A 144179-nucleotide genomic window follows, 5' to 3' on the forward strand; every position below is an offset into this window, starting at 1 on the left:
TACCTTTATTTTCAAAATATTGGTTACAAAAATGTTCCGTTATACAGTATTCGGATATGTACCCTAAAAGGTATCGACAGGTACATTGTGTGTTTAGATCTTTTTGTACCCGAGGGAAACAATACTGTACCCTAACCATACCCTTGTTTCTGTGAGTATATAGACTGATAAAGAGTCCACTCTCCACAAAACAGTCCTAAAATTAAGCATTATAAGCTGAACAAAAAACAGTTGCTAATGTTATAGCTAATGCACCTACACCTTATAGTTCATGAGCCAGAGATCAGGATATCTTTAAAAACATCTGGGGGGAATATACTGTCTCATAGTGTTATTTTGCAAGGTCTCTGTCCTCTAGAAAAGGCACTCTTCTCAATGTAATTTTGCTGATGGGGACAGAAATGTTTGACACTCCCGACTTACAGTTTACAATGTGTTATCTCTTTCACACATTTTACCACGAAACACAACGTTTCAACAAAAAGTAATTTGATATCAGACATTAGTCTGTGATTGATGTTCCTATGTTCTTCTGTCCTGTCCAGCAAAAGTCCCTGAGGGAAAAATGGTTGCTAGACGGAGCTGCTGGGTCGGAGCAGGACGAGGCCAAGAAACAGTTGGCGGAGGACGAGACCAAGCTCAAGGGGATGGAGGAGAGCATCATTAGGTACGTCTACAACCCAGGAACACTTGTGTACCTACTACCTTTATATGTTTCTAGATTCACTCTATATTTAGTTCTCCAGTCTTTAACCAGGCAAAACCTGCTCTTAACGTGGTCAGATTCTAATACCCTGTTCTCTCTATTTAATTTTTCCATGCCGGCTCTCTGGCATTGTGGCACAGCACATTTGTTATGGTTGAGACCCTTTTGCAACGTTTCTTTGAAACATTTTAACAAGACATAAGTTGTACTCTTAGCTGGAAAAGAGGACAAGCCTATCAGATGCTGCAAAGCACTCAATACCAGTTGACAAAAGTAGCCAGACTTAAGAGAGTGGGTGGGGAGGGGGTGGGGGGAATGGTGGAGGCAGTAATGGGGGTGCTCACTGGTGGAGAGACCAACGCAGACAACGTCTGGAACAGCACTCAATCTATCCAGTACAAAAAGGAGACCCAGTAGCCAAGAGACCCCCTCCACCCTTTCCACACGCACCCCCTCCCATCCTCCATCCAACCATTTTCTTTCTCACTCATAGCAAAACAGTGTCATCAATCTTCTTCTCTGGCAGTCCATTTCGCTGATTAAATTCCTCCGGGCTGCTGCAGCCCAGCCCTGGCAGAACGCTGGCGCTGGCTGGATGTATTGGGGCTCAGACTGGGGCAACACTGGCACTAAACTGTCACAACTCCCAATGAGCAACGGCAGCTAACAATGGCCGCTGTCAAGGCCGGCGCTAGGGAGAATACAGAATGGGATAATGCTAAGGAGAAGCTATTGTCCCTATCTGAAATGAACGCTTAATTCTGTTAGATAGGCCGTAGCCAGGAAGGCCCCAGTGAGGTTGTTTTGGTATTTAACAATATGAGGGCATTTAAAGGGATAGTTCATGGGTATTTCTCTTTTGCTCTGAGCAATTCATTTTAGATAAAAATATCAGTGTATCACCTTCCCAGGGAAGCTCGGTAGTTGGGTGTGATGGGCTGTATCTTCTGACTCTATAAAGCCCTCATTGTGTGCATAGTTGCCCAAAATAACAAACACTTTAGATAGACTAGACATAAATCCTAAACTGCTGTGGAATACTACATCAGGCTTGGAACACACCATGTCTGTGTGTGAATGATCACGTTTATCCCTTTTCTGCAGACTGGAGCAGGAACTGGAGGAGCTGGAGACGGGCGTGTCGGTGACCTCCACCGAAGAGAGTCTGACAGATGCAGCCAAGGTGGAAGAAGCCAAGACTGCCGACAACAAAGTGAGCCCCCCACCCCTGAGGGCAGCTGGACATCGCAGGTCCACTGGACACTGACACACTATTAGAGACACGAGTATTTGCCTAGGGTGTGTGTGTGTGTGAAGGGGGGGGGGGCGTGTGCGCGTGTGTGTGTGTGTGAGTGAGTGTGTTGGGGGGCATGTTTGAAGTAGGGGAGTGGGAATCGAGGGAAGGGGGGGCGGGTTGCCAGAGCAAGCCTTGGGTCATAAATGAAAACAAAAATCTCTGTGTGTACAGTAACTCCCCAATGTGATGGACTGACAGTGACATGTCCAGTTGAGCAAATGCCATCAGTAATATCATTAGTGACAGTCCGGATGGGCCTGGAGAGTCAGACACTGGGTCTGACAAGCAGTTTATGGGGAAGAGTTGATGACGGGAGGGGGGCTCTTGTCCAAAGGGGATGTTCATATTGACAGCACATACTGGGCAGCTTTTAGCATGGGGGTTTCATAGCAACGGCTAGAAAAGACGCTCTGTCTCTTCTGTCTCCTTCTTGAACTCGTTGGCTCTTTCCATGCTGGCACCGCTTTCCTCAAAGGGAAAGTTATTATATAATGTGGCATCTCTTTCTACCTCAGTCGTTTTTCTTGCTTCCTTGTCGGACATTGTTTTTATGGCATACCTCAATGGAAAATATATTCCTTCCCTTAAACTAGGTTTTCAAAGAAATATTTTAAATATGTGACACAATGTTCATTGATTATGAAGCTATGGTTTTAAATAAGAGTGTCTCTTCAAGAAGCAAATTCAATACCTCAAAACTGTGGGTTGTCAGGAGAACTTGAGTGGCGCAGCGGTCTAAGGCACTGCATCTGAAGTGCTAGAGGAGTCACTACAGACCCTGGTTTGATTCCAGGCTGTATCACAACCGGCTGTGATTAGGAGTCCAATAGGGCGGTGCACAATTTGCCCAGTGTTGTCCGGGTTTGGCTGGGGTAGGCTGTCATTGTAAATAAGAATTTGTTCTTAACTTGCATCAAACATAATTTAAAAAATCTATACTGTTAAATTCATTGTTTTTGGAATGGCCAATTCTCCCTGACTGTCAAGCTTTTTTTTGTGTAATAGTTCTCAAAGATTATATGATAAAAAATATATTCTGTAGGTTAATTATCTTTTCTACATACTGTATATCTGGTTTTAGTCATTTAAGTTTACACTGAAAGCAATCAGCTCAAAGTATCTAGACATTTCTAGACACATTATAGTTTTCTGGGTCAGCTGATGGTACCTTGCTAGAGCCGTCAGAGACGCAAAGAGACATTTCTATACAAATTATTTCAGGGTTTTTTATGCTATTGAAATGCTTTCTGAAATTGAAATACATTTTCGGGGTGGAAAAGCACTAGTGAACTGAGCTCTTGAATTAAATTAATTGAGTCAAGTTTAGAGTAGAGGTGGAATCCCAAGCATATGTGTAGTGCAATTAAAACTTCTTCAGGATCGGTGTTTCCCCTGCGGGACGGTTGAGCTAATGTAGGCTAATGCAATTAGCATGAGGTTGTAAGTAAGAGGTAGCCTAGTTGACAGCAGGTAACCTAGTGGTTGGAGTGTTGGACTAGTAACCGTAAAGGTTGCAAGATCAAATCCCCAAGCTGACAGATAAAAATCTGTCGTTTTACCCCTGAACAAGGCAGTTAACCCACTGTTCCTAGGCCGTCATTGAAAATAAGAATGTGTTCTTAACTGACTTGCCTAGTTAAATAAAGGTAAAATAAAAAAATGAACAAGAACATTTCCCAGAACATAGACAGATCGGATATTGTCTGAAAGCTTAAATTCTTTTTAATCTAACTGCACTGTCCAATTTACAATAGCTATTACAATAGAATAATACCATGCTATTGTTTGAGAGTGTATAGTTTTGAACATGAAAAGTTATTTCTTAAACAAATTAGGCACATTTGGGCGGTCTTGCTACAAAATTTTGAACAGAAATGCAGTGGTTTCATTGGATCGGTCTAAAACTTTGCATGGACACTGAATCTAAATTGCATCTGGGCTGGAATAATACATTATGGCCATTATGGTACAAGAAAAATAAAAAATACATGTTTTTTTTCTTTGTATTATCTTTCACCAGATCTAATGTGCTATATTCTCCTATATTCCTTTCACATTTCCACAAACTTCAATGTGTTTCCTTTCAAATGTTACCAAAAATATGCATATCCTTGCTTCAGGGCCTGAGCTACAGGCAGTTAGATTTACAAAAAAAAGGAACATTTAAAAAAAGGGGCCGATCCATAAGAGGTTTACCATTAGACCTTTACGTCAATCAAAGTATATTACCCTAAAATATGAATATTACTACAGGATGCATCCAATTTAAAAGTACTGCAATAAGAATACAATTATCAAGAGTGCATACCATAAGCCTTCAAAATGGCCTTGTAAGGATTTTTTTTTTTAAATCAAAGTAACATAGCATACACTGCAACTATTGCGATACAAAGTATAGCCAGGAGATTGCAACGACAATGACTCAATAAACGGAGCAAATCAACTTCATGATATCCTACCTAGGTTTCAATAACCCCCAGCGTTTAAGTAGCGTCACCCTAGTGTCCAGAAACAATAGAAACTAAAGGCATACAGCTTCACACACATTATCTAATCAACACAACTCAATCTAAATAAATGTGCCGCTCCCACTTTGGAATGAATACCGTCCAGCGAAACAGTTTAGTACCGCAACTCTGAAAAGAGAAATCCATAACGTATCCAATACAGTGTGTCGTGTCAAAATGTACAGCTCTTTATGAGCTATTGAAATAATACAAATGTGATAATTAAATTCATACAGTTACATGTATTTATGTCAACTCCATTTGAATCAGCTTTCGCTTGTGATTTGAATCATCATGCTGTGCCTTGGCACCAGCAAGTCACCGTCACAAGGGTCACCATCTCTCATTCTATACGCCCTACAACAGTTTACATTTTTACTAGCATATAAGCATGATTTGATACTGTATATTCTGTGTTTGATCATGTGTTTTTTGGGTTTGATCATGTCTTTTCTGGGTTTGATCATTAGTTTTCTGAGTTTGATGCTCTATGATGAATGGATTAAAAAACTGTTCTCTCTCTCTCTCTCTCTCTCTCTCTCTCTCTCTCTCTCTCTCTCTCTCTCTCTCTCTCTCAGGCTCCTGCAGGCACTGTTCAAGGTAACACATCTTCATTCACACCTTATTCCTCACCTTTTTCACCTCTTTTACAAGTCTGTTGTGTTTGTCTCTCTTTCTCCCTCCCGCTCTCATTCTTATCCCACTTCCTTGTTCGATGACCACTTATAGAGGTCAAGGAAGTGCTCAAAGTGCACAACAGCCCTCGTCTGGACATGTCCGGAGGTGCATCAGATATAATGAGAACAGGTGAGTCTTGGTACCCTGTAGATCACATACTGAGACACAATGTAGAGCAACATCTTAGAGAAATGCTGTTTTCAACCTATTTTTCCTTTTTTTCCAGTCTTGAACATACAGTACCAGTCAAAAGTTAGGACACACCTACTCATGCAAGGGTGTTTCTTTATTTGTACTATTTTCTACATTGTAAAAAAAATGCGAAGACATCAAACTTATGAAATAACACATAGGGAATCATGTAGTAACCAAAAAAGTGTTAAAGAAATCTAAATATATTTTATATTTGAGATTCTTCAAAGTAGCCACCCTTTGCCTTGATCACAGCTTTGCACACTCTTGGCATTCTCTCAACCAGCTTCATGAGGAATGATTTTCCAACAGTCTTGAAGGAGTTTCCACATATGCTGAGCATTTGTTGGCTGCTTTTCTGGTCTAATTCACCCCAAACCATCTCAATTGGGTTGAGGTCAAGTGATTGTGGAGGCCAGGTCATCTGATGCAGCACTCCCCTTGTTCAAATAGCCCTTACACAGCCTGGAGGTGTGTTTTGGGTCATTGTCCCCCTAAATGCAAACCAGATGGAGTGGCATATCTCTGCAGAATGCTGTGGTACTGTAGCCATGCTGGTTAAGTGTGCTTTGAATTCTAAATAAATCACAGACAGTGTCACAAGAATAGCACCCCCACACCATCACACCTCCTCCTCCATACTTCATGGTGGGAACAACACATGCGGAGATCATCCGTTTGCCTACTCTGTGTTTCACAAAGACAGCGGTTGTCCAAAAATCTCAGATTTGGACTCAAATGACAGATTTCCACCGGCCTAATGTCCATTGCTTGTGCTTCTTGCCCCAAGCAAGTCTCTTCTTATTATTGGTGTCCTTTAGTAATGGTTTCTTTGCAGCAATACGACCATGAAGGCCTTAATAACGCTTTCTCCTCAGAACAGTTGATGTTGAGATGTGTCTGTTATTTGAACTCTGTGAAGCATTTATTTGGGCTGCAATCTGAGGTGCAGTTAACTCTAATGAACTTATCCTCTGCAGCAAAGGTAACTCTGGGTCTTCCTTTCCTGTGGCGGACCTCGTGGGAACCAATTTCATATAGCGCTCAATGGTTTTTGCGACTACGCTTGAAGAAACTTTAAAAGTTCTTGACATTTTCCTGATTGACTGACCTTCATGTCTTAAAGTAATGATGGACTGTCATTTCTCTTTGCTTATTTGAGCTGTTCTTGCCATAATATGGACTTGGTCTTTTACCAAATAAGGCTATCTTCTGTATACCACCTACCTTGTCACATCACAACTGATTGGCTCAGATGCATTAAGAAGGAAAGAAATTCCACAAATGAACTTTTAACAAGGCACACCTATGAATTTAAATGCATTCCAGGTGACTACCTCATGAAGCTGGTTGATAGAATGCCAAGAGTGTGCAAAGCTGTCATCAAGGCAAAGGTTGGCTACTTTGAAGAATCTCAACAAAACAAACATGTTTGGTTACTACATGATTCCATGTGTGTTATTTCATAGTTTTTATGTCTTCACTATTAATCTACAATGTAGAAAATAGTAAAAATAAAGAAAAACCCTTGACTGGTATCGTAGATGCCTCTTAACATAGATCTGAGTACAACATCTGATGTCAGCTTCATATAATTTTGTTACATTAATGGTTTTTCTAATAAAAAACAGTGATTACCAAATACTCATTGACATTGATAGATATTACAGTGTTAGAGAATCTCACATTAACCCATAACCTAAATCTTAATTTTGCACAAAATGGCATTGGCACCCAACTGGATTGGGCACATAACAATTCAACAATCTATCAATTTTAGTAATTTAGCAGACGCTCTTATCCAGAGCGACTTAGATGAGCAATGAGGGTTAAGTGCCTTGCTAAAGGGGAAATCAACAGATTTTTCACCTAGTCAGCTCAGGGATTCAAACCAGCACCCTTTTGATTATTGGCCCAATGCTCTTAACCACTAGGCTATCTGCTAAATCAATATGTAACTCCTCAGTGGATCTCATTATTATGAACACAAGCAGTTTGAATTGCCAGTCAGTAGCTTCTTAATAGTGCTCTCAGGAGTATCACATTTAATCTAACACGTCATCAAATCATCATTTTGATGACAGTTTAATTGAATGACAGCAAAATAGCTGAATACTTGGCAATTTACCCAACTGTCATACACAACACCTCAGTATAGCTCAGGATATTGTAATCACAGTTACAAATGGCTGGGGACAGCTTCATCTCTTCTCTAGGGGGCTTTTCAGCAGTATCACACTGGGGCCCTCCTTCCTCCTCCTCCTTCTCCTTATATGTGGGCCTCTGTCCCCTTTAATTAAACATTGACTTTCATCAGCCTCACAGTAGCCCTGAAAGGAGAGAGAGGGATTCCACTGAAGGGCTATACTCCACAGTGAGGGAGTGACTAATGAGTTATTTTACTTCTTGAGCCCAGGTCACCATACAACTTCCACCTAGAGAACCCTTTCTGAGCAGGGGGGTGGAATGGGGGGTGGAATGGGGCTACTTATTGTTTCATCAACACCTGCTGGGATTAAATGCAAATTCTCGATGCTTTCCTGGATTGGTTTGTTTTGGTAACATTTTGGTGTAATACGGACATCATATAACAGCTAAATAACTATAAACTAAGAAAGGAACATAGTATGATCACCATACCCTGTACATACTCCGCTCCCTGCAGGGTCTCAGGGGGAGTTGGGATATGCATGAAACACATTTCCGTTACACTCTTGTACAAGTGTCAATCCACAGTGTGTAACAAGACACATATAAACACCACCCACATTATGATTATTATAAACAAATAATAGATATACTGTCTAGCAGCTAGAAACGTTGATAAGGAACAATACAATGCAAGGGGACTGCAATGTGTGATCATTATAGAGGGACTGTTATGGGGGATCAATTTAGAGGAACTGTTATAGGGGATCAATATAGATGGACTGTTATGGGGGATCAATTTAGAGGGACTGTTATGGGGGATCAATATAGAGGGACTGTTATGGGGGATCAATATAGAGGGACTGTTATGGGGGATCAATATAGAGGGACTGTTATGGGGGATCAATTTAGAGGGACTGTTATGGGGGATCAATATAGATGGACTGTTATGGGGGATCAATATAGAGGGACTGTTATAGGGGATCAATTTAGAGGGACTGTTATGGGGGATCAATATAGAGGGACTGTTATAGGGGATCAATTTAGAGGGACTGTTATAGGGGATCAATATAGATGGACTGTTATGGGGGATCAATATAGAGGGACTGTTATAGGGGATCAATTTAGAGGGACTGTTATAGGGGATCAATATAGAGGGACTGTTATGGGGGATCAATATAGAGGGACTGTTATAGGGGATCAATATAGAGGGACTGTTATGGGGGATCAATTTAGAGGGACTGTTATAGGGGATCAATATGGAGGGACTGTTATGGGGGATCAATATAGAGAGACTGTTATGGGGGATCAATATGGAGGGACTGTTATGGGGGTATGAAGGGACTGTTATGGGGGATCAATATAGAGGGACCGTTAGGGGGGATCAATATAGAGGGACTGTTATAGGGGATCAATATAGAGGGACTGTTATGGGGGATCAATTTAGAGGGACTGTTATGGGGGATCAATTTAGAGGGACTGTTATAGGGGATCAATATGGAGGGACTGTTATGGGGGATCAATATAGAGAGACTGTTATGGGGGATCAATATGGAGGGACTGTTATGGGGGTATGGAGGGACTGTTATGGGGGATCAATATAGAGGGACCGTTAGGGGGGATCAATATAGAGGGACTGTTATAGGGGATCAATATAGAGAGACTGTTATGGGGGATCAATATGGAGGGACTGTTATGGGGGATCAATATGGAGGGACTGTTATGGAGGATCAATATAGAGGGACTGTTATGGGGGATCAATATGGAGGGACTGTTATGGGGGATCAATCTAGAGAGACTGTTATGGGGGATCAATATGGAGGGACTGTTATGGGGGATCAATATAGAGGGACTGTTATGGGGGATCAATTTAGAGGGACTGTTATAGGGGATCAATATGGAGGGACTGTTATGGGGGATCAATATAGAGAGACTGTTATGGGGGATCAATATGGAGGGACTGTTATGGGGGTATGGAGGGACTTTTATGGGGGATCAATATAGAGGGACTGTTAGGGGGGATCAATATAGAGGGACTGTTATAGGGGATCAATATAGAGGGACTGTTATGGGGGATCAATTTAGAGGGACTGTTATAGGGGATCAATATGGAGGGACTGTTATGGGGGATCAATATGGAGGGACTGTTATGGGGGATCAATATAGAGAGACTATTTTGGGGGATCAATATGGAGGGACTGTTATGGAGGATCAATATAGAGGGACTGTTATGGGGGATCAATATGGAGGGACTGTTATTGGGGATCAATTTGGAGGGACTGTTATGGGGGATCAATATAGAGGGACTGTTATGGGGGATCAATATAGAGGGACTGTTATGGGGGATCAATATGGAGGGACTGTTATGGGGGATCAATATAGAGGGACTATTATGGGGGATCGATATGGAGGGACTGTTATGGGGGATCAATATAGAGGGACTGTTATGGGGGATCAATATAGAGGGAATGTTATGGGGGATCAATATGGAGGGACTGTTATGGGGGATCAATATAGAGGGACTGTTATGGGGGATCAATATAGAGAGACTCTTATGGGGGATCAATATGGAGGGACTGTTATGGAGGATCAATATAGAGAGACTCTTATGGGGGATCAATATGGAGGGACTGTTATGGAGGATCAATATAGAGAGACTCTTATGGGGGATCAATATAGAGGGACTGTTATGGAGGATCAATATAGAGGGACTGTTATTGGGGATCAATTTGGAGGGACTGTTATGGGGGATCAATATAGAGGGACTGTTATGGGGGATCAATATGGAGGGACTGTTATGGGGGATCAATATAGAGGGACTATTATGGGGGATCGATATGGAGGGACTGTTATGGGGGATCAATATAGAGGGACTGTTATGGAGGATCAATATAGAGGGACTGTTATTGGGGATCAATTTGGAGGGACTGTTATGGGGGATCAATATAGAGGGACTGTTATGGGGGATCAATATAGAGGGACTGTTATGGGGGATCAATATGGAGGGACTGTTATGGGGGATCAATATAGAGGGACTGTTATGGAGGATCAATATAGAGGGACTGTTATATTGGGGGATTTAGCAGGGCTTTATCCAAAGCTGTTACAATTACAGTCATGTGGATGCATACATTATGGGGGATCTATGAGGGACTGTTATGGGGGATCAATATAGGGAATCAATTTGAGGGACTACCCTGGGGTTCAATATAGAGGGAGCGCCATGCAATCTGTTATGGAGGATCAACTGAGCTACAGAAGGACCAAAAGGGATCGATATGGAGGGACTGTTATGGGGGATCAATATAGAGGGACTGTTATGGGGGATCAATATGGAGGGACTGTTATGGGGGATCAATATAGAGGGACTATTATGGGGGATCGATATGGAGGGACTGTTATGGGGGATCAATATAGAGGGACTATTATGGGGGATCGATATGGAGGGACTGTTATGGGGTATACATTTACATTTGAGTAATTTAGCAGACTCTTATCTAGAGCAACTTACAGGAACAATACGGTTAAAAGGCACATTGACAGATTTGTCACCTTGTCAGCTCAGGGATTGGAACCAGCAACCTTTTGCTTACTGGCCCAACACTCTTAACTGCTAGGCTACCTGCCACCCCATGATACATGCCATATCTACCAGTTCCATGATGTGAAAAGGGTGTACTGTAGTACCTGAATGTGCTGTAGAACCTGCATGTGCTGTAGTACCTGAATGTGCTGTTGTACCTGAATGTGCTGTAGTACCTGCATGTGCTGTAGTGCATGAATGTGCTGTAGTGCATGAATGTGCTGTAGTGCATGAATGTGCTGTAGTACCTGCATGTGCTGTAGTACCTAAATGTGCTGTAGTACCTGAATGTGCTGTAGTACCTGCATGTGCTGTAGTGCCTGCATGTGCTGTAGTGCCTGCATGTGCTGTAGTACCTGCATGTGCTGTAGTGCCTGAATTTGCTGTAGTGCCTGAATTTGCTGTAGTGCCTGAATGTGCTGTAGTACCTGAATGTGCTGTAGTGCCTGAATTCACTATGTGTGGGTGGTAAGGTACATAGTCACGTGGGAGGAACTATTTTAATGACGGACCACTTGGGTATTTGATCACAGCTAAGTACTCATAGTTAAGTACTTTTAAGAGAAGACAAAATCAATGAGAATACCATACAACTTGTTGCATTCTCTGAAGTGATTTGGTATACTGTATTTCATGTCCTCTATTTGTTGTCACTCTCAGGTGTGTTTCTGTACTGTATTTTCCCCTAACATTTGTCTTCTGTCCTAATCTTCACAGTGATCAACTGTCTGTCTCTGTGTTTGTCTGTCTGTTTGGGTGTGTGTATGAGTTTGTGTGAGTTTGTCTCTTCGCCTGCATGTCGGTCTGTTCTTATTCATTCCTGCAGACATTCGATGTGATTTGTGACTAAAGGGGTTAAAACAAGTAGAGTAGTGCTTGAATGTGAGAGAGAGATGGTATACTGAGTATTCAGTTCTCACAGTGGAGATACCCTATATGTAGTTATCCTCAGACGATGCAATGTTGCCTAGGCAACGCAGCTCCGCCGTCGTCATGCCAGCGTTAGATTCACACACAGTGTGCACATCACGACAAATTATAGTGTTGCTTTCAAAAAAGCTAAGTAGCTTCACAGTGTCAGCTGTGGCCTAATAGCATAATTATCCAAATGAATTTTGTACATGCTTTCTTTGAAGGAAAAAGGAAACCGCACACTGCTCTTGATAGTACGTTTCCTTATTAAAGATCAGTGATACTATCAAGAGCAGTGTGCGGTTTCCTTTTTCCTTCATCTTCTTCAACTGTTACCATGCACCTGCAAAAAAGATTGCTCAGATGTGCGAGTGCCTTTTGACTTTTGAAGTACATGCTTTCTTAACAACCTGGTGTGCACGAAATTCTGCAAACATATGGCTCACTTTTCCCATCCAGTATCTACCCCAGTCAAAGGAATATCATGAATTGTAGTTATGTTTACTTCATGTGTTTTGGTGTTACACGGGCATACTGATTTGGTGGCTAGTGTTTATTTATTTCACCTTTATTTAACCAGGTAAGCTAGTTGAGTTCTCATTAGTGTAGATTGATTTAGTATGGCTTTTAGTGGAACATTGTAGCATTGTTGTGTAGAGTGGTTGTCTTTAAAACAAATTACAGTACAAACGAAAGAGAGAAGGGGAGAGAGAGAGAGAGAGAGAGAGAGAGAGAGGCTATGTAGTGTGTAACATATAGATGTGTGGGATGACTGTGAGTGTGTGTGTGTGTGTGTGTGAGAGAGAGGACAATTCTGCAGGGCCCTAACATCTCCTCTTGTTGACACCCAATGCAACCAGCGATGTACTCAGTAGAGATCACCGTTGAGAGGGACAATGTCACGGGCGAGACTAAGGTGTTGTCCACCAACACCCTACTGCCCATTAACCTCTCTGGGCAAGGGGTCAAGGTGTATGAGGATTACCAGAAAGGTGATTTCCCAACGTGATTTCAACAGCAAAAGGAGACACTCAGCTAAGACATGCACAGTGAATGCCTTTACGAGAAGTGTTAACAGCTATGACTTTATCACTAAATATTTTATGTACAAGAACAAATTGATAACAGTAATATCACAAGATGGTAAACGTTTTCTCTGAAGATTAAGATATTATCTTGGATAAGTCTACCTAAAATTATAGTTATTACAGACATTGCTTGTTTGATCGTAGCCAATTAAAGACAGGCTACATCTTGTGGTTCAATAAACTTCAGAATGTATTTTCACTTTATATAAAAGCTTCTTTATACTCTGTCTCATATAATGACTGGCGTGAATCTACTCATTGCCAGTAGATATTTTTTTTACTTAATTTTACTTCTCGTGAAGCAAAAGAACTACATACAGGTGTAGGATGTTAATTGGATCACCCTGTTGCAGGAGACCTTTCCAGAAATGCAGGAAAGGTTTCAATACGAGTGTATTTGAGGCTTCTGAAGTTTGTCATTTCCACTTAGAAATTTCAGACTTGATTTTCCCTTATGAAAATGTATTTACTCTTTCAAAAATGTATATTCATTATAATCCACATAATAACTTACATTTCCTATTGATGCATTATTACTTTCCTGCTGTAGCAAACTGGCTGAAATTAAGACTCGACATCTGTAATTAAGCATAGTATGACAAAGTGTTGCAGGGTGACCAATAAATCCATCCCTACTTATAGACCTGGTTTTAAGCCAATAACTCTACTTCAATAGTTATATTTGTGAATGTGAACTTGGGCTATTATGTATTGGTTCAAAACCCATTTCAAGTGGTCCTGTTGGTCTCCCTGTAGCTGTTTTGGTTCCCCTGTTGGTATTGGGCATGACCCTTCACTAGTATTATCAGATCAGTGATTATTGCTTCACTGATGGAGGCATTTAAAAAAAATTGAACAGGGTCTATCTAGTTCTCCATGCTCTCATGAGTCTCTTCTGTTAGTGACACGTCTGTCGCTCTCCTTTCTCTCTCTCCATCTCTCTCTCTCTCGTAGTGGTACACGAGGTGAACGGGGAGAACGGGGTCCACCAGCTCAGCGCCAACGAGGTGGACGAGCTCATCCTCAAAGCTGATGAGTCCATGATGAGCGACGCCACCAATACTGAGTTGGCTGCCGAGCAGCAGACGACACCCAAGAAGGAGATCACAGGCATGGAGGCCAAGGCAGGTGGCGCTAGTCCCCAGCCAGGTGGAGGCGAGATGGAGGCCAGCGCCGAGAACCCCGTCACTATGGTGTTCATGGGCTACCAGAGTGTGGAGGACGAGACGGAGACCAACAAGGTGCTGGGCCTGGAGGGTACCGTCAAGGCCCAGCTGGTGGTCATCGAGGACGGCGAGGGCAAGAATGTGACGGTTGGGCCCACTCCAGCCACCGTGACCGTCACCGAGGGAGGCGCCAAGGAAGAGCAGTCTCCCCCACCCAACGGCAGCGCCGCTGACCCTGCCAAGACCCCCCAGGAAACATCCTCCGCAAAGGAGAAAGGGGGTGAGCCAGAGGGGGGTACCACTGAGTTAAACAACAAGGAGAAGCAGCCTTGCAAGTGCTGCACCATCATGTGAGCAACTGTTTGTTGTGTGGCTGAATTCCCCCCGGAACTTGACTTTTCAAGGAGAAATGACAAACTAACAACAACCATAACGTCATGACAACCAACAAACCCCTCCCCCCACCCTGAAAAAAAAGGAATACATGTTCTTTATCTTCTGTTGTTTCCCGACTTCGTTTGAAGTATTTCATCATCATCTCATCGTCTCCTTTCCTTCTTTTGACCTTTTTTATTATTTCAGGTTTGGTTGTGCGAAAGAAGAGCAATCCCTACCTCCTCACACTTTGAGATTTCTGAGGGAGAGAGGAGATAGAAAAGGAAGGATAGAAAGAGAGGGAGGAAGGGGTTTGTTTACTCACCCAGCATTGTCCAACAAGCATTTTTTTTAAATGACATCTCTTATACACCACCATGAATTGTGTAATCTTAACTTTCTGTATGATGGACAGATATATCTCTATGTATCTCTGTATATACATTGTTTATTTCAAAGATATATTTATTTGACTTTTTATTTTTTGAAAATGCCCTTTGGAAAGTGTTTTTGACAGAAGCATGGTATTCATTGTTTTTTTCTGTCCTGTGCTATAGCATTTTAGATAAAAACGGGGACATGATGGAACACTTGGAACATTTATGTTAGAACATTTTATTGGATTTTGATTTCCAGAAAAAAAAAATGTTTTACTTTGGAATGTCTGAGACAGACACAACACTGATATATGGGATGTCTGTGACAAACACAACACTGATATTTAGAAGTGACATGCAATGAGACGTCAGTGATATTGATGACATCGAAGTACTGTGTGCGTGTGTGTATGAGCATGCATGAGTGTGTGTGCTGGTTTAAAATGACCTCATTGGTCCTTATATCATCCTACACTACACTACCCACAATCCCCATCACCTATTTTCTTTCTGGAAGAAAAAACAATCCATGCAATTCTTTTGTGATTTCCCTGCAACCAAATCAGCTACACTAGTTCGACAACACTAATATTGAATTGAATAACATGTGTGAAGGTCATTCATACCGAAGCTTGAGACTGATGAAATTAATGCCCATCTGTAAGGCTTGATGTTTGTGTGATTCGCCCCCACTTAACTACATTATCCAGAATACCACTGCCCCTTTAATATAAATAATGTTGCTTACAGCTGCCTTTGTGGTAACACTAACTACTTTTCATTAACTCATTGACATAATCCTGGCTCCTGATGTTATGACCTAGCAACTAACAGCTGGGTTTTGAAATAATGGTCGGCGTGGACAGGCCCTTCCAATGTCCCGAAGATTTTCAGCTGGATATTAACTACTGTGGAATTGGTGCATGGAGCATAATCTGTTGTTTTAAATGACAGCGCATATCCTACCAAACTGTGTTGCAAATACTGCAAGAATTTGCTCCATTCAGACATTAAGGAAGAGTGACATTTGAATGGGGGTCGGGGTCATATATTTCCCCCAGAGTCTGTGTGGGAGGAGATTCATTATAAGAGTATTTGGTTTTCTGTTTTCCTGTTTGAACTCTACTGTCAGGCCTTGGTTTTGTCATTTGTCAACGAAACCAAAGAAAACCGTTCAAATAGGCCTATTTTTCATTGTGTATCTATCACAGGAGGTTGGTGGCACCTTAGTTGGAGAGGACGGGCTTGTGGTAATGCCTGGAGCGGAATCAGTGGAATGGTATCAAATACACCACACACGTGGTGTCCATGTGTTTGATACCATTCCATTTGCTCGGTCCCAGACATTATTATGAGCTGTCCTCCACTCTGCAACCTCACTGGTATCTATCGACATGTGAGGCAAAAAGCAGGGAATTTCAAGAAGAACATTCCAAGAAGTTTTCAGAATCCTTTCCTACCCTCCTCTGAGTGGTCAATTTTGCTCCAAATTTGGTGTTTTTTTCAGAGAACAATAGATGTTTTTGCAGTGTGGCTACATTTGAACAGCTGTGTTTTACTTTCCCTTGGCTTGTGTGTGTTTGTTAGCTGCAGCTATAGCATTCTTTACATCTTGCCATTTTGGAGCCAAATTTCCAGCTAAGCTGAGGGTCATGTTATCATTGTCCAGTGTATTTTCCCCAGTGGTGAGTTGAGTCAGTTGAGTTGGATTAGGTAAACTAGGAGTCAGAACTCAGTGACACGCTCATATGTAACCGTGGTCCAAGTGTTATTATTCGCATCCGAAATAAAACAAACATTTTGTTTTCAAAGATGGTCTGCATTATCTTTAAGTGAGTCCAAGAAGTGAGCCAGAGGTTTGCCAGCTTTGCATCATGTTTGCCTATTCCTCTTTTAATATTGTTCCATGTGTATTTATACCTTTCCATTAATATGTATAGAGCTCTATATGTTATTTAAATAGTGAATGTCTTTGTGAGGGTTCAAATCAAGAACATGAGGGAGAATAGATAAAAAATAACCAGGTCTGATAAGCCTTGTCAAAATTATGCTGGAGAATCCATTGCACTGGTTAGAGCGTTGGACTAGTAACTGAAAGGTTGCAAGTTCATATCCCCGAGCTGACAAGGTACAAATCTGTCGTTCTGCCCCTGAACAGGCAGTTAACCCACTGTTCCTAGGCCGTTATTGAAAATAAGAATTTGTTCTTAACTAACTTGCCTAGTTAAATAAAGGTAAAAAAATGATCATGTAAAATATATTATGAAATAATATTCTTTGCCAATCCCCTTCAATCCCACTTCCTCATGTGCATTCAAAGGGGCAGGGCAATCATTGATAGGCCGACAACATCCTCCAATATGCTGCTCAGCATCCTGCAAGGAGCATAAAAAGCTGACACAGTGAAATGTGCGTTACTCTATAGGAGTGGTCCCAACCTTTCTCGGTTACTGTACTACCAACTGAATTTTGTTCTGCCCAGAGTACCCCTGCAGTACCCCCTCATGTGCATTTTACCAGTAGGCCTATGGTCGCATGAGTCTTCTCAAGTATCCTCTGTGGATAGGCCAAGTGGTCCTAGTACCGGTCCTATCACTGCTCTATAGGACAGTCACACTATCTGTAGTGTTGGTCTAGAATACTTTCAATAAAAAACACTGACTTCGAATTCGCTTAGGCATTGCTGACGACCAGTCCTTGTCGACTAATATTCCCACACTGCTGGATCCAAATCTATGCAAGAACTCCCATTCATGAAAGCTGCCAACGTCAGCATCAGCAAAATCATCATATAGTTTTAGCATTGAGGACAAGCAGCAGCACTGATAAGAGTTCATCAGTATATCACAAAGGCCAAGCATTGAACCATGCCCATCCTTTCCTTTGCAAAAGATGATCCTTTTTTATTTCCTAAATATCTGCTTGCTAACAGTTTGCTAACAGCATAGATTTGGTTTGTCAATTTCAATTTGAACGGTGGAAAGAAGATTTCATATGTTGTCACTGCCAACATGGCAGCACATCACATGTTGGGATGGATACATGTGGGTTTTGTGGTGCTAAATCATTGATACTGTTATATCTGACAGCCACAGTTTAGATATTATTTTAGATATACATTTCTGCAGCTTGTGTTTCAAGAAAATCACTGATATTTCTATTTACAATAGGAAATAGTGTCAGCAAGAGTCATTTTCGAGGCACACCTCAACAAGGAAGTGTTTAATCAGTTAAATTCCAAGCTTATTTGAAGCAACAACTAGGTGTTCTGTTTTTAAAGTTTTTCTTTTAGGATAACATGCAACAGTCATCTCAAAACTGAAAAATGTGAACAGTCATACATCTCTTTGTTCTAACACAAACATACTGTACAAATGCACTTACTGTAGGGTGGTCAAACTGAAAGCCATAGTGTTCTTGGTGGAAGAAATCGTCCATACCATTAGAGTCAGAGAGAACATTGGTGACCATAACCTAATCAAATTTGTCCATCCACAATGAAATACGGTGACACTTAAGTTAAAAAAGGACTTACATAACACCTTCATAACATTTCTTTAGAGGAAAGAATTACATGGCACTTTGAGAGGGACTTGGAAATCAACGACACTGTGTTTAATTTAGTCTGTTCTATTCACACCGTTCATTTTGCTGCCTTCAACAACTTTGAGCTTGAAGGTTAACGAACATCAATATCAATGAAGGATAATGAATGCCAATTATGTTCTTATGAAGGGTAATGATTGCATGGACATCTCCACTAAAGTGCAGATCCATCCTACTGAGCAGTGGGTAGAATTTACTCTTAACCACTGATGCAGGGTCAGATTTGATTTTATCCCTAATGGCTAAGGTTAGGATTGGGAGCTAGGTAATCTGATCCTAGATCTGTGGTGAAGGGTGACTTCTGCCTCAAGCTCGTTTTGAATACCCAATACATCTCCTTCCTCTGTCTTGCTGAGCTTGGTGTAGCAGCAGAGGCTTGTCGCCCCTGGCAACCACTGTCTGCACTGCCAGCGCCATGGTTACCTCATGACTCTTGCTCTGCAACAGCACTCCCCTGTTGGTTCTTATCAATATTTACATTCCATTTCCGACTTCTCTCTCTCTCTCTACACACCCCCAATGCCTTGTAGTCTGGCCCCTGGTCAGGCATCTTTTTTGTAAATGTATATATAAGCATCTACATATAAATGTCTGTCGCTCTCTCGTCCTCTTGTGTAGACTCCTAGATCTTTGTGCTCATGGCAGTCAGTCAGTGAAGGGCCCAGGTAATAGAGTGGGTGTCAACACACTGCTGCTCTTCTTATGCTTTTGTAGTTGCCAAGGTCGGCTTTCTCACAAACTGGAAAGTGCTGTAGAGGAAACGACAAATAAAAATGTGACGTGCTTCAATGGTCTGTCTCGGTCTCTCTGTTTTCTTTCTGCGTTTTCTCCCTCCGTCTTGAAATGTGTTGTCTCCTTAGTCAATACAGATGAAGGTGGGTGCTGGTGTGAGTGTGTGTGTGTGTGTCTTTAGCCTCAGTTCTTAGTTTAAAGTTGTAAGGCTCTCGAAGGCCTGCATTGTGAAATCCTCACAGTTCCTTCCTATGAACAAAGGTTCTGTCCACCTATTCACCAAAATGAAATGTTTTTACACTGCTAATCTAAGACCTGCTGCAACATTGTTATAGCCATTGTCATTGACACAGTGACCTGGCTACACAGTCACTGTTGGCAGAAGTAGGATTGTGTGTGTGTGTGTGCGTGTGTGTGTGTGTGGGGGGGGTGCACGGAATGCTCCTCTTTTGTTTGGCGCTTTTTGATGGTCAGCAGCATTCCAACGCAATTATCAGCAACACACACATGGCAGCTGATGGAAAAAACTAAGGAGCAGTCACGCCACCCCTCCCCCACAACAACTCTTAAATTCTTCAGCACTAGCAGCTTTGATGGACAGGGGTTGAGGGGGGTTGATGGAGGGGGCGAGTGACAGATACTGTGTGGGGGGGAGGGCCTTGGGGGGTGAGGAGGGTTACAGGGAGGGGTTTGGTCAGGGCCAAACCCAGGACCAAAACACCAGTGGAGCCCGGAAGACCCAGCTCTTAGGCCTGACACACTGGAGGCTATGAGGGGGGCACAGATCCAGACGGTGCTAGATTATGTGCCTGAGAGGAGCCGGGGGTGGAATGAAGAACACCTGTTGGAGAACCCAGAGGTCTAGGAGGGGAGGTCTAGAACCGGGAGGTGAGTTACAGAATGGGGGGGGATTACTGAGGTATGGAATGGAACTACTCTTCTTACAATCATGTAAGGAGAGAATTTTTCTCCATCTATGTAGAATTCTTAATTGAATTTTCATTTAGAATATTGGGGACTTTTTGTATTTGTATTACTGTAATTAGGGATCACCATTGGCTGCTACCAAAACAGCAGCTATTCTTCCTGGGGTGCAAACACATTAAGGCACTTACATCACACATAAAACAAAAGATAAAACAGTACATCATATAAAATTATTACACCACTACATATTTACAATATAAAATGTACAATATCACCATACAACAATATTACAATGTAAGTGTATGTAGAGTGTGTGTGTTAGCGCAAGTGGCTGTTCCACTGGATGTCTTAAGGTGTATGCACCAATTTGTAAGTCGCTCTGGATAAGAGCGTCTGCTAAATGACTTAAATGTAAATGTATGTAAATGTGTGCGTATGAGTGTGTCTCTACCTTTGTGTGTGTCTCTTCACTGTCCCTGCTGTTCCATAAGGTGTATTTTTACCTGTTTTTTAAAATCTGATTCTACTTGCTTGCATCAGTTACCTGATGTGAAATAGAGTTCCATGTAGTCATGGCTCTATGTAGTACTGGGTGCCTCCCATAGTCTGTTCTGATTGTGAAGAGACCTCTGGTGGCATGTCTTGTGGGTTATGCATGGGTGTCTGAGCTGTGTGCCAGTAATTCAAACAGACAGCTCAGTACATTCAGCTTGTCAACACTTTTGACAAAAACAAGTAGTGATGAAGTCAATCTCTCTTCCACTTTGAGCCAGGAGAGATTGACATGCATACCATTTATATTAGCTCCCCGTGTACTTTTAAAGGCCAGCTGTGCTGCCCTGTTCTGTGCCAATTGTAATTTTCCTAAGTCCCTCTTTGTGGCACCTGACCACACGACCAGACAGTAGTCCAGGTGAAACAAAGCTAGGGCCTGTAGGACCTGCCTTGTTGATAGTGTTGTTAAGAAGGCAGAGCAGTGCTTATTATGGACAGACTTCTCCCCCATCTTAGCTACTGTTGACAGTTTACAATCCAGGGTTACTCCAAGCAGTTAAGTCACCTCAACATGCTCAATTTCCACATTATTCATTACGAGATTTAGTTAAGGTTTAGGGTTTAGTGAATGATTTTTCCCAAATACAATGCTCTTAGTTTTGGAAATATTAAGGACAAATGTATTCTTTGCCATCCATTCTGAAACGAACTGCAGCTCTTTGTTAAGTGTTGCAGTCATTTCAGTCGCTGTAGTAGCTGACATGTATTGTGTTGAGTCATCCATATACATAGACACACTGGCTTTACTCAAAGCCTGTGGCAGGTCGTTAGTAAAGATTGAAATAAGTAAGGGGCCTAAGCAGCTGCCCTGGGGTATTCCTTATTCTACCTGGATTATGTTGGACTCTTCCATTTAAGAAAACCCTCTGTGTGTTGTTAGACACGTAACTCTTTATCCACAATATAGCAGGGGCAGTAAAGCCAAAACACATATGTTCTTCCAGCAGAAGACTCTGATTGATAATGTCAAAAGCTGCACTGAAGTCTGACAAAACAGCCCCCCACAATCTTTATATCATCAATTTCTCTAAGCCAATCATCAGTCAAATGCTTGTTAAATGTCCTTCCCTATAAGCGTTATGAGGTGTGTTCAGTGAAAGTTTGCAGTAATCGTGGCTGAAAAATATTAGCCTGCAATACAGGTTTGGGTGAAGAAACATACCAAGTGTACAAAGATATTGAAACCTTTCAATATGCTGATGTAAGAAGGGCTTTAGAAATACATTTGATTTGATTTGATTTCAAGCGTGTACATTTTTTAATTGCCAAATGAAGAAATAATAAAATATTAAAGACAATAAATAACCAAAATAGGTAACCATCAGTTTCACCAAAATGTTTGTTTAATCAAGAATGTTTTATAGTTAAAACAAAAAAAGAAGGCCCTCAATCTCATCAAATGTAATGTTCTGTCTCCTCTCTCTCTCTCTCTTCTCAGAGGGCCTGAGTTGAACTTGATTGCCCCCTGCACCTAGCCTTGGATCCTGTTACATAGAGAGCTGCCGAACACATTTACCAACACGCTGTAACATACACTCTGCAGTATGTTCAAGTACACCCCTCCTTGGCAGGTGCTGTGTAGCAGCATGGAGCATGAGACCAAGGTAAGACAACCCTTACCACAAACACAAAAGACAAAATGACCGTTGTGGTTGAAACAAAAGAAAATCCTGATTGCAGGCTACCAATTTGTTTTGCCTTGACATCATTCTAGATGTTGCCTCATTTACCAACAATCAACAGTTTTGGTTCTTCATTGTTTGAGTTTTTTGCACCACCACCATTACAGCCTAGAATATTATCATGTTGTCCATGCTTTTGTGCAAAAACTACGCCGATCATCATTGACTTAAAAGCAATTTTGGACAAATACATCTCAATAGTGCCCACTTTAATATCTGTCACATGTTACATCTGTCACGCATTTGATTCCTAGAAGTTCAGTCATAGGAATATAAAGTAGATATGCCTCTACAATCACAAACATGTATTTTCATTAGTAAGCTAAAATGAGATCCATAGGTCTTCATTCAGAGTGATAAAGTTGATTGAAATACTGTAATGATTAGTGTACATTCACATGCCAGCCACTAGAGAGCAGTAAACATATTCTCAGTCTGAACATCCCCATTTCTCCAAACTGCTCTGAATCTGATTCTAAATGGAAAGTCCTCTACTACCTACTTTGGCTTGGGCCCAAAAATGTTATCTTATTTTGGCCGTGTCTTAAAACTTTGAAGTAGTTTAATTTCCTCAATAAACACTGATTTATCATTGATTTATCTGAACTGGTCAGGTGAATGAATTATTTAGGGGATGTCTCCCACCTCTCTGGTTGTTCATATCAATGGCTGAATGAAGGTGGTTATAAGAAACAATTGATCAGTATCTATTGTACTACCTGGGTTTAATCACATAAACCATAAAATACATTTTCTTTAAGTGGCGAAAAAACTATAGCAATCAGAAGTGGCATGGAGGTATAGAAAGGTACATTTGAAAAGGTGTATGTTTTTTTTGTCTTACAAGTCAATCACAAGTTTCTTTCCCTTAAGCTTTCTGAACTACTGCAGACCTGGCCCTGCCTGATGTCATGTCCAGCCCCTGTTGAAGTGTTAGTGTCTCTTGACAAGAGTTCGTGGCAAGACTGATAATGATGATGCCTCAGTATTTGTAAACTGTGTTCTTTTCTGTTCTTGCTTCCTTGTGAGACTGGTGATAGTTAAAGGGAATGGATACGTTTCCATAACACCGCATATCAAGTCATACCAGTGGTCATGAAGGGAAGGAGAAGCTTCTGTTGAAAGCACTCAACAGGAAATTACCTTACTCATTCGCTCTGGTCAGGGTTCTCCAACTCCAGTCCTGGAGAGTTGCTGGGTGAGCAGGCTTTAGTTTCAGTCTAGCACTAATTCACCTGTTTCATATGATCAACTAATCATGGTCTTCAGTTTGGACCACAGGTCATTTATTCAGATGTGTTGATGCTGGGATGGAACAAAAGCCTGCACACCCAGCAGCTCTCCAGGAGTTATGGAGACTACAGGAGGTTAGGGTTGCTTCTCTTAAAGAGGTTGTCTGAGGTGGGAGGGAGGACTCAGAGACCTTACCAGAATATTCTGTTTTCTCACACACAACAAAACCACTCTAGGGGCTCTATTCCATCCTTATGCGTTAGCGCAGACTGCAGTTACGGTAAATGCTGGAGATGCCTGATCAATAGGAAATGACCTTTACATATCTAGCGTGTTATCTGTAACACTTCAGCGATAGAGATTGAATGGAGCCCCTACTTTACTTTATTTGAGTACACAATTGTTTATAATAAGAGGGATCTCGGTTATCTTGATTGATGATTGGCCTTGGAGAGGTTTAAAGGTTTCTCTCCTACCTCCAGTTATTGATGTAGCGGTCTGTCAGTCTCATGTAATTTTCCCTCTTCTGTGAGAGGGTGGGACTCCAGTAGTTTACATGACATTGGCTGAACTTTGCCTGTGCTGTAAGGTGCTCAAGAGACCGTAATATATATATAGAGTGAGAGCGATAGATAGAAAGTGGGAGACAAGACATCAGACAGAGAAGAAAAACTGTTTGTCTTGGTCGCTGTATACCGCTTATGGTAGGATTCATTACTTATTTTTTCTAAAATTATGTACTGTACAGTTTTCAGGTCAAATTCAATGTATTTCAACAGCATTATCACTACTTACAATACAGATATAGGATGTTAATTTGATCACCCTGTTGCATAACTTGCCTTCAATACAGGACATTTTACACTTAGTGTATCTGAGGTTTTCAAAGGTTTTGAAGTTTTCAGACTTGATTTTCCCTTATGAAAAATGTATCAACCCCTAGTAAAAGTGTCCATTAATTATAATCCACATTATTATTTACATTTCCTGTTGTTGCAGGATTATTTTCCTGCTGTAGCAAACTGGCTCAAATTAAGATCCTATATTTGTATTTTTCCATACACTTTTATTGTGGTGGCACCTTGTATGCCCCTGTCTCTGTAGCGACACAACCTATACACACTCCAGTACATTGTTCCTTTACTAAATGTTTTTTGAATACTAGAGCTTTAATGAGAAGTTAGCATGGATGTCCTTCCAAGACACATTAACTGGTTTGACATCTGCATGGTCAATAGACATAAGCTGTAGTAGCAGTAAGTGGGTAAAATGACCCATGCGCTGTGATAATTGTGTTGTTTGCTCTATGACCTGAAAATTCATATGCCTTCCGACCGTGATATATAGGCCTAAAGGCCGAGACAACAAGAAGACACAGTGGCAGAATAAATTCAACCACACCTTCCTTTTATCATAAAACCTGTCCAGTGAAGTCCAGAAAGCATATTGTATGTACAGTAACAGACAGTTACATGACCTACAGCAGGGTCAAGCAAGTTAATGTTTCCTACATTTTCGGATCACTAAACAGCTATTGATTTAGAACCATAGAGAGTTACCCCAAGTCGCAAAGAAAACAGGAGCTGCCTCCACTATTCCAGCACCATTTCAACTTCAACATTTCAACATCATCAAATCACCTCTGCTTAGTCTAATGGAGTGACAACTAAAAGATACCCCAAAAAGTCTAGTCCAATCAACGTAAGCTAATATGATGTGGCTGTCCATGGTTCGGATTTCTGTGCGCTTGTGTATGTGTGTGCGCATACGTGCAAGTAGAAAAACATGTTGACTCATCCTACTTGTAGAGAAACGCCAATACCATCCTCCTTTATTTCATGTTGACGAAGCTGTCTATCACTCTGTCATACATTAAGCACTTTTATTTTTTGCTGTCCTAGGCTACCTGGCTAAAATGCTTGCTTGCTAGCCTAACTTACATTCATTGGCAAAGTTAGCTAGTTAACATTAGCCTTCTACATCTAGCTACATTTTTAACTTCCATCCTCTCAGGCCAGGGGAACAAAAATGTATGAATTAATGGTTGGATCAGAGAATTAAGTAAAAGCACAAGTGCAAATCCCTATCTCCATCCACGACTAATTTAGGAAAGGGCCTATTTTAGCTAACTGGCTAGCCAGCCAGCGGAGGCCAACAACACAACGAGATGCAACAATTCAAGTTTTTCTGTCAATGATGTATGCTCCCAATGGAATTTGATAGGAGTGACGCCAAATCTAAGTTGGCTTCCCTTCAGTGGTATAAAGTACTTAAGTATTTGTGTTTTGGTATCTGTACTTTACTATTTATATTTTTGACAACTTTCACTTTTACTTCACTACATTTCTAAAAAGAATAATGTACTTTTTACTCCATACAGTTTCCCAGTTTAGTTTCACGCACTTATCAAGAAAACATCCCTACAGTACTACCTGATCTGGCGGATTCACTAAACAAAAACACTTAGTTCATAAATTATGTCTGAATGTTGGTGTGCCCCTGGCTATCTGTAAATTTAAAAAACAAGAAAATCGTGGTGTCTGGTTTGCTTAATATAAGGAATGTGAAATTATTTATACTTTTACTTTTGATACTTAAGTATATTTGAGCAATTACATTTACTTTTGATACTTAAGTATATTTAAAACCAGATACTTTTAGACTTTTACTCAAATAGCATTTTACTGGGTGACTTTTACTTTTACTTTAGTCATTTTCTATTAAGGTATCTTTACTTTTATTCAAGTATGACAATTGAATACTTTTTCCATCACTGCGTTCCCTTGACAGTTTTTTTTTTTGTTGGTGAGCCAGGACCATTCACAGTTGAGCTTGCTCAGTTTAGCTCAATGCTGGTTGGCACATTTGTATACTTTTTTTGCTTAATGCTTGCGGGCTTCCCTTGCCTGTCATACTCGTTTGGACCAGACAGCATCAGATAGATGGCCAACACATAGAGAGACGGAGGGGCGCTGTTTCGCTCGCTCTGTTGCTTTCTCCTGTGAGATACATTCAGCCTCTTGCGAATTGAAGGAAAATGATAAAACATATATACATTTTTTTGTCCGTTTTTTGGGGAAGCCTGACTTCCCATGGCATCCATGAATACACACCACTGCTGCAGGGTATGACAACGTTTCTTTTAGTATTTCTTTTGGACAGTCATTGAGTAAATGTATCAGAATTGAATAAGTCTAAAGGTTATAATAGGGACGAATCTGTGGTGAAATCGTCATTGCCCTTTTATACTTTTATACTTGTATTATCTTGAGTCTTTACAACTTTACAACTTGACTTTGGCCTTAGCTAATCCATGTCACAATGGGGTAATTTGTTGACAGGGTAATGGGGTCATTTGTTGACAGGGACTAATGTAAGTTTGTGTGCGGGCGCGCGCACGCACGCACACACACACACACACACACACACACACACACACACACACACACACACACACACACACACACACACACACACACACACACACACACACACACACACACACACACACACACACACACACACACACACACACACACACACAGTGCCTTCAGAAAGTATTCATACCCCTTGACTTATTCCACATTTTGTTGTGTTACAGTCCGAATTCAAAATTGATTAAATAGATTTTCTGACCCATCTACAAACAATACCCCATAATGAAAACATGTAAACAATCTATTGAAAATGAAATACAGAAATATGTAATTGACATAAGTATTCACACCCCTGAGTCAATACATTATAATCACCTTTGGCAGCGATTACAGCTGTAAGTCTTTCTGTGTAAGTCTCTAAGAGTTTTGCACACCTGGATTGTACAATATTTACACATTATTCTATTAACAATTCTTCAAGCTCTGTCAGATTGGTTAATGCAAGACAACCATTTTCAAGTCTTGCCATAGATTTTCAAGCCGATTTAAGACAACACTGTAACTAGACCACTTGGGTCATTTTGGTAGCATCTTCAGTGCATATTTGGCCTTGTGATTTAGGTTATTGTCCTGCTGAAAGGTGAATTAATCTCCCAGTATCTGGTGGAAAGCAGACTAAACCAGGTCTTCATGTAGGGTTTTGCCTGTGCTTAGCTCCATTCGGTTGATTTTTTTATCCCAAAAAACTCCTCTGTCCTTAACGATTACAAGAATACCCATAACCAATGTTCACTCTAAGCTGCGAACATGCACTGGCCTGCAGCTCCCCTCAGACTGCTGTGCAGAGGAAATATCAGCCCGCGCAGAGAAGCAAGAGATTGAACTTCACTCAACTTTCTAGAGTTTTCCCCTTTAATTAACACTATCAATGTTTCGCTCTACTGTGCTCAAATCAACGCAATATTAACCAATGTGACATACCGAACAAAATTATCTATGCAAGAGACTTAGTATGCAAAACTAACTGTGCAAGAGTTGCATTGGAGTAGGATTCTATTGCATTGACAGGCATGACTCAATTCCATACTCTACACAGACCAATGAAAAATAACCAATCAGAGCTGCAGTAGGCCTATATGCAAATAGCCATGGCCATATATGGATCTGTTCCCTTCACTTTGAAATGTTTTGTGTTAATAGCATGAGTGGTCGCATGTAGATGTACTTGTTTTGGTGTCAAAACGAGAAATGCATGTAGCCACCTTTGATCATATTCTTTGCTAGTTAGTGAGTTATTAGCCATGTTTTAGCTAATTTCTTGTCAACAATGAGGGTGGTTGCTTCCTCTAAGGGCACAAAATGTCTGCATTTTTAGCCATCTTTGAAAAGCAAGTCAGGTAAAGAGCTTTTTTATGTCTTAAAGTGTTGTATTTTGAGATGTATTGAATAAGCTAAGTGTAACCGTATAATTTTAAACCGTCCCCTCGCCCATACCCGGGCGCGAACCAGGGACCTTCTGCACACATCGACAACAGTCACCCTTGAAGCATTGTTACCCATCGCTCCACAAAAGCCGCGGCCCTTGCAGAGCAAGGAGAACTACTACTTCAAGGTCTCAGAGCAAGTGACGTAACCGATTGAAACGCTATTTAGCGCACACCGCTAACTAAGCTAGCCGTTTCACATCCGTTACACTCTTCCTCCTTTTTCCGCAGCAACCAGTAATCCGGGTCAACAGCATCAATCTAACAGTTTTAACTTTACGTCCGTCTCCTCGCCCATACCCGGGCGCGAACCAGGGACCCTCTGCACACATCAACAACAGTCACCCACGAAGCATCGTTACCCATCGCTCCACAAAAGCCGCGGCCCTTGCAGAGCAAGGGGAACTACTACTTCAAGGTCTCAGAGCAAGTGACGTAACCGATTGAAACGCTATTTAGCGCACACCGCTAACTAAGCTAGCTGTTTCACATCCGTTACATAAGTAGACAATAGGCAGAGGGTAACATACAGTGGGGCAGCCACCAATTGTGCAAGTTCTCCCAATTAAAAATATGAGAGAGGCCTGTAATTTTCATCATAGGTACACTTCAACTATGACAGACAAAATGAGGAAAAAAATATCCACAAAATCACATTGTAGGATTTTTAATGAATTGAAGGAACATTGCCCATAACATGATGCAGTCACCACTATGCTTGAAAATATGGAGAGTGGTAATTCAGTAATGTGTTGTATTAGATTTGCCCCAAACATAATACTTTGTATTCAGGACAAAAAGTTAATTAAAGTTAATGGTCCCTAGCTGTGTGTTGCCGCTTTCCATGTTGTCTGTAGCTTGTGAGGTATGGAAACACTTTGTTGCTTTTATGAATTTTGTCTTGCTGCTTTTTGTTCTATGTTGCTCTGTCTGTATGCTATGTCTTGCTTGTCCTATGTTGCTATGTCTATGGTGCTATTGTCTATATTCTAATTGTTTTTAATAACCTGCCCAGGGACTGTGGTTGAAAATTAGCCGGCTGGCTAAAACCGGCACTTTTACTGAAACGTTGATTAATGTGCACTGTCCCTGTAAAAATAAAATAACCTAAACTAAACTAAACTAAAATTGCTTTGCCATTTTTTTGCAGTATTACTTTAGTGCCCACTTCAGCAATTTTTGCAATTCGTTCCAATCACAGGCAGCAGAGAACTGGAACGAAAGGCGGCCAAATGAGGTGTTGGCTTTAGGGATGATCAGTGAGATACACCTGCTGGAGCGCGTGCTACGGGTGGGTGTTGCCATCGTGACCAGTGAACTGAGATAAGGTGGAGCTTTACCTAGCATGGACTTGTAGATGACCTGGAGCCAGTGGGTCTGGCGACGAATATGTAGCGAGGGCCAGCCGACTAGAGCATACAGGTCGCAGTGGTGGTATAAGGTGCTTTAGTAACAAAACGGATGGCACTGTGATAAACTGCATCCAGTTTGCTGAGTAGAGTGTTGGAAGCTATTTTGTAGATGACATCGCCGAAGTCGAGGATCGGTAGGATAGTCAGTTTTACTAGGGTAAGTTTTGCAGCGTGAGTGAAGGAGGCTTTGTTGCGGAATAGAAAGCCGACTCTAGATTTGATTTTAGATTGAAGATGTTTGATATGAGTCTGGAAGGAGAGTTTACAGTCTAGCCAGACACCTAGGTACTTATAGATGTCCACATATTCTAGGTCGGAACCATCCAGGGTGGTGATAGCGAACGGTTGAAAAGCATGCATTTGCATATATATATAAGGGGTACCGGTACAGAGTCAATGTGCGGGGGGCACAGGTTAGTCGAGGTAATTGAGGAAATATGAACATGTAGGTAGAGGTAAAGTGACAATGCATGGATAATAAACAGAGTAGCAGTAACTGTTTAAAGTGACCATTGGCCTTATGGTGAAGTCTCCGGCAACTGAATTAGGAAGGACGCCTGTACGTTTGTAGTGTCTTGGTGTATTTATACACCATCCAAAGTGTAATTAATATAGTATTATTATTATTAATTAATAGTCCATGCAACTTATTATATGAACTGAACTTATTTAGGCTTGCCGTAACAAAGGGGTTGAATTCTTATTGACTCAAGACATTTCAGCTTTTCATTTTTTATTAATTTGTAAAACTTTCAAGAAACATAATTCCACTTTGAAATTATGTGGTATAGTGTGTAGGCCATTGACAAAAAAATATCAATTTATTCCATTTCATATTCAGGCTGTAACATGACAAAATGTGGAAAAAGTCAAGAGGTGTGAATACATTCTGAAGGCACTGTGCCTTTTTCCACATTTTGTCATGTTACAGCCTGAATATGAAATGGAATACATTGATATTTGTGTTACTATATTTGAGAACTTTTTGGGGACCAACAATTGATTCCCATTCAAAAACCTACATTCCCTAACCCTAACCCTAAACCATAACCCCAAACCTAACCTTAACTCCAAACCCTAACGTTAACCCCTAACCCTAATTCTAACCCTAACCCCTAAACCTAATTCTAACTCCTAATCCTAAAATAACTTATTTTTTAAATTTCTTTTTTTACAAATGACGTCCGGCAAATTGTCCTCACTTCTCCGAATTTTTGTTGGTTTACTATTCTTGTGATGACTTCTGGTACTCACAAGTACAGTAGAGTAAAACATACACACAGACACACACACACGTACCAGTGTGAGGCAATACATTAGTGGGGGGCGAGGAGACTTGTGTATCTCGTCCCCCACAGATCGCTCCTCTCCTCTCTCAGCCAATGAGCAAAGGACAAAGGAGCCGATTCCAGGAAGTATCACTAAAATGAGCTTATCAGGGGTACACAGTCCACTGTTACACACGTGGTCACACACATACTTAAGGCTGCCTTAGAGCTCTTGGGACAGTACATAATGCACTGACAAGCAGTTACATATTTAGGTTATCTTAGCAGTTACCACCACTCACAAAACTTTATCGCTCTACTTTTCAGACTGTCTAATGTACCCATAAAGTTATGTTAAAATTTAAAATGGCCGTATATTTGCTGAAGAGCGTATTCTGGATTGAGCCAAAAGTCTTGGAATCTCAGTGAAGGTTTGGACTTGGTTTACTCCTGAAAGGCCAATTTGTCTAGTATTGTGCACCTGACATGATTGGTTACAGTAAATGCATATGTGTGCATATCCCCCACACTGGCCTATTTTTTACCTCGAGGACCCCACACCGGACCATTTTTTCCCTTGATGCCCCAATTATTAGCCAGATAATTATCATTTTGCAAAGAAAAAAATAAGACAGATAGGCCACTAGGTTACAATTGGACCAGCCTATCAGGCATTTTAACATAAGTCATAATCATTTTCACATAAGTCTTTGCTAGGTAAAGCTCCACCTTCTCAGCTCACTGGTCACCATAGCAACACCCAACCGTAGCATGCGCTCCAGCAGGTATATTTCACTAGTCATCCCCAAAGCCAACAGCTCCTTTGGCCGCCTTTCCTTCTAGTTCTCTGCTGTCTATGACTGGAACAAATTGCAAAAATCACTGAAGTTGGAAACTTATATCTCCCTCACTAACTAAGTGTCAGCTGTCAGAGCAGGTTACCGATCACAGCCCATCTGTAAATAGCCCATCCAACCAACTACCTATCTCATCCCCATATTTGTTTTTCTGCTCTTCTGCACACCAGTATTTCTACTTGCACATCCTCATCTGCACATATCACTCCAGTGTAAATTGCAATTACTTCGCCACTATTGGCCTATTTATTGCCTTACCTACAGATTTTTCTATTGTGTTAATGACTGTACGTTTGTATGTGTAACTCTGTTGTTGTTTTTGTCACACTGCTTTGCTTTATCTTGGCCAGGTCTCAGTTGTAAATGAAAACTTGCTCTCAACTGGCCTACCTGGTTAAATAAAGGTGAAATTTAAAAATAATAATAATAAATAAATAATGCCAGATGACCAGTCTGCCCCTGATGAGAATGGTGAAATGTCTATTTAAATGACAGAATTTTGAACAGAGTGGAAGTTTCCAGGGGTTATAGAGTTGACTCATTAGCCAACATGCTTGCATAGCAGTCAGCATGGTATGCTATGCCATTGTGCCAAAAGTGTGTGACATTAAAATGATTGACAATTCAACCCGCCATTGCGTCCAGCTTCCAGTGTAGTGAGTATTTTTATACAGCTGTTAAATGAAGAAGGTATCTGTTTTCATTCCCAGGGAGTATCTAATATCGTGCTCTAGTACCAGTACTCCCACCTCCAGATGTGTGAGAAAGGGGTGAACACATCCCTCTCTCATTCCCTCATCATGTTTCTACACATATCCTCTGACTAACTAGGCAATTTGAAAGAGAATTGGAGCCTAACACTCTAGGTACATCGTATAGATGGCTGTAAATTCAGATTAAACCATTGCTTGAGGAAATTTAAAAACTGCTTTTTGAGAAAGCCTTTTTTAGTTGAACTTTAACCACAATTTGCATCATCATTGAGTGCATATTTGACTTGACTGTGGTTTCCTGAAACTCTCCATAAGTAAAAGGTCATATAAAATCTCAACTGTAACATCAAAAGTATAAATATCTGATTAAGTTTAGGCACAGACTGTAGCAGAATGGTTTTATAGATCTTCACAGCAATAGATCTGGTAATCTTCCATACAGAAACTGGATGATGTCACATGTTTTGCAGGTATGCTGTAAAATGCATGGGAAATTGAGACATTGACTTCTCGATTCACACTGAAAACCCCTGAGGTTAATACAGATTCAATACCTGACTCTGGTTTCATTGATCAATTAAATCTGACCTGACTGCAGTCTTTTGTTACCAACTTAATATTTCTTACCTTCTTGACAAACACAAAAATCTGTATATTTGCGACCATCTCACACATTGGATTGCTCTACATTGTACCAGTTTGAACATAAGGAGTTCTCATTTCATGACCTCTCTCCTTATCAGCTTGGTTTACTGTAAGGGTGGTGTCTCACTATCATGAGGTGGTAGGCATTGCATTTAAGCTATAAATGTTGACAATGATAGTGGCATTCCACAGCAAATCTCACACAAGTTTTTATTTCCCCTTTAAACAAATTCCTGTGAACCATAAAATGTTGAAAAGTGCTATGCAAGTCATTTCATTTTGGTGCACAATCTGTATTCTGTAGATATCTGGGAAGTGGGAATGACAGCCTTTGTCGTTGTATGCAAAAACGTAACAATTAAAAAAATGTCTTTATGTTTAATTGTTAGAACTATCAGGACAGAGGTAGCCTTGTTTAATTGGTTAATACTGACAGGATACAGTTTCCTGTTGATTATTCAACTGTTTTGATCCATTTCCTTATTTCTTCTTTTGGTTTCAGAGACTCTCAGTTGCTGCATCTGATGAATACCAGGATGTGTTGACCCAGAATGAGGGAGACCTGATAGGGTGCCACTCTCTCCTGCTTAGTGCCTCAGAAATCTCACTGTCTACACAGAAGACACGGCAACCCAAGGAACCACGGACAGCATACCCAGAAAGTGGCTGCTGCAGCCCATGTCACCTAAATAGGAGCAGGCAACAGATCTTCGCACCATGCTCAGCCCCACCACGGACGAGCCCTTCAGCCTGGACCGGAGCTGGACCTACAACAGGAATGGCAACTCTTCTGCTTTCAGTTTCGACAGCATCTCCGTAAACCACACCCGGTCCACAGTTGTCGTATCTTCCCAGCAAAAAGAGGTGCAGGCCAGGCAGGTGGTGGTGTCGGAGGAAAACTGCGGCATCACCAGCGAAGACTGGCAAGCCAGCAGCTCTAGCAGTCCCAGCAGCACGGGCTCCTACTGCGGGTTCTACTCGTTCGTGGACAATCCTGCAAGCCCCGAGGCAGAGCTGAATGAAGCCTGGACGGTGTCCCCGGAAAGGCAAGCCACCCTGAAAGAAGAGCGCAGCTTCAAACTGCAGACATATGTTGGTGGGAAGAAGCCAGGGAGTCTGTTCAAGGAGGACAAGGACTCCCGCTACCAGGTGGAAACAGACAACGGTGCCCAATTGAAGGCAGAGGAGGAGGAGAAGAAACTTAGGAAGGAGATCATGCATGGTCATGCCCCCCCAAAAACTGCCACCTACGGGGAACAGTGGAGTGCACTGAGCTTGTCACCCAACAAGCTGCTGGAAGGGTTCAGCTTGTGCTATGGTCCAACCAGTAGTAAATCTGAGCCCACACCAGCAGCCGAGGCTGGTACCATCGACAATGAGCAGATAAACTTCAGCGCAGCGCGGGAGCAGTTCATAAAGATGGAACAGTCCAGGCTAAACCCCTTTCTGCAGAGTCCCAGCTCTCTAAAACCACAAGGAAGACGGTGGCAGTCAGAAGCCAGCTTGTTATCACCAAAGAGTGCAAAAAAAGAAGACCACTCTACAGTATGGTTGAACCAAAGTCCGACCCCAGTGAAACAGCAGGATGAAGGGGAAGTCGTCACTGCCGGAAAGGTGACAATGTACCGCACAGAGGAGAAGGTAACCAAGAGCCAGGGTAGTCTGCTTTATGACCTTGACTCTGGACTGGAGGATCTATCGGGGGACCCCAGTGTTGGCTACACAAGTGATGTAAGCATATCCAATGACAACTCTCAACCAGAAAGCAAGGCCACCCAATCGGTAAGTGGTCACAGAGAGACGCCCATTGAGAGGGAGATTCGTATCACTCAGGAGAGAGAGGAGAGCCTTCGGAAATTGCGGGGAATTAAGCACACCGATGTCCAGGAGATGGTGGAGATCAAGACTAAGTATCTGCTCTCCCAGCCTGCACCACCACGTGCACCTGTCAGGTCCAAAGAGAATAATCGGGTGAGCTTCTTCATCCAGCGCGAGATTGAAAAGGACAGCCAGAGGGAAGTGGACCTGATGCACCAGGAGAGAGTCCCAAGTCTGTATGACAGGGGAACTCTGCAGGAACTGGAGGATAGGAAGAAGATCTTTGAGCTGCCAGACCAACCTGGAGCCAAGGAGAAGAGGAAAAGGGCTTGGTCTTCACCCAGGGTCAATGTGAGGAGTAGCAGCTCAGATAGGGAAGGCTTCCCTTCCACTTGCTTCCCTAACCAGCACTCAGAAGAGACAGAGTTGTACATCAGCCACATGAACACCGCTCCAAGTGTCAATACCACCAGCAAAGGCTGGGGTTCAGATTCCCAAGACTTCACCAGAATACTGCCAAGTGGCCTCCCAGAGGAGAGTGTTACATTGAAAGGCCATGAGACCACAAAGGCGGCAAGCTCTAAAGTCACAATAGTGGTGAAGATGACAAGTACTAGCGAAATAGTAAATGACCCATCGTGGTTAGAGCGAAGAAAGGAGCCAGTTCCAGCCAAAAGCTCCTCAGCTAAAGAAGCCTCCTTTTCGTACTCTCCGTCCTCCCCTACACCCACTGCTTCTGCAGTTCAGGGGTCTGAGCCGAATCATAAGCTTTCTCAAACCTGGAGGGCGCACCTGAATTCTGGTAGCCCAAGACCTCAAAGACCAAATGCTCCAGATGTCATCCAGAAGGAGATTGAGCAGGATCTAAAACGCGAGCAGGAGCACCGGGAACTCCGGGAATCCTGTGGCCTGTCCACCTCTATGGAAGGAAACCTGGACTGTGTAGGACGAGACGCTAAAGACACACATCAATCGCAAAGCCTGCAAAGGGTCATTGTGGAACAGGAAGACTCTGTCTTCTACGAGAGCCCTTCACTTCTTGTAGAGCAGACAAGCTTGACCAGACAGCCCTCTTCCTTTATCACTCCAGTATCAATGCTAGGTAGGTTGGTACATTAATCCATAGACAAATCTATACAATTACATAAAGTTACAAGACAATATAACACAGGAACAATGCATGATGGCAATATCTTATACATGTTTTTGGCTTGATTTAAGTAACTCTCTGCATGCATCATCTGTGACGTTGATGCATGCAGAGTGGATGTTGCATTAAAGTGTTGTTTACTGATGGTTTTCTTAGACTGGAGGAAATGACAAGCTTAATTAGAACCTGAACTTCGGTCATATATGGGGAGAGGAAGCAGAACTGTGTTACCAGCCATGATTAACCATTAACACAGAGCAAAACAGATCGCTGTGAGGGTGTTGAATAGTTTCTCCAGTTGGGTTTTTGGTGCTTTTCTTTAGAGTTAATGCACTGACATTTAGTGGTTAAGATCACTGTACAGTCACTCACATTATGGCAAGATAATATAAAATGTTTAGCCTACCAGTGTCCATTTTCATAGGGAGTCAGACAGGTGTACAATGTTAAAAATACAATTATCATTATGTAGTTTCATCAGGGGAGCAACTTTTTCTGGGGACCAAAGTTTCACCGCTGAGTTTCATGTTGCATTCAATTTACATTTCAAATGTAGTCTACCAATAACGCAATTACAAACATGTGTTAACTCTGTTTCTTTCATTATCCCCTCCCTTCCAGATAAAACAGACAGCGCAGCTCCCTTTTCCCCTTCCATTCGTCCCACTGCCCGACTTCCCTCCTTTTCCATAGTGACCGCCCAGCCATGGGGCTGTCCAAGGCCCACCTCCCCCATGAATAGCAGGGTTTCCCCCATGCTGCCTGCCAGCCCATGGGCAGAGACAGGTGGCTCCCCTGGGACACCCACACAAAAGGGCCTGACCGAGACATTGCTAGAGGATTTTGAGGAGAGGAGAGTCAAACTGAAGCTGGAAGAGAACGCTGTAAGTGAGAAAAGACTAGTTGGACACAGAGGGTGTTGTTGATATCTTTGGACACATTGAACATTCATTATAGACACACATAAGACAAAACCATTTAGGCACACAAGTTTAGAAAAAATACAGCAATGCAATACGCCTACAATAAAAAGCATACAGATAGTGATGGAGAAACCGAGTACATCTTATGAGTTGAGTCATCTCACAGGTTTTATATACCACAATGATAGCTGGTTGCTAATTTGGAAAATGCCTTTTGTGTTTCCTGCAGTATGCAGGAATTCAGTGCATTGATGATGTGAATAATGAGGTAAGTGGTTGATCCTCTCTCTGTTGATGTGCGTTTAATCATTGGTCATTTGTCTCAGAGAAGGACCTTTAGCACAGGTCCAATATGACATTGCTGCTATTTCCTCAATTTCAGGTCTTGGAGGCCACCCGGATCACCAGGCACAAAAACAAACGGGCACTGCGCTGGGAGGCTGGTGACTACACCAACGAGTACCAGTCCTCTCCCCTGGAGGGCATGGTGAGAGAGGGCAGAAAGGAGAAGAGATGAAAAACAGTCATCTTAGGGTTGTCCCATCTCAGCACATATTAATATACTCTCTGACTACACACTACCAAACCTGCTGGACATATTGATTGGTCCCCTTTGTGATAAACTCCTCATCCATCAACATCAGCCACCTACTAGAGCAGGTGACCTTCCACGATTTAAAAGAAAAAAGACAAGTGAACTGAGAAGAAAAATTCAATAAAGACAGGACAAGTTTTAAATGTCATCGGAGGTGGATTGCAAAGGAAGGGAATTTAAGAGGAGTTCTGTGCCTGCTAAGAATGCACATCAGCGTATGAGTTATTTTTAAGTCTGGCAGTCACTGGCTGCTAGGTAACTTTGATTAGGCCTATCCGCCTTCAAATGACTGCATAGAAAATCAATTACAGAGCTATTTTTGTCTTGTCAGTTGTGCTTTGCAAAGCAAAAACAAGCAAGAAACCATCATCAGATATCCATGATGTATGGTTATATGGTTCAAATTTCCAAACCAATGAAGCACTTGCAGTACCGTCTTCTAGAAATGTTGACATTTGTCTGATTATTATATTAATTAAGAGCTACAGCAGATAGCAGTATGTTTGTGTTCTTAATTTGACTTGAATGTGCTTTGACAGCAGAAATGAGTATAAAACTTCTGACCTAAACCGGTCAGGTCCTTATTGCCTTTCTTAGGGCTCGATTCAATCCGTATCACGTAAAATCTGCAGTGCAGCGTGATTGAAATTGAAAAGGCAATGTTAACGCAGTCAACTGCATTCACAGTAAATGCTGCACATGTCGGCTCAATCGGAAATGACGGTACCTTTACATTTTAATTGTGCCATCTTCTGTGACATGGATTGAATCGAGCCCTTGTGAGATATGTACAGTTAGAAAGATTTCTTGCTTACCAGTTGGCTACTGTAAATGACAAACAAGTTTGATCACACTCTAATCCTGACTGTTTGCAACATGACAAGACATGCTTTTTATATAGACTATTGTAAGAGATACTGCTGAAAATAGGCCAGGTAATGTAGATCTTATAAGAGATTCAACTCTGCTACATTTGGTGGCAATGGTGGGATCCACTACTTATACAAGCGGTGACGTCAAATCGGATGCAATGTGGAAGTTGATCAAATGATAGTGAATCTCAAACTATCAAATGGGGTAAAACGTCCCCATCTGCTGGGTAGACAATTGAACTGCTTGTAGGGGATTTGAGAGTGTCGCTGTAAAGTTAAAACATATTTAATCCCCATTTACACCTTGCATTAACATGATAGTCCAATTGTAGGAAAACATCTCGTCTGAAAAAAGTAGAGATGAGGTGTACTTCATGGGTTTGAAGGACAATGAAGTATCCCAATTTCACCCGCATTCATACATCAGTGTGCCAGTACCCTTAAGCTGTTGCAGTATAGGGAACTGCTAGGCCCCACACAAACCAAATCCCCCCCATGACCTTCCCCTCTAATTTGTTTGAGAAAGAGGAGAGATGACACAAGGAATTGAGGAGAGACTGCAGTCGATTTTATAAGCAAGTCAAGTCTAACGGATCTACAAGTCACCTTGCATCATAAATAACTTAATTGTTAACTAAATTGTTAACTAAATAACTAAATTGTTTTTTCAGTCGGTCATAATTTAGCTATGAAAAATCACAGTTTTGATGTTCTTGAACACAGCCAATAATTTAGTTTCTCATTCCAGCCGGGATTCAATCCGACCGTATATGGTCGATCGACAATGCACCTTTAAAAGGTAGATGCCGATTGAGTCATTGCAGCTTTGCCCGTGAATATTATCTCCACGAATGCAGGAACATTGCCTTTAAAAGCTGCAATGCCTCGAACCCACGATTGGATAGAATCCCGACCTCAAATGTTTGACAGCACTGGCAGAACGAATGTGATTGGTTGGATGAAAGCTCAGTGCGCAGAGCTAAGAGTGACAGGTTAGTAGATGGTTTAAAGGGAAGAGTCAAATAAAGAAAAGGCTCTCAGGGAGGTTGGAGGGTGCAAGGTCGGCAGTTTAAATACCATTGTGGCTTGTTTCCCTTAAAAATACTTAACTAATCACATTTCTAACCTACTGACATTGACAGCTTCATATGTGAAAAGAGGCACCCATCCTCATGCTGGCGCAGTGGACTAGGCACTGGGAAAGGGACCAGAAGGTCACAGGTCCTAATCTTGCCTCGCTTTCATAGATCAAATAAACGTGTTCTAAACTATTGTCTCTCTCTTTGTCAACAACTTGCCACATTTCATTCACTGCAGTGCTAGCTAGCTGTAGCTTATGCTTTCAGTCCTAGATTCATTCTCAGATACTTTGATTTTTGGACACCATGTCAGTTCATGCTGCAAGAGTCCTGATAGGTTGGAGGATGTCCCCTGGAAGTTGTCATAATTACTGTGCAAGTCTATGAAGGGGGTGAGAACCATGAGCCATGAGGTTAGGAATTGAAATCAATTTACCCAGAGGAGGATGGAAGCTAGCGGTCCTCTGGCTACACCATGGCACTACCCTAGTAAGTGCTGTTGAGGCTACTGTAGACCTTCATTGCAAGTGTTTTAATCAATCATTTGGTGACAAGATTATATTTAGTACAGTTTTATCTAAAAAAGGTTCCCCTTTTACAAGTTTCCCAATCTGTATGAAATTCACTGAGGATGGTACTCCCCTTCCTCCTCTGAGGAGGCCCCACTGGTTGAAAGTCAGGGAAATAACACCAATTACAAAGAGCACAGATTTATAAAAGGGGTATATTTATTGAAAAAGCAAAAAACTAAATTAGTGTTTCTATACTGAATTATATATCCACTGTCATTATGCAACTAACCACCCCACCCACTTGACACTGGGGAAACCAGCAGTCTTTGGAAAATTTGACCAACATTCATAGCATTTAGTGGGTGAAGTCCAGAAACTTGGAAGTGTGATGTGTGAACCACCAACAGCATATGGACATAGACAAACATACATTTATAAGTGCAGGGGAAAAGAGGTGTATATAACTATGAAAAATATAGCACAAAAAAAAACAATAGCATTAAAGAAATGTACTAACTCTCAAAATGTCCAAAGAGAAAGAGCATATTAACTTAAAATGTGTTTATTTATTTTGGGGCCTGATTTAGATTGAACATTCGTTATGTGCTACTGTCACTTGTATTATGACAGAGGTATCTCAATCAAATACTTTTATTATAATGGCGCAGGGATGGAAACAGAGGCACAGAAATACAGGGCCAATGTTTAGAACTATTCCAATGAGCCAAATATACCACTGAACATTGCTTTCAAAATACACACATCTACAGAGATGGAGTACTCATCTTTGTATCTGTGCCATTATAGAGTCTGACAATTTTCTTCTTCTTCAAAATTGGCAGATCCCTCCTGATGACCCAATTGGACAGAACTTCAACAGGGTCACCAGGAGCCAATGAAGATGGAAATCCCATCCAGTTGACTACATTAAAATGGTGGAATGGCCCTGCCCATGCTATCCTTTTGGCCACAACTGTAATTATTGATGAATACAGCTTTCAGAACAGCTAAGAAATGTTATGGCCAGCAGAGGGCGTAAGAGCCACACAATATCCAATGCATTGAGTCCAAAACCTGTGACAAAGGGCACACGTTAAATGGACATATCTTTACATGGACATGATGGGACTGATTTGTTATAGTCAAAGTTGAGTTAACGATGATATAATTCTTAACTCCATTAGTGTGAAATATCTATCCAAATAAGTGACCAATGAAATGCAATCCATTTTCAATCATTTTTGCTCAGACTTATTATGGCTAGTACCAAAAAACATGATTTTCTTTCAGAACAACAATGAGATCGGTTCTGCTTGCTCTGTCCTGCCATTGGCTTATGATATCATGTGAGCAGCCGGTTGCTAACCAAAGGTTTGCAAATGAAAGTAGCTATGCCACATTATTGATATATAAAGAGAACTCAATGATTAAGGAAAAATGAATAAAATATCATTGTTAATGAATTGATAAGATAAAGGATTTGACATTCTTCTGTATGAAATAATTGGAAATCCATGATCTGCCTAAATGTGGCTGGCTGCATACACCCTTTCACATGAAGACGTCTACAGTGATGCTCTGGATGAGCCATGGCATTAGTTTGCTTTAATACCAGATGTGATATTACATTAAACTGATATTCAATTCAAACTTACAAAAGAAAACGTGAGATCTGCATGCTTGTATAACTCTGCATGCAACAAAAACGATCACTTCAACTGTAGTAAAATGGAAAATAATTGTTCTAAGAGTAAGAGTTATGTAACTTGGGTAATAATAAATGTTAAAATCCTTTCATAATCCTTCTTCTTGAATAAAATGAAAATATCCTTCGTAATAAAGAGCATTATAACCCAGTGAGTGCTTGGTCCACATGTAATATTGTGGGCATGGTTGTGCAAGCCTTGGTGGCATGCATTTGGACCCAATCTGTTTTGATATAGGCTAAAAGTGTCCACATTCACAGATAAAGCCGTCTACTGTACATTCTACTGCTATTAACTGAATACACAAACGATTGCTGATATAACAGATTTGTCTTTCTAGTTAAACATCTGTTTTAGCATTTATTCACTTCTGCACAATAATAAACCACTGAGATAAATGTAATGTATTTCTCATGACTTCCCTATTAGCATATCTATTAATCCCTCTTCAGTGAAGCTTACCCTCTATTGCGCATGTGACATACATTTACATCTGGTCTTTGATTGGGACTCAAATATGGGTTTGGATACAGTTGATATCCTGGGCACCAATGCAAAATATTATTGAATACAAACAAGATTGAGGGTCTTCTTGACCTGACTTTTGACATAATCAGAAATGCTAGACCTGCCGGCAGTAGACATCGTGTTTCACAAAAAAATGATTTATTAGTGTGGAAATATACTGTAGCGTTTACACTTAATTCAGTGCCCTTCCTAATGAAATAACTACCAAGTACTAAAATTGTAATTCAGTCATGAGTTTGTACATAAAATACTGCATTTCTTATTGCCTTCCATCAACCAATATGTATTAGTATTTCATTTTAGTTCAAATCATTACCTAGAATGTACCGAGTTATTTCATTTAAGAAGACAATGTCAAAATTGTATCCCCATAGTGTGTACTCTACATGAAGGGTTAAAGTGACTGATATAAATGTTCTACAAAAAATGTTTTATTGAAACACTTGTCAATGTTGGGGTAATTCTTCTATTCACATGCATATCATTACCTGCAAAGACACTGTCCATCTCAATGTTCATAGACAGTCTATGAAACTAAAATGGGATGTAGAAACATGTTGTCCTCCAGTAAGTGCTGAGGTCTCATGTTTTACCAGCGCACCAGGAGACATATGTCCCATATTCACCTCCTCACACACAACCTCTGCCTTTTAACATCATATTATATTGTGACACTCCTTCACTCACTGTGGTTCCCTTGTCTTTGGAAATTGATAACTGTGCACATGGGTGTAAATATACCTATGAAATGTTTTACGGATGAAATAATCGTTGAAGGAAGAACTCATGAGTCCCATTGAGGCAGAGGGTTTCCCACAGCTGTCGACTAGTCTCCTTTGAGCTGTCATGGATTTGGATCACAACTACCTGGCTAAATGGTAAGAAATGTGAGGACCTTCGGTTACTATAGACAGTCTTTAAGCTCCACCTTACCTAGCATTCATAATGAACAACCTTTCTTCATGTTGGTAGACCAAAGACTCTTGGACATATTCATGTTCTGCCTTCATTTCCATGGCATAGACATACCCAAGACAAAGATGGGTCAGAGTGTTTGCTGGGGTCTTATGTATATTGATAAGATTGAAAGGATGAGTAAGGCCTGCTAATCCACCAGGCTATACTTGAAGCATGCTGGGGTGGGAAATCATCAGTTGTAGATGGGGGAAATTAGTCCATCCCAATTTAAGAGTGGGTGAGAGGGCAGAGATTTGTAGCTTCATCTCGTTTCACCACTCTCAGAACTCCACTTTGCAGGCAGGGAAGGTCTCCTCCTGCATGGCCACAGTGCTGTTGCTGCCCAACACGGTAATACCCAGCTCTCTCTGCCTCTCATGGGTTTCCTGGTACCACTCGTGCATCGTCAGCGAGTCAAAGGTGGGGATCAGGGTCACCTGAGAGTGGAAAGTTAGAAGGGCAAATTCAAATGAGAACATAGTAGACAGACTTAAAGGTAGACTCCGCGATATGACGTAGATGCAGAAAGTAAACAGCATAGTAGGTCAATTTCCACAACAACTAAGAGCATTGAAGTGTGAGGCTCAACTTATCCACTGTTTTGGTACCCTGACTAACACACCGTAAACAGCAGGAAGCAAACCTGTACACATGCGCAAATACTGCATCTCTCTCATCTCAATATCTCTGGTGCTGCTCATGGCAACGTCATTTAACGGAGTCTACGTTGGTTGACATTCTACAAATGTACATAGAAAAAGAGAAATGAGAAGATTGGGGGCTGACCTGCACATCGGGCCAGGCAGTCTTTCCCTCCAGTAGAGCGTCGAGAATGGGTCTCATGACTGACTCCTTCAGGGGCTCGTCGCCACTGACGATGTAGCAGGAGGAGCGCAGGCGTCGGAAGAAGTCCACGTCAATGGTGGCAGAGGCACAACCAGAGGGGAGATAAGCCATGTCCAAATAAACTGGTGCACTTCCAGCTGCACTGACCTTACTGCCCAGAGAACCTGCAGGACAGATAGCAGAGTTAGATATAAGACTAAATGAAATGCAATAACTTGCAAGTACAAACAATTATTTTAGAAAGCAAGTAATGAACCATGCTAATATGCCATCATTCAAAGTGTAAAACCCTGTCTGTGCCTACCTGAAGAAACTGACTTTGAAGTTCCAGGTCTGGAGCCACTAGTGGTAGTGCGGGATGAAGACCTTGTGTCAAGGCTTGAGGTGGTCTTCAATGTACCAGTTGTGCTGCCAGCCTTGGTCTTGCTGTTCAGAGCTGTACTGGTGGCTGACGTTGACCTCTGTGTGACCCCAGCTGGTTTCTTGGTTTTTATGGCGGCACTCTTTGAGGTCTTGCTTGGTGCATCAGCCTCAGGGTCAGTCATGCAGGTACCGGGCTGGGGCGGCAAGGGGGGCAGATCCTTCATTGGGGCTGGGGGAGGGTCCTGAGAGGAATATTGTGCTCCCCTGTTAGAGGAGTAAGAGCTGGGATGGTCATGTGGATGGTGGGGCGGGAAACTCCCAGAGTCCTCGTCTGAGTCCATGTCTGCAGTGATGGAAGGGCAGTCCTCAGTCCCTGGGGGTATGTCTGAATCTGTAGCTGTGTTGAGGGATTCACTAGCAGACGTGGGAGGGGTCTCCTGACCTTGAGGTGAATGTCGATCACTATTACTTCCGCTTTGTGGCTTAGCTAGCTCCTGGGAGTGGTTGCTGTCTTCAGAGAGTTCTCGCGGGCTACCCGTGGCTAGCCCTAGAGACCGATGCTGCTGTTGGTTCTCTGGGGACTTTGAGTGCTTGAATTCACAGGGTGAGACCAGGCAGAGGTCGACATCATGGGGAATGTCAGGGAGAACACCATGTAGTCCAGGAAGGCGTTCCTCTGAGCCATCCCCTGGAGGACGCGTGTTATGAGATGTACTCAAGGGTAAGGGCATCCCCATTTTGGAGTCAGAATCTGCTAAATGCCCATTTGAGTAGGACGTGTCCATATGGTCTCCCTTGGGTGACTCATCAATAGATGGGAGCACCTGTTCAAAAGACACAGAAAGAGACTCGTCAACTTCTGTCGAGTGTGGTGAACCGATTTCAGCAGGCATGGAGGTAATATTGGGTGAGACAGAGTCAGGCAGCATGAAGGGACTCAGTGTCAAAAGACTTGATTGTTTGTCCTGGGACGACATGGAGTTTCCTAGGTTCCCCCTCAAGGAGCCTACCTCGGAGTTCCTGCAAGAACCCATGATGTGGTAGTCTTCAAACCCAATGCTAGGCACCCTTCCCCCGAGACTACTGTCCTCACCAGAGCCCTGAGCATCCTCTTCAGGTGATTGGTGGAAAGGGGTATGCCCAGCGCTATTAGGGGCTGAGTCAGCAGGGGAGACCAACTCTAAAGTCTTCTCATCTGAGCTAGTGCAAACATCTTCTTGCCCATTTCTCAGGGCCCCATCAAGTAGCCTGTATTCAGTTGGTGTGAGATCAAAGTTCACGCTGTGGTCACTTTTCTGAGTTTTGTCAAGAGGCGAAGTGGTTCCCAGGGCTTTCTCTGGATTTGGCAGTGTCTCCATGCAGGTGAACTTTTGTGGACTTTCCAAGATGTCCCCCATCTCTGCAATTGCTCTTGAGCCATTCTCTGCCGCAGGTTGCTCTATTCCTTCAATGTCCGCTATAGTGTCCACTACAACAGCAGTCCTTTCCTCTGACTTTGCATTTTCTGCTCTGAGGTTCTCGAATTCCGCTGTCATGTCTTCAGGCGTTGACATTTTGGAACGATCAGCATCCCCCTCAGAGGCAGAAACTTTATGATTCTCCGGCTCCTTTTTATCAGTCTTTAGCTTTGCCGCCTTGTTCAATGAGTCTTTCTTGGGGATTGCATCCTTCTTCAATGTTCCATTCTTGACTAAAGGCTTTTTTGCCTCTGCGTTTCCTAATGAAGGTCCAGTTGTCGCTTTTTTGACATCCTTGTTGTTGAGAGGTTTTGTTGGTTTCTTCTCCTCTGGCTTTACCTCCTTCTTGATATCTTTCTTTTGATCATGTTTGATGTCTTTCTTTGGTCTTGGACCAAGAGTTTCTTTCTTAACTGGTTCTTTCTTTTTCTCCAAATTCTCTTCCTTTTTGACAACACCTGTAGAGGCTTTCTCATCCTTTTTTACTTCTTTTTTCTCATCCTTTAAAGGTTCTTTCTTTGGCATAAGCTTTTCAGCCTTTGGAGGCCTTTGTTTAGCATCCCCATCCTTCAATTTGGACTTATCTTCCCCTTCCTTCCATTCTTTATCAGCAATGTCACTTGGAGCCTTGGGTTTGGACTTCATGTCTTGCTTTTTAACATCCCCACGTCCAACTTTGTCCTTCAGCAAGGCACTGCTAGGTCTTGAATCCTTGGGCAGGGACTTAAGGCTCTCCCGACTCTCTGCACGTTTTGGTTGTTTATCTGATTTGGATGCTTCAAGGTCCCTGAGGCTCACGGCTGGATGTTTCAGGAATTCTAGATGCTTTACTTTCTCAAGTCCTTCAAGAATCTTGGCCTGCGGAGTACACCCAGGGAAGAGAACTCGAATGATCTTCTCATGAGGACTGGCAGGATGCCACACCAGTAGAGCACAGATGGAGACAAGGCAAGACAGGGGCATCTCTGAGCCTTTTATGTTAGATCCATTGCCGGGCCAGGTCTTCATGAAAGCCTCAAGGTCTTTACTGCCTTTGACTGGGTTAAGAATGTACAGCTCTAGTCTACCGACTCCCATCTTCTGGAAAAGAATAAGAGGATCAATGCTGGGTCCATTTGAGCGACTAAGAGGTTCTGGATTGATCGTTAGCCTTTCAAGGTGTTGCAAAGTGAGTGCCACTTGGTCGCAGCTCCGCAGTTCTTTGGGATCACTCCGGAATGACTTCAATCTCTCTGGAGCATTAAGGAAAACGACCCCAATCTCAGGGGAAATTAGATTTTTCATCCAGTCCTCATTGATCTGAGAGTCAGTAGAATGTTCCTCCTCCAGTTCTACTGCTTTCCTTTGGAGAAGACTGTTCACCCCTGGCAGATTGTCAGCCCCAATGTGAGTGAGGAGCAGGGAGTCAACTCTGTCCAAATGTCTAACCAGTTTCCAGAAACAGGAGCGAGGATCTGACCCACCATTGACCAGAACGTTGAAACCATTAACAGCAAAGAAGGCAGAGTCTCCTCTCCCACCTGGAAATACATAGCAGCAGGGGCGGGAGAGTTTGAGGAAGCCCACAGTACTGGGGGGCTCTAGCAGCTCAAACGGAGACTGTGGCTCCAGGGACTCTGAGAGGTATTCTGTGAACTCTTGCAGACCTTCCATTTCAGGTAGCACTGATGGTGGGTTTGTTTTGATGTTGATGAAGTCTTGTAGGCTGTGTTTCTCCAACACAGAGTTCTTCCACACCCCAGAGTTGGGACAACTCAGCGTGAGGTTAGCTTTTTGTGTGGGATCTGCAGAGCTCAACAACTCTCCAATCTGTTCAAGGAGATAGAATGGTTTGATGTAAATCTCTTCACCAGCTTAGATTTAGTTTCGATTGATCTGTAACTTGAATGAATATTACAGTAAAATATGAATTCACCTCCTCATCAGCAAATATGTGAATGAAGTCACTCAGAGAGAAACATCCTGTTTGTAAGACAAGATCTCCTGCCTCTTCAACACATTGTCCAGCAAGAACCAACAACTTGTGGCGAGACACATCAGATATAAGCCGGCGCACCTAGTGAAATGGAAAGAAAGTCATGAAAATTAAGCTCCATTTAGTAGCCTTTACTACTCCAAATAGGTCAATAGTATAGACTGTGTTGGTGTTACAGAACACACAGAGAAACAAGGCCTCTCATTCAAGCCTACAGTCTATAATATGATAAAAAGGCTAAATGGCATTATGTTATGGCCAGATAAGACCTTCATTTTGATCCAAATTAAATGCATACCAAAGGCCACAAACAACCCACATTTAAAAGGTATACAATGTAATCAAGAGATCAAAACACAAGGACACACTCATAGATGTTTCCACAAATAATCTCAAGCTGTGAAAAGCAGCACTTCAATGTGGAAAAATCCTCACCCCACCCATCCTTTCCCCAAGAAAATATTTAGAGAATTACTGTTTACATATCCAGTACTAAGCCTACTGCAAACCTTGTTCAGGCTTAACATTGAAAAACAAATACCTGAAACTACCAGCAGATACGCTTGCAGAGAACACAGATAAAGCCAGAGACCAACTTTATATTTCTCCATTTAATGCATTCTAAAATATCACAAGTGCATTAAGCATAAGGCACATGCTAAAGGAGATTATGTTGGTGTGAGGAGGGTTTTGTGAATCATTACAGCAGCAAAACAATTTGATTTCCAGTATGAAATGAGAGCCAGATGGCAGGGAAAAGAAGCGTGTTATGCAATGGCAGTGTGTAGTGCAGATGGCATATGAGAAATTGGATCCTTTCCATCTCAGAACAAAGCAATAGCTATTTTTTTTATTTTTTTTTATTTCACCTTTATTTAACCAGGTCGGCTAGTTGAGAACAAGTTCTCATTTGCAACTGCGACCTGGCCAAGATAAAGCATAGCAGTGTGAACAGACAACACAGAGTTACACATGGAGTAAACAATTAACAAGTCAATAACACAGTAGAGAGAGAAAAAAAAGGGCAGTCTATATACAATGTGTGCAAAAGGCATGAAGAGGTAGGCGAATAATTACAATTTTGCAGATTAACACTGGAGTGATAAATGATCAGATGGTCATGTACAGGTAGAGATATTGGTGTGCAAAAGAGCAGAAAAGTAAATAAATAAAAACAGTATAAAAAACAGTATGGGAATGAGGTAGGTGAAAATGGGTGGGCTATTTACCAATAGACTATGTACAGCTGCAGCGATCGGTTAGCTGCTCAGAAAGCAGATGTTTGAAGTTGGTGAGGGAGATAAAAGTCTCCAACCTCAGCGATTTTTGCAGTTCGTTCCAGTCACAGGCAGCAGAGTACTGGAACGAAAGGCGGCCAAATCAGGTGTTGGGATGATCAGTGAGATACACCTGCTGGAGCGCGTGCTACGGATGGGTGTTGCCATCGTGACCAGTGAACTGAGATAAGGCGGAGCTTTACCTAGCATGGACTTGTAGATGACCTGGAGCCAGTGGGTCTGGCGACGAATATGTAGCGAGGGCCAGCTGACTAGAGCATACAAGTCGCAGTGGTGGGTGGTATAAGGTGCTTTAGTGACAAAACGGATGGCACTGTGATAGACTGCATCCAGTTTGCTGAGTAGAGTGTTGGAAGCAATTTTGTAGATGACATCGCCGAAGTCGAGGATCGGTAGGATAGTCAGTTTTACTAGGGTAAGCTTGGCGGCGTGAGTGAAGGAGGCTTTGTTGCGGAATAGAAAGCCGACTCTTGATTTGACTTTCGATTGGAGATGTTTGATATGAGTCGAAGGAGAGTTTGCAGTCTAGCCAGACACCTAGGTACTTATAGATGTCCACATATTCAAGGTCGGTGATGCTAGTCGGGCATGCGGGTGCAGGCAGCGATCGGTTGAAAAGCATTCATTTAGTTTTACTAGCGTTTAAGAGCAGTTGAAGGCCACGGAAGGAGTGCTGTATGGCATTGAAGCTCGTTTGGAGGTTAGATAGCACAGTGTCCAATGACGGGCCGAAAGTATATAGAATGGTGTCGTCTGCGTAGAGGTGGATCAGGGAATCGCCCGCAGCAAGAGCAACATCATTGATATATACAGAGAAAAGAGTCGGCCGAGAATTGAACCCTGTGGCACCCCCATAGAGACTGCCAGAGGACCGGACAGCATGCCCTCCGATTTGACACACTGAACTCTGTCTGCAAAGTAATTGGTGAACCAGGCAAGGCAGTCATCCGAAAAACCGAGGCTACTGAGTCTGCCGATAAGAATATGGTGATTGACAGAGTCGAAAGCCTTGGCAAGGTCAATGAAGACGGCTGCACAGTACTGTCTTTTATCGATGGCGGTTATGATATCGTTTAGTACATTGAGTGTGGCTGAGGTGCACCCGTGACCGGCTTGGAAACCAGATTGCACAGCGGAGAAGGTACGGTGGGATTCGAGATGGTCAGTGACCTGTTTGTTGACTTGGCTTTCGAAGACCTTAGATAGGCAGGGCAGGATGGATATAGGTCTATAACAGTTTGGGTCCAGGGTGTCTCCCCCTTTGAAGAGGGGGATGACTGCGGCAGCTTTCCAATCCTTGGGGATCTCAAACGATATGAAAGAGAGGTTGAACAGGCTGGTAATAGGGGTTGCGACAATGGCGGCGTATAGTTTCAGAAATAGAGGGTCCAGATTGTCAAGCCCAGCTGATTTGTACGGGTCCAGGTTTTGCAGCTCTTTCAGAACATCTGCTATCTGGATTTGGGTAAAGGAGAACCTGGAGAGGCTTGGGCGAGGAGCTGCGGGGGGGGGGCGGAGCTGTTGGCCTAGGTTGGAGTAGCCAGGCGAAAGGCATGGCCAGCCGTTGAGAAATGCTTATTGAAGTTTTCGATAATCATGGATTTATCGGTGGAGACAGTGTTACCTAGCCTCAGTGCAGTGGGCAGCTGGGAGGAGGTGCTCTTGTTCTCCATGGACTTCACAGTGTCCCAGAACTTTTTGGAGTTGGAGCTACAGGATGCAAACTTCTGCCTGAAGAAGCTGGCCTTAGCTTTCCTGACTGACTGCGTGTATTGGTTCCTGACTTCCCTGAACAGTTGCATATCACAGGGACTATTCGATGCTATTGCAGTCCGCCACAGGATGTTTTTGTGCTGGTCGAGGGCAGTCAGGTCTGGAGTGAACCAAGGGCTGTATCTGTTCTTGGTTCTGCATTTTTTGAACGGACCATGCTTATCTAAAATGGTGAGGAAGTTACTTTTAAAGAATGACCAGGCATCCTCAACTGACGGGATGAGGTCAATGTCCATCCAGGATACCCGGGCCAGGTCGATTAGAAAGGCCTGCTCACAGAAGTGTTTTAGGGAGCGTTTGACAGTGATGAGGGGTGGTCGTTTGACTGCGGCTCCGTGGCGGATACAGGCAATGAGGCAGTGATCGCTGAGATCCTGGTTGAAGACAGCGGAGGTGTATTTGGAGGGCCAGTTGGTCAGGATGACGTCTATGGGGGTGCCCTTGTTTACAGAGTTAGGGTTGTACCTGGTGGGTTCATTGATGATTTGATTGAGATTGAGGGCATCTAGCTTAGATTGTAGGACTGCCGGGGTGTTAAGCATATCCCAGTTTAGGTCACCTAACAGAACAAACTCTGAAGCTAGATGGGGGTCGATCAATTCACAAATGGTGTCCAGGGCACAGCTGGGAGCTGAGGGTGGTCGGTAGCAGGCAGCAACAGTGAGAGACTTATTTCTGGAGAGAGTAATTTTCAAAATTAGTAGTTCGAACTGTTTGGGTATGGACCTGGAAAGTATGACATTACATTGCAGGCTATCTCTGCAGTAGACTGCAACTCCTCCCCCTTTGTCAGTCCTATCTTGACGGAAGATGTTATAATTGGGTATGGAAATCTCTGAATTTTTGGTGGTCTTCCTGAGCCAGGATTCAGACACGGCAAGGACATCAGGGTTAGCAGAGTGTGCTGAAGCAGTGAGTAAAACAAACTTAGGGAGGAGGCTTCTGATCAAATCAAATCAAATTTATTTATATAGCCCTTCGTACATCAGCTGATATCTCAAAGTGCTGTACAGAAACCCAGCCTAAAACCCCAAACAGCAAACAATGCAGGTGTAAAAGCACGGTGTGATGTTGACATGCATGAAACCAAGGCTTTTTCGATCACAGAAGTCAACAAATGAGGGTGTCTGGGGACATGCAGGGCCTGGGTTTACCTCCACATCACCCGCGGAGCAGAGAAGGAGTAGTATGAGGGTGCGGCTAAAGGCTATCAAAACTGGTCGCCTAGAGCGTTGGGGGCAGAGAATAAGAGGAGCAGGTTTCTGGGCATGGTAGAATATATTCAGGGCATAATGCGCAGACAGGGGTATGGTGGGGTGCGGGTACAGCGGAGGTAAGCCCAGGCACTGGGTGATTATGAGAGAGGTTGTATCTCTGGACGTGCTGGTTGTAATGGGTGAGGTCACCGCATGTGTGGGAGGTGGGACAAAGGAGGTAACAGGGGTATGAAGAGTGGAACTAGGGGCTCCATTGTGAACTAAAACAATGATAACTAACCTGAACAACAGTATACAAGGCATATTGACATTTGAGAGAGACATACAGCGAGGCATACAGTAATCACAGGTGTTGAATTGGGAAAGGTAGCTAAAACAGTAGGCGAGGCTAATCAGCTAGCACAACAAACAGCAGGTAAAATGGCGTTGACTAGGCAATGGGGCCGACAGATAAAACAAACAAGCAGAATGGAGTACCATGATTAATGGACAGTCCAGCGTGCGTCAGCTATGTAGCCAAGAGATCAGTGTCCAGGGGGCAGCGGTGGATGGGCAGGGAAGCTGGACTGGCGAGTGTTATCCAGGTAAAAAAACGGTGATTCAGACGGTTAGCAGGCCTGTGCTAACAAGCTAATAGTTCGTAGGCCCGGGCTAGACAAGGTAGCAGTTAGCGGACCGGAGCTAGACAAGCAGGCCGAATTAGCAAGCAGGGAGATAGCGAGGGCTAGAGAGTTAGCCTTTGGGGGACGTCGCGATGGGGTGAGTCTGTTTATTCCTCTTCATGCGGTGACCTCGACAGACCGGTCGTGGGCCCGGATATTGTAGCCCAGGAGTATGCTACAGGTGCTCTGGCTGGGCTAGCTTCAGGCTAAGTGGGTGGGAACGCTAGCCAGGGGTAATCATCCGGGGTTGCAGTTTAGCTAGATAGCTAGTTGTGAAGATCCAGCTGAAAAATGTTCCGTTTGCAGTGGGAATCTTGGGATGAAAAATAAATAGGTACGTTGTGCTCTGGTTAGAGTCGCTTTGTTCGAACTGGCGAGAGCTTTCCGGGCTAAAGGTTCGCTGATGACCGGTTAGCTGAAGACCGCTAGCATAGCTGGTGGTTAGCTGGCTAGCTTCAGTTGAGGGGTTCCGGTTCCGAAGTAAATATAAATACTTTAGGAAAAATAGCTACATTGTGTGAGGCGGGTTGCAGGAGAGTATTTGGAAGCTTAGGTTTAACAAAATGTTTTTAACCTGTTAGTCCTCTAGGGGCATTATTTCATTTTTGGATAAAAAGACGTGCCCGTTTTAAGCGCAATATTTTGTCACGAAAAGATGCTCGACTATGCTTGGAATTGATAGTTTTGGAAAGAAGACACTCTGACGTTTCCAGAACTGCAAAGATTTTCACTGTGAGTGCCTTAGAACAAAAGCTTCAGGCAAAACCAAGATGTTTCAGCGACCAGGAAATGAACAGGATTTCTGAAGCTACGTTTTCCATGATCGCCTTATATGGCTGTGAATGCGACAGGAATGAACGGACACTTTCTATCGTTTCCCCAAGGTGTCTGCAGCATTGTGACGTATTTGTAGGCATATCATTGGAAGATTGACCATAAGAGACTACAATTGCCAAGTGTCCCGCACGGTGTCTGCGTGGAAATTGGTGCGCAAAAGTCAGCTACCAGTATTTTTCCATCCGAATCAGAGAAGAATGCACGCTTCCAGGGACGGCATTTCAATGAAGAGATACATGACAAAACACCTTGAGGATTGATTCAAACAACGTTTTCCATGTTTCAGTCGATATTATGGAGTTAATTCGGAAAAAAGTTTGACGTGTAGGTGACTGAATTTTCGGTTAGTTTTGGTAGCCAAATGCATAGTAACAAAACGGAACGATGTGTCCTACACAAGAATCTTTCAGGAAAAACTGGACATCTGCTATGTAACAGAGTCTCCTCATTGAAACATCTGAAGTTCTTCAAAGGTAAATTATTTTATTTGATCCCTTTGCTGTTTTTTGTGAATATGTTGCGTGCTAAATGCTAACGCTAAATGTTAAGCTAGCTATCACCACTCTTACACAAATTATTGCTTTTGTCTGGTTCTAAAGCATATTTTGAAAATCTGAGACGACATGATTGTTAAGAAAAGGATAAGCTTGAGAGCAGGCATATTTATTTCATTTCATTTGCGATTTTTAGAAATCGCTAACGTTGCGTTATGGTAATGAGCTTGAGGCTGTAGTAACGCTACCGCATGCGGGATGGGGCGGACTATGAGGTTAATGAGGTATGCGAAGAAAAATATGTAAAATAAAAAAAGAAAAAGAAGCGATATATACAGGGACGGGACGACAGGACGACTTACTGCTACGCCATCTTGGATACTATGCAAAGCAGAGCAAACCTTAGTAAAATTGCTATTGAACGATAATCAAAGATTACTTCAAGGCGAGGTTAAAAAATGTTGATATTTTGTTTAATTACAGAGAAAATTTGTAGACATTTTGCTCTGAGTCATCACTTGCCATTGACTACAATGAAAATGTCAACCAATTCTCTCACTAACTTCTTATGGCTGCAGGGGCAGTATTGAGTAGCTTGGATGAAAGGTGCCCAGAGGTGTCCAGAGTCAACAGCCTGCTCCTCAGTCCCAGAAGCTAATATATGCATATTATTAGTACATTTGGATAGAAAACCCTCTGAAGTTTCTAAAACTGTTTGAATGATGTCTGTGAGTATAACAGAACTCATATGGCAGGCAAAAACCTGAGAAGAAATCCAAACAGGGAGTGGGAAATCTGAGGTTGGTCGATATTCAACCCAGCCCCTATTGAATACACAGTGGGATATGGATAAAGTTGCACTTCCTAGGGCTTCCACTAGATGTCAACTGTCTTTAGAAACTTGAATGAGGCTTCTGTGTTGTGGAGCCAGATGGGAGCTCTTTGAGTCAGTGGTCTGGCAGAGAGCCAGGTTCTGGTCATGCGCATTTCACATGATTGCGAACTGCGTTCCATGGCTTTTCTACAGACATAGGAAATCTCCGGTTGGAACTTTAATGAAGATTTATGATGACAACATCCTAAAGATAGTTTGACAAGTTTCGACCTGTAATATAACTTTTTGAAGTCTTCGTCCGACGTTCGGATGGACCTGCACGAGCGTTTGGATTTGTGTACTAAACGCACTAACAAAAGTAGCTACTTGGACATAAATAATGTACATTATATCGAACAAATCAAGGATTTATTGTGGAACTAGGATTCCTGGGAGTGCATTCTGATGAAGATCGTCAAAGGTAAAGGAATATTTATAATGTGATTTCTGTTGACTCCAACATGGCGGATAATTTGATTTATTTTCTGAGCGCAGTCTCAGATTATTGCATGGTTTGCTTTTTAGTTTTTTTTAAATCTGACACACAGCGGTTGCATTAAGGAGAGGTATATCTATATTTCCATGGCTAACAATTGTATTTATCAACATTTATAATGAGTATTTCTGTAAAATGATGTGGCTCTCTGTAATATCACCGGATGTTTTTGGAACTGGTGAACATAACGCGCCAATGTATACTGAGATTTTTATATATGAACTTTATCAAACAAAACATACATGTATTGTGTAATATGAAGTCCTATGAGTGTCATCTGATGAAGATCAAAGGTTAGTGATTAATTTGATCTCTATTTGTGCTTTTTGTGACTCCTCTCTTTGGCTGGAAAAAAGGCAGAATTTTTCTGTGAGTATGTGGTCACCTAACATAATCGTTTGTGGTGCTTTCGCTGTAAAGCCTATTTGAAATCGGACACTGTGGTGGGATTAACAACCAGATTACCTTTAAAACGGTATAAGATACATGTATGTTTGAGGAATTTTATCTATGAGATTTCTGTTGTTTTGAATTTGGCGCCCTGCACTGTTGTCATATCATCCCGTTAACGGGATTGCAGCCCTAAAAACAAAATATAAATACGTTATTTTTTTGGGGGGTCAACTACACAGAAGGAGTGTAAATAAAATAGTGTAAAAATACTTTAATACTATGTAATACTGACTTTCATAAAGATGTGATTTTATCATTCTGAACATATTCATTTTAAAATACTGGGAAATGAACTATAGACTACCCACTGCATACCTTTAAACTGAATAAAGACTTCAACAACAAGGTCTGATGCTAACAGTGAGAGATTTAGCCTAATTAGGACTCACCTCTGAGCAGACCAACTCATGGGATGGGTTCACCATCACCTGGGTATCCAGAACATCTCCACCATGCTGCAGTGTCCTCTGACCTAGAAGGAAGGAGGGAAATGGTCAGAAACCTGAGAGTACGGAGAAGCGAAAAGGCGGCCTTAATATGGTTGAACAGGTTGTGCAAATCAGAAGTCAAAATCCAATCTGAAAGATTTTACAGTAAACCGTTTAGCAGATGTAGAGGCCTTCAGCGTACACTTAAGTCTTGAGCATAGCCAGAATCAACCAGTCAATAGACACTTCCCTGGGTGGAATGCCTCTAAAGAGAAGGCAACAACGGCGATTACATTAAGGCACAGAGCTTTGCATAGCCTAAAGATAAACCCTGGGCCAGCAGTCTGACTGTAGCTTTCAGTGCAGGTCTGAAGAGAGAATAGGACAAACACCAGGCAAGGTACTGAAACGAGTCAAGGCAAAAACAAAATACCCCAAATGACGGTCTCAACAAAACACGACTTACCAGTAGTTCGAATGGTATTGATTCAACGGTCATGAATAAGACAAAAAAAAAAAATTGGTTACCAAAAAACCAACATCTACACAATAATGCTATACAACTCAAAAGAAACGAAGGCAAAGCTTTTGAAATATCATATGTTTTTGTTTTAGGCTATATTTGTTAATAATTCTAGTTATTCCCATGCTCCAAAAGCTGCAATGACATACTGAGGCTATTCAGGCTGAAAAAACAACCTGTGATCCACACTCCTCCTACTGCATCACATGCCAGAATACAGGGACATTCACTCATGCACTGCACCAAACATCTCCATTTAGCCAACAATTTGCCACAACAACTCACAAGACGAAATGGGAGGGGTGGTGAAACGGTTTCACGACTGGGGCTACATGCTCTAAAAGGTCAAATAATCATGGAAGTCCTGGCAGAAAGCAAGGACAATGTTTTTTATGGGTTATATAGACACATTATAAGGCTGTGGGAGGGGAGGAAAGGACTTCCAGCGAGATAAAGAGGAATAACTCAAAGTAAAAGTAACTGCACAAGCAATTTATGACTAGCCAAGCCTACAGTTGAAGAGAAGCCGACAAAAGACCAAAGTCTCTGGACTGTATCCATTATCACTATTGAAGCTGTCACTTAACGCACCATGTCTTAACCTCTTGAACCTCTGGGGGCAGTATTTCATTTTTGGATGAAAAACGTTCCCGTTTTAAACAAGATATTTTGTCACGAAAAGATGCTCGACTATGCATATAATTTACAGCTTTGGAAAGAAAACACTGGCGTTTCCAAAACTGCAAAGATATTGTCTGTGAATGCCACAGAACTAATGCTACAGGCGAAACCAAGATGAAATTTCATACAGGAAGTGAGCCAGATTTGAGGTGCTGTGTTCCAATGTCTCCTTATATGGCTGTGAATGCGCAAGGAGAGAGCCTACACTTTCTGTCGTTTCACCAAGGTGTTTGCAGCATTGTGACGTATTTGTAGGCATATCATTGGAAAATTGACCATAAGAGACGACATTTACCAGGTGTCCGCTCGGTGTCCTCCGTCGAAACTATTGCGTAATCTCCAGGTGCGTGCATTTTTCCATTTTGAACAGAGGAGAAACCAAACTGCCACGAGTGACTTATCATCGAATAGATATGTGAAAAACACCTTGAGGATTGATTCTAAACAACGTTTGCCATTTTTCTGTTGATATTATGGAGTTAATTTTGAAAAAAGTTTGCGTTGTAATGACTGAATTTTTTTTTTTTTTTTTTGCCAAACGTGATGAACAAAATGGAGTGATTTCTCCTACACAAATAATATTTTTGGAAAAACTGAACATTTGCTATCTAACAGAGTCCTCATTGTAAACATCCGAAGTTCTTCAAAGGTAAATGATTTTATTTGAATGCTTTTTGTGAAAATGTTGCCTGCTGAATGCTAGGCTTAACGCTATGCTAGCTATCAATACTCTTACACAAATGCTTGTGTAGCTATGGTTGAAAAGCATTTTTTGAAAATCTGAGATGACAGTGTTGTTAACAAAAGGCTAAGCTTGTGAGCCAATATATTTATTTCATTTGCGATTTTCATGAATAGTTAACGTTGCGTTATGGTAATGAGCTTGAGGCTATAATTACGCTCCCGGATACGGGATTGCTCGTCGCAACAGGTTACCATATGAACAACAGCGCAAATGCACATCAACCAAAAGCTCAGTAGATCCAAAACAGAGTGGACAGTTACCCAAAGGCCCAGTCCAAGTCAGGTGGTTGGCCAGTCAAGAAGAATGTGATTGTTGCTTGCTGTAGTCATATGTGCTAACAGGTATTGAGCATTGAAATTGATTACCACCCCATTAGGAAAGTAACTAAAGCGTTACCACCCCCATTAGGGTAGTAGCTAAGGTGTTTACCACCCCCATTAGGGTAGTAGCTAAGGTGTTACCACCCCCATTAGGGAAAACATCGAAGCAACATAGAAGCATGCATGAGAGCACCGGCTGTTCTGGATGACTGTGATAACGCTCTTGGTAGTCCATGTGAGCAAGACCTTTAAACAGGTCAACATTCAAAGCCGAGGGGCAGACGAATTACCATGACGTGTACTGCGAGCATGCGCTGACGAAATGGCAAGTGTCTTCACAGACATTTTCAACCTCTCCCTGACCGAGTCTGTAATAACTACATGTTTCAGACCACCCTAGTCAAAGGAAGCGAAGGTAACCTGCCTAAATGATTACCACCCCATGGCACTCACGTTGGTTGCCATGAAGTGCTTTGAAAGGCTGTTTCAAGCAGACCACCATAGTCCCTGTGCCCAAGAACACAATGGCAACCTGACGAAAATGACTACAGACCCGTAGCACTCACGTCCATAGCCATGAAGTGCTCTGAAAGGCTGGTAATGGCTCATATCAACACACTTATCCCAGAAACCCTATACCCACTCCAATTTGCATAAGGCCCAAACAGATCCACAGATGATGCAATGTCTATTGCACTCCACACTGCCCTTTCCCACCTGGACAAAGGGAACACCTAGGCCCTGCCCCGCCCTCCTTTCGGAAAAGCTGACCACGACTCCATTTTGTTGATCCCTGCCTACAGACAGAAACTAAAACAAGAAGCTCCCGCGCTGAGGTCTGTTCAACGCTGGTCCGACCAATCTGATTCCACACTCCAAGACTGCTTCCATTACGTGGACTGGGATATGTTCCGTATTGCGTCAGACGACAACATTGACTAATACGCTGATTCGGTGTGCGAGTTCATTAGAACGTGCGTTGAAGATGTCGTTCCCATAGCAACGATTAAAACATTCTCAAACCAGAAACCGTGGATTGATGGCAGCATTCGCGTGAAACTGAAAGTGTGAACCACTGCGCTAAACGACTACCGCCGCGTAGCACTCACTTCAGTCATCATGAAGTGGTTTGAGAGACTAGTCAAGGACCATATCACCTCCACCCTACCTGACACCCTAGACCCACTCCAATTTGCTTATCGCCCAAATAGGTCCACAGACGATGCAATCTCAACCACACTGCCCTAACCCATCTGGACAAGAGGAATACCTATGTGAGAATGCTGTTCATCGACTACAGCTCGTCATTTAACACCATAGTGCCCTCCAAGCTCGTCATCAAGCTCGAGACCCTGGGTCTCGACCCCGCCCTGTGCAACTGGGTACTGGACTTCCTGATGGGCCGCCCCCAGGTGGTGAGGGTAGGCAACAACATCTCCACCCCGCTGATCCTCAACACTGGGGCCCCACAAGGGTGCGTTCTGAGCCCTCTCCTGTACTCCCTGTTCACCCACGACTGCGTGGCCACGCACGCCTCCAACTCAATCATCAAGTTTGCGGACGACACAACAGTGGTAGGCTTGATTACCAACAACGACGAGACTGCCTACAGGGAGGAGGTGAGGGCCCTCGGAGTGTGGTGTCAGGAAAATAACCTCACACTCAACGTCAACAAAACTAAGGAGATGATTGTGGACTTCAGGAAACAGCAGAGGGAACACCCCCCTATCCACATCGATGGAACAGTAGTGGAGAGGGTAGTAAGTTTCAAGTTCCTCAGCGTACACATCACAGACAAACTGAATTGGTCCACCCACACAGACAGCATCGTGAAGAAGGTGCAGCAGCGCCTCTTCAACCTCAGGAGGCTGAAGAAATTCAGCTTGTCACCAAAAGCACACAAACTTCTACAGATGCACAATCGAGAGCATCCTGTCGGGCTGTATCACCGCCTGGTACGGCAACTGCTCCGCCCACAACCGCAAGGCTCTCCAGAGGGTGGTGAGGTCTGCACAACGCATCACCGGGGGCAAACTACCTGCCCTCCAGGACACCTACACCACCCGATGTCACAGGAAGGCCATAAAGATCATCAAGGACAACAACCACCCGAGCCACTGCCTGTTCACCCCGCTATCGTCCAGAAGGAGAGGTCAGTACAGGTGCATCAAAGCTGGGACCGAGAGACTGAAAAACAGCTTCTATGTCAAGGCCATCAGACTGTTAAACAGCCACCACTAACATTGAGTGGCTGCTGCCAACACACCGACTCAACTCCAGCCACTTTAATAATGGGAATTGATGTAAAAATATATCACTAGCCACTTTAAACAATGCTACTTAATATAATGTTTACATACCCTACATTATTTATCTCATATGTATACACTGTACTCTATATCATCTACTGCATCTTTATGTAATACATGTATCACTAGCCACTTTAAAACTATGCCACTTTGTTTACATACTCATCTCATATGTATATACTGTACTCGATACCATCTACTGCATCTTGCCTATGCCGCTCTGTACCATCACTCATTCATATATCTTTATGTACATATTCTTTATCCCTTTACAGTTGTGTATAAGGTAGTAGTTTTGGAATTGTTAGCTAGATTACTCGTTGGTTATTACTGCATTGTCGGAACGAGAAGCACAAGCATTTCGCTACACTCGCATTAACATCTGCTAACCATGTGTATGTGACAAATAAAATTTGATTTGATTTGATTTAAGCTAGCATGAGCAAGTGTGAGTGAGGACTGATGGTGGGGCGAGGTAATGTTTGGTACCAGAGGAGAAAGTTGCTATGTCTTGGTGACTGTGGGAAGATGGGCTGCAGAGTGAGGTAGGTGCAGCTATGGCCAACTATTTAAAGCTGCGAGGTCACACCGACCACTCCTCCCACCCATCCACCCTGGCACTTCGGTCTCTGCTTTCCATCAGCCACCTGTCTCATTTCTCTGTTCTCCCAACTAACACTCCACACAAACTACACTGCAAACTATACAAATAACGGTCTGAAGGAGCTACTCAGCTGATGCTGTATGGTTGAGGTGTAGAGGAATAAAACTTCATTGCAATGTTTCTCCTGCTTTAGGTCTTGTGTGCCAGGCTTCTAGGTTCTTCTACAAAAAGAGGTTGCTTGTTGGCCTCTGGATCTCACAGAAACAAATTCAAATTGTGGAACTTATCCAACCCTGAGCAACCTGGCATTTCCAGGCTTCAGCGTACAGAGCGAATATGACAATACGACATCTGGCTATGAAGGACAACTCCTGCTATAAATTAGGCGGGACACTGGGCTTTGGAAAACATTACTACTTGAAACCATTACCTGACCTCACATGCATAAACAGCCTGCTGGCCAGGGTTAATGGACAGCACCAGTACCACCCATGGCATTGCGTACACAGTCCCAGGCAGTCAAATGAAAACATTGACTCATATCTATCATTAGTGTCCGATGGAGTCCAAGAGGGGGCATGTAGGACAACGTGCCTTTTGTCAACGAACGTCAATCCCTGTTCGCTTCCAGTCAACATAAAAAGGCCTATGGCCTCCTGATGCTTTTCCTGAGAGCTAAAACATTCTCCCTGTTGTCATCAACAAACCCCATGGACAGTTTTGTTTGCTTCGATCATAAGGAGTGAAAAGCAGAAAGGATGCTTTCAAAATGCAGTGTCAAAGTCCTTTTAGTGCTGCTGAGAATGGTCACTGAACGAAAGGTACCGCAAACAAGATTGAAAATGGGGAGAATGCCACACACACACACACACACACACACACACACACACACACACACACACACACACACACACACCTCCAGAACTGATGAAGAGTCAAATGGGACCAAGGGGTAGTCTTCATCAAAGGGTTCTGCAATCCACTTGGAATGTTATGCAAACGTTAGTTTCATATTCTTCTTGAATGCTCTCATTTTCCAACAGAAGAGTATTTGTTTGGTTGTGTTTTGCATTAACAGATAAATACACAAGCAGTATTCAGTCAGCTGAGTTAAGTTTGAGTGTTGCGAGAACAACAGCCGGTGGCGAAAACGTTGATGAATGGTAATGCAGTGTCCACAACATAAGAGGGCACACGCTTTCTGCCATAACCTCCAACCAAGGCTGGCGACTAAGGAGAAGTAAAGGCAGTCAAAGCTTTTTCTCAACATCATTTGTATAATTTTCCCAGATTGTATTGTAGATTACCTGGATGATAGATAAATGTACATGCAACATGTAAAGTGTTGGTCCCATGAACTGGAATAAAAGAGCACAGAAATGTTCCATATGCACAGAAATCTTATTTCTCAAAATGTTGTGCACAAATGCGTTTACATTCCAGTTAAAATGATTTCTCCTTTGCCAAGATAATCTATCCACCTGGCAGATGTGGCATATCAAGAAGCTAAATAAACAAGTGCACCTTGTGCTGGGCATTTTTGTCACACAACGCCACAGATGTCTCAAGTTGAGGGAGGGAGCATGCAATTGGCATGCTGACTGCATTACTGTCCACTAGAGCTAAATGTTTATTTCTCTACCATAAGCCTCTTCAAATGCTATTTTAGAGAATTTGGCAGCACGTCCAACTGGCCTCACAACGGCAGACCATGTGTGACCACGCCAGCCCAGGACCTCCAGATTTGGCTTATATAACTACGAGATTGTCTGAGACCAGTCACCCAGACAGGTGATGAAACTGCGCAAAACCAAATAATGTTTGCACAAACTGTCAGAAAACATCTCAGGGAAGCTCGACGTCCTCACCGGGGTCTTGATCTGACTGCAGTTCTGCGTCTTAACGGACTTCAGTGGGCAAAGTCTCACCTTCAAAGGCCACTGGCATGCTGGAGAAGTGTGCTCTTCATGGATGAATCCCGGTTGCAACTGTACCGGGCAGATGGCAGACAGCGTGTATAGCATTGTGTGGACGAGCAGTTTGCTGATGTCCACGTTGAACAGAGTGCCCCATGGTGGCGATTGGGGTTACGGTATGGGCAGGTATAAGCTATGGACAACAAACACAATTGCATTTTATCGATGGCAATTTGAATGCACAGAGATACCGTAACGAGATCGGTGCCATTCATCTGCAGTCATCACCTCGTGTTTCAGCATGAGTCCAAGGACCCATGCTGCAAGGATCTGTACAATTCCTGGAGACTGAAAATGTCCCAGTTCGTCCATGGACTGCATACTCACCAGGCGTCACCCATAGAGCAAGTTTGGTATGCTCCAGATCAATGTGTACGACAGCGTGTTCCAGTTCCCCCAATATCCAGCAACTTCGCACAGCCATTGAAGAGGAGTGGTAAAACCTTCCACAGGCCACAATCAACAGCCTGACCAACTTGCAGTAAATAGTGTTCGCCCCTACCTTTTTGTTTAGGCTATCTGTATTCCTAGTCATGTTAAATCCATAGATTAGGTCCTAATTTATTTATTTTAATTGACTAACTTCCTTATATGAACTATAACTCACTAAAATATTTGACATTATTTGATGTTGCATTTATATTTTTGTTCAGTGTAGATATCAGATGAATATGCTTAGTTCAATGAGTCTTTACAGCAATTAGATGGAGTTATCATGAGATAGAAACCTCTGGAGGGGAAGGAAGCAAGCTCCATCTCCACTGGAGTGTGAAGACGCTGAGCGAATGTAATATCTGCTGTTTGCCAGGCCCAGGGACGGACACACACCTAACAGTGAATAACATGAGAATGGGAACTGGAAGCTATATGTGGTTCCAATGGCCCAGTTGGTTGGAGCATGGTATGTGTGGGTTTGTGTGGATGAATGACCATATAATTATATTAATGAATTGCAAAGCATAGAATTCTTTGGAATGGATATTCTCATTTAAAGCAACTTACTCCTACCATTTAGAATGTTTTACTAATTTATGCTTATTATGGCTTCTCTGAGAATTGTGATCGTCATGGGATGTAACAGTGTGTTGCACAGAAAATGTGTAATGTTTTTTTTTTTTCTATCTTGTGTTCTCAATTTCACAGCTGTCAAGTTTGAAAAGTGGGTCATGAACGGCATTCACACAGATATTCAATGGGACTCATTTAATAGACTGACAGAAGAAACATTCAAAAAGGAGTTGGAGAACATTACTAAAAGAACAGCAGGCATTCACGTGTGAGTCATAAGTTTGAAAGAAACAGAATGGCATGGTAGTTTAGGGGTGATGAGGATTTCAGCTGTTCACTCAGCTGCTTAACACACCCAATTCCATCTTGGAAATGCACCCCATAAAGTTGCTGGTACCAGTCTGTTCAACCAAGGCAGACTGACTTGAGATTATGGATCCAAGCAATGATGCAAGAGCAGTTGACAATAAAACGAACAGTGTATGAAGCATCTAATCTTCAATAGGGTTGAATTTTTATTTAACAAGGCAAGTCAGTTAAGAACAAATTCTTATTTACAATGACTGCCAACCAAAAGGTAAAAGACCTCCTGCAGGGGCAGTGGCTGGGATTTAAAAAAAACATCACAACAAGAGACAAAACTACATAAAAGAGAGACAACCATTAACATCATCCCTTCAACCACTTTTACATGCCTTGTTAACATACAGTGCACAGTCAGAAAGTATTCACACACTGACTTTTTCCACATTTTGTTGTGTCACAAAGTGGGATTACATTGATTTAATTGTCATCGATCTACACAAAATACTAAAGTCAAAGTGTAAAAACATTTGTAAAAAAAAATATATATATATATATAGATTAGATAAGTAGTCTATACATGTAACACCTGGATTTTGCAACATTATTATTTTCAAAATTCTTCAAGCTCTGTCAAATTGGTCATTGATCATTGCTAGACAAATTTCAGGTATTGCCATAGATTTTCAAGTAGACTGAAGTCGAAACTAAGTCAGCCACTCAGGAACATTCTCTGTCTTCTTGATAAGCAGCGTAGATTTCGCTTTGTGTTTTAAATGGTCCTGCTGAAATGTGAATTCATCTCCCAGTGTCTGATGGAAAGCAGACAACCAGGTTTTCCTCTAGGATTTTGACTGTGCTTAGCTCCATTGTGTATTTTAATACTGAAAAACTCTCCAGTCCTTAACCTGTTAAGTCGACCCTCTACTTTTTCGAACATTCTGTTAAAAATCGCGCAACATTTCAGCGCCCTGCTACTCAGGCCAGGAATATAGTATATGCATATGATTAGTATGTGTGGATAGAAAACACTCAGACGTTTATAAAACTGGTTAAATCACGGCTGTGACTATAACAGAACGTGCGTTTCATCGAAAAGCGCAGGAAAATCTGATCACTGAAAATGGAAATAAATATCCTTGCGCTACTTCCAGGAATTGTTCAAAGTGAACTGAATTAAATGAGGCCGAGGTTGCAGTGCCTACAGCTTCCACACGTTGTCTAGAGTCTTGTCATTTGATTCAGCTTTGATTCTTGGTCTAACCGAATCAAGGGAATCGATTCCCTCCGGTCACCGACCGGATGTTTTGGTCGAGCTCTCTCCAGACATGTTTTCGAGACGGACACCTATAGAATTGACATCGCCTCCTGATGAATTTTATCGCTTATTAACGTGTACTAATACCTAAAGTTGCATTACAAAAGTATTTCAAAGTGTTTTGTGAAAGTTTATCGTCGACTTTTTGAATTTAAAAAAATGACGTTACGTTATGAAACGCTATTTTTTTCCGTTTATCACACAGTCTTCATAGATCGATATCTAGGCTATATATGGACCAATTTAATTGAAAAAAAGACCCAATAGTGATTATGGGACATCTAGGAGTGCCAACAAGGAAGATGGTCAAAGGTAATGAATGTTTTATATTTTATTTGTGCGGTTTGTGTAGCGACGACTATGCTAATTATTTTGTTTACGTCCCCTGCGGGTCTTTTGGGGTGTTACATGCTATCAGATAATAGCTTCTCATGCTTTCGCCGAAAAGCATTTTAAAATCTGACTTGTTGCCTGGATTCACAACGAGTGTAGCTTTAATTCAATACCCTGCATGTGTATTTTAATGAACGTTTGCGTTTTAACTAATACTATTAGCATTTAGCGTAGCGCATTTGCATTTCCAGAGCTCTAGATGGGACGCCTGCGTGCCAGGTAGGAGCAAGAGGTTAACAATTACAAGCATACCCATAACATGATGCAGCCACCCCTATGTTGTATGGGATTTGCCTAAAAACAAACTTTATTTAACTAGCATGTCAGTTAAGAACAAATTCTTACTTACAATGTCGGCGTACCGGGGAACAGTGGGTTAAATACCTTGTTCAGGGGGAGAAGGACAGATTTTTACCTTGTCAGCTCGGGGATTCGATCCAGCAACCTTTCGGTTACTGGTCCAACGCTCTAACCACTAGTGGTTACATTTTTATAACACTTTCTATCATTAAGGACAAAAAGTTAAGTGCTCTGCCACATTTGCAGTATTACTTCAGTGCCTTGGTGCAAACAGGATGAATGTTTTGGAATATTTCTATTCTGTACATGCTTCTTTGTTCCAACGTTGTCTCCTATCAAAGCCATTAAACTAACTCTTTTAAAGTCACCATTGGCCTCATGGTAAAATCCCTGAGCAGTTTCTTTCCTTTCCGGCAAAAATTAGGAAGAACGCCTGTACGTTTGTAGTGACTGGGTGTACTGACACACTATCAAAATTATAATTGATAACTTCACCAAGCTCAAAGGGATATTCAATGTCTGCTTTTTATTTTTTTATAAAAATATTGATACATATATTTTTGCACATCTACCAGAGGGGCCCTTCTTGTGAAACATTGGAAAACATCCCTGGTCTTTGTGGTTGAATCTGTGTTTGAAATCCACTGCTCGACTTAGGGAGCTTACAGAATTGTATTTGTGGGGTACAGAGATGAGATAGTGTTTAATATGATTTTTTGAATGACTATCATTGCACACAGAGTGAGTCCATGCAACTTATTATCTGACTTGTTCTAAAAACATAATTCCACTAACATTATGGGGTATTGTGTGTAGGCCAGTGACAAAACATCTCAATTTAACCATTTTAAATTCAGGCTGTAACAACAAAATGTGAATCAGTCAAGGGGTGTGAATACTTTCTGAAGGCTCTGTACATGGGCCAAAGCAATGTGGTCTTAACCTGCAGAGACTACAGGCACTTTTAATACATCATACATAAATTGGTCAAATATGACCACACAGAGAGGTTAAATAAAAGGTTAAAAAAATAGGACAGATGAATGTACATGTTTCATTTCAGAGGTCAGTGGTGGGGAAAGTCCCCAAATTCTCCTTACCTTTTATTTCCTCTGAGAAGAAGGCAGAGTGTCGCGACACAAATAGCTTGAGCTGCTCATCCAGGTTACAGGCTGTCAGGTCCACGCCCCATGAGCGGATGCCTGTTGAAACACACACACACGATTAGGAACACACTCAATACTCTGGTCAACAGCATTTTCAATTAATCAAACCAAATATTCACTTCTTAATATGGATCACTGTCCCATCAACGGGACAGTTGTTGCTCAATATGAATAATGTGATGTCGTTTTATACAAACAAAAACACACAATTGGCCCAGCATCGTACGGTTTTGGCATCAATGTAAATAATATTTTTTATTTTTTTATTTATTTCACCTTTATTTAACCAGGTAGGCAAGTTGAGAACAAGTTCTCATTTACAATTGCGACCAGGCCAAGATAAAGCAAAGCAGTTCGACAGATACAACGACACAGAGTTACACATGGAGTGAAACAAACATACAGTCAATAATACAGTAGAAACAAGTCTATATACAATGTGAGCAAATGAGGTGAGAAGGGAGGTAAAGGCAAAAAAGGCCATGGTGGCAAAGTAAATACAATATAGCAAGTAAAACACTGGAATGGTAGTTTTGCAGTGGAAGAATGTGCAAAGTAGAAATAAAAATAATGGGGTGCAAAGGAGCAAAATAAATTAATTAATTAAATACAGTAGGGAAAGAGGTAGTTGTTTGGGCTAAATTATAGGTGGGCTATGTACAGGTGCAGTAATCTGTGAGCTGCTCTGACAGTTGGTGCTTAAAGCTAGTGAGGGAGACAAGTGTTTCCAGTTTCAGAGATTTTTGTAGTTCGTTCCAGTCATTGGCAGCAGAGAACTGGAAGGAGAGGCGGCCAAAGAAAGAATTGTTTTGGGGGTGACTAGAGAGATATACCTGCTGGAGCGTGTGCTACAGGTGGGAGATGCTATGGTGACCAGCGAGCTGAGATAAGGGGGGACTTTACCTAGCAGGGTCTTGTAGATTAAATGGAGCCAGTGGGTTTGGCGACGAGTATGAAGCGAGGGCCAGCCAACGAGAGGGTACAGGTCGCAATGGTGGGTAGTATATGGGGCTTTGGTGACAAAACGGATTGCACTGTGATAGACTGCATCCAATTTGTTGAGTAGGGTATTGAGGCTATTTTGTAAATGACATCGCCAAAGTCGAGGATTGGTAGGATGGTCAGTTTTACAAGGGTATGTTTGGCAGCATGAGTGAAGGATGCTTTGTTGCGAAATAGGAAGCCAATTCTAGATTTAACTTTGGATTGGAGATGTTTGATATGTTTGATGAAATCCATCAAAAAAAATGTTTGCCTATAACAGTGCACCTTTTTTTGTGGGATACACAAGGCATATTTTGGTTAAACCATCCCCAATTCAATGGAATTGCAACCCTCTGCATGCACAGTGCATTCTTCCATCACATGCACAGCTGATTCTCAAGATTTTGCACACTAATGAGATGCTATTGAGCCCACACTACTGTCTGAGCCAAGGACATGTTTTCTGGTAAATTTTGATTACAATACTGGGTGGAGTATATATATTTTATATATGACATACATTATTTTTGTTAACAAGTAAATAGTAGCCTACAGCAAAGTGTGTTTAAATCATTTCTAAACTTGTTAACAATTTCTATTAGTTTTTAGCTTGCTTGATCCTGCTAACTGAGTGTTCTCATCTGTTTCCATACATGTTTCATTTTAAAACATTTCTTACAAAAGGAGTTGTTTCATCTAACTGCTTAACTATTTATCTGGACATGGAAATGTATTCATTTTATTTCCCCCCCTCATTCATTTTTTTCTCATTTTAACAGGAAAATGCTACGGACACTATCTGATGTGTGGAGACATTTCACTGCAGCTAATGTAGAAGGAAAAGCAGTGTACATTTGCAAATACTGTGCCAGATCATATATGAAGAATGCGATAAAGATGCAGAATCATCTGGCCAAGTGCATAAAGTTCCCTCAGCACTCACAACAACCAACTTCTGACAAAAGTCCCTCTACTTCTATTCGTGGTGATAATTATGAATCAGACACCTTATCGATAGCAACAGCTCATGCTCTTCCTGGAATCAGAAGTTTTTTTGACTCAATGGAGGAACGTAGTCAGATAAATGCTGATGAATGTCTTGCTCGAGCTGTGTATACAACTGGTTCACCTCTGATGCGCACATGCAATGTGTATTGGAAGAGATTTCTGAATGTTCTTCGCCCAGCATACGCCCCTCCAACTAGACATGCTTTATCTACTCATTTGCTGGATGCAGAGTTCAACAGAGTTCAGGTGAAGGTCAAGCAAATCATAGAGAACGCAGACAACTGCAATCATCTCTGATGGGTGGTCGAATGCTAGTGGGCAAGGAATAATTAACTACATCTCCACCCCTCAACCAGTATTCTACAAGAGCACAGACAAGGGACTCATCTGCAACACACCTGTCTCTACATTGCAGATGAGCTGAAGGCAGTCATCAATGACCTTGGACCACAGAAGGTATTTGCACTGATGACAGACAATGCTGCGAACATGAAGGCTGCTTGGTCTAAAGTGGAGGAGTCCTACCCTCACATCACACCCATTGGCTGTGCTAATCATGCATTGAGTCTGCTCCTCATGGACATCATGGCACTGAAAACAATGGATACACTACAAGAGAGCCAAGGAAATTATTATGTATGTGAAGGGTCATCAAGTTACAGCAGCAATCTACCTCACCAAGCAAAGTGAGAAGAATAAGAGCACCACATTGAAGCTGCCCAGCAACACAGGTGGTGGTGTCATGTTTAACAGTCTCCTGGAGGGGAAGGAGTCTCTCCATGAAATGGCCATATCACAGTGTGCCGATATGGACAGCCCCATCAACAGGATCCTCCTGGATGATGTATTTTGGGAGAGAGTGGTAAGCAGTCTGAAACTCCTGAAACCTATAGCAGTAGCCATTGCACAGATTTTGAGGTTGACGATGCCATCCTGTCTGATGTTCAGACTCTGCTTGCAGATGTAAGAGAAGAAATCCGTACAGCCCTACCCACTTCACTATTGCTCCAAGCAGAGGAAACTGCAGTTCTAAAATGCATCAAAAAGTATGAAGACTTTTGCCTGAAGCACATTTTACACCGCAGCTCACATGTTGGACCCCAAGTATGCTGGTAAGAGCATCCTGTTTGGTGCAGAGATTAACAAGGCCTATGGTGTCATCACTACCGTGTCTCGCCACCTTGGCCTGGGTGAGGGCAAGGTTCTTGGCAGTCATGCGAAGTACACTTCCAAGTACACTTAGTTTCTAGACAATCAATTTACAGATGTTAAAAATGTTTTTGGGAGATGCGATTTGATCTTCGAGGATCAATCAATATTCCCTTTTGATGTTCAGTGAAATCATACCATGTGAAGAGTCAACTCATTTAATTAAAGTTCAATTCATAACGAAATAGTTTTTTTTTTTATATTGGAAGGATTTAATCATTTGCAATTAAGTCCACTTATGATAAGGTAAAAGTTATGTTTCTGTCTCCATATGATATGGTAAATATATCCAATGCAAAAAACAGCTAAATTTAAAATGGTATTAATAATAATAAATCATCATCATAATAATAATAATGACAATAATAATAAGCATTTATTCACATATATTCCGACTGAAAGTTTCCACCTCTGAATATTCCCCAAATGTGCAACCTAGCCTGACAGAAGCCAGGGATATTTAACTTCTTACGGATCTTTCGGACAGGGACCAAAATCAGCGGAAATTTCAGAGCGCCAACTGTAGTACTCAATAAAACTCAAAACTTTCATTAAAACACACATGCAAGGTACTCAATTAAAGCTACACTCGTTGTGAATCTAGCCAACATGTCAGATTTGTAAAATGCTTTTCGGCGAAAGCATGAGACGCTATTATCTGATAGCATGCACCCCCCGAAATACCTGAACGAGACCTAAACAAAAGAATTAGCAGTAGCCGGTGCTACACAAAACGCAGAAATAAAATATGAAACATTCATTACCTTTGACGAGCTTCTTTGTTGGCACTCATATATGTCCCATAAACATCACAATTGGGTCTTTTTCCCGATTAAATCCGTCATTGTATACCCAAAATGTCCATTTATGAAGGCCGCCTGATCCAGGAAAATTCACCTTTACAAGACGCAACGTCACTTTTTAAAATAAAAAAAAGTTGCCTATAAACTTTTACAAATCACTTCAAACTACAAACGTTAATAATCGATAAAATTGATCACGGGGTGATCTGTATTCGATAGCAGCAAGTCTTGAAATCATTGTCCATTTTTTCACTTTCATAACTTCCTCGGTGGACCCCAAGACAGGAAGTGCCTAGACGTCATCCCACCAAGGATAAACATGCAATGAAATGCCAGTACTGGCGACATCGTGTGAAAGCTGTAGGCATTGTAAACGGGACCTCATCTATTTTCTATTGCCATAGACGATACATTGACTGGCGGATGAATATTTTTTGTTTGTTTTAGGTGAACAGTTTTCCTTGGGATTTTTACTCCTAAACACGTTCTGTTATAGCCACAGACATGATTTAACCAGTTTTAGAGACTTCAGAGTGAGAGACTACCAAATTGAACATCTTTCATTATTTACTTAAGGCTAAATTGATTTTATTGATGTATATTAAATTAAAATAAGTGTTCATTCAGTATTGTTGTAATTGTCATTATTACAAAGTAAAAATAATTACAAAAATCGTCCGATTAATCGGTATCGGCTTTTTTGGTCCTCCAATAATCGGTATCGGCGTTGAAAAATCATAATCGGTCGACCTCTAATTAAAACAGCACTTTACTTCACTTTTCGTACCAAAGTACGTTCATCTCTAGGAGACAGAACTCGTCTCCTTCCTGAGTGGTATGAAGGCTGCGTGGTCACATGGTGTTTATACCTGCGTATTATTGTTTGTACAGATGAACGTGGACCTTCAGGCGTTTGGAAATTGATCCCAAGGATGAACGAGACTTGTGGAGGTGTACAATTATTTTTCTGACGTCTTGGCTGATATCTTTTGATTTTCCCATGATGTCAAGCAGAGAGACACTGGGTTTGAAGGTAGACCTTGAAATACATCCATAGGTACACCTCCAATTGACTCAAATGATGTCAATTAGCCTATCAGAAGCTTCTAAAGCCATGCCATCATTTTCAGTAATTTTCCAAGCTGTTTAAAGGCACAGTCAACTGAGTGTACAGTGCCTTGCGAAAGTATTCGGCCCCCTTGAACTTTACGACCTTTTGCCACATTTCAGGCTTCAAACAAAGATATAAAACTGTATTTTTTTGTGAAGAATCAACAACAAGTGGGACACAATCATGAAGTGGAACGACATTTATTGGATATTTCAAACTTTAACAAATCAAAAACTGAAAAATTGGGCGTGCAAAATGATTCAGCCCCTTTATTTTCAGTGCAGCAAACTCTCCAGAAGTTCAGTGAGGATCTCTGAATGATCCAATGTTGACCTAAATGACTAATGATGATAAATACAATCCACCTGTGTGTAATCAAGTCTCCGTATAAATGCACCTGCACTGTGATAGTCTCAGAGGTCCGTTAAAAGCGCAGAGAGCATCATGAAGAACAAGGAACACACCAGGCAGGTCCGAGATACTGTTGTGAAGAAGTTTAAAGCGGTTGGATACAAAAATATTTCCCAAGCTTTAAACATCCCAAGGAGCACTGTGCAAGCGATAATATTGAAATGGAAGGAGTATCAGACCACTGCAAATCTACCAAGACCTGGCCGTCCCTCTAAACTTTCAGCTCATACAAGGAGAAGACTGATCAGAGATGCAGCCAAGAGGCCCATGATCACTCTGGATGAACTGCTGAGATCTACAGCTGAGGTGAGAGACTCTGTCCATAGGACAACAATCAGTCGTATATTGCACAAATCTGGCCTTTATGGAAGAGTGGCAAGAAGAAAGCCATTTCTTAAAGATATCCATAAAAAGTGTAGTTTAAAGTTTGCCACAAGCCACCTGGGAGACACACCAAACATGTGGAAGAAGGTGCTCTGGTCAGATGAAACCAAAATTGAACTTTTTGGCAACAATGCAAAACATTATGTTTGGCGTAAAAGCAACACAGCCCATCACCCTGAACACACCATCCCACTGTCAAACATGGTGGTGGCAGCATCATGGTTTGGGCCTGCTTTTCTTCAGCAGGGACAGGGAAGATGGTTAAAATTGATGGGAAGATGGATGGAGCCAAATACAGGACCATTCTGGAAGAAAACCTGACGGAGTCTGCAAAAGACCTGAGACTGGGACGGAGATTTGTCTTCCAACAAGACAATGATCCAAAACATAAAGCAAAATCTACAATGGAATGGTTCAAAAATAAACATATCCAGGTGTTAGAATGACCAAGTCAAAGTCCAGACCTGAATCCAATCGAGAATCTGTGGAAAGAACTGAAAACTGCTGTTCAAATGCTCTCCATCCAACCTCACTGAGCTCGAGCTGTTTTGCAAGGAGGAATGGGAAAAAAATTCAGTCTCTCGATGTGCAAAACTGATAGAGACATACCCCAAGCGACTTACAGCTGTAATCGCAGCAAAAGGTGGCGCGACAAAGTATTAACTTAAGGGGGCTGAATAATTTTTTCAGTTTTTGATTTGTTAAAAAAGTTTGAAATATCCAATAAATGTCGTTCCACTTCATGATTGTGTCCCACTTGTTAATTCTTCACAAAAAATACAGTTTTATATCTTTATGTTTGAAGCCTGAAATGTGGCAAAAGGTCGCAAAGTTCAAGGGGGCCGAATACTTTCGCACGGCACTGTATGTACACTTCTGACCCACAGGAATTGTGATACAGTGAATTATATGTGAAATCATCTGTAAACAATTGTTCGAAAAATTACGTGTCATGCACAAAGTATATGTCCTAAACGACTTGCCAAAACTATAGTTTATCAAGAAATTTGTGGAGTGGTTGAAAAACAAGTTAATGACTCCAACCTAAGTGTATGTAAACTTCCGACTTCAACTGTATATAGCCTGTAGTTTATTGGAGATTAAACATATAAATTCTATTTTATCAAATTGTGATACTCTTAGTTCACTGATACTTTTTTGTATTTCTTTTTGTACTTTATGGCATTTTATTGTAAATCTTTATGTCACTGATGGTAGTAATTTGAGGCTTCTGTTCACACATCAGATGCATAGCATGTTGACATTACAAAAAGTACCTCCAACAGTGACCGATCCATAATGGAACCTGTCAATTATTTACCTGCAAGTTACTTATTAACTGAAAATAGATTTATTTCATTACGAGTAAACAAGTAATATTGTCTAGTTGTGGGAGTGAGTGAGTTTCAGCCCATCCCTTTAATCTGTGCTTTCCAGTTTCAGTTTGAATCCTTCTCTTAAAACAACCTCTTAGCCTGACCAGCATTAACACAGCTACAACCATGTAATTAAACTAGTCTTAGTCGCCCGATACTCAGGTTGTAGAATGGCAGGGAGTGTCTGTATATGCTATTATGAAACCACTGAGCCCAGCCTGGTCTAATAAACTAGACGTAACATAGTAAAGTTAAATCCGGGACACTCAAATGAGTATGATACTGTATGTTACGTTTGGTATGGTTACAGAAAGGAGAGGTGGATGTGTGGGCGTATAATGCGAACGTCTAGCGACCCAAAGGTTGTGTGTTCGAATCTGATCAAGGACAACTTTAACATTTGCACTAATTAGCACTTTGCTACAACTTTTTCGCTACTTTGCAACATGTTGGGTAACACTTCTCCTAACTCAGTGGTCACCAACCGGTTGATCGCGATCGACTTGTCGATTTCCAAGGCATTTCTTTTTGAATGGCAAACAATTCTGTAAAAAACCTAACGATTAAACCTTGTGTTCCTATTTTATTTTGTTAGTCTCGGGCTGTTGGTGGTAGGTGCAGCCAATTCCGCTGCCCTGTGTGCCAGGTAGGCAAACTGTTGCCATTTCATGTGTGAAAGTACCAATTCTGCCTTCCCGGTGGGCCTGGTGAGGAAATCAAGTGCACTATGCTACCGCTGGTCAATCAGATTGCTCAGATGACCGAGTCTGCATTAAAGTAGCAGGCAATTTTTTTAAAGGCAACAGCAAAATTAATACTGTGAGATTTCAAAATGTTTAAAACCATGACTAGAGAGAGAATGTCAATGAATACAGCAAAGAGCTGCTGTTTTTACGAGTGAGTTTGTTTAATTTCTTACTCAGCACTGTCAACACTTTGTATTCAACACTTTGTATTCAACACTTTGTATTCAACACTTTTAAGCCATAAAATGTGTGTTCTTCCCATTTCCTCTCAGGGCTACAACAAGCAGTGCAGCAGTAATGAATGAGTAGGAAAGTGTATCTATAGGCTTGCGCTGTTATTATTAGCCCAGCTAACATTAGCGGCAACAAGTCGGAATTTGTAACATTTTATACGTATTGCAAATTCATAACACATTGTACAAATGGCTATTTGTAACATATCATATGAAATGGATGGACATACATTATGAAACGTAATATATGTATTAATTTGTGTATCATACTAAATGGAGAGGGACAGATTTAATATGTTACATTTACACAAGGTAGTCAAGGTCTCTGAGCCTGGGTAGGTTCCACTTTCAGAACTGACTAATTACATATAAGCTTAACCTGTTAGGTTTCAATGTAATTTGCTGCATCCAGCAACACCTGAACGTTTTTCACAAGTGTCGATTTGCTCCATTGCGGAAACATTCGGAGTATTCAAAATAAGTGGTCATTGTTCAATCAGTATTGTTGTAATTGTCATTATTACAAATATATTTATATAATTTTAAAAAATTGGCCGATTAAATCGGTATCTACTTTTTTTTTGGTCCTCCAATAATCTGTATCGGTGTTGAAAAATCATTATCGGTCGACCTCTACCCTGAAGAGCAAATTCATTGAGAATAATAATTTTATAGCCAAAATATCTTAAGACATACTATAGGCCTATTTGAACACAAAAGGCTAAATACAAAAACCTCACTCCCTGCTTATACTGTTTGTATGATGAATCTTCAGATTTTTTTTTTTCCATAAACAAGATCTGCTCATTTCTCCCGAGAGACCAAGAGGGACGTTGACAAACCAAGAGGCAGCAGCCTTCTGTCTGTCTGGGAGAAATGTAGCCCTGACCTCATCATCATGATGTTTTTTACTGAGACTTCTCCAAAAAAACAGAGAGAGAAAAAGGGCTGAAATAGCAGAAGCAAAAAGTGCTTTGTGCGAGGCAGGTTACTCATCTCCCAGTCTTCAGAGAGTATCTCCTATCACAGCCAATCGTATTAATCGGTCAGATCATGACACAGGCCTATAGGCTATGGTGGTTAACTCACTTCCTGTTTTATGTAACAAAAAGGTGAGTGAACACTGTCCTGGGGTCATTTCATCTTGTTCTTTAACTACTAAAGTAAGTTGGGCTGATTTCTATAAAATAATTAACACTGTGGCACACTAGTTACGCTACTGTGTGTTACCAGTGTTAAAACATTTGCACAATATACAGAACGGAGCTATCAGGTACTTTATTATTTGAAATATTTGAGATATAAAATAAACATCTGAATTCCTCTGTGTGTTCCGATCTCCAGGGTCGGCATTCCATTCTGAACGGTTTGGAATTAAGATCAGCCATTCTATTCTGAGTTTCTAGACTGAACTGCCACTACAGACATTGCGATATGATTTTTCATTCAAGTTAAATTCAGTTGAAATATTGCTGATGCAGTAGCCTACTGTTATCTTTGTTGAGGATTTTGGCATGCTCATTCAAATCCCCCAGAGAGCACAAGGATATTCTGTAAGTGCCACAATGATTTAGCCAAGCTGAGAGTACTGTTTCAGTATGCAGCCTATCTAAAAATAAAGAAAAGTTTTCTAACACTGAATGATTCGGGCAGCACAAAATATATTATTGCCTTTTGGCAGGAAAGGGCAATCCAATCCTTGAATACTAAGCCCATATATGTAACAATTACTATGACAGAGTATCTCTAGACTGAGAAGACAGAGGCAAATGTCTCAGACTGGCACCCGGGCTGGAGAAAAACAAGGGTCTGGGGCCTGGGCATTACGTTACTTCCTCAACCTCATAACCTCAACCTCTTTGTCTGGTAGTGGTTTAGAACTTCCATTGAAAAGATGTAGCCATTTGTACTGATTCGCATGAACACATTCTGAGTGGAATGACTCAATTCAAAAGGAGTAATTAAAAGTAACTTATTTCTCTCTCTCAGTACATTGTCAAAAACACAAAATCAACGTTTAAAAACAGGGATTGTATTTGGCCGGGGCTCAAAATAGGCCTAATCTTTGAGTTAGACAGTACAGCACATGAAGAGTTCAGTTACAATCATACTATGAAATGCAATCTTCAAGACCTAATAGCATGTTTCATCTGGGATGCAAGATGTAACTACAAAAAGGTCCACATTTTTTCCTTAATTTCATTGCTATTTCAAATATTAAAACATAACTTCCTGTAGGCAGTGGAAATTATCTCCTTTATGTGATATTGGCTTTACCACGTGGGCCGGTCCTCAATCAACACAAAATTTCCCATAATGACGAAGCAAAAACACGCAAATATTATAAGACAAAAAAAACAAATATCACATTAACATAACTATTCAGACCCTTTACTCAGTACTTTGTTGAAGCACCTTTGGCAGCGATTACAGACTAGACTATTCGTGGGTATGATGCTAAAAGCTGGGCACATCTGTCTTTGGGGAGTTTCTCACATTCTTCTCTGCAGATCCTCTCAAGCTGTGTCAGGTTGGCTGGGGAGCGTCGCAGCACAGATGTTCAGGTCTCTCCAGATATGTTCGATCAGGTTCAAGTCCGGGCTCTGGCTGGGCCACTCAAGGACATTTAGAGACCTATCGCAAAGTCACTCCTGCGTTGTCTTGGTTGTGTACTTAAGGCCGTTGTCCTGTTGGAAGGTGAACCTTCACACCAGTCTGAGGTCCTAAGCGCTCTGGAGCAGGTTTTCATCAAAGATCTCTGTACTTTGCTCCGTTCATCTTTCTCTCGGTCCTGACTTGTCTCCCAGTTCCTGCCGCTAAATAACATCCCCACAGCATGATACTGCCACCACCATGCGTCACTGTAGGGATGGTGCCAGATTTCTTCAGATGTGACGCTTGGCATTCAAGCCATAGTGTTCAATCTTGGTTTCATCAGAATAGAGAATGTTTATCATGGTCTGAGAGTCCTTTAGTTGCCTTTAGGCAAATTCCAAGCAGGCTGTCATGTGCCTTTTACTGAGGAGTGGCTTCCGTCTGGCCACTCCCCCATAAAGGCCTGATTGGTGGAGTGCTAACAAGATGGTTGTCCTTTTGGAAGGTTCTCCCATCTTCACAGAGGAACTCTGGAGCTCTGTCAGAGTGACCATCGGGTTCTTGGTCACCTCTCTGACCAAGGCCCTTCTCCCCTGATTGCTCAGTTTGGCTGGGCGGCTAGCTCTAGAAAAAGTCTCAGTTTGGAACCACCTCTTCCATTTAAGAATAATGGTTGCCAATGTGTTCTTGGGGACCTTCAAATGCTGCAGAAATGTTTTGGTACTTTTCTCCAGATCTGTGCCTTAACACAATCCTGTCTCAGAGGCCAATGGAGAATTCCTTTGACCTCATAGCATGGTTTTTGCACTGAAATACACTGTAAACTGTGGGACCTTATACAGACAGGTGTGTGCCTTTCCAAATCATGTCCAATCAATTTAACTTACCACAGATGGACTCCAATCAAGTTGCAGAAACATCTCAATGATGAGCAATGGAAAGGGGATGTACCTGAGCTCAACTTAAAGTCTCATTGCAAAGGGTCTGAATACTTATTTACATACTTTTAAAAAAAAAATGTATTCCTAAAAACCTGTTTTCACTTTTTCATTATGGGGTATTGTGTAGATTGAGGAGGAAAAAGTTAGTGCCTTCAGAAAGTATTCACACCACTTTACTTTTTACATATTTTGTTGCATTACAAAGTGGGATTAAAACTGATTGCATTGTACATTTAGTTAACGATCTACACAAAATGCTCTAATGTCAAAGTGGAAGAAAAATGTGAATATGACTGTTATTATTGGAAATATATATTGCTTAGATAAGTATTCAACACCCTGAATCAATACATGTTAGAACAACCTTTGGGATCGATACCAGATTTGAGTCTTTCTGGGTAAATCTTAAAGATTATTGCACAATAGAGGACGGCCGATTAATTAGGGCCGATTTCAAATTGTCATAACAATCGGTAATCTGCCGTTTTGGATGCAGATTACATTGCAATCCACGAGACCACCTGTTACGCAAGTGCAGCAAGGAGCCACGGTAAAGTTGCTAGTTAGCATTAAACTTATCTTATAAAATAAAATCAACCTTAACATAATCACTAGTTAACTACACATGGTTGATGATACTACTGCTTCAAGGAGGGCCACCATTGTTCCTGTTCCCAAGAAAGCTAAGGTTACGGAGCTAAACGAACGCCCCGTAGCACTCACTTCCGTCATCATGAAGTGCTTTGAGAGACTAGTCAAGGACCATATCACCTCCACCCTACCTGACACCCTAGACCCGCTCCAATTTGCTTACCGCCCAAATAGGTCCACAGACGATGCAATCTCAATGAAAGTGGACTTCAGGAAACAGCAGAGGGAACACCCCCTATCCACATCGATAGAACAGTAGTGGAGAGGGTAGTAAGTTTTAAGTTCCTCGGCATACACATCACAGACAAACTGAATTGGTGCACCCACACAGACAGCATCAGGAGGCTGAAGAAATTTGGCTCGTCACTAAAAGCACTCAAACTTCTACAGATGCACAATCGAGAGCATCCTGTCGGGCTGTATCACCGCCTGATACGGCAACTGCTCCGCCCACAACCGTAAGGCTCTCCAGAGGGTAGTGAGGTCTGCACAACGCATCACCGGGGGCAAACTACCTGCCCTCCAGGACACCTACACCACCCGATGTCACAGGAAGGCCATAAAGTTCATCAAGGACAACAACCACCCGAGCCACTGCCTGTTCACCCCGCTATCATCCAGAAGGAGAGGTCAGTATAGGTGCATCAAAGCTGGGACCGAGAGACTGAAAAACAGCTTCTATCTCAAGGCCAACAGACTGTTAAACAGCCACCACTAACATTGAGTGGCTGCTGCAAACACACTGACTCAACTCCAGCCACTTTAATAATGGGAATTGATGTCAAATATATCACTAGCCACTTTAAACAATGCTACTTAATATAATGTTTACATACCCTACATTATTCATCTCATATGTATACCTATATACTGTACTCTATATCATCTACTGCATCTTTATGTAATACATGTATCACTAGCCACTTTAAACTATGCCACTTTGTTTACATACTCATCTCATATGTATATACTGTACCCAATACCATCTACTGCATCTTGATTATGCTGCTCTGTACCATCACTCATTCATATATCTTTATGTACATATTCTTTATCCCTTTACACTTGTGTGTATAAGGTAGTAGTTTTGGAATTGTTAGCTAGATTACTCGTTGGTTATTATTGCATTGCCGGAACGAGAAGCACAAGCATTTCGCTACACTTGCATTAACATCTGCTAACAATGTGTATGTGACAAATAAAATTTGATTTGATTTTACTAGTTTAACTAGCTTGTCCTGCTTTGCATATAATCAATGCGGTGTCTGTTAATTTATCATCGAATCAGAACCTACTTTGCCAAAGGGGTGATGAATTAACAAAAGCACATTCGCGGGAAAAAAGCACAATGGTTGCACAGATGTACCTAACCATAAACATCAATGCCTTCCTTAAAATCAATACACAGAAGTATATACACTGCTCAAAAAAATAAAGGGAACACTAAAATTACACATTCTAGATCTGAATGAATGAAATATTCTTATTAAATACTTTTTTCTTTACATAGTTGAATGTGCTGACAACAAAATCACAAAAATTATCAATGGAAATCAAATGTATCAACCCATGGAGGTCTGGTCACACTCAAAATTAAAAGTGGAAAACCACACTACAGGCTGATCCAACTGATGTAATCTTAAAACAAGTCAAAATGAGGCTCAGTAGTGTGTGTGGCCTCCACGTGCCTGTATAACCTCCCTACAACGCCTGGGCATGCTCCTGATGAGGTGGCGGATGGTCTCCTGAGGGATCTCCTCCCAGACCTGGACTAAAGCATCCGCCAACTCCTGGACAGTCTGTGGTGCAACATGGCGTTGGTGGATGGAGCGAGACATGATGTCCCAGATGTGCTCAATTGGATTCAGGTCTGGGGAACGGGTGGGCCAGTCCATAGCATCAATGCCTTCCTCTTGCAGAAACCGCTGACACACTCCAGCCACATGAGGTCTAGCATTGACTTGCATTAGAAGGAACCCAGGCCCAACCGCACCAGCACATGGTCTCACAAGGGGTCTGAGGATCTCATCTCGGTACCTAATGGCAGTCAGGCTACCCTCTGGCGAGCACATGGAGGGCTGTGCGGCCCCCCCAAAAAATGCCACCCCACACCATGACTGACCCACCACCAAACCGGTCATGCTGGAGGATGTTGCAGGCAGCAGAACGTTCTCCACGGCGTCTCCAGACTGTCACATGTGCTCAGTGTGAACCTGCTTAGATATATGAAGAGCACAGGGCGCCAGTGGCGAATTTGCCAATCTTTGTGTTCTCTGGCAAATGCCAAATGTCCTGCATGGTGTTGGGCTGTAAGCACAACCCCCACCTGTGGACGTCGGGCCCTCATTACCACCCTCATGGAGTCTGTTTCTGACCGTTTGAGCAGACACATGCACATTTGTGGCCTGCTGGAGGTCAGTGCTCCTCCTTGCACAAAGGCGGAGGTAGCGGTCCTGCTGCTGGGTTGTTGCCCTCCTATGGCCTCCTCCACGTCTCCTGATGTACTGGCCTGTCTCCTGGTAGCGCCTCCATGCTCTGGACACTACGCTGACAGACACAGCAAACCTTTCCACAGCTCGCATTGATGTGCCACCCTGGATGAGCTGCACAACCTGAGCCACTTGTGTGGGTTGTAGACTCAGTCTCATGCTACCACTAGAGTGAAAGCACCGCCAGCATTCAAAAGTGACCAAAACATGGGCCAGGAAGCATAGGAACTGAGAAGTGGTCTGTGGTTATCACCTGCAGAACCACTCCTTTATTGGGGGTGTCTTGCTAATTGCCTATAATTTCCACCCGTTGTCTATTCCTTTTGCACAACAGCATGTGAAATGTATTGTCAATCAGTGTTGCTTCCTAAGTGGACAGTTTGATTTCACAGAAGTGTGATTGACTTGGAGTTACATTGTGTGTTCCCTTAATTTTTTTAAACCTGCATATTTAGTTCAAAGACATTCATGTTAACAGGCAATATTAACTAGGGCAAGTGTGTCACTTCTCTTGCGTTCAGTGCAAGCAGAGTCCGGGCATATGCAGCAGTTTGGGCTGCCTGCCTCGCTGCGAACTGTGTCAAGAGCATTTCTTCCTAACAAAGACCATCATTAATTTGCCAGAATTTTACATAATTATGACTTAACATTGCACAACCTTCAATGTATCAGCAATATTTAGACTTAGGGTTGCCACCGGTTCGATAAAATACGGAACGGTTTCCGTATTTCACTGAAAGAATAAACCTTTTGTTTTCGAAATGCTAGTTTCCAGATTTGCCCATATAAATGACCAAAGCCTTGTATTTCTGTGTGTTTATTATATTTTAACTAAGTAACTAAGTCCATGATTTGATAGAGCAGTCGACAGCAGCATGCTCGTGAAGCATTCATTCAAACAGCACTTTCCTGCGTTTGCCAGCAGCTTTTCGCAATGCTTGAAGCACCGTGCTGTTTATGACTTCAAGCCTATCAACTCCCAAGATTAGGCTGGCAATACAAAGTGCCTGCAAGAACATCCAATAGTCAAAAAGGTATATGAAATACAAATGGTCCTATAATTCCTACAACCCAAAACTTCTTAACTGGGAATATTGACGACTCATGTTAAAAGGAACCACCAGCTTTCAAATATTCTCATGTTCTGAGCAAGGAACTTAAACGTTAGCTTTTTTACATGGCACATTTTGCACTTCTACTTTCTTGTCCAACACTGTTTTTGCATCATTTACACCAAAATGAACATGTTTCATTATTTATTTGAGACCAAATATGTATTATATTAAGTTAACATAAGTAGGAGACTCTGCTAGCTAGCCAACAGCTAACAGCTAGCCAACAACAACCCGGTCGCATTCCGCTTCGCTCCACAGTTAGTATCACATTTTCATTTCATTTCATTACAGTACAACGGTTTGATTTGTTTGATCGTAGCTAGCTACATAGCCGTCTTTGTTTCAAAGATAATTGTGTAGTCTAGAGCGATTTCCTAGGTTAGCTAGCCAGCTATTGTCGTTCTTTTACGCAACGTAACGTAAACAACACTGCTAGCTAGCCAGCTAGCCCCGATTAGCAGCACTGTAGAAACTATTACACTCAACGGAACGACTTGATTAGTGTAGTGTCAACAACGCAGCCACTGCCAGCTAGCCTACTTTAGCAGTACTGTATCATTTTAATCATTTTAGTCAATAAGACTCTTGCTACGTAAGCTTAACTTTCTGAACATTCGAGACGTGTAGTCCACTTGTCATTCCAATCTCCTTGCATTAGCGTAGCCTTTTCTGTAGCCTGTCAACTATGTGTCTGTCTATCCCTGTTCTCTCCTCTCTGCACAGACCATACAAACGCTCCACACCGCGTGGCCGCGACCACCCTAATCTGGTGGTCCCAGCGCGTACGACCCACGTGGAGTTCCAGGTCTCCGGTAGCCTCTGGAACTGCCGATCTGCGGCCAACAAGGCAGAGTTCATCTCAGCCTATGCCTCCCTCCAGTCCCTTGACCTCTTGGCACTGACGGAAACATGGATCACCACAGATAACACTGCTACTCCTACTGCTCTCTCCTCGTCCGCCCACGTGTTCTCGCACACCCCGAGAGCTTCTGGTCAGCGGGGTGGTGGCACCGGGATCCTCATCTCTCCCAAGTGGTCTTTCTCCCCTTACCCATCTGTCTATCGCCTCCTTTGAATTCCATGCTGTCACAGTTACCAGCCCTTTCAAGCTTAACATCCTTATCATTTATCGCCCTCCAGGTTCCCTCGGAGAGTTCATCAATGAGCTTGATGCCTTGATAAGCTCCTTTCCTGAGGACGGCTCACCTCACAGTTCTGGGCGACTTTAACCTCCCCACGTCTACCTTTGACTCATTCCTCTCTGCCTCCTTCTTTCCACTCCTCTCCTCTTTTGACCTCACCCTCTCACCTTCCCCCCTACTCACAAGGCAGGCAATACGCTTGACCTCATCTTTACTAGATGCTGTTCTTCCACTAACCTCATTGCAACTCCTCCAAGTCTCCGACCACTACCTTGTATCCTTTTCCCTCTCGCTCTCATCCAACACTTCCCACACTGCCCCTACTCGGATGGTATCGCGCCGTCCCAACCTTCGCTCTCTCTCCCCCGCTACTCTCTCCTCTTCCATCCTATCATCTCTTCCCTCTGCTCAAACTTTCTCCAACCCATCTCCTGATTCTGCCTCCTCAACCCTCCTCTCCTCCCTTACTGCATCCTTTGACTCCCTATGTCCCCTATCCTCCAGGCCGGCTCGGTCCTCCCCTCCCGCTCCGTGGCTCGACGACTCCTTGCGAGCTCACAGAACAGGGCTCCGGGCAGCCGAGCGGAAATGGAGGAAAACTCGCCTCCCTGCGGACCTGGCATCCTTTCACTCCCTCCTCTCTACATTTTCCTCCTCTGTCTCTGCTGCTAAAGCCACTTTCTACCATTCTAAATTCCAAGCATCTGCCTCTAACCCTAGGAAGCTCTTTGCCGCCTTCTCCTCCCTCCTGAATCCTCCCCCCTCCCTCTCTGCAGATGACTTCGTCAACCATTTTGAAAAGAAGGTCGACGACATCCGATCCTCGTTTGCTAAGTCAAACGACACCGCTGGTTCTGCTCACACTGCCATACCCTATGCTCTGACCTCTTTCTCCCCTCTCTCTCCAGATGAAATCTCGCGTCTTGTGACGGCCGGCCGCCCAACAACCTGCCCGCTTGACCCTATCCCCTCCTCTCTTCTCCAGACCATTTCCGGAGACCTTCTCCCTTACCTCACCTCGCTCATCAACTCATCCCTGACCGCTGGCTACGTCCCTCCCGTCTTCAAGAGAGCGAGAGTTGCACCCCTTCTGAAAAAACCTACACTCGATCCCTCCGATGTCAACAACTACAGACCAGTATCCCTTCTCTCTTTTCTCTCCAAAACTCTTGAGCGTGCCGTCCTTGGCCAGCTCTACCGCTATCTCTCTCAGAATGACCTTCTTGATCCAAATCAGTCAGGTTTCAAGACTAGTCATTCAACTGAGACTGCTCTTCTCTGTATCACGGAGGCGCTCCGCACTGCTAAAGCTAACTCTCTCTCCTCTGCTCTCATCCTTCTAGACCTATCGGCTGCCTTCGATACTGTGAACCATCAGATCCTCCTCTCCACCCTCTCCGAGTTGGGCATCTCCGGCGCGGCCCACGCTTGGATTGCGTCCTACCTGACAGGTCGCTCCTACCAGGTGGCGTGGCGAGAATCTGTCTCCTCACCACGCGCTCTCACCACTGGTGTCCCCCAGGGCTCTGTTCTAGGCCCTCTCTTATTCTCGCTATACACCAAGTCACTTGGCTCTGTCATAACCTCACATGGTCTCTCCTATCATTGCTATGCAGACGACACACAATTAATCTTCTCCTTTCCCCCTCCGATTGACCAGGTGGCGAATCGCATCTCTGCATGTCTGGCAGACATATCAGTGTGGATGACGGATCACCACCTCAAGCTGAACCTCAGCAAGACGGAGCTCCTCTTCCTCCCGGGGAAGGACTGCCCGTTCCATGATCTCGCCATCACGGTTGACAACTCCATTGTGTCCTCCTCCCAGAGCGCTAAGAACCTTGGCGTGATCCTGGACAACACCCTGACGTTCTCAACTAACATCAAGGCGGTGTCCCGTTCCTGTAGGTTCATGCTCTACAACATCCGCAGAGTACGACCCTGCCTCACACAGGAAGCGGCGCAGGTCCTAATCCAGGCACTTGTCATCTCCCGTCTTGATTACTGCAACTCGCTGTTGGCTGGGCTCCCTGCCTGTGCCATTAAACCCCTACAACTCATCCAGAACGCCGCAGCCCGTCTGGTGTTCAACCTTCCCAAGTTCTCTCACGTCACCCCGCTCCTCCGCTCTCTCCACTGGCTTCCAGTTGAAGCTCGCATCCGCTACAAGACCATGGTGCTTGCCTACGGAGCTGTGAGGGGAACGGCACCTCAGTACCTCCAGGCTCTGATCAGGCCCTACACCCAAACAAGGGCACTGCGTTCATCCACCTCTGGCCTGCTCGCCTCCCTACCACTGAGGAAGTACAGTTCCCGCTCAGCCCAGTCAAAACTGTTCGCTGCTCTGGCCCCCCAATGGTGGAACAAACTCCCTCACGACGCCAGGACAGCAGAGTCAATCACCACCTTCCGGAGACACCTGAAACCCCACCTCTTCAAGGAATACCTAGGATAGGGCAAGTAAGGGTAAGTAATCCTTCTCACCCCCCCCAAAAAAAAAAAAAGATTTAGATGCAAGTGGCTGTTCCACTGGATGTCATAAGGTGTATGCACCAATTTGTAAGTCGCTCTGGATAAGAGCGTCTGCTAAATGACTTAAATGTATTACAAATATGAAAATTAAAAAATTTAAAAAAATGGGCCAATTATTAATAGGTATCGGCTTTTTTGGGTTCTCCAATAATCTGTATCTGTGTTGAAAAATCATAGAAATCGGTCAACCTCTATTGTACAATATTCGCCCTTATTTTTTTCAAATTTCTTAATGCTCTGTCAAGTTGGTTGTTGATCATTGTTAGATAGTCTATTGCAGGACTTACATGGCTAAGAAAATTGAGGTCAAAATTGTAACTAGGCAACCAATGTAAACTAACTCAGCAGGACCCGGTCTTTCAAAGATGATTAGTAAAAATCCAAATAACTTCACAGATCTTCATTGTAAAGGGTTTAAACACTGTCTCCCATGGTTGTTCAAGGAACCATAAACAATTAATGAACATGCACCTGTGGAACGGTAGTTAAGATACTAACAGCTTACAGACAGTAGGCAATTAAGGTCACAGTTATGAAAACTTAGGACACTAAAAGAAGCCTTTCTACTGACTCTGAAAAACATCAAAGATGCCCAGGGTCCCTGCTCATCTGCGTGAACATGCCATAGGCATGCTGCAAGGAGGCATGAGGACTGCAGATGTGGCCAGGGCAATAAATTGCAATGTCCGTACTGTGAGAAGCCCAAGACAGCGCTACATACAGGGAGACAGGACGGACAGCTGATCGTCCTCGCAGTGGCAGACCACATGTAAAAACACCTGCACAGGATCGGTACATTCGAACACCTGCGGGACAGGTACAGGATGGCAACAATAACTGCCCAAGTTACACCAGGAACGCACAATCCCTCTATCAGTGCTCAGACTGTCCGCAATAGGCTGAGAGAGGCTGGACTGAGGGCTTGTAGGCCTGTTGTAAGGCAGGTCCTCACTAGACATCACAGGCAACAACGTCGGCTATGGGCACAAATAGGCCTGGCAAAAAGTGCTCTTCACCGACGAGTCGCAGTTTTGTCTCACCAGGGGTGAGGGTCGGATTTTCATTCATCGTCGAAGGAATGAGTGTTACACCTAGGCCTGTACTCTGGAGCGGGATCGATTTGGAGGTGAAGGGTTCGTCATGTTCTTGGGCGTTGTGTCACAGCATCATCAGACTGAGCGTGTTGTCATTGCAGGCAATCTCAACGCTGTGCGTTACAGGGAAGACATCCTCCTCCCTCATGTGGTACCCTTCCTGCATGCTCATCCTGACATGACCCTCCAGCATGACAATGCCACCAGCCATACTGCTCGTTCTGTGTGTGATTTCCTGCAAGACAGGAATGTCAGTGTTCTGCCATGGCCAGAGAAGAGCCCGGATCTCAATCCAATTGAGCACGTCTGGGACCTATTCGATCGGAGGGTGAGGGCTAGAGCCATTCCCCCCAGAAATATCCGTCAACTTGCAGGTGCCTTGGTGGAAGAGTCGGGTAACATCTCACAGCACGAACTGACAAATCTGGTGCAGTCCGTGAGGAGATGCACTGCAGTACTTAATGCAGCTTTCTGTTAGTCGCATGTCTATGAAACTTGTTCAGTTGATGTCTCAGTTTTTGTATCTTATGTTCATACAAATATTTACACATGTTAAAGTTAGCTGAAAATAAATGCCGTTGACAGTGAGGTTATTTCTTTTTTTGCTGAGTTTTATATTTGGCCTATGAATTTGTCTCTCAGTGTGTCTGTTGGAAAGTAGATTGAACCAAGTTTTCCTCTAGGATTTTGCCTGTGCTTAGCTATATTTTGTTTCTTTTTTATCCTAAAAAACAAAAGTCCCAGGCTCTTGCAGATGACAAGCATACCAGTAACATGACGCAGCCACCACAATACTTGAAAATATGAAGAGTGGTATGCAGTGATGTGTTGGATTTACCCCAAACATAACACTGTGTTCAGGACAAAAAAAATATTTCTTGGACACATTTTTTGCAATATTACTTTTGTGCAAACAAGATGCAGGTTTTAGAATATTTGTATTCTGTACAGGCTTCCTTTTCACTCTGTAATTTAGGTTAGTATTGTGAAATAACTACAATGTTGTTGATTCATACTCAGTTCTCCTATAACAGCCATTAAAGTTTAACTATTTTAAAATCACCATTGCCCTCATGGTGAAATCGATTAATGGTTTTCTTCCTTTCCGGCAAATGAGTTATGAAGGGCGCCTATATGTTTTTAATGACTGAGTGTATTGACACACCATCCAAAGTGTAATTAATAACCGCACCATGCTGAAAGGGATATTCAATGTCATGTTTTTTTATTTATTATTTATTTTAATCTACCAATAGGTTCCCTTCTTCGCGAACAATTGGAAAACCTCCCTGGTATTTGTGCATCAATATGTGCTTCAAATTCACTGCTTGACAGAGGGACCTTACAGATGATGCAACTTATCTAACTTAACCCTTTGCGTGTAGGGGGCAGTATTTTAGTTTTGGGCTAAAAAACTTACCCATTTGAAACTGCCTATTTCTCAGCCCCAGAATATGCATACAATTGTGAGATTAGGGTAGAAAACTCTAAAGTTTCCAAACTGTCAAAATATTGTCTGTGAGTATAACAGAACTGATATTGCAGGCGAAAACCTGAGGAAAATCCAATCCGGAAGTGCCTCTTATTTTGAAACCTCTCTGTTCCTATGCATGCCTATCCTCCATTTAAAGGGATATCAACCAGATTCATTTTTCTATGGCTTCCCTAAGGTGTCAGTCCTAAGACAGTTTCAGGCTTTTATTTTGAAAAATGAGCCAAAAAGATTGCATTGCGTAAGTGGATAGGTGGGGGCACTCAGTCAGTTTTGCGTAACAGAGTAAAGAGGCCATTGTTTCTCCCGGTCCTATTGAAAAACTTACACTCACGGTTGATATATTATCAAATATATATTTTACAAACAACCTGAGGATTGATTATAAAAAACATTTTACATGTTTCTGTGGACATTATGGATATTATTTGGAATTTGTCTGTGTTGTCATGACCGCTCTTTCCTGTGGATTTCTCAACATAACGCGATAAACTAACGGATGTATTTGAATATAAAAATAATCTTTATGGAACAAAAAGAACATTTGTTGTGTAACAGAGTCTCGTGAGTGAAAACATCCGAAGATCAAAAGGTAAACGATTAATTTGTTTGCTTTTCTGATTTGTGACCTAGCTACTTAATGCTTAGTGTACATAATGTTTTATCGATAAACTTAAACGCTTGGATTGCTTTCGCTGTAAAGCATAATTTCAAAATCTGAGACGACGGGTGGATTAAAAAAAAGGCTAAACTGTGTTTTGCAATATTGCACTTGTGATTTCATGAATACAAATATTTTTTTGTAATGTTATTTGACTGTGGCGCTATGCTATTCAACGGTTGCTGATGACAATTATGCCGCTTAAGGGATGGGTAGCGTCAAGAAGTTAAGCATGTTAACTTATTTAGGACATAACAAAAAAGGGTTAAATACTTTAAGACATTTCAGCTTTTCATTTTTTATTGATTTGTAAAAATGTCTATAAACATAACTCCACTTTGACATTATGGGGTATTGTGTGTACATCAGTGACACAAACAGTCAATTTAATCCATTTTAAATGCAGGCTGCAACAACAAAATATGAAAAAGGCAAGGGGTGTGAATACTTTCTGAAGGCACTGTAAATGACCGACTGCCAAAACTCACTTCAGCCGTTACCATGAACAAACATTCAAAAGGACTGAACTTTACACACCCAGTCTCCTTATGGTGGTACAAGCTCAACAAGTCGCAGCCTAAGTCTAGCGTTTGGACAATCACACACACAGCATTCATTGTCCCCAATACCCTACACCAGCCCAAGCTGAACCAGATGTGACCGACCACCTTGATTCGATCTTATGAAGCAACATTTTAAGTTTTTCTGTGGCTCAGTTGGTAGAGCATGGCGCTTGTAACGCCAGGGTAGTGGGTTCGATTCCCGGGACCACCCATACGTAGAATGTATGCACACATGACTGTAAGTCGCTTTGGATAAAAGCGTCAGCTAAATGGCATATATTATATTATATTATACACTGCATTTGAAGAACAATGGGAAAGAATTCTGCTTTGAAAGTTGATCAACTTGTAACCTCACTTTTGAGAAAATGGCCTTTGAAAATTTTGGTAGCTACTGGAGAACTCTACGTCTACAACATTTCAGCATTGTTCACACCCTCTTAAGTTTTAGCCCCACCCATCTCTTTTAGGGTTGATCTGAGAGTTCTGTCCTAACAACAACAACAGTCAAGCACCCAAGCTAACGTGCTAATGTTGGCTAGCTTACCTAACTACTTCCAGACAAATGAGAGAACAGCTCAGACCATTTTACTCGCCCTAGCAGAGCTGTTAAGTTATCCAAAGTGTTGGTGACTGCAAATGTGCTGCTGGCAACAATTTACACTTTTTTTTGCCAATGTTTACTGACAGACATTGGCCATATTCAACGGGTGTTGAGTTTTGTGCTCTGGCACACAGACGAGAGTGCTCTGAAATCGGAGTAGATAGACTTAGCTGGTAAATTCGCTCTGGCTATCAGTTGTCGCAGTGACATTCTATTGAAATTGATTCTTGAAGATGTGTTGCTAGCTAGCTAAACAATTAACCATAATCCCAACTCATGACGTTACTACCCTGCATGAATCTGCAGGTAGCTAACCAACCAGGTTTAACGTTAGCTAGCTAACATTAGGCTATAACTAGCAAAGCAAATGGCTCCGACATACAAATAATATGATACACGTAACGTTAGCTAGCTAGCCAGACAGCTAATGTTAGCTAGCTAACAGTACCCTTTAACTTTAAATGAAAATGATTGCCTACACATACTGACCAGCTCAAATAGACAGAAGCATGCAATTTGGAAGACCAATCCGAACTCAACTTTCAGCATGTCCAGCCCAAAAATGATCTCAGCTATTCATGGCTAGCGGGAAGGTTGCTGCCTTTTTCTGCGGCTAAACCAACTAAGCTCGTCATTTAACAATTGTATTCATATTTATAGATGGCATACAGGTCTGTTATTAAGACACATTAAAGTTCACATCTTCCAGAAGGCATTTCTGCCAAAAAACACATTTTGATATAATAAAAGTGTCTCTTCTGTTAAGTAGTGACCTAGTACACCTAGTTTCCTGAAACTAGTCACAAATGGCTGACAACATTGAATGTGACTGACAACTTACCTAACGCCTGCATTTAAGGACCACACTCTCCTAGCAAGCAATCCAGGGTATTCTGGGTAGCACTTTCTCACCTCTGGACTGTAGGGTTGATGGAGTCTGTCTGGACGGTGATAACTAACTCTGAATAGCCCAACACTAAAAGTGTGGCGGAGGAAACAACATGTACATCCTGCCGAAGAAGACCCTTCCACTCTGGTGAATCCAAGCTGAGGTAAATGGGCTGCATTATTTATGCTCTGCAGTGTGGGCTGGGCTCTCAGACCTTCCGGCTTCTACAAGCCTAGAGCTGGGAGTCAGAGAGACTTCACCATTCCATCACATGGAACGACAAGACAATTATAGCACAAAACTATTCATTGACATTTGTAATCAATTCCTGTAATGGTACACAAGTCACCAACTTGCATGAATTGATGGGAATCAAGTAATGTTGGTGAGCATGGGGAAACTATTAGAACGAGAATATGCTAAATGTAGCAGCAGAGTCTTAAAGCCTACACAAAAAGCATGGAAATCTAATCCCCATTTGATTTGTTACTTATTTTCCAAGTAGCCCAATGCGATGGAAAACTCATAGGCTTCCATTAACTCTAACGCTACACAGGGGTGACACACAAATCAGGATGTTGACATTTGGGAATATAATTTCCTGCTATTCACTGAAGCATGAGTGCAAAATATCCTATACTACAAGCAAGAGGCTTGTAGTGATGTGTTAGTGATACAAGCTAGCATTGGAGTGGTTAAAGCTTACTACAAAATGTGTCTACTAGTCAGAGCTAATAATGCAACACTATGACAAATGCTAACAGGCTGACCGCATGAGTCACATGTGCGAGCATTGCAAAATAAAACGTAGAAATCTGTGTTATTCAATTATTGCACCCACACTGCTCGCACTGCCAACGAGCGTCTGCGTTGCCAAGGGATAAAATAGAAATCAGTTCTATTTCTGACGCAGATCACGCTGCCAGTCCTGCCTCTCCTATCTAATTGGTTTATAGAAGCAGGTACCCAAGTGCCATCCTCCTCATTGGTTATACCCACGTGGATGACTGAAAGAAACGTGGTCAATGGCGGTAATGTACCTAATCAATGAAACTTGCCTATCGCAAAAGAAAAAGTCTGGAAGGAAGAGGGATGGCTAGAAACGATTCAGTTGACCGTTTTCTGTATGGATTAATTGGCGGCGTAGAGGACCTTGTGCATTTCAGGAAAAATAACAACTCAATGTTTATATCCCAGGACAAATTAGCTAGCAAATAGGACAAATTTGCTATGCTTTTTGACCTGTACCCAAGTTAATATAATTGGTTCAGGGTTTGTTTTGATATTTTAACCTGCGTGCCGTGATCGCTTTTGGTGTGGGGGGACAAAATATATGTATGCACAATGGCGCTCGCGCGCAGCCATTTTGGGTTCCGTGTAAGGTTGCATGTTCGTAACTAAACTAAAACAAACAGCAAGAAGACTCCCTTTGGAGAAAAAAATAAAAAACACTTGGAAGCTCGAGAAAAAAAGCACTCCATTTCTGTGTTGCTTGGTGCATTCACCTGACGATGACCCTGATGATTTTGTGTTAGACCAGAGGATCCTGAGTGGTCTCGAAAGGCAAAACCTTTACAATGATGTGTTGACCCTGAAGCAGTTAGTGCACAGTGGAGTTCTTCCCAGTGAGAACCCTCCAGAAGTCCAGCACAGTGGCATCTTTGAACCGGACAGACGTCATTAAAAACATAGTGCATCTTAGGGATGCAAGCCAAGATAAAACTCTCTAAAAACAAGTTGTCTTAAAGGGATGAGGAAGATACAACATCCAAGCATCTGTATCCTCCACTCTTCGTTGGGATTGCTGCCATGGGATAAAAGAGTGATCTGCAGTGTGGCTGGTAAGGCTTGTCTGTACAAGACGATGACCTCAGCATAACTAGCTAGATGTGTATGCTAATAGCCTAATATTTACATATTGTTAATATGATTCATTCAGCTATACCATGGTGTTAAGTCAATTTTGTTTTGTGATCTTACACTAACACACAATGCAGGGGCCCACTGCTAACCATCTAGTAGATCCAAAATCTTTGTTATCCCTTACTGTCTTCCATCTCCCTCATCTTTCCATTTTCTGTCTGCTGAAAACAGGGTTCCATGTGGCATCATATTTGATTATGTACTTGGTCACAGAGGTGTAGCACCCATAGGGGGCAAGTGCCCCTTCAAATTTGTCCCGTTTAAAAATATTTATATCTGTAACACTACAAGCCACCTAGCAATTTTATGAAGTTGCCTTTACCTAGCCCAGATAGGTTCCCAACCTCAATCTAGCTACCAAGAAGCAATTTCAAGCTATCAATCAAGTTAAAGTAGCTAACTATCTTAGTTTGCATGCCTTCTGTAAAATTTAGTAGACTTTAGAAAAGCAAGCAATAATATAATTTTAAAAATACTGAATAAGGATGAGTTTATAAATTCATTCTGGAGTGCCATTGTGTGCTCAGAGTGCACTTGGGCATTCGTAAATTCGGAGTGTTGTTGGATTGTCCGTTCGTAAATTTAGAGTGTTGCGCTCTCAGAGCGCACACTGGACGATCTGGCCGAGAAGTAGGTTTGATCTGAGTGTTCTGATCTCACAATGACAGTCAAGCACCCAAGCCAAATGGCTAAAGTTGGCTAGCTTGCTAGCTATTTCCAGAAACAAATTAGAGAACACCTCACTCTGACCATTTTACTTTCCCTAGCAGAGCAGAGCAGGTTAGGCTGTTTCGTTATCTGGAGCGTTAGTAACTAACTGTGCTGCTGGCAACAATTTAATAGTAAAACAATTTAAGAATGCACCCTAAGGCTCAGATTCCTTTTAAGATCTGACCCAGATTTTAGCACACACAGAGAAGCATTTTTAGTTTCTCTAAAAAAAAAAGAAACACTTGTCAAGAGGATACAGACTGCTCGTAAGATGCTTTGACTTGCAGGAAAATAACTTTGACATAAAATAAACAATCATAATGCTTAATTCTATTTTTACAGTTACAGTGCACATTAATCAACGTTTCAGTAAAAGTGCTAGTCATTTTCAACCGCAGTCCCTGGGCAGGTTATTAAAAACAATTACAATACAGACAATCAATGAGCAGTGAGTACACACAGCAACATAGGACAAGCAAGACATAGCATGCAGACAAAGCAACAATACTAAATCTATAAAAGCAACAAAGTGTTTCCACACCTCATGGATTATGGCTGTAAATTGCAGGAAAAAGCCATTTCAGGTGTTGGAGAATTTGGCATTTTTCCAAACTTTCGGACAGGAGGCCTAGCCCCCCCCCTTCAGACATACCCTGACCCTCAACCCAACCATCCTCACACTTTGTGCCCCCTCAGATTTTGGGAATGCATGACGCCCCTGCTTTGTCGAGGAAATGTTGAATACATTCACGAGACTAGTGTGATATTTCAAAGTCAATTACCAATTCCCCGATTTGTGCGTTGATTTGCAATCAGTTAGAACCATTGGTTTACGACGTATACTTAAAGGTTGAGTAGTACAGTACAATATGCGCCTAGACAATGTCACCTGTGCTAACCGAGCTATAGCTCGAGCCAAGTCAGGACAGAAGAAACCGCGGGCAGGCGCTAATTCATAATTCGACAGACATAAAACGGGCCACATTACCTCTCTCTATCTCTGCAACCACGTAGTCCACAAGTCCAGGCCGACTATGTTCACCGACAATGACAAGCAGAGAATACTTGTCGTTGCTGAAGCCAGGATGCAAAGTTCGGTTCACATTTTCCATTGCTTCCACCTCTTCAGTTTGTTGTGTCGCCATGTTGAAAAGTTTGGCAAATAATGCCATACAGAGACGCCCCTACTTTATGTATAGGGCGGAAACTCTGTAGATTGACACTTTCCAGACCAATCGGATCGCTGTGGTCAGGGATAAAGGTACCGTAACTACAGTAAATAAACTCATTTTCAAGTATATTCTCTAAACATATAGTTTGCCAAAAACCTCATATTAAGGCATATTACGATTATTATGGTAACCTAATTATTATAGGATAATACGCTGTTATACGATATAATTAATATCATTATTCATTATTATTGACAACCTGGACCAAGATGTTATACTCGCTTTGAGATCATCTGTTGCAATTATCATATTCATTATTATCAGTTGTTACTCAGGTGGTTTCCCTTTCTCCAATGAAAATCTGTTGCTTCTCGAAATGTCTGTTGCCCCTGTGGAGCCAGTTACTTCTCATGTCTCCAATTTCAATGCAGAGATGTGACATATCATTGTTGCATTACTCCCTACAAAAAAAATCCGTTCAAGCACGAAGTCTTCAGAAGTCTTCAAAAAAGTTGTTTATTCCATTCTTACACATTTACATATCTAAAACAGCAAGATTTGAGAATACACTATGTGTCCTCATACAACATTGAGTCATCCCGATGGTAGCTGTCGTCCTCGATTCCCTAAAAGCATTTGAGGATGGAGAAGTTGCAAGATGTTCCCCGTGGACACTCGCACAACTTCCCAATTCTTGCACCTTTGCGAACTGCACATTGCTGACCCGCATCAGCATCACACTGTCAACACAGAGAACATACAGCCTACATTTATTTTTGCTGTAGATTGGACGACTGGAGCCTACTTTAAAATAACACACAGAATAATGGTCCCGCAAAATATAAAAATGTCCATGTTCAGACATATGTCTTACCAAGTTTCTACAAAACAATTCAGTTTCAATTAAGTAAATCCTAAAACTATTCCTTACCATGGGAACCCAACCCAACTTCTTCTCATAGGCCGGCATCTGCTTACTCTGTAGTTTTTCAAGAACCTCTTGTAAAGCTTCAAACTATAGAGTAGAAGAAACATGTTTAGTTTGACATGTTCATATCTATTCTGTCTGCAATGGCAGACTATAAACATATCGCCAATCTAAGTTTCACCATTATGAGGTGTGTATTAGCGTCCATTTGAGCAATCAATGTGCGCATGATGTGTGAATTGATATACCTCAAAACAATCCGTCCAAGTTATTGAGCAATGTACCTTTTAGAATCCTATTGGTGGGCCTATATAAAACCCTTAAAATTATTTTATTTTTTTTGCGAATAACGAGTATGTTTTTATCTCACCAATTCTTGTTCTTCTTGTGTCTTTATGGGGTCTTCAGGGGAGCGTGTTTCCAGAAAGTCGTGGGAGCTAGCCAGCACCACCAACACCGAGCAAGTAGCGCAGAGGATGAGGAGAAGGCTGCCGACCATGGTGCTGAAACGCGCGGAACCTGATTGGAAGTTGATAGCAAAGCAGGCGAATCAGTAGGTCTAGGCTAGTATTCTGGCTGGCAGACAACCTGGACCAAGGTTTTATACGTTGCTTTGACATCATCTGCTGCAATATTCATAACACTGAAATTATCGAATTATTTGGCATGTAACATTTCCGGGCAAATGTGTTCAAATAGCAAAAGTATAAGCATGTGTACACGCTATTTTTAAAGGGGAACATAACGAACTTAACTCTGGCATTTTGTCTGGCAAAATGGCATTTCCATAAAGGTATTCCCTCCAGGGAATGAAGAAATAGTTTGAGTTGAAGCCCCAAAATAAGGATTAAGGAGGCTTCAATGTACTTTATTAAGAACACATGGGCTGTGAAAATCACAACAGCACATTTTGAGTTGTTTGCAATATTAGCAGCTATTGTGCATCCTAGACCAAATCCATAGAAATCTCACATATTTACTGCTAAGGACCCTTTACAAAAAAACTGCCTGTATCTTAACTTCAGTATTCAAATTCCCAATAGATTCTAAATCATTGCTATTTTGAGGTTCCTACGTGTCATCTGATCTTTTGACCATCTACGTCAAACCAGGTCTGCTTCCCATCTCCTCTTGTGCACATAACCTCATCCTTGACCCAAGGTTTGTTCCAATTGACCCAGTGTCATACCCAGAACACTGCGTCACCCACAGAGATAGACAATACAAAATATAAATTTTATGGTGACTGGTGAGGGTTTGTTTGATTTCAGATTCAAATCATTTTAACCACACTTTCTGCATTTAGGCTGCACATATATACTTGATGCAACTGAAAAACATCATGCTAAACCTGTGTGTGTTATAAAATATAAACATTTTACTACTCCCTACCCAATAGACATTTCCGAGAAACATGGTTTAATTATTTGGTCTAATATTGACACTATAGTTCTTATGTGCTGAAGAAAAACATGTGGTGAAGCTCAGGGTTAAAGGTGAGGAGATGAAACCATGCGGGGGTGGTTTGAGACATCCAAAAACCTACAGTCCGATATTACATTTGAAATCATTTTCAACCATTACAGTTTATCTACATAAAACATGTATAAGAAATGCCAAGGCATGCGATTTGGTTGAATAAATGTTTTCTTGAAAAATAACATTTAAAAAATAATCCAAACATATTTGAAATATACAGTAATAAAATAAACTCCCAAAATGAACTTAAACTGACATAAAAAAAAGCAGGATTAACAATTCATTCATTTTTTTCTCCACTTGAACATAAACTGGCTGTCCCATTATTTTAACCCCCCAAAAAAAAACTTTGGAAAAACTTTTTCCAACAGTAAAAAAATAAATAATAAAGTGCCAAAAAACGTCAAAGTAAAAATATCCTCCCAAAAAGCCTCTTGGAAGTGCTGAGTTAACAGCTTGATGAGCTAGGGTCACCGTACCCTTAACACCATACCCCTATCCACAATCATCTTCTGGTCACGACACCCATCTTCAGTAAGAAAAAACCTGACAACTGCAATGCATCAGACACAGAGCCCCAACTGGACGACCTCTGTGTAGTACAAGAACATTCAGTCTTTGGAACTCGTCCTGTTTCAAGAGAACAGCTTTTTTTGTCTTCTTCCCCATTCTAGGGTCTTAAGCCAACCTGAAAGGGAAATGGCAGGAAGACAGTTATGAATAGTACATAGCCTACCTGTAGAATCCTCAGTCTTGTCTCGTATGTACTAATATGCATCATCATAAGATATTTATTCAGTGTACAATCTTCAGTGACTGCAAAATGTAGGCCTTTACTTCTGTAAGTTCCAAAATAGACCTACAGTTATAATCAATGGGCTATAGATCAATATACGTTAGAGCTATCCCGCTTTCTCCAATTAAAATATTACAATTATCCTTTGATAAAGCAGTTGAGTTACAGTGAGTTGGAATTGAAATCATATGAAAGATCACTTTACCTTATTCCTCTGCCCGTTTCTCTTTATGAGCCCTCTTGTGACTTGCTGCTGTCTGCTGCATTGCCTAAGTACCAAAAAGTAACTTTCCATATATGATTACGAAATCAGTTTCCTTTAGTAGTAATTAAATCATGATCTGATGAGAGAGATTTTAAGGTGGACGTCATATCCCATATGAGACTCTGAAATGTTAAATGGGGAGTATTGACATTGACAGTTGCCGCGTTCAAAACAACTGGAAAAATATGAAGTCAAATCACATCATCAGCGATATTCCGGTCGGAGCTCTAGAAAGAGGCCCAAGTTCCCAAGTTGGAATTCCGGGTTGGATGACCGTTAAAATAGATTTTTCCCCAGTCGGAGCTCATTTATTTATTTTATTTTTCATAGTTCCTCTGAAGTCGGAGATTTCCGAGTTGTTTTGAATGCGGCAATAGAACCTATGAACATAGCAGCGTGTCCATCAATAGGAACAAATGGTCTAGAAATGGAAGAGGCTCTTGCTAACCATGTAGCAGCCAGTGTGGTAGCCACACAGGTACCAGGAGAGCAGCATGCTGGATAAGTCTGTAACGGACGTGCCAAGCCCATCGCCAGCATCCGCCAGCACTGCTCGGGGGGGCCATACACACGGTGGAGGTGGAGGAGGAGGCAGGAGTGACAGGAAGTCCTGGAGGAGAATATACCATTATACATTATTACACCAGCATTAAAAATACTCATACAAACTTTGAAGATCTCTTATTTTTAAACACAACCACAACATAGACATTAAATAATATTACTCTTGCTGGATGTACAGGCTTGAGGTAGCCAGTCTCACACAGGTTGAAGATAGACATGTAGGTAAGAAACACACACACAGCAAACAGCCTCACCAAAGACCCATTGGGCGGTGGCACTGGAGGAAAAAAAGGAAACGGGTGATCATTTGGTTCCCGACTCCGGCCATTTGGTTCCTCTTTCCGACTACTTGGCTTCTTCTTATTCCCCTGCTCATTGCCAAGGTTAAAGCCTTTTCCCTGAAACAACACAGAGAGAAACATACAAATATCACAATGTGTAGTTTGGGACATGCCATTGTGGACAAGTCTGACATATTTCAATGCAAACGTCCTTATCTGTAAACATCAGACATCAGTAAAGCATAACCATGTGTCAACAATGTATTCCAGACGTCCTCAAAGAGAGAATAGCACCCAGACTCACTGGAGGAAACTCAGGTGGTCGAGGTAAGGAAGGCTCCTCGTGTCCCTCTTGTTGAGGTGTCCTCCACTCTCTATCCTTCTTCCAGTCTGCGCTGTTGTTACTAGTGGACCTGAACCCTTCCACTGCCTAGGAGTGAGAAACTTGCCTTACTGGGCTGACCCACGCAGTGCTTCAATATGGAAGTTTTCAGGTCACCCGACAAAATGTACATAGAAATGTGCCATAGATATGTCACTCTCATTGAAAGCAATTCTAAGAAGCCGTAGATCTGTTCCATATCCACTATTTCAATGCTTCCCATTCTTGTGTTTTTTTGTTGTTGCGTATTTTACTTTAGTTTATGTACGCCAGCTTCAGACAGCTGAAAATACTCTATTTTTGGTTATTGGAAAATATATTTCACGATGGTTTAGATACAGGTACAATGATTCGCTACACTATACTTGCTTGTCTTGTCACAAACTGAAACAAGGCAAACTATTCGTCTTTTAGCAACCAGGAAATGGCGGAATGATTTCTGCATACTGCATCTTTAAAGTTTGAAACATCTTACCATCAAACTTTACTTGAACCGTCTGGAGTCTGTCATAAAGGCCACATAAATGAGGGTTCAAGTGAAGTTTGACCCCTTGTTGCACCTTGGCAGTAGCTCTTCCACAGTGCCGTCCCAGGTCATCTGGCGATAGCAGGGTGCTCAGCTCCAGCTCCTCCTCGTTCCCGTAGCCTTCAAACTTCACCCGGCAGCGTTCCCCTCTCATCCACACCAGCACCGCTGGGTAGACCAGGCCATCCTCTGAGTACACAGCACGGCACCGGGAACCCAGCATCCACACCTGGTACAAAATGCCATACATACACACCATAAGGGGAAAACACATTTAATAGACCAGGTAGTAGACCAGTGGTTTTAAGATATTCCTCCCTTCATCAATTCACAAGAGTGAATCTCATGACTTGGAAGAGGCCATCCGCTGACCACATCCCAAAAATATTTATCCCGTATAGTCTAACGGGTTACTTTAGAGTTTTCCTTTGGGTCAACCGGTCCCTTATTTGGCACATCAGTTTCTGAGAGTTTCAACTCTTAAATAATTATAGGCCAATCTCAAAGCTGTCACCCCTGGTGAAAATACTTGAAACCCTTGTAAGTGAACAGCTAACAGATTTTATTTACTAACTCTATTTTATCAATGTACCAATCCGGCTTCAGGAAGAAGCATAGCACAATTTCAGCAGCCATGGTTTTAAATGATATCACTGAAGCCATTGACAAAAATCAGCACTGTGTTTCACTTTTTATTGATCTCTCTAAGGCTTTTGATACAGTTGATCATGCTATACTAAGGCAGAGATTGTCGAGTGTAGGTCTTTCGGAGCATGCAGTTGCATGGTTTGCTAACTCATAGGCAGAAATCCACGGGGGGACACGACCCACCCATCCTGTGAAAAATATGATTTGTCCCCCCCAATATCACTGTAAACATAACTATGTAATTTCAATAATATTAATAATACGCAATGAAAGTACTTGTGCTGATTATAGACACTTAATAGCGCGTTTTTACGTTTCAAAAGAATGCGACCCCCCCGTCCTTTGCCTCACAATGGTTTGATCCACTGCCAGTTCTTCAGCTGGCAAGGTAATAGAGGGTTCCTATCTACTGTCCGAAAGGCACTCAATGCACGTAATTGACATGAGGTTAATCCAGTCAATCGCGCCATATCAATGTTGTTGTTGTTTTTTATGTTGGCAGGGTTCACACACTAGCTGAATTTGCAGAGCTAGCGCGCAAACTAAAGCAAACATTGACTATCAAGCTAGCTAGTACCTAATCAATTTGTGGCATCGTCAAAGATGGGATCTTTGCTATCGTCAGTTTATTCCAAGATCAGCATGCAGCTGTAGTGCTTCAAAGTCCCTGTGATAAGGTTAGCGATAAACTGAACAGAACTACACCCTCTTCTACCATTGTCTAAAATATATTTAATGGTCTCTTTGCGAAAGCTAAATTGTTGCCAGGGATCTTTTTATTTCACCTTTATTTAACCAGGTACATACTGGACTGATAAGGAACAGTGCTATAACTATTCTTATTAGTAGTAGTAGTAGTATAATGATTTAAACATTTGAACCAGTTGGAACAACCATTCAGTTAACTACTGTACCTATCAATTATCCAGTAGTAGTGATTATGGTTCTTTCAAAGAGCACGTCCTCGCGCTAGCTTGCTACTCTACGTCTTACAGGAACGCGCTCACCGGCCAAGCACACGCACTGTCGTGGATGCAAGGTCCGATCCCACTTCTGACGCCAATGTAATGAAACAGCAGGGAGCAGGTCTCGAACCCTCGACCTTCTAGCCCGAGGTCCGGCGCGCTATCGACTGTGCCGCAAAAGCATGATCGTGCGGCAGGGTCGATTTCCGCGCTTATAAACCCAGGGTCGTTACACTACATTTAACATATTACAACGTAGGCTGTGTTACAGTACTACTTTTGGTGTCCCCCTCAGGAATTGCTCTTGAGAAAATGTCATGTAATTGTCCCCTCCAAAGTTGATATCAGATTTTCGCGCCTGTGCTAACTATCTGTCTGATAGAACTCAGTGCACTCAATTTGATGGGCTTAGGTCTGTTAAATTGTCTGTCTTGAATGGTGTGCCCCAAGGCTCTGTACTTGGTCCTCTCTTATTCATATAAATGATTTAGACAAAAATGGCCAAAATGCACAACTTCATTTTTATGCTGATGATACTGTTATTTACTGTTGTGCCTCGTCTCTTACAAAAGCTTTCCAGAACATGCAAACTGCTTTTTATACTGTTCAACATACCTTGTGTCAATTGAAGCTTATCCTCAATACTGACAAAACTAAACTAATGATGTTTTCTAATGCAAGAAATAGACCTCTAAACCTTTCACCTATTACTACCTGTCAGGGCAAGGGGATTGAGGTTGTAACCTCATAAATATCTTGGAATTTTAATTAATGACAGCCTCTTTTAAATTGCATATACAACAACTCTAAAAAAAAATTGAAGCTGAAATTGGGATTTATTTTAGGAATAAGGCCTGTTTTTCTTTTGAAGCCAGAAGGAGGCTAGTATCAGCTACATTTATGCCTTTACTAGACTATGGGGATATTTTATATATGAATGCTTCCGCTCTGTGTTTGAGATCAATTGACACTCTTTACCATGGCACTTTGAGATTTATTTTAAACTGCAAAACCTTACGCGCCACTGCACTTTGTATACCAGGGTTGGCTGGCCTTCTCTAGGTTTACTACCTTTTTATTTGTGCATTTTTATTTTTCAGAAATGTGGTGGGTACTCTCTTCATTCGCTGGACTTTATCCGGCTAACTGTTCCAAATGTCCCAACTGAATTTGGTAAAAGGGCTTTTATGTACTCTTTGCCATCGTCTTGGAACACCGTACAAAATACTTTTAAACTGGAAGAACTTGTCCCGATTGGTGTTTTTAAATCACAGATGAAGGATTTTGAGGCTGATTCCCTGACCTGTCAATGTTTTTAATTTGCTGTTTTATACTCTTGTGAATTCAATGGTTTTTACTAGATTACTAGTAGTTTTTCATGTTGTCTGTCTGTAATTTTTTTGTAATGACTTGGTGCTGCCTATCTTGGCCAAGGCGCTCTTGAAAAATAGATTTTAATCTCAATGAGCCCTTCCTGGTTAAATAAAGGTTAAATAAATAAAAATGTTTCTGTGGATTGTCTGCAAGCTTCTCATCGCTCTCCTTTTCATCGCTCTGAAAGATAAAGATGAAACAAAGGAGATTACTCAGGATTCAATGTTGGAAAATTGTTCTTCGGATTAAGACATTCATGTTATTTGTTTTTGGTTTGAGGACATCTCTCCCCTCAATTCACAAGGGGTACATTTCTTGATATGGAAGGGACCATATCCCACAAATCGTATTCTTCCAAATAGCCTAACAGTTTTGATTCAGACAGTTTCGGTGGGTTGTCTCCATGCTTCTCATCCCTCTCTTTTTCATCATTACAGCTCTAAAGAATGAAACAAAGACAAAGGAAATAATTTAGGATTTGTTATTGGACCATTGTTCTTCTGATGAAAACATGGAGACATTCATGCTAGGGCTATTTGGTTTTTTACTTTGGAATGTATCCATTTATCAATTTAACTTTTTTTTTACTCATCAAACTACATAATGGTAATAATTTATTATAATGGTAAATCTCTGTTGTTATACTAGGTAAATTAAGATGTAGCCTAGGCCTATTCACAATACAGGCGAATGCATACTCAATGAGTGTGTGCATGCATTGAGTTATCAATCTTGTTTTTGCTGATTTTATGAGGCTACAGTTGAAATATAATCTGTTTACCTTCCATTTGGGACTTTTGTTATTGTTCTGATCAACAACATTTGTATAGAAGAAGCAATCACTTATTTGATAATGTGTGCACTGTCTCTTTAAGACCCATGATGTCAATCACACACCAAGTCAGTTTGAGGCTAGGGCAAAGATGTTCTTGACTGGGAGAGACAAAGTGAATGAATACAGTTTTTGGTGACAATCAGCAATATTTTGCATTGTGGTTTGCATATTATCCCAAACAAGGGACTAGGGTAGTGAATTGATGTTGGCTTCAGTGTAAGCTAGCAAGGAAAGGTAGCCTACAAAGCTGGATGCTACCGGTATCTTCTTGCACTGTAGTGTTCTAGCCTGTAATGGACATTGTTTTGGGAACAGTAATTAGTGGTTTCAAAATGTCTACCTGCCATGTTTTATTATTAAAATGTGTTAACTTTTGTGCAGCATAAGTGGTTCCGCATGTCAGGCTAGAACTAGCCATGAGTAAGTGGAGCAGGCACGGTGCTCTCGAGCTATAAGGGAACAGACCTGATCCTCTCTCAATCAGTAGACCAGGTGACACACATTTGACAGAAGTACCGAAAGTAATACAAATTCTAGTGACAAACTGTTTATCATGTTCTAGTTTCAGTATACCTTACAACACCATTGCCTATGGCTCACCCATTTCTCCTTCCGGGGTTGGTCAGCAGCTTCAGGTAGCATGGCGCTCAGGTCCATCTCTTCCTCGTTTCCATAGTTGTCAAACTTCACCTTGCAGCGCTCCCCCTCCAACCAGACCAGGGTGGCAGGATAAACCCGCCCATCCTCTGACCACACAGCCTTGCAGTGGGACCCTATCTCCCACTGCTCAAAGAATCACAGATAGAAAGCGCATTAAGGAAAAGATTCAAGCTTTATACACCACAAAAATGTCAGTCTTCCATCTATAGACTAACTGATTACCTTTAAGTTTGCCTTTGGGTCAAACGGTCCCTTACTTGGCACACAAGATTCTGAGAGTTTCTGTGGATTGTCTGCAAGCTTCTCATCGCTCTCCTTTTCATCGCTCTGAAGGATAAAGATGAAAGGAGATTATTCAGGATTCAGTATTGGAGAATTGTTCTTCTGATTAAGACATTCATGTTAATTGTTTTTGGTTTGAGGACATCTCTCTCATCATCAGTTCATAAGGGGACAATTTCATGACATGGAAGGGATCATCCTCTGACCACATGACACAAATCTTATTCTTCCATATAGCCTAACAGTTATGATTCAGACAATTTCTTGTTCATCATTACAGCTCTAAAGGATGAAACAAAGACAAAGGAAATGAGTCAGGATTTCTTATTGGATCATTGTTCTACTGATGAAAATATGGAGACATTCACACGAGGCCTAGTTGTTTTCGGTTTTAACACATGCCCACCAATGTCCCCATCATCAGTTCACAAGGAGTATATCTTGTGACTTAGAAGGGGCCATCTGACCACATAGCATTAAGAGAATCAGAGACCAAAAATCATGAGGAAAAGCTTCAAGCCTACACACACCAGAAACATTTGTGTTCCATCTATTGACTACCTTTGAGTTTGCCCTTGAGTCAACTGTTTCCAGACTTGGCACACAAGATTCAGACAGTTCTGACTCAAACAGTTTCTGTAGATTGGGGAGAAGCTTCGTGACACTCTCTTTTTCGATGTTTGAGCTCTGAAGGATGAATGAAACAAATGAGAGTCATTAGGTTGATATTCATGTATTGTTTTGGGTTTCAAGCCATTCCAACCACCATCGATTCACAAGGGAGAAAATCTCATGGTGTTTCCCTTTATTCTCCTGAATAAAATGTTTTAGCTAAGTAACAAACTACACCAGAGCCATGTATTTAGATTTTTTTTTTTAATACATGGATCTGCAGTCTGCACTACACTAACTCTATCTTAACCACATATAGGGAAGGAGCTTATCCACCCACTAATATACTTGTCAAACTTTACCCGAAATGTTTGAAAGGCTTCGTTATAAGACTTTACCAGTGCCGAGTTGTCAGTAACCACATACCCTTAATTCTACATCAAAACAGAAACTAAAAGCAATGCTAATTTAATAAGAAAGTACCTAGCTAGCTAGCCGTTGGCGGTGGCACAGCCAGCCGTCAACTTTATCAGTGGCTAACGTTAGCTAGCCTCATCATCATCTTGGTGAAGGGAGATAGCTTGCTAGCTATGCTATAAAACCCTTACCTCGACTCCTTCACTTCGCAATTCAATACTTGCTGGACATTCAGCCATAACTGTTAAGTTGAATGAAACACACGTATTGACTTATTGTAGGTTGTTTCAAATGTAGAAACAAAAGCATTGATTACATTAAATTCCCGCGAGTGTGTCAAAAGCTGCAGCGTACCATGTGTATGATACAGTGCATTCTAGGAATTGTAGTTCTTAAATGGCTGTGTATTAATGGTTGCAATGGCGCCCCTTGTGGAACCGCAACATACCGTTCACATTATAAATATATAATATATATACATTATTATGACAGTATAGTAAATTATTCTGCACCCGGATGCAAAATAGGCTACCATATGGTAGAATCAGAATGAGCAAGTTCTAAAACCTTTATATAGCAGCAATATATCGTATAACCCAAATGCTATAACAGATTGCTTTTGGTTATGGCTTTCTTGGCTATTAACTGGAGTAGGCCTACTCAAAGTCATGCAAGTAACACATCGGGCCACTATGCTAGATAGCCTATAGGCTACAGCCAAAATGTGACCATGCATGTTCCTACCCTCCTCCATCCATATCCTCTAGCCGCATCCACCCATTCAATTCAAAGCATTCCATTAGACCAAGGTATTTCATTCTGTCTTAGTATGCGCCGCTCACAATTACCATCTTAAACCGGGGAAAGTGTCAAGGCGAACTATATCGTGTCTGTGAGCTGTCCTACTTAATTTACTGGACAGCGGGGGTCCACCGAGGAGACAGGAGACATGCCAATAGGCTAGTCAACAGCATTTAGCCCTAATATACGAATTACCGTAGGTTCGAAAAACCGCAGTGAGCTCCCAATGGCGTCTTTCCATGCATTCCAATAAGGTGAAGAATGTGAGACGTGTGTATTGCCTGCTGCAGGCCTACACTCTAAAAAATAAAATGTTAATCGAGTATCCTTTAGGGGTTCTTCAAATTGAAACAGTGGGAGAACCCCTATAAATTATTCGAAAATCAATTTTAAATTATTATTCAAGGAACCCCTTTTATTGGATCCTCGAATAACCTTTTGGGGTACATTTTTTAACTACCCTGCTGTCATTTCAAATTCAAAACCAAATGTTTCAGTTGGGCAGTTAGGTTCCTGCAAGAACCCCCACCAATTAAGAAGGTTCCTCGATTAACCCCACCTATGGTGTTCTTGGAATAACCTTTTGGGGACAATGTTCAGTGCCTGGTATCGATTTGGGAATCTAGCATTTCACACTAAATTAATATAATCATTAATATAATCAAATAGACCATGGGGACAATGATCAGCCGCAACTTGATAACAGCAGTAGGCCTGGTGCAGTTCAGGTTTGATAGGCCTATCGTAAATTGGAAAGCGATTGGAAAGGCTAATCTTGAACTGTGAAATGCGCAGTTTTAATTCAATCAAATTGTAGCCCACTAGTCCCCAAAGGCTACAGTAGGCTATCGATACTACCTCTAATCATTATAATAGATTGCATAAAACAGATTATCTTCTCATGATCAACATGTCATGTATTGTTTTTCGGCTGATTATGTTTTTGACGAATAGGGGTTATTGCTAAGGGTACTTGATCGTTAGTAGTATTTCTGGGTCTGGGACTCGTAGGGCATCTGTGTGAAACACTAGTAACAGATGAAAGGGGAAAGTTTATATTTGCTCGAATCCTTATGCAGCCATTCCGACCGGGCTCTTTTTATTAGGGGGTAATTGCATCGTTTTTTGTCTCAATTTATCGTGGTACACTCAAAAACATTGGGGTTCAACAATGGTTCTTCTAAGATCCTCAACGTTCCTCGAAGAACCTTAGGGTTCTTGTCTCCAAGGAACAAGTCAATCTTCACACTTGATATAAACTCCAGCTCGAGTAAGCTGCTTTTTCAATATCAGTCTTCGAGAGTGTAGCTATTCAGTTGACGACTAAGTGGCGCTCCACGCTAAGAAGAATGACGTTTTAGTATAGCCTCAATGTACAAAAGGCTTTCTGATAGAGCACTGATATTGCACTCTCATTGTGAGTTTTGAGCAGTACTATTAAAATATGTATTCCTTGAAGTTGAACAATAACATGGGTTAGTCTTTATTTAATGAAAAGTGATACATTTATACAACTTTATACAAGTTCATGGTCTAAAATGGGTTTAATCTCCAGCGTATCGACATAATCTGCACTAATTAGGTTTTTGTAGTAAAACGCGAGAGCTTGGTTTGGGTCTCATGAAACAATTCAGCAAGGGGCATAAGGGAGAACAATACGATTTGCAAAGTGTGACAGGGTTCGTTCCACAAAATTAGTGCCTTTTATGTCCCTTTGATATTTTAGGTAGAAATTGTGCACAAATACTGAATTACAAAGCCTATTGTATTAAATGATGTGCCCTTTAATATAGACCACATGGAATATTCAATAAATATGATTTTTAATATGAATAAAGACTTGCTAAAGTGCCCAAATTCAGCATTTTGATTTGTACCTCTGTGCATCCTCTGTGACTTCTAGGAATATTTTAACCCCCTTAACCCCAACATTTTCCATTTGGGGGGGGCTTTGACGAAGTAATTTCTGAAGATTATAATTTATTTCATGTGATTAGTGACTCATTTTCTGGGGTTTGTGGTTAAACCTAGCGGGTTGAGCATAACACATCAACCCGGTTACCCAAAGATAGACAGGCTAGAAATGTTTTAACAATAAATCAATAAAACATGTACGTTTGCATTCAATTGCCCCTCTGTTGCACATAACAAAATTCCCCGTACCATCACTCATTCATATATCCTTATGTACATATTCTTTATCCCCTTACACTGTGTATAAGACAGTAGTTTTGGAATTGTTAGTTAGATTACTTGTTGGTTATTACTGCATTGTCAGAACTAGAAGCACAAGCATTTCGCTACACTCGCATTAACATCTGCTAACCATGTGTATGTGTAACGGATGTGAAACGGCTAGTTTAGTTAGCGGTGTGCGCTAAATAGCGTTTCAATCGGTTACGTCACTTGCTCTGAGACCTTGAAGAAGTAATTCCCCTTGCTCTGCAAGGGCCGCGGCTTTTGTGGAGCGATGGGTAACGATGCTTCGGGGGTGGCTGTTGTCGTTGTGTGCAGAAGGTCCCTGGTTCACGCCCGGGTATGGGCCCGGGTTATGTTACATATGCAGAAGGTCCCTGGTTCGCGCCCGGGTATGGGCGAGGGGACGGTTTAAAGTTATACTGTTACATTGATGCTGTTGACCCGGATTACTGGTTGCTGCAGGAAAAAAAAGAGGAAGGTCAAAAGGGGGGGTGAGTGTAACGGATGTGAAACGGCTAGTTTAGTTAGCGGTGTGCGCTAAATAGCGTTTCAATTGGTTACGTCACTTGCTCTGAGACCTTGAAGTAGTAATTCCCCTTGCTCTGCAAGGGCCGCGGCTTTTGTGGAGCGATGGGTAACGATGCTTCGGGGGTGGCTGTTGTCGTTGTGTGCAGAAGGTCCCTGGTTCACGCCCGGGTATGGGCGAGGGGACGGTTTAGAGTTATACTGTTACATATGTGACAAATAAAATTTGATTTGATTTGAAGTTGTCAACTCTGTTATTAAGTCAACCCGATTACTTTATTTTTCACTTCATAGGCACTTACTATAGTAATTTGTTTACTTAACCTCTTGATATGGGAATACGTTTCATTCATCAAGTTCAACATGTGCTCTTTATGACAGAATATAACATTTTGGTGAAATAAACGTTTTTTTTCTCACCAAGTTACAATACTCAAAAGGCACCTAATTAGTGGAACGACCCACGTGTTCCAACTTGCAGTTTCGGTGCGATGCAGCACAGAGCAGCACTTGCAGTTTCGGTGCGATCCAGCACTGAGTCCACTGAGGGGCGACTAATGGTTAACGTTCTGAATGTCAGAAACCACTATTATTATTTCTTACCATCATCATAGAATAGGAACTATAAATATATAATTACAATCTATTCAATATTATAGGATACATAGATTTGTACATGTTGGCATATGCTATAAACCAATGCACATATAGCAACAATATAGTAATCCTTCATCATCGATAGTCATGTAGTCAACAGTAAACTTTCATGCAATGTAGATGGATGGAATACATTATAATTGATACGAATGGAGTAACCCTAGTTAACCTTTATTATGTCTGTGAGGTGAGATTTCGTAATAGATTGATTGGATAAGATCCACTAACAGCTTGTAAACGCTGATCCTGTGACTACGATAAAATTAGACACGGTGGTACTAGGATTGCTTGGTACAGGTGATGAAAGTTCCAGATATTATGAGTTCACCACAGAAATCCGGGCACATTCTAGAAGATAGATGACTTGTCTTTCAGAAAAAAAATGTAATTTACACTGGTTTAACTGGATGTGGACGCATCTTGATATAAGCATTTCGCTGCACCTGTAATAACATCTGCAAAATGTGGTGGTCGCGACAAGTACACTTTTATTTGATGTATTGTATAATCAAGATGCGCCCACACATTGTTACATTTGATTTACCACGAGGGAGGTCAGGTGCAATGGTAACAAAGATGGACGTTAACAATGTACCCCTCTGCAAGCTCCTCTGACTACAACAATTGTATTTTTGCCATAAAAAAAAGTTGTGTAAAAAAAAATAATGGAACAATGTATATAAAATCAAACACACTTTCATAGAGATGCTCACAGTGATCTTGCATATAGGCCTACTATATTCTGATAGGCTCAGACAACCCCAGTATGAAGAAATACGCAGTAATAGAAAAACTAAGGAAATTCCATGGCACTCGTAAACAAACTGATACTTAGCGAGGGAGGTGGGGGATTCTCTGAAAGAGCCCACGTGGCTCCCGAATTACGTTGGCGTAAACAGCCAATTATTGAAAAGAGTGGGGATTCTAGTACACCAATGAACCAATCAGGGAAGTAGTAGCTGAGTAACGCCACGCCTAGCATGAGCGTGGATATAACCCTTGAGTTTTGCACTGTTGTATCAGAAACAACTGAGCCACAGTCAGAGCTATTAGAAGGATTTTGCAATTCAACAGCGAGTGAATTTACACTGAAACACTGCAAGGGAACCTATACCGTATTGGATTACTGATTTGCCAAGGACGCTCTGTAAACCTTGATTCGGGAATATACTCATTGGAGATTATCCTTGTGGATTAATTATACAATCAACGAATTTCAATATGACTCTGGAAGAACTGGGATGCAATATCACTGAGAAAAAGTAAGTTATTGCACATTTGTTGCGCAGACTAGCCCACAGCTTGCTGTATGCATAGTGTGTGCATTGACAATCGGCTGGATGGTTTGGCAGTGGAACGTGAAATATAGCCTCAGCACTGAATAGTGCCCAGTTCATCAGTTTAAAGTAGCCTATTCGCAATTGTGGTGCATGACTAACAGAATGTATTTTTCTTGAAGGATGGAGACCGTGAGTCAAGCACTAGAAGAGCTGCTGGTGGCAGCGCAGCAACAAGACTGCCTGACTTTGGGAGTCTACGAGTCTGCAAAACTGATGAATGTGTAAGTGTTATTGTAAATTCTATCATATTATTGCGCATGTCGTAATATGGGTCAATGCAACATAGCTGCAACCATGATGCGCTATTTATCTATATTTTCTAAATGGAAAATATAATTAATGTGCTATTCTTTCTTTCTGCAGAGATCCTGATAGTGTAGTCTTGTGTGTTCTGGCGACGGATGAGGAAGACGAGGATGACATCGCACTGCAGATTCACTTCACGCTCATCCAATCCTTCTGCTGCGACAACGACATCAACATACTGAGAGTCTCGGGCATCAGGCGCCTCGCTCAGGTTCTTGGCGAGCCAAGCACCGTTGACAGCAACGGCAACGAGCCCAAAGATCTCCACTGCATCCTTGTCACTGTAAGTACAGCCTGCTGTCTGCTGTCTTCTTACTTTGATTACATTGAATGCGCAATAGGCCTCGAGCATAGTTATTAATCTTGTGCTTATTGTTAATATTGAATACATCAACATAATCGAAGTTCCCCGATGTCATCATGATTTTCTCATTGAAGACATACCTAACGATATCTCCCACTTTTTGTCTACAGAACACCCAGTGCCAATCTCTGAAATGCCAAGCGTTACAGGACGTGGGCAACTACTGCGAGGAGAGCCGCTGCAAGAACCAGTGGGTGCCTTATCTGGCCATGCAGGAGCGCTGAACGAACGACCCTCGCTGAGAAACGTGAAGGTAAACAAGTCGTGTAACTAAACAAGTCGTCATTCTTCAAGAATGAGAAAGGCATTCAAGGGGCATTATCGATAGGCCTGTGTCTGCCTACCCCTTGCCGCTACCCAGTGACGGGGCTGGGAATGCGCATGTTCCAAGGGACAATGCACATGCATCCATAACGCATCGGACCCCAGTTCTCATCCTCTGCGGAAAGGAAAAGTATCCGCTGGAGCGGGAAGTAAAGACGAACTGTGGAGAAGACTCACTGCTGTTTGCCCAGCCATTTTGGAGCAACCGTGGGCGGCAGCATAGCGTGGGAACTGATTTGCAGTTTCGTTTATGCAGAGGAGGGACAAAGCAACATAATCACTGAGAATACAGACTTGAAACTGGGTTTAACCCTATGCTATCCGACGTGGAAGTCGGGGTATTTATGATGAAATGCAATGTGAATGACTTCAGTGCTCTACTGTTGGATGTTATGAGCATTGAAGTAGTGTCTTCGGAGCAACAATGCCTATGGATTGTTATTGTGTGAAATATATCGATCAGGTATTCTGGCTACACTCATAGCCCAATGTCTGTCACTTAAGAGGGTCAAAACTTTGCCACAATGTATTTGACATTGACACATCAAACTAATGTATTGTTATTATTTAAGTTGAACTGAGTAATATATGACAGTGAACTAACTGCATTGCTGAATTTAATGTTAAACCTATTTGAATAAATTATTGAACTGAACGTTTTAATTCTCTGAGTGCTTTATCTTGTGGGAAAGGGGGGTGCAATACTGTAATACTTACTGTACAGTAGGACCTAACCTAGGACTACTGTACAGTATTGTACATTCTGGACTTCACTCCAGCTGTGAATCAATCAGACAGTAATTAGTAGGCCTATACATAATACCTGCTTGATTAGGCAATACATTATTTTATATTCACATGTCCTGTCTGAAATTCAGACTTGGAAACAACAACACTTCTTAAAACAGTTTAAATGCTGTACTTAGATGTTATACCATTTAATCTAGGCCATAAATAAATCATATGTAGCCTATATACTGTTTCTACAAGGATGGAGTTTGAATTGACACCCATCCTAATGTATATGAACTATGTAATAACTAATGTTATAACTAACTAATGTCTTGCTATTGCTCACCAAAATGTTTGCTTCACAACACCAGTATTACATGCAATCTTACACTTTCATGCACATTGTTGAGATTCACTGTTTATTTCAGGCCAGACAGTAGCTTTCTGATGCTGTGATGCGTCCACAGTAGCCTACAGTTTGATATCCAGAAAGCATTCATCACTCAAATGCCATGCACAAATGGCTGAAAGCATCTGATGTCTAAGTCCCTAATCGGCCTATATGTAAAGAATGGGTCCCTTCAACTGAACCATAGTTGAATAGTTTCTTGTGCAGTTCATATAAAAAGTCAGGTCAAATTCCAGTTAGGGGTTTTTGTTGTGTAAAAAGATAAATATGGACTAACCAAATGGTTTGAGACAAGGCAGTACTGTAGTTTCAACCGGATTTTCTCTCACGATAGGCCCTCAAGGAGGAACTAACTGATGAAAGCCAGGATTGTGGCATAGCTCATGGCATATCCTCCTTCCTTATATTGTTGGCTGAATTTAACCTCTTTCAAAACCACTTGTGCAAACCAACAGTGTGTATCTGCGTGTGGGTTTACAGGTAGTTGAGGGTGCAGCCACGTCTCCTGGCTTACTGGTAACTACGTCACATCCTGGATGTGACATCCTTAACGTGGTGACCAGTACTGTTGTGACACCCTGCCCCGGAGGGAACTGTGACTCCCTATAGGGCCAATGACGTGGGACACTTGTTTGACTTGGCAGCTGTCCTGAACCATTTGTGTGCCTCAGAGTACAGCGAGAAATTATCACAGACGGCAGTTATCTTAAAGTCTTAAGATAAAAGCACACTTTTCTGACAAACACAGGATCCGCCATAAAGTGGGCCTGGCTAGAACACCGGAAACAGACAGTTGGTGGATGTAGATAAGGCTTAGGGTTTGTGCCATCACATGTTGGGACATCAGAGACACAAGGATGCCACTGGGTTAAGCACTCACTGGTTTGACTTGTATTGAGCTGTAGCCTAGTAATAATGTTGTAGTAGACAATTAGCGCCAAATACTCTCGCCAAATAATTGGACAGAGAGCTGCAATATAGACTAAGAAAAGCTGCAGAATGCAGAGGGGATTCATGGTCATAAGCAAATGCCTCTGGGGAGGGAGGGGAACAAGCTAAACTGTACATCTGCAGTCCAAAAACTACATCGTGAAGGCTATACTACGTGTCTTTTCAATATACCAATGGCTATGTCCAAACAGTGAGCACAACCTAATGTCACTGCCACTGTAACACTACACCTGCAAGTTTCTATCAAGAGGAGTGAGGCAGGGATGTCCTCTGCAGAGGAAAATAGACAGGGGGCAGGCAGGGAGAGAAAGTGAACCGTGAAAGTAGCCCTAGTAGTAGGTGTCCTGGATCATTGGTCACACACACTATAATTAGGTCACTATGGTAACCACAGGTCAGTGTCCAAGACTAAATATGCCGTAAGCTGGTATGATAAGGCTTTAGAATAGCCTGTGTCATTCATCCCTGCAGCACGTTGCACATGTTGGGAGGCGTTACATGTAAGCAATGATACCATGACAAGGAGCCCTGGGTAGCACTGGGCTGGCTTTTGCCATAAACATATATATATATATGCCATTTATCAGACGCTTTTATCCAAAGCAACTTACAGTCATGTGTGCATACATTCTACGTATGGGTTGGTCCCGGGGATCGAACCCACTACCCTGGCGTTACAAGCGCCATGCTCTACCAACTGAGCTACAGAAGGACCACGTTTACTCTCTATCAGCAGAGCATGTGATTTAGAGTTTAAAATTTAATCCAGTGTGTTGCTCCAAGGTATGCATCATACTTGTGTACTGGCTCGTGGCTGTCCTGCAACCAGACAGACATCCAAACAAATGGCCCTTTGAGTCTTCCACACGAGGCAATAGTGTGTGTGTGTGTGTGTGTGTGTGTGTGTGTGTGTGTGTGTGTGTGTGTGTGTGTGTGTGTGTGTGTGTGTGTGTGTGTGTGTGTGTGTGTGTGTGTGTGTGTGTGTGTGTGTGTGTGTGTGTGTGTGTGTGTGTGTGAGAGAGAGAGAGCGATCTACATTTGAAATTGAATCACCCTTCTAGCTATTAAGATGTATTGGAATAAGAGAGGCAAGCACATGAGGCACCGTATAGCCGATATGCCTACTTCTGTAGACAGGTAAGACAGGGATTTTACACTACAAAGCAACCAAATTAGATCCGATTGATCCTAAAATAGAGTTTCATGCATTCCTTAAATAGAAGGCATATTTTTAGTTGCAGAGACACAGGACGATTATAGAAGTGTTCATTCTCAGCATCATGCCCAGATCTGAGCCAATTTCTGCTCCACTTTAATGGAGGGGGATGGCCACATACACATGGCCATGTACACCTACAACGTGAATCCGTAAAACCTGCGTCACATTGCTATAGAAACCGCAAAGGGTAGCCAGAAAATCGTTGCTGGCTCTCTATCGGTGTATCAAGACGTTTTCTTTTAAAAATAATAATCACAACCTGAACCAATCGCATTTGACTACTTACGTGTATTCCACTACGTACGGGTATCCTCCGGATTCGTCATTGTCCATGTATGGGTGGATTTGAGACACTGGATGATGCGTAACAGTCACACAGAGATGATGAGTCATAGCACAATTGAGAATTCCTGCCTCTGCTGCTTATGCATGCATGATGCTGAGAAATGTGTGTGGGCTTTAAAAATAAATGTGTGTGGGCTTTAAAAATAAATGTGTGTGAGCTTTAGAAAAAACGAACTAATCAATAAATCACGACATATCACTGAAGGAAAACGTTATTACAATACTGAATATTATTAGAAGTCACTCAGGACATGGAAATTTGCCATTATTTGCTCTAATTGAACATATTTGTTATTGTTGTTGTTAATTACACATCATCACCACATCATCACTTTGAGAGAACGAGAATCACCCACGGTTTCCTCCTAGGTTGTCACGTCTTGCACCTCGTGCCTGGGATTGTCATGTCTAGATGGAATACCGCTTTTGTAAAATTGAGTCAAAAGTGTATTTGTTTCAGCATTTTAGCTAGCCCTGACTTTTTTCCTAACCTTAACCTAATTCTCATAACTTGCTACGTTCATTATCATAGCCTGCTGCGTAAATTTTCCTAAACCTGCTACGAAAAGTCAATATTGACAAAAGCTATATCCCTTCTAGACAACACCACCTGGAAGCAGCACCGCTGGAATGTAAAGAATGCGGGTGGAGTGGCGCGAAAAGTGCTCGCGGGTTTCTTTTTCAAACGCGCATTTGCATGGCCCAATATGGCGCTCTTTTCCAGCGCGAAGCATTGTAGGCAGGCAAAAGACACACACACAAACACACATTTACGTATGAACACACATTGGAGCTAAGTAAAAGGGAATTTAAGATAAGAGCTTGATTTATAAAATGCAATAGAACAATTCAGTGAAGCAGCAGACTATATGATTGGGAATAATCATGTGTGTGCAAATGCCAAATCATGAAGGATCCAAATTAGGCCTACAAAAGCCATAATCTAATAGAGTAAACTGCAGAAATAATACTGCCTAATAAAATAATAGAAATCAAAGTTTATTTGTCGTGTTCACAGATTTGCAGATATTATCGCAAGTGTAGCAAAATGCTTGTGTTTCTAGCTCCTACAGAGCAGTTACACCTAACAATACAAACAATGCACACATAATCTAGATTTAAAACAAATAATAATAAGAAATTAAGAAATATCAGAATGAGCAATGTCAGACACCGGAATATAAAACATATATATATACATATAATGGTGTGTAAAGACAGTATGGACAGTATATGAATATAACATGGGTGTACAGCAGAAGATATATAGGATGAGCTGTGATTAGAATACAGTATATACATATAAAGTGGGTTAAACAGTATGTGAACATTATTAAAGTGACAAGTGTTCAATGACTCTATGTACATAGGGCAGCAGTCTCTAAGGTGCAGGGTAGACTACCAGGTGGTAGCCGGCTAGAACAGTGGCTAAGGTTCAGGGCAGGGTACTGGGCGTAGGTTAGCTAGTGGTGACTGTTTAACAGTCTGATGGCCTGGAGATAGAAGCTGTTTCTCAGTCCACGATCAGCTCCTTCGTTTTGTTGACGTTGAGGGGAGGTTATTTTCCTGGCCTTCACTCCGCCAGGGCCCTCACCTCCTCCCTGTAGGCTGTCTCATCATCACCCAGGCCTCCCATGGCTGCACCCTTGCCCAGGCATGTGAAATCCATAGATTAGGGCCTAATTAATTTATTTCAATTGACTGATTTCCTTATATGAACAGTAACTCAGTAACATCTTTGTAATTGTTTCATGTTGGGGTTATATTGTTGTTCAGTATGAGTCCATAAGCGTTCTATAAATACACTATTAGTTTATGTTTCTTACATCTGCAAACAGCTAGTTTGTCTTTTCTTAGCAAGTTTTAGCTAAATCGTGTAATCCGCTAATGCTAATCTCTAGTTAGCTGGATAGATACCTAGCTAATAAATGTTTTGAGTTAGAGCAAACATAGCTAGCTAATACAGCCTGATACCAGTGCCGGTGTAGGCCTAATTGGGATGTTGCTTGCGCAACAGTATCTTCTAAATCAAAGAGGAATAGGCAAAGCATGAATATGTTGGCCACATGAAGAAACATTTAATGTAGCCAAAGATTATAGGGTCCCCCATGAAACACTGACCATCACTTTGGTTCCTACTCTTTCACAGTAACTCCTCCATGGCATTTTCATTCATTGTCATGTCAAACAAAACTGTATTCAAAGTGCCCACTATTATGTATATTCTAACAATAGAATTAGAATAAACATTTTATTTTGATGATTCCAACAGTTCACCCAAAGTCAAATCGCAATTGCAACATTTGTTTAAAAATAAGGCCTTGTTTTTTTGCCCATATTGTGCAGTCCTACCTGGCAGTGTGGGAATGATCTCAAATTAGTGCAGGAAATGAAGAAGTTGATGGAAATGCATGAAATAGTTTTGGGTTGATGTTTAATTGAACAGTAGAAAACGATCAGAATGGAGAAAGACCCCTTAAATTCACTTAGAATTGATGTGTTGCCACCGTAGGGTCACGCACTACTCATAAATCAAATTTAGAACTTTTAATATTCAAAAACATAAAATACAGTCAAATATCGACATTCCATTAAAAAAAAGAAAAATACTGTGATATGATATTTTGGCCATATCGCCCAGCCCTAGTCTAGGGTGTTGGGTAAGGTGGCGGTGATATGGTCCTTAACTAACCTCTCTAACCTCTCAAAGAATATGCCTAATGGAATAACACTGCTTGTCTCTCATTACCATCTCAAACATTGACAGCTTTTTATGCAATTAATAATATAATGAGTTTAAAATAATTATAACATGCTGTTCTATTACTTTAGTTGGCATTGAGTGTATTTAATATAGCAGTCCTTCCATACAACACATGTTATGTTCCGAGTGCAGTAAAGTAGAGTCAGACTATTCTAAAGTGTGTAGAATGAGAGACTGGACCGAGACTTGCAAAGGAAAACAGCTGAAAGAGAAGTTTGGTTTTCTCTCCACATTGACAGACAGACAGACGGAGTTGGAGACATACTAGCATAGCCTACCACCCAGTTTAGCCTACTTTTTAATGCTCACACACATAAAGCCTTGATCTGTGTGTGCAGCTGTGATGGCTGCCACCCACACAGCCACTGTCTCTGTCTGCCTTCTGGTCTGTCGGGGGAGGTCGGCAGGTACAGAATGTCTGCTGTCAGTGCCACTCATAACCCCAGAGTCTCATAGCCCCACTACCACCCATAGCTAAGAGACAGCGTAGTCAAGTAACGTTCACCTAGACGAGCGCCAGACTAGAGTCTGAGGTCACAGAAAAGCTGCTTATAAACAGAAATGAAAAGACACCAGGCGTGTTTTATGATCTCATGCCATGCTGCAATCTAGACCAAATCAAACAGGCGCTACGCAAAGAATCCCATTTGTTTTATCATCACCCCATTCAACACTTTAATCAGACTAGGATCAATGCTTTGTTTCAACATCATAAACTGTAGCGGAGTAGTGCTAAACCGGACCTCAATTGCACACAGAGAAAGGAGGTTTACAGCAGATGTGAGTGAACAGAGTGTTCTCTCTGCCACTGTTGCATGGCGGTCATATGGGTACTCAGTATTGAGAGAATGGGGTTAACACTGAAGTGTCAGGAAATGAAGAAACAATGAGAGGTTATTTTGGTACAACATTCCCCCCAGGCATGTAACAAGGCACCGCGTGGTGCTGATAAAGTGGTGCATCGTTGAACTTGGTCTGACAGACTAACTGTCTCTGGAACTGTCCTTGCCCACAGGTTCCAGTTGACTCAAGACACAGAGGCTGCAAGGGAGTGGATAGTGTTTTGCTGTGTAGGGCAGGTCCCATAGCAACTACGTCAATAGCACACCAAACAGTCTAGAATCATGTTGTTTGACTTTCCCTTGTTAAACTATTGCTAATTAAGTCCCCTGTAGCCCCTCAGTGAAAAAAAGAGCTTAGCATAATGACAATGAACCATGACAAAGCAACAATGCAAGTGCGTGAGCAAAACCACAGAACGAATACACACATTATTGTCAACTGGGCAGGTGTACTTGAAGTAAAATGGCAGAGTTTGATCATCCTATAACTGTAACTGGTGAGGGCAGCAACCTTTCTATCAAGTGTCAACTTAGCACAGTTGTGGAATTGGCTTTGGACATGTGACCTCCTTCCAAAAAGGTCCTCAAATGACCGGTTGACCTGACCTTTCGACTCTCTTACATCTAGGCTTCTGGGCACTCATAAAATATCCACACTCCCCTCACTGTCTGAAGCATGAGTTCCAATGAAGCATGGGCCAGATACCTTTCTGACTTGGAAGAAAAAGTGCCAAAAGTGAAATGACTCCTTTCAGTGTCATTATTGTTTTGATGTTGATGGTCAGGGCTTTTTTAGAAGTGCTTCAACCCCCAAAGACTTGAAAGCAGCAAAGGTAACATAGCGTCAGTGGAGAGTGTGATTGTGTGAACCCTGCGATAATAGGACCTATTGTGCAACCTGATCTTCTGGCACAGAGAGACAACGCCTCGCTGTGTGTTACAACAGTCCCTTTGCAAAAATGGTGGAAAATGTTTTAGGAGCTACCCTGAGGCCTCCGGCCGACACACTGAAGAGCACAATAGCTGTGTTCATGAGAGTGTCTCCGCACGCAGGCTCCACTGCAGGACAGGGCGGCTGCCGTCTGGAACCGTGTATGCTGAACCCAGCTGACGTCAAGCCAGCCGAGCTGTAAAAAAAAAAAAAAAAAAATGGAACAGGAGACCTTTTCTTTCCAGCGTAGCCTCGCTCTGCCCCATTGAAAGTTGCTGACAGAATTAAATCAGCAAGACTCCAGCTAAAAATAGAGGGCTGAGAGGACTGGGCTATTTTTAGAAGGCTCAGGCTATATTTAAATGTAAAGGGAGTGGTCCGCGTTTTAGACTGGGCCGTCCTGAAGAAGACCAGAGGGATTTTTAAATTTCCTCTCCTTTAAATTAAAAAAAATCCAACCCTCAAGGTTCACTTTTTCCCCTCCACCTCAAATGGCTCTTTCTCCCTCTGAGCAAGTTGCTTGTGTGTTTGGCTGGGCTGCGGTGAAATGTGGCGACACTTCTGCCAAGTGAGGACTCGGTGTCTGTGAGGTGGCTGGGCCAGTTCAGAGCAGTAGCTCTAAATTACAGACCCATGCTAGGGGCCCCCAACCCATCTCTCCAACCCCTCCACCCTACTCCTTAACCATACCGCTCTCCACCCACCCAACCTCCCTTTCATCTAAACCAACTCATTCTCCCCCGATACTAAAGACATGGCGGCATGGCGCTGGCTGCAGCCGTAGCGCACGATACATCCAATGATCTTTTACTGCATGCAACAGGAGACACAACCACAGACGTTGCCCCGTCGTGCACTTGATGACCATTCATCCGTCTATATCAAATCAAATCAAATTTTATTGGTCACATACACATGGTTAGCAGATGTAAATGCAAGTGTAGCGAAATGCTTGTGCTTCTAGTTCCGACAATGCAGTAATATCTAACAAGTAATCTAACAAATTCACAACAACTACCTTATACACACAAATGTAAAGGGATGAATAAGTACATATAAATATACGGATGAGCGATGGCTATGTGACATAGGCAAGATGCAGTAGATGGTATAGAACACAGTATATACATATGTGAAATGAGTAATGTAAGATATGCAAATATTATTAAAATGGCGTTATTTAAGTGACTAGTGATACCTTTCTTAAGTTCATTTATTTAAGTGGCCAGAGATTTGAGTCTGTATGTTGGCAGCAGTCTCTCTATGTGGCTGTTTAACACTCTAATGGCCAGATAGAAGCTGTTTTTCAGTCTCTCGGTCCCAGCTTTAATGCACCTGTACTGACCTTGCCTTCTGGATGAGAGCGGGGTGAACAGGTAGTGGCTCGGGTGGTTGTTGTCCTTGATGTTTTTGGTCTTCTTGTGACATCGGGTGCTGTAGGTGTCCAGGAGGGCAGGTAGTTTGCCCCCGGTGATGTGTTGTGCAAACAGCACTACCCTCTGGAGAGCCTTGCGGTTGAGGGCGATCAGCACAGAGTTCAGTCCAGGTGCTTTGGTCAGACAACAAATAAGTTGATTATTGGTCAAATTCCATTGGGTAACAGGTCCAATACTGTAATAAAATGAACTGTGCTCTTTGCTGCCCTTCACATTCCTCCTGGTTTATTCTCGGACATCTTATTAGATACACATGAGAGAGGAGAGGTCACTAATTCAATGTTATTGTACCGCTACATTGTCATACCAGAACGTATAATTTTGAATTGCATTAGACATCTAATTGATCTGGCATTCAATAGAGAACAATCTGTACAATCTGACTGTGATCTCATAATACCATCATATTACCATAATTCTTGATCAATTGCACAACAAAAGAGACATTCATTACAATTTCTCCATCTAATGATGAGATTGACTTGACTGTTCTATTTTGTGGGGTAAACTTTGTGTATTTTATGGCTTTGCAGTCATTGTGCTAGTCCTTTCTGTGACTTGTAAAGCCGACAACCCTTTCTGATGAATCTTCATTTCCGTATAGATTATATAATACTTTAACCAGAAGATTAAAGTTTCAGTTCTCAAATGGATAAGTCATGTTGCAGCCTATGTTGGCAATTTGCATCTCATGACCTGGTCATTGTGAATAACCTGAGTTTAGTGAAATTCCAAGTCAAGGGGAGTTTTTCAGCACCTAGGGCCTTGGCCAGTCTTCACCACATGACTCAACTGGATGCCCTGGGGGTCCATGTGGGGAAACCCGTTATAGACAGCGCTTTGCATATTCTCTGAAACACAACACTGAATTTGTCACGCTGGTTTGAATGAGTCGGGAGACAGGCGCAGGAATGTGTAATAGTTTTTTTTATTACACCCAAATTACGGCGTGCCGTGTAAAGGCACGGGGACGAAGACCAAACAAACACTATACAAAACACAGGGTCATCCCTAAAGCCAACACCTCATTTGGCCGCCTTTCGTTCCAGTTCTCTGCTGCCTGTGACTGGAACGAATTGCAAAAATCGCTGAAGTTGGAGACTTTTATCTCCCTCACCAACTTCAAACATCTGCTATCTGAGCAGCTAACCGATCGCTGCAGCTGTACATAGTCTATCGGTAAATAGCCCACCCATTTTTACCTACCTCATCCCCATACTGTTTTTATTTATTTACTTTTCTGCACACCAATATCTCTACCTGTACATGACCATCTGATCATTTATCACTCCAGTGTTAATCTGCAAAATTGTAATTATTTGCCTACCTCCTCATGCCTTTTGCACACAATGTATTTAGACTCTCTTTTTTTCTACTGTGTTATTGACTTGTTAATTGTTTACTCCATGTGTAACTCTGTGTTGTCTGTTCACACTGCTATGCTTTATCTTGTCCAGGTCGCAGTTGCAAATGTGAACTTGTTCTCAACTACCCTACCTGGTTAAATAAAGGTGGAAAAAAAAGAGTTGAAACCCAAACAAAAGAGTGAAGAGTACCTAAAATACATAACACAAGCGCACAATGATTAACACTAGGGACGAGACCCGTAATCATATGCGCAATCCACAATGCCACGAAAGCCCAAACACCCAGCACAGGTACTCACACGAACCAACGAACAATGTAACAATAATCGACAGGACACTGGTAAACCAAGGACACACTTATACAATCACTAATCACTTGGAATAGGGGCCTGGTGTGCGTAATGAAAGTTCCAGAGGGATCCGTGACAGAATTCAACAGCTCTGTCCAAGAGGAGATATCTGTGGGACTTTAATGTTATATAAAGAGTGAAGAGAATTTGCCTAAACAGTATAACCTCAGGCCCTCACTTATAGGGATCCTATCACATTCACTACTAAGCCATGATCTTTTGTAATTGTATTGAACAAAAGTGAAGATAGTCAAATCAGTGTTCTGCCCAGGATCAGTTTGGATTATGTAGCTAACAATGGTTAAAGGAATCAGTTGTTATGGGCTGAAAGCACTATAATCTGCTATCTGCCCATACTGAATAGGGCCTCCATTCAATCCGTAGTGCAGAATATCTGAATTGTAGCGTGGTTCACATTTAAAGGTAATTTATGATTGAGCCGATATCTGCAGCGTTTACAGTGAATGCCCTCCACTACCGTGCAAACATTACATTTAATTGTCAAATCTTCAGCACTACGGAGTGAATTGAGCCCTAGATATATGTTACAGCGGGGAATGTATCATTATCATTAGGCAAACAAATGAAATAAGGATAAACAAATCAGACCTTGTTTGCATACAAAATCTGAATAAATCCCAATTCAACCATTGTAATAAGACTCAGAAAAAATAAGCATGGATTGTAGTTGTGTATTTATACTGTATCCTGCTGTATCCTACTGTATCAGTGTGTGTGTCACTTTTTTCCTTCTTTCATTTCAATGGCTGTTAACAATTCAATTTAATATCTTGGGTGGTCTCATTAACTATGTTGTACAATGACTGGCTTACTGCCCTGACATTTTTTGTGTGTATTTTCTTTGCTCCCAATCAATTATAAAAATAAGCTGTTGCAAGAGTGGAAAACATAGTCTAATGCAACACCCAATAGGAAGTGAGTTGAGTACTTACATGGCCATGTATCACTCACCTGCACAAATGCTGCAGCCCTTTTATGATCGCACCATCCCATAAACATATGCTACTTTACCTTTTAGGGTGCCAGTTATATAGGGAAGCATGTTATAAAATGCCTAATAGAAAGCATACACCCTTGTTATAGGTTTGTTTCCCTAGCAACAGGAAGCTTACCCCAGAATGTTTTTTCTCCCTCCTTTTCCTGAACTGATTGCCTAATGTTTTGCATGCTTTGCATTATGGGTAAATTGTTTGGTTGTCATTGGTTCTCACAGTTGAAAAATGTTCTCATTGTTCCTCTGTATTGTAATCATAATGCCATTTTTGAGAACAGCATGCAACAAAAAAAAACATCACATCAATGATGACAATAGATAAATGCTGTTTGGATTGTACTTTGTCCTAAAACTTAAAATAAGTTATTAACTTTCTGGTGGGGTTCAGAAGTCACTGAAATCCAGTTGACCTTTGGCTTTGGCGACTGAAGTCAGGCCATTGTTTGCATTGTCGTCTTTTAAAAAAATCTAAAATGGTCACCTAATTGAAAGGTGCCAGTGAAACCAGAGGAAGCCCATAAAGTCATGAGGAGTGCTGCATGGTCTGGTTGCCCATCAGCTGAGGATTCAGCGAGAATCAAGGCTTTGTTTGGGTCCTCCCCCTCTCTCTCGCCCATGATGCCACAATCTGTAGATAGTGGGAAGTTGGGATGGGATGGCTGTGGTGTGGTGGGGTGGTATTGGGATAGAGTTGAGTAGGGTGATACAGAGGCAGCCAGACTTGGAGCAGGAGTAGTGTGTGTCTATAGAGGATAAGTTAAGGGATGTCGCTGGAGAGCAAAGGATCAAGGACATAATGCGTAATGTGAAAGAGGCCAAATTGGCGAAGTGGTTTCAGGTATAGATTTCTCAATGGCATCAGTGTCTTCAATTCTTTATGTGCTTGTGTGAATTAGCTTCTATATATTTTAAAGTATAAGAAATAATGAGAGAGAGTGAATGAGAGAGAGAGAGAGAGAGAGAGAGAGAGAGAGAGAGAGAGAGAGAGAGAGAGAGAGAGACATTGGAGTTTGTGTACTCATGTTGATTAGTTAGTCAATTTGATTGCTGATGAAAGCAGTGGCACATTCCTTCTGATATCTATGGTATGCCCTTACTTGGAGGACTTTCAATGCTTTGGAAGACGGTCGTTACTCAATGTGCCCTCATTTATTTTGTCATGTGACCTGACATGATAGTGTGAGTCAGATGAAATAATATTTACACTTTTACTCCCAATTATAAAGTTGTGAGTACTTTGTTCTTGGCTGTATTTTTGTGAAGTGGCTGATGGCTCTGGTTGGTTTCCTGTTTGTGTAAATGATCGATTCAAGGTCAGATAGTGTTAACAGAAGAACCTAATATAAGGTACAGTGAATGGCCTTCATGTCGGCCTTAACGTTTGCAGTGTGGCTACATACACTACATGAGCAACAGTATGTGTACACCTGCTCGTTGATCATCTCATTTCCAAAATGATGGGAATTAATATGGAGTTGGTCCTCCCTTTGCTGCTATAACAGCCTCCACTCTTCTGGGAAGGCTTTCCACTAGATGTTGGAACATTGCTGCAGGGACTTGCTTCTATTCAGCCACAAGAACATTAGTGATGTTGGGCGATTACGCCTGGCTCACATTTGGTGTTGCAATTCATCCCAAAGGTGTTCAATAGAGTTGAGGTCAGGCTAGTCAAGTTCTTCCACATCAATTTGTATTTATTTATTTCACCTTTATTTAACCAGGTAGGCTAGTTGAGAACAAGTTCTCATTTGCAACTGCGACCTGGCCAAGATAAAGCATAGCAGTGTGAACAGACAACAACACAGAGTTACACATGGAGTAAACAATTAACAAGTCAATAACACAGTAGAAAAAAAGGGGAGTCTATATACAATGTGTGCAAAAGGCATGAGGAGGTAGGCAAATAATTACAATATTGCAGATTAACACTGGATTGATAAATGATCAGATGATCATGTACAGGTAGAGATATTGGTGTGCAAAAGAGCAGAAAAGTAAAAAAAATGTAAACTGTGGGGATGAGGTAGGTGAAAATGGGTGGGCTATTTACCAATAGATTATGTACAGCTGCAGCGATCGGTTAGCTGCTCAGATAGCTGATGTTTGAAGTTGGTGAGGGAGATAAAAGTCTCCAACTTCAGCAATTTTTGCAATTCGTTCCAGTCACAGGCAGCAGAGTACTGGAACGAAAGGCAGCCGAATGAGGTGTTGGCTTTAGGGATGATCAGTGAGATACACCTGCTGGAGCGCGTGCTACGGGTGGGTGTTGCCATCGTGACCAGTGAACTGAGATAAGGCGGAGCTTTACCTAGCATGGCCTTGTAGATGACCTGGAGCCAGTGGGTCTGGCGACGAATATGTAGCGAGGGCCAGCCGACTAGAGCATACAAGTCGCAGTGGTGGGTAGTATAAGGTGCTTTAGTGACAAAACGGATGACACTGTGATAAACTGCATCCAGTTTGCTGAGTAGAGTGTTGGAAGCGATTTTGTAGATGACATCGCCAAAGTCGAGGATCGGTAGGATAGTCAGTTTTACTAGGGCAAGCTTGGCAGCGTGAGTGAAGGAGGCTTTGTTGCAGAATAGAAAGCCGACTCTTGATTTGATTTTCGATTGGAGATGTTTGATATGGGTCTGGAAGGAGAGTTTGCAGTCTAGCCAGACACCTAGGTACTTATAGGTGTCCACATATTCAAGGTCGGAACCATCCAGTGTGGTGATGCTAGTCGGGCATGCGGGTGCAGGCAGCGATCGGTTGAAAAGCATGCATTTGGTTTTACTAGCGTTTAAGAGCAGTTGGAGGCCACGGAAGGAGTGTTGTATGGCATTGAAGCTCGTTTGGAGGTTAGATAGCACAGTGTCCAATGATGGGCCGAAAGTATATAGAATGGTGTCGTCTGCGTAGAGGTGGATCAGGGAATCGCCCGCAGCAAGACCAACATCATTGATATATACAGAGAAAAGAGTCGGCCCGAGAATTGAACCCTGTGGCACCCCCATAGAGACTGCCAGAGGACCGGACAGCATGCCTTCCGATTTGACACACTGAACTCTTTCTGCAAAGTAATTGGTGAACCAGGCAAGGCAGTCATCCGAAAAACCGAGGCTACTGAGTCTGCCGATAAGAATCTGGTGATTGACAGAGTCGAAAGCATTGGCAAGGTCGATGAAGACGGCTGCACAGTACTGTCTTTTATCGATGGCGGTTATGATGTCGTTTAGTACCTTGAGTGTGGCTGAGGTGCACCCGTGACCGGCTCGGAAACCAGATTGCACAGCGGAGAAGGTACGGTGGGATTCGAGATGGTCAGTGACCTGTTTGTGGACTTGGCTTTCGAAGACCTTAGATAGGCAGGGCAGAATGGATATAGGTCTGTAACAGTTTGGGTCCAGGGTGTCTCCCCCTTTGAAGAGGGGGATGACTGCAATCTCGGGAAACCATTTATGTGTGGATCTCGCTTTGTGCACGCGGGTATTATCATGCTGAAACAGTAAAGGTTCTTCCCCAAACTGTTGCCACAAATTTGGAAGCTCACAATCATCTAGAATGTCATTGTATGCTGTGGAGTTAATATTTCCCTTCACTGGAACTAAGGGGCCTAGTCCGAACCATGAAAAACAGTCCCAGACCATTATTCCTCCTACACCAAACTTTACAGTTGGCACTATGCATTGGAGCAGGTATTTTTCACTTTGCATCTGCCAAACCCAGATTTGACCGCCAGACTGCCAGATGATGAAGCGTGGTTCATCACTCCAGAGAACGCGTTTCCACTGCTTCAGAGTCCAATGGCGGCGAGCTTTACACCACTCCAGCCAACACTTGGCATTGTACATGGTGATCTTAGGCTTGTGTGCGGCTGCTCGGCAATGGAAACCCATTTCATGAAGCTCCCGACTAATAGTTATTGTGCTGACGTTGCTTCCAGAGGCAGTTTGGAACTTGGTAGTGAGTGTTGCAACCGCAGACAGACCATTTTTATGCGCTACGCGCTTCAGCACTCGCCGGTTTCTTTCTGTGAGCTTGTGTGGCCTACAACTTCGCGACTGATCCGTTGTTGCTCCTAGACGTTTCAACTTCACAATAACAGCCCGTGCAATTGACTGGGGCAGCTCTAGCAGGGCAGAAATTTGACAAACTGACTCGTTGGAAAGGTGGCATCCTATAAGGGTGCCACGGTGAAAGTCATTAAGCTCTTTAGTAAGGCCATTCTACTGCCAATGTCTGTCTATGGAGATCGCATGGTGGTGTGCTTGATATTATACACCTGTCATCAATGGGTGTGGCTGAAATAGCCAAATCCAATTATTTGAAGGGGTGTCCACATTGTAAATAAAGTGTATTTAGTACTACACGAACACACGTACAGACACACACACACACACACACACACACACACACACACACACACACACACACACACACTCACACTCACACTCACACTCACACTCACACTCACACTCACACACCACACACCACACACCATACAAACACTACACTACACTACACACACACACACACACACACACACACACACACACACACACACACACACACACACACACACACACACACACACACACACACACACACACACACACACACACACACACAGCCAAAACTCGTAGCACAGTAGTTGAGTGAAGAGAAGCCTATTGCCTAGTAGGCCTAATGGTAGCAGCTTATTCATTAGTCTTTGTCCTCTTACAAAGACATCTCACTTGTAGTGAAGCATCTACAGAGGAACTGAAGGTGTCTTCTGAACCATGTCACCTATTTCTCTAAGACCCAGCCGTCGTTAATTCTGCAAAATCAGACTACTTCAACAGTGGAGAACACATTGTGGTCCTTTGTGCTGTTGTCTGTGCCCAATAATGTTTGTACAATGTTTTGTGCTGCTATCATGTTTGGCTGCTGCCGTGTTGTGTTGCTAACATGCTGTGTTTTCATGTGTTGCTGCCATGCTATGTTGTTGTCTTAGGTCTGTCTTTATGTAGTGTTGTGATGTCTCTCTTGTTGTGATGTGTGTTTTGTCATATATTTTTATTACATTTGACATTTTTAATCCCAGCCCCTGTCCCCACAGGAAGCCTTTTGCCTTTTGGTAGGACATCATTGTAAATAAGAATTTGTTCTTAACTGACTTGTCTAGTTAAAGAAAAATAAAGCCCCCTTAATAGTGTCATTTGTGCGACTGTGAGGGCCATCATTGCAACATTGGCAGATCTTACTGCCAGATGTTACTCTGAACACCTTGAGTAATATAACCTTCAGCCGTTGGTAAGGTTACCTGGGCTGTGTGGAGTGACATGTCAAACCCTCAACAATAGTTTTGCCCTCCATCCCGATATGTTGATACAGTGCCTCACTAACCATTGGTTATGGATTTCCAAACAATCCTCCCACTTTTTGTCACATTCAAAGACCCCCATTTTGATTCTTAAATCAACAGACTGTCAAAGGCCTCTCCACTGTAAATTCCTACCACTCTATCAATTTCCTCTCCCTCTGCCCTCTTCTCTCTGTCTTCCCAAACAAAGAGAGAGACAAAGGCGGACGAGGTCTCTGTGTTGAATTTGTCGACAGTGGCCGAGGGCCGGCCTATCTAGCTGGGCTGACACCTGCTTTGTCCCAGGGCGACGTGCGCCGTGGCCGCCCACCCGCCTGAGCACTTCATTCGCCACCCCAGTGGGTGTCAGAGGGTCAGGTTTGTCCTATTCACTGGCACACTCTCAACTTTCTATGGCTCTCATGGTGTACCAACAACAATTAAGCTAAACTGCCCCACACCCGAACTCCACAGTGTTCAGTCACAGTACTAAAGACAAGAGTAGCACAATGGAAAGAGGATTTGACTTGTTTTTATCGCTTGAGATGTGGTGTAATAATTAGGTAGTTGTAATAATTAGGTTGTCAACTCACTGAGTCAATAGACATGACTTCCCACGAAAAGCAATGTTCCTCGTAAAGGGAAAACTAAATGTACAATTGAAGATATATCGATGTGAAGAGCTAGTTACTCTTAATGTTCCTGGTTTGGTCATGGTTCCTGGTTTGGTCATGGTTCCTGGTTTGGACATTTTTAATGTTCCTGGTTTGGTCATGGTTCCTGGTTTGGACATTCTTAATGTTCCTGGTTTGGTCATGGTTCCTGGTTTGGACATTCTTAATGTTCCTGGTTTGGTCATGGTTCCTGGTTTGGACATTCTTAATGTTCCTGGTTTGGTCATTGTTCCTGGTTTGGACACTCTTAATGTTCCTGGTTTGGTCATGGTTCCTTGTTTGGACATTCTTAATGTTCCTGGTTCGGTCATGGTTCCTGGTTTGGACATTCTTAATGTTCCTGGTTTGGTCATGGTTCCTGGTTTGGACACTTAATGTTCCTGGTTTGGTCATGGTTCCTGGTTTGGACACTCTTAATGTTCTTGGTTTGGTCATGGTTCCTGGTTTGGACACTCTTAATGTTCCTGGTTTGGTCATGGTTCCTGGTTTGGACATTCTTAATGTTCCTGGTTTGGTCATGGTTCCTGGTTTGGACATTCTTATTGTTCCTGGTTTGGTCCTTCTGACTGGCAGACATATCAGTGTGGATGACGGATCACCACCTCAAGCTGAACCTCAGCAAGACGGAGCTCCTCTTCCTCCCGGGGAAGGACTGCCCGTTCCATGATCTTCACGGTTGACAACTCCATTGTGTTCCTCCCAGAGCGCTAAGAACCTTGGCGTGATCCTGGACACACCCTGACGTTCTCAACTAACATCAGGCGGTGTCCCGTTCCTGTAGGTTCATGCTCTACAACATCCGCAGAGTACGACCCTGCCTCACACAGGAAGCGGCGCAGGTCTAATGGCACTTGTCATCTCCCGTCTTGACTACTGCATGTTGGCTGGGCTCCCTGCCTGTGCCATTAAACCCCTACAACTCATCCAGAACGCCGCAGCCCGTCTGGTGTTCAACCTTCCCAAGTTTGTCACCCCGCTCCTCCGCTCTCTCCACTGGCTTCCAGTTGAAGCTCGCATCCGCTACAAGACCATGGTGCTCGCCTACGGAGCTGTGAGGGGAACGGCACCTCAGTACCTCCAGGCCCTGATCAGGCCCTACACCCAAACAAGGGCACTGCGTTCATCCACCTCTGGCCTTACCACTGAGAAGTACAGTTCCCGCTCAGCCCAGTCAAAACTGTTCGTTCTGGCCCCCAATGGTGGAACAAACTCCCTCACGACGCCAGGACAGCGGAGTCAATCACCACCTTCCGGAGACACCTGAAACCCCACCTCTTCAAGGAATACCTAGGATAGGGTAAGTAAGGGTAAGTAATCCTTCAAACCCCCCCCAACAAGATTTAGATGCAAGTGGCTGTTCCACTGGTTGTCATAGGTGTTTGCACCAATTTGTAAGTCGCTCTGGATAAGAGCGTCTGCTAAATGACTTAAATGTAATGTAAATGTAAATGTCATGGTTCCTGGTTTGGACATTCTTATTGTTCCTGGTTTGGTCATGGTTCCTGGTTTGGACTTTCTTAATGTTCATGGTTTGGTCATGGTTCCTGGTTTGGACACTCTTAATGTTCCTGGTTTGGTTGTGGTTCCTGGTTTGATAATTTACAAATCACATGTCAAACTGAGACAGCTTTCAGTGGCTTTTCACAAAGCATGTGAATATATCAGGGTGGATGAAGCATCAATCTGCAGCATCCTACCCAAACTGTCCCTACCCATACTCAGGACACACATACAGTGTGTGTGTCTAAACTATGCTAATAAATGTGGTTGTTGGTGTGTTCAGAGTATAGTTTGACTTTGTGAGTATCCTAAATCCCTGGAATGGTATCAGTGTGCAGCAGGAGAGAAGAGCATGGCAGCGCCCGCGCTTTCCATCCGTCGCCACAAGGCCAGGGGCCAAATCTCTACATAAAATACCAATTTGGCACTTTGGAGAGAACAATGCCAACTCAAACTATGCCAACTCCCCCCCTCAGTTCTGCACAGCAGCATGTGCCACTATTTACATCACAATGCTCCAGCAACCCCAACGCATCCCCCTCCTCCCGTCTGCCTGCCTAGTCCCTCAAAATAGACACCCACCCCTGGTGCCCTGACCCTGCCTGTCTTACCTCCCTCCTCCCCAGTCAACACCCTCTCCATGCTGTTCACATTTTCTAGCCAACAAAGGCCAAGGGGGTGGGGGGCTCCTACAGTTGGAACTGAACTCATGCTGCTATGATAAATGTTGGTTGAGTGAAACCTCCCCAGGCTTGTATAGTAATTGTATCAATTCCCACTGCATTTACTTGTTGGTTTGGTATGCTTAGTGCATGCAAGCACTAAAGTAAGAAAGGAATTTAGTCAATCTCTCAGGGAACAGGACAAGCTGGAGTTGAAGCAGACATCCTTGGAATCTTGGGTCTCACAGCAGTATCTGAGCACACGTTTTACACACAAACAACCCTCTCTGACTCATACCCACCACAGGCGGGGATACGGGCCCAGTCTGAAAGTGTCTGGAAAGCCAGCGCTCCACCCCGGAATAATACCGATGATTGAGCAGGCCACATGAACCAAACAATTGCATACAGAGTCCCAGACTAGACTCCCACCCAACCACCAGGTCAGTCAGTCAGAATAGGCACCCACCCAGACACCAGGCCCGTCAGTCAGAGTAGACCCCCACCCAACCACCAGGTCAGTCAGTCAGAATAGGCACCCACCCAGACACCAGGCCAGTCAGTTAGAGTAGACTCCCACCCAGTCACCAGGCCAGTCAGTCAGAGTAGATTCCCACCCAGACACCAGGCCAGTCAGTCAGAGTAGATTCCCACCCAGACACCAGGCCAGTCAGTCAGAGTAGATTCCCACCTAGACACCAGGCCAATCAGTCAGAGTAGACTCCCACCCATCCACCAGGCCAGTCAGTCAGAGTAGATTCCCACCCAGACACCAGGCCAGTCAGTCAGAGTAGATTCCCACCTAGACACCAGGCCAGTCAGTCAGAGTAGACTCTCACCCAGAAACCAGGCCAGTCAGTCAGAGTAGATTCCCACTCAGACACCAGGCCAGTCAGTCAGAGTAGATTCCCACCCAGACACCAGGCCAGTCAGTCAGAGTAGATTCCCACCTAGACACCAGGCCAGTCAGTCAGAGTAGACTCCCACCCATCCACCAGGCCAGTCAGTCAGAGTAGATTCCCACCCAGACACCAGGCCAGTCAGTCAGAGTAGATTCCCACCTAGACACCAGGCCAGTCAGTCAGAGTAGACTCCCACCCACCAGGCCAGTCAGTCAGAGTAGACTCCCACCCAGCCAACAGGCCAGCCAGTCAGTCAGTCAGAGTAGATTCCCACCCAGCCAACAGGCCAGCCAGTCAGAGTAGACTCCCACCCACCAGGCTCGTCAGCAATTCAGTCATTGAGACGTCTGATCCCTCTGACTCTCCCCACTGTCTCCCCCACTCCCCTGCTCATTCCTGGGCTGTGGCTACACACACACACACACACACACACACACACACACACACACACACACACACACACACACACACACACACACACACACACACACACACACACACACACACACACACACACACACACACACACACACACACACACACACTCCCTCAAGGGTCAACATAACATACCAAACGCCCCACACTCAGCCGTCCCATAGCCCCACAGATTCACAACTTTGCTCATAAAACCAAAGTTCTTACTCACTGGTTATTGCACATCACAAACCCACCCTGACTCCCCCGCAACTTCCTTTGGGTTGGTGTAAATAGCTTTTGTCTAAATGTCAGAAGCCGGTTGGGAAATAGAGTCTCCTACATAATCTCTACACAAACGTCAAATCCCCAAAAGAAATACAACGTTCCAGACGGTGGTTTTGCCACTGGTCTCAGTTATGCAGCCGAAATGTCTAGCACTTCTGTGAGAGATTTAATGTCAGGGTCGAAGACAAAATGCGTTGTAGCACAATGTCTGGCTACCAGGTAATAGAAAAAAGGGGATGGGCGAGCTGCTTCTGCAGTAGGAAACGTAGCAGTCCTGCGGAATAATTATGTGTGGGAGAAGAATGTTTGAGACAGTGTGGAAACAGTATCTGTTTCGCCTGAAGTACTGTTTCTGTTTTGCAGAACACTGACAAACGTGAAAATCTGTCAACTCCTGTCTTTGAGCGTTGCAGTGCAGTAGTATTACTTGTCACTCCCCTCTTGCATGGAATTGACTAATTCATGCTATTGGTTAGCTACTTCTAATTTAAACCATTTCTGGTCCTCCACCTGATTTAATGTGGCCTGCACTAGTGCTTCTCAAATCATCTACAACATTTAGAGAGTATTGATAATGCTTTGGGCTCAATCAGGGGGATCACCTGGCCTAACTTATCACACTGTGACACAGGTTTAGGTGGGATGAGAGAGATTTATGCGAGCTTCCCCAGATCTCCCACCTTGCTGAACGGATGGTCAACCAGTCACCTGTTGTCATTTACCACTACTGTCACCCTACCGCCCGTCCCACCTGCTCCCATTCTACAGCATGATAGTCCCACGGGGGCAAAAGGCCTGCTTTGTGTCCAGGCCTTCACTGTGGTCTGTCTCTCAGGCGGTCGGTCACAGGGGTTAATAAGCACGGTATGATGGCCCAGTAACTCTCACACACAGATGCTGCCTCTCTGGCTTTGTGTGTGTGTGTAGGGCTCCCTGCTGCTCAGTCTAGGCTGCCTGCCTGCAGACTCGCCCAGAGACCCCATACGACCAGACACAGCTGTAGAGGTGGGAGTTGGAGGGGGGTGGGGACAAGGGAGACAAATCAACAAATGTCCCTGTCCAGACTCCCGCACACCCCCACACCCCCACCCTCCAACCCAGACCACTCCAGTTGCTAGGCAATGTTAGCTTGCAGGCGACCTACTTCAGAAACAACCTGCTTGTCTGTCCTGGTTTCCTCTCGAAGTACAGTTTATTTACCTCTCCTTCCTTTCAATTGCACTGTCATTTCAATTAGCCTCAGAGCCACTGACGTGCTCCAGTAAACATTCAGAGAGAAAGGAGGAGTTATTGGAGGTTACATTTTCTTTAAGGAATTGTCGTCATGCGCAAGAGAATTCCTGCTAAGCGCAGCGTGAGTGGTTTTCTGAGAGATTTCAGGAGAGAAGTCTCCTCTGAGTCTCAGAGGAAGACTGTTCATGGCCTAATTCACATTCCCAGGGAAATAAATCAATTGATTGACTATGAGAACTGTATCTTTCTTCAAAATTATCCAAAATCCACACAATTTCAATTAGGATTACAATTCATCATTAGAGTATGCATTTTAAAACATAGAGTTAATGTAATCTGACTCTACCATGACAAATCTGTCATATGCATTATCTGTTACTTTTATTTTTTCCCTTTCTTTTTTTTCTTAAAACGGCATTGTTGGTTAAGTGCTTGTCAGTAAGAATGTCACTGTAAGGTCTACTACACCTGTTGTATTCGGAGCGTGTGACAAATACAATTTGATTCGTTTTTATTTGATATGCATACAGCATCGTATGTTCAGTTGCCATATAATTTTCAAATTCGGTGCTGCATTATAGTTGGTGCACCCCATTGATAAACATTGCCCTTCCCAGACAGAGAGAGAAACCTTTGTCGTGCTGACAAGAGAGAAACCTTGTCAGCTATATGATTTGTTACACTAAGACAGCATGCCTCAGTAAATCTGAATAGGAGTGTGTGAGGAGGCTAGGCACACCTATGAGAGTGGGGGAGATGGTGAACTCCCTCACGGTGTCTCAAACAATGACAAGACCTACAGTATACACTCTGCTGGAAGGCAGTAACCAAGACACCGGCGTACATAAGGCTTAGTGAGAAGAGATCAGCTCCTAAGCAGGACTTTAACGTCAGAATGTCAGGAATGTGTCAGTTAGAACTGGATGCCTATTCTTCTATTGAATGCAGACATTGGTGAGGAATTGAAAACTGTAATATCACTTGCCTGCATAACACACATTCCAATCTCAGTGGTAATGACAAATGTATGTGGAACTGCAGACAACACCCAGAAAGGTTTCTTGGCCTTTGCACCAGCTGCATGTGATATCGCTAGCTAGGGCACTGAGGGCAAAGTCCATGTATAGCCTGTATGTCTTCAATGACTACTGGTTTCAAAGCTAATGACGTGATCTGTTCCGTTAAAAATGTTTAGTGTTTGGTTAATGGCTGCAGTCCAGGAAGCAGAAACCATTTCTCTGTGGGGGTTAATAACATTCAAATGGACCTATGGAATCTCCTTGACGTGGTTGAATAGGAATAAACGTTTGTTAGAACAGAGAGTGTGTTGTCCCTGAATAAAAAGCATAGTGGCTGACTGTAAGGTCATGTCGCAGCATGTTGGTCTGGAGGCAGGTCCCCCAATGCAAATCATCTATAGTTGGGTAAAACCCTGTCAGATGTAATAAAAAGCATCCAGGTAGGCAATAATGTCGCTAATCTAGCTATTTGCATATTTCTTCATGACTTTGCATAGCAAATAATATACATTAGCCATGCTGGTCCCCTCCCCTTGGTCCCCCCACCCCCGTCTGTCTAGTCCTTACGCTTCCTTCCTTTCCCTGTCTCGTTTCTCTCGCTCCCTCCCCTTCCAGGCCCGTTCCATGTTGGCACTCCTCAGTCTCAGTCTGCTCAGCGAGGGAGAGAGAGGGGTTGGAAATGAGGGAGGGAGGCTGGATTAGTTCTGAGTCACGGAGAGAAAACCCAGACACATGTGCCAAGAGAGGCCACAACTCAGACCAGACTCTCTTTGCTTTAATCGTACAGGTGGCTTGCAATGTCTTTCCTTGCTCCCTCACTGTCTCAAGACTTTTATAGACCAGACAGCATGACTCGATCTAGTCCAAATAAACAGCATTTTCTAAGAGTCTGACACGGACAAAGTCTTGAGACACTTCAAATATCCTCCCAAGCCATGAACGATTTTGAACATGGAAAAGTACTGAAACACATTCTTAATTGATTGAATTTTACCTTTATACGCTATGCAAGAACAGTCCAGTGTGGACTCATTGAACAAGAACAGTCCAGTGTGGGCTCATTGAACAAGAACAGCCCAGTGTGGACTCATTGAACAAGAACAGTCCAGTGTGGACTCATTGAACAAGAACAGCCCAGTGTGGACTCATTGAACAAGAACAGTCCAGTGTGGACTCATTGAACAAGAACAGCCCAGTGTGGACTCATTGAACAAGAACAGTCCAGTGTGGACTCACTGAACAAGAACAGCCCAGTGTGGACTCATTGAACAAGAACAGTCCAGTGTGGACTCACTGAACAAGAACAGCCCAGTGTGGACTCTATGAACAAGAACAGCCCAGTGTGGACTCATTGAACAAGAACAGCCCAGTGTGGACTCATTGAAGAAGCACAGCCCAGTGTGGACTCATTGAACAAGAACAGCCCAGTGTGGACTCATTGAACAAGAACAGTCCAGTGTGGACTCATTGAACAAGAACAGCCCAGTGTGGACTCATTGAACAAGAACAGCCCAGTGTGGACTCATTGAAGAAGAACAGCCCAGTGTGGACTCATTGAACAAGAACAGTCCAGTGTGGACTCATTGAACAAGAACAGTCCAGTGTGGACTCACTGAACAAGAACAGCCCAGTGTGGACTCATTGATCAAGAACAGTCCAGTGTGGACTCATTGAACAAGAACAGTCCAGTGTGGACTCACTGAACAAGAACAGCCCAGTGTGGACTCATTGATCAAGAACAGTCCAGTGTGGACTCATTGAACAAGAACAGCCCAGTGTGGACTCATTGATCAAGAACAGTCCAGTGTGGACTCATTGAACAAGAACAGCCCAGTGTGGACTCACTGAACAAGAACAGTCCAGTGTGGACTCATTGAACAAGAACAGCCCAGTGTGGACTCATTGAACAAGAACAGCCCAGTGTGGACTCATTGAACAAGAACAGTCCAGTGTGGACTCATTGAACAAGAACAGTCCAGTGTGGACTCATTGAACAAGAACAGCCCAGTGTGGACTCATTGAACAAGAACAGCCCAGTGTGGACTCATTGAACAAGAACAGCCCAGTGTGGACTCATTGATCAAGAACAGTCCAGTGTGGACTCATTGAACAAGAACAGTCCAGTGTGGACTCGTTGATCAAGAACAGTCCAGTGTGGACTCATTGAACAAGAACAGCCCAGTGTGGACTCATTGAACAAGAACAGCCCAGTGTGGACTCATTGATCAAGAACAGTCCAGTGTGGACTCACTGAACAAGAACAGCCCAGTGTGGACTCATTGGTCAAGAACAGTCCAGTGTGGACTCACTGAACAAGAACAGCCCAGTGTGGACTCATTGATCAAGAACAGTCCAGTGTGGACTCATTGAACAAGAACAGTCCAGTGTGGACTCACTGAACAAGAACAGCCCAGTGTGGACTCATTGAACAAGAACAGCCCAGTGTGGACTCATTGAACAAGAACAGTCCAGTGTGGACTCATTGATCAAGAACAGTCCAGTGTGGACTCACTGAACAAGAACAGCCCAGTGTGGACTCACTGAACAAGAACAGTCCAGTGTGGACTCACTGAACAAGAACAGCCCAGTGTGGACTCATTGAACAAGAACAGTCCAGTGTGGACTCATTGAACAAGAACAGTCCAGTGTGGACTCATTGAACAAGAACAGTCCAGTGTGGACTCATTGAACAAGAACGGTCCAGTGTGGACTCATTGAACAAGAAGAGTCTAGTGTGGACTCATTGAACAAGAACAGCCCAGTGTGGACTCATTGAACAAGAACAGCCCAGTGTGGACTCATTGAACAAGAACAGCCCAGTGTGGACTCATTGAACAAGAACAGCCCAGTGTGGCCTCAATGAACAAGAACAGCCCAGTGTGGACTCTATGAACAAGAACAGCCCAGTGTGGACTCATTGAACAAGAACAGCCCAGTGTGGACTCATTGAACAAGAACAGCCCAGTGTGGACTCTATGAACAAGAACAGCCCAGTGTGGACTCATTGAACAAGAACAGCCCAGTGTGGACTCATTGAACAAGAACAGTCCAGTGTGGACTCATTGAACAAGAACAGTTCAGTGTGGACTCACTGAACAAGAACAGTCCAGTGTGGACTCATTGAACAAGAACAGTTCAGTGTGGACTCATTGAACAAGAACAGTCCAGTGTGGACTCATTGAACAAGAACAGTCCAGTGTGGACTCATTGAACAAGAACAGTCCAGTGTGGACTCATTGAACAAGAACAGTTCAGTGTGGACTCATTGAACAAGAACAGTCCAGTGTGGACTCATTGAACAAGAACAGTCCAGTGTGGACTCATTGAACAAGAACAGTTCAGTGTGGACTCATTGAACAAGAACAGTTCAGTCTGGACTCATTGAACAAGAACAGTCCAGTGTGGACTCATTGAACAAGAACAGTCCAGTGTGGACTCATTGAACAAGAACAGTCCAGTGTGGACTCATTGAACAAGAACAGTTCAGTGTGGACTCATTGAACAAGAACAGTCCAGTGTGGACTCATTGAACAAGAACAGTCCAGTGTGGACTCATTGAACAAGAACAGTTCAGTGTGGACTCATTGAACAAGAACAGCCCAGTGTGGACTCATTGAACAAGAACAGCCCAGTGTGGACTCACTGAACAAGAACAGTCCAGTGTGGACTCATTGAACAAGAACAGTCCAGTGTGGACTCATTGAACAAGAACAGCCCAGTGTGGACTCATTGAACAAGAACAGTCCAGTGTGGACTCATTGATCAAGAACAGCCCAGTGTGGACTCACTGAACAAGAACAGCCCAGTGTGGACTCATTGATCAAGAACAGTCCAGTGTGGACTCATTGAACAAGAACAGTCCAGTGTGGACTCACTGAACAGGAACAGCCCAGTGTGGACTCATTGATCAAGAACAGTCCAGTGTGGACTCATTGAACAAGAAGAGTCCAGTGTGGACTCATTGAACAAAAACAGTCCATTGTGGACTCATTGAACAAGAACAGTCCAGTGTGGACTCACTGAACAAGAACAGTCCAGTGTGGACTCATTGAACAAGAACAGTCCAGTGTGGACTCACTGAACAAGAACAGCCCAGTGTGGACTCTATGAACAAGAACAGCCCAGTGTGGACTCATTGAACAAGAACAGCCCAGTGTGGACTCATTGAACAAGAACAGCCCAGTGTGGACTCATTGAACAAGAACAGCCCAGTGTGGACTCATTGATCAAGAACAGTCCAGTGTGGAATCATTGAACAAGAACAGTCCAGTGTGGACTCATTGAACAAGAACAGCCCAGTGTGGACTCATTGAACAAGAACAGCCCAGTGTGGACTCATTGATCAAGAACAGTCCAGTGTGGACTCATTGAACAAGAACAGTCCAGTGTGGACTCACTGAACAAGAACAGCCCAGTGTGGACTCATTGATCAAGAACAGTCCAGTGTGGACTCATTGAACAAGAACAGTCCAGTGTGGACTCATTGAACAAGAACAGCCCAGTGTGGACTCATTGATCAAGAACAGTCCAGTGTGGACTCATTGACCAAGAACAACCCAGTGTGGACTCATTGATCAAGAACAGCCCAGTGTGGACTCATTGATCAAGAACAGTCCAGTGTGGACTCATTGAACAAGAACAGCCCAGTGTGGACTCATTGATCAAGAACAGTCCAGTGTGGACTCACTGAACAAGAACAGCCCAGTGTGGACTCATTGATCAAGAACAGTCCAGTGTGGACTCATTGAACAAGAACAGTCCAGTGTGGACTCACTGAACAAGAACAGCCCAGTGTGGACTCATTGAACAAGAACAGCCCAGTGTGGACTCATTGAACAAGAACAGTCCAGTGTGGACTCATTGATCAAGAACAGTCCAGTGTGGACTCACTGAACAAGAACAGCCCAGTGTGGACTCACTGAACAAGAACAGTCCAGTGTGGACTCACT

The 144179-nt window shown here is 42.5% G+C and overlaps 6 protein-coding genes across 7 annotated transcripts; 3 read left to right on the top strand and 3 right to left on the bottom strand.

Annotated features, from left to right (window-relative positions):
- Positions 1-524: 524 nt before the first annotated feature.
- On the top strand, positions 525-19429 carry LOC118396908 (paralemmin-1-like). The gene is made up of 6 exons (XM_052475804.1): positions 525-667; positions 1811-1919; positions 5089-5110; positions 5240-5317; positions 12884-13015; positions 14066-19429. The coding sequence occupies exons 1-6, from the start codon at positions 525-527 to the stop codon at positions 14629-14631; spliced, it is 1050 nt and encodes a 349-aa protein (XP_052331764.1). The 3' UTR covers positions 14632-19429.
- Positions 19430-24310: 4881 nt separating this feature from the next.
- LOC118397594 (mitotic interactor and substrate of PLK1-like) lies at positions 24311-40149 on the top strand. Its single transcript, XM_035792524.2, has 5 exons — positions 24311-24468; positions 34023-36440; positions 37110-37372; positions 37641-37679; positions 37794-40149. The coding sequence occupies exons 2-5, from the start codon at positions 34238-34240 to the stop codon at positions 37926-37928; spliced, it is 2640 nt and encodes an 879-aa protein (XP_035648417.1). The 5' UTR covers positions 24311-24468; positions 34023-34237; the 3' UTR covers positions 37929-40149.
- Positions 40150-40662: 513 nt separating this feature from the next.
- LOC118397593 (microtubule-associated protein 1B-like) lies at positions 40663-97321 on the bottom strand. Its single transcript, XM_035792522.2, has 7 exons — positions 97135-97321; positions 68414-68515; positions 56795-56877; positions 48242-48382; positions 44811-48135; positions 44447-44670; positions 40663-44097 (listed from the first exon to the last, which is right to left on the bottom strand). Exons 1-7 carry the CDS (start codon positions 97316-97318, stop codon positions 43942-43944), a joined length of 4215 nt encoding a protein of 1404 aa, XP_035648415.1. The 5' UTR covers positions 97319-97321; the 3' UTR covers positions 40663-43941.
- Positions 97322-97816: 495 nt separating this feature from the next.
- On the bottom strand, positions 97817-98960 carry cart1 (cocaine- and amphetamine-regulated transcript 1). Its single transcript, XM_035792527.1, has 3 exons — positions 98617-98960; positions 98250-98333; positions 97817-98058 (listed from the first exon to the last, which is right to left on the bottom strand). The coding sequence occupies exons 1-3, from the start codon at positions 98743-98745 to the stop codon at positions 97945-97947; spliced, it is 327 nt and encodes a 108-aa protein (XP_035648420.1). The 5' UTR covers positions 98746-98960; the 3' UTR covers positions 97817-97944.
- Positions 98961-99098: 138 nt separating this feature from the next.
- LOC118397595 (survival motor neuron protein-like) lies at positions 99099-108702 on the bottom strand. Of its 2 annotated transcripts, XM_035792525.2 has the most exons (10): positions 108524-108702; positions 107865-107990; positions 107244-107348; positions 106962-107144; positions 102574-102768; positions 101936-102061; positions 101605-101748; positions 101235-101396; positions 100727-100790; positions 99099-100413 (listed from the first exon to the last, which is right to left on the bottom strand). In XM_035792525.2, the coding sequence occupies exons 1-9, from the start codon at positions 108569-108571 to the stop codon at positions 100728-100730; spliced, it is 1152 nt and encodes a 383-aa protein (XP_035648418.1). In that variant the 5' UTR covers positions 108572-108702; the 3' UTR covers positions 99099-100413; position 100727. The 2 variants fall into 2 exon arrangements, with proteins under 2 accessions (XP_035648418.1, XP_035648419.1); XM_035792526.2 differs by lacking the exon at positions 101936-102061.
- Positions 108703-113523: 4821 nt separating this feature from the next.
- On the top strand, positions 113524-115503 carry LOC118397597 (growth arrest and DNA damage-inducible protein GADD45 beta-like). Its single transcript, XM_035792528.2, has 4 exons — positions 113524-113776; positions 113974-114075; positions 114218-114443; positions 114635-115503. The coding sequence occupies exons 1-4, from the start codon at positions 113736-113738 to the stop codon at positions 114746-114748; spliced, it is 483 nt and encodes a 160-aa protein (XP_035648421.1). The 5' UTR covers positions 113524-113735; the 3' UTR covers positions 114749-115503.
- Positions 115504-144179: the final 28676 nt, after the last annotated feature.

The sequence above is a fragment of the Oncorhynchus keta genome, chromosome 22 (genome assembly GCF_023373465.1).
Source record: "Oncorhynchus keta strain PuntledgeMale-10-30-2019 chromosome 22, Oket_V2, whole genome shotgun sequence".
Lineage (NCBI taxonomy): Eukaryota > Metazoa > Chordata > Actinopteri > Salmoniformes > Salmonidae > Oncorhynchus > Oncorhynchus keta.

Coding starts and splice junctions, on each gene's coding strand:
- LOC118397595 (XM_035792525.2), bottom strand. CDS start 108,571: ATGGCTGAATGTCCAGCAAGTATTGAATTGCGAAGTGAAGGAGTCGAG. Junction 107,991..108,523: donor TGCGAAGTGAAGGAGTCGAG/GTAAGGGTTTTA, acceptor TTCATCCTTCAG/AGCTCAAACATCGAAAAAGA. Junction 101,749..101,935: donor GACCACCTGAGTTTCCTCCA/GTGAGTCTGGGT, acceptor GTGTTGTTTCAG/GGAAAAGGCTTTAACCTTGG.
- LOC118397593 (XM_035792522.2), bottom strand. CDS start 97,318: ATGGCATTATTTGCCAAACTTTTCAACATGGCGACACAACAAACTGAA. Junction 48,136..48,241: donor ACATATTTGCTGATGAGGAG/GTGAATTCATAT, acceptor CTCCTTGAACAG/ATTGGAGAGTTGTTGAGCTC. Junction 44,098..44,446: donor CTGCCTGGCCCGATGTGCAG/GTCAGCCCCCAA, acceptor TTCCACTCTCAG/GTGACCCTGATCCCCACCTT.
- LOC118397594 (XM_035792524.2), top strand. CDS start 34,238: ATGCTCAGCCCCACCACGGACGAGCCCTTCAGCCTGGACCGGAGCTGG. Junction 36,441..37,109: donor CACTCCAGTATCAATGCTAG/GTAGGTTGGTAC, acceptor CCTCCCTTCCAG/ATAAAACAGACAGCGCAGCT. Junction 37,680..37,793: donor TTGATGATGTGAATAATGAG/GTAAGTGGTTGA, acceptor CCTCAATTTCAG/GTCTTGGAGGCCACCCGGAT.
- LOC118396908 (XM_052475804.1), top strand. CDS start 525: ATGTTCTTCTGTCCTGTCCAGCAAAAGTCCCTGAGGGAAAAATGGTTG. Junction 668..1,810: donor ATGGAGGAGAGCATCATTAG/GTACGTCTACAA, acceptor CCTTTTCTGCAG/ACTGGAGCAGGAACTGGAGG. Junction 5,318..12,883: donor ATCAGATATAATGAGAACAG/GTGAGTCTTGGT, acceptor CAATGCAACCAG/CGATGTACTCAGTAGAGATC.
- cart1 (XM_035792527.1), bottom strand. CDS start 98,745: ATGGTCGGCAGCCTTCTCCTCATCCTCTGCGCTACTTGCTCGGTGTTG. Junction 98,334..98,616: donor CACAAGAAGAACAAGAATTG/GTGAGATAAAAA, acceptor TCTACTCTATAG/TTTGAAGCTTTACAAGAGGT. Junction 98,059..98,249: donor AGTTGGGTTGGGTTCCCATG/GTAAGGAATAGT, acceptor CTGTGTTGACAG/TGTGATGCTGATGCGGGTCA.
- LOC118397597 (XM_035792528.2), top strand. CDS start 113,736: ATGACTCTGGAAGAACTGGGATGCAATATCACTGAGAAAAA. Junction 113,777..113,973: donor TGCAATATCACTGAGAAAAA/GTAAGTTATTGC, acceptor TTTTTCTTGAAG/GATGGAGACCGTGAGTCAAG. Junction 114,444..114,634: donor TCCACTGCATCCTTGTCACT/GTAAGTACAGCC, acceptor TTTTGTCTACAG/AACACCCAGTGCCAATCTCT.